The 144179-nt window shown below is 42.3% G+C and overlaps 2 protein-coding genes across 2 annotated transcripts in view; both read right to left on the reverse strand.

The window, feature by feature from the left end:
* Positions 1–15783: 15783 nt before the first annotated feature.
* Positions 15784–116427, reverse strand: LOC122565126 (AP-1 complex subunit mu-1). The gene is made up of 12 exons (XM_043720762.2): positions 116273–116427; positions 113658–113814; positions 103857–103924; positions 102686–102816; positions 98360–98507; positions 97216–97342; positions 89386–89528; positions 86909–86980; positions 84553–84711; positions 80966–81091; positions 46738–46813; positions 15784–20873 (listed from the first exon to the last, which is right to left on the reverse strand). The coding sequence occupies exons 1-12, from the start codon at positions 116312–116314 to the stop codon at positions 20851–20853; spliced, it is 1272 nt and encodes a 423-aa protein (XP_043576697.1). The 5' UTR covers positions 116315–116427; the 3' UTR covers positions 15784–20850.
* Positions 116428–138302: 21875 nt separating this feature from the next.
* fam32a (family with sequence similarity 32 member A) overlaps positions 138303–144179 on the reverse strand; it is a 22413-nt gene continuing 16536 nt past the window's right edge. Inside the window, exon 4 of the mRNA XM_087976205.1 lies at positions 138303–139155. Within this exon, the coding sequence (XP_087832331.1) occupies positions 139087–139155 (69 nt within the window). The 3' untranslated portion in view covers positions 138303–139086. The remainder of the gene's footprint in view (positions 139156–144179) is intronic.

A 144179-nucleotide genomic window follows, 5' to 3' on the forward strand; every position in this document is an offset into this window, starting at 1 on the left:
ATATCTATCACACCTCAATTTGAAGCTATATCCCCTCGTGTTAGCCATTGCCATCCGAGGAAAAAGTCACTCACTGCCCACCCTATCTAACCCTCTGATTATCTTATATGTCTCAATTAAGTCAACTCTCAACCTTCTTCTCTCTAATGAAAACAGCTTCAAGTCCCTCAGCCTTTCCTTTAAGATCTTCCCTCCATACCAGGCAACATCCTAGTAAATCGCCTCTGAACCCCTTCCAAAGCTTCCACATCTTTCCGATAATGCAGTGATCAGAACTGTACGCAATACTCCAAGTGCGGCTGGACCTGAGTTTTATACAGCTGCAGCATGACCTTATGCATCCAAAACTCAATCCCTCTACCAATAAAAAGCGAACACACCATATGCCTTCTTAACAAGCCGATCAACCTGGCTGGCAACTTTCAAGGATCTATGTACATGGACACTGAGATCTCTCTGCTCATCTACACTACCAAGAATCTTACCATTAGCCCACTGCTCTGTATTCTTGTTACTCCTGCCAAAGTGAATCACCTCACACTTATCTGCATTAAACTCCATTTGCCACCTCTTAGCCAAGCTCTGCAGCTTATCCATGTCCCTCTGTAACCTGCAACATCCTTCATCACTATTCACAACTCCACCGACCTTAGTGTCACCCGCAAATTTACTAACCCATCCTTCTATGCCCTCACCCAGATCATTTATAAAAATGACAAACAGCAGTAGACCCAAAACAGATCCTTGCGATACACCACTAGTAACTAAACTTCAGGACAAATATTTCCCATCAACCAACATCCTCTGTTTTCTTTCAGCTTGCCAATTTCTGATCCAAACTGCTAAATCACCCTCAATCTCATGCCTCCGTATTTTGTGCAACGCCCTACCTACTGTGGGGAACCTTATCAAACGCCTTACTGACATTGTCTCATTCGCTGGGAACCCCATATTGTCCCATTCACTGGGAACCCCCTATTGTCCCATTCACTGAGCACTATTGTCCCATTCACCAGGGACCCCACATTGTCCCATTCACTGGGAACTCCACATTGTCCCATCCATAGGGAATCCCATATTATCCCATTTACTGCACATCCTCTATTGTCCCATTCACAGGAACCCCATATTGTCCCATTCACTGGGCACCCCATGTTGTCCCATTTACTGGCCACACCTCATTCCCCCATTTGTTAGAGCTCATTCCCAAATCTCTTTTCTAGTCAGCATCCTTCCTTCTGCTCTTGTCAGGTTTTCAGCTTTTTTGAGAATTTATTCCCATTTCCAGTTGTGTTTTATTGACAGATTGTGAAATTTCAGCTCTATATTGTCGAGTTTATTCCAATTCTGATACTCCAGCAGAGCCTCCTTCAGATCAGACAGATGGCAGTCGCAATGTATTGGGGTAAATCAGACCCTAGCTGGAAAAGAACTACTCAAGATAGGATTTGGAGGAACTGCTTGCTGTAACAAACACAGAAAAAAAGGTTTACTACTCTTGTTGATCATTCCAGTAGTCACTAAAATCTCTTTAAGTCTTTGCCCCTTAGAAATGCCATGTCTCTGGAGTCACAAACAGGAACCTTCAATCACAATTTCTGACCTGCTTCCCTCTCCTAGCCTTGGGAAGATGTATACTAGAAATCCAAATGAGTATCTACAGCAATAAACAGCCATTATCCACTGGGGTAGTGTCTGTGTTCTGAGACAGTCAGCTCTCCATTTTTAGCATTCTTGCCTTAAAACTGTCTGTTGGAGGAATAATAATCATCATTCGAGAACTGCAAATAGTTTAAAGACAAGAAATTTAATAAAATAAACATGAATTATACAGTAATAATTTGAGCCTTATAATTAAAGATGATATTTTTCATTCTAGGTGGCCTGATTCTGCCAGTCTCGATCAGTCTCTGAGTTAATCTCGAGCCAGCTCCTGTGTGAGTGCTCTGTCTCCTAAATTTTTGCCGATCAGAGACCTCTGTTATCCCCATTACTGTCTCCTCCACCTCACAGCAACAAGTCCTTGGTTTGCTATGTCCTCATTGCTCAAAATCCTGATCAGGATTACAGCATAGTATAGCACAGGAGGAGGCTTTTCAGCCTCTCATTGCTGTGCTAGCTCTTTGAAAGAACTCTCCAAATAGCCCTCCCCTCTTTCCCCTTCAAGGTTTTCCATTTGAAAGTTGTTATTGAACCTCCAACTACTGCCGTATCAAGCAGTGCATCGCAAACAAAGTCAAAGAAAGACTTGCATTATCTCATAATAATTCTTCTCATTCTTAAGGTTTATTTTTATTGAGGGACTCCCGATTACGTAATTAACCAACTGAGACACCCATGGGACTGTTTGTGAAGGATTGTGCCTGGGGCATGTGTTATTTCATGCTAAATGTGACTGGAGAGGCTGATTTAAGAATGGCAGCTCATGGTTTCAAAAAGGTTAATGTTGGCTACACTTTCACTGCGTTTGAAGGCTATGGGTTCAAATCTAACTCCTAAGGTTTGGATGCAAGTTCTAGTCTGATACTTGAGTGATGTATTGATGGGACTGCCCTCTCGAGTGGATGTTAAAGATCCCATGATGCTACATTTACAAAAACAAGGAGAGACAGCCCCAATGTCCTGGACAACATTGATCCTTCAGCCAACACTGTCAATATCTTGGCGTGGTTGCATCACTGTTTGTGGGATCTTTTTGTGCACAAATAAAGTGCTGGCTTTCAACATTGCAACAGCGACTACACTCCACAAGCACTTCATTGGTGATTAAGTTGTTTATGATTTCCTGAGGATGTAAAAGGTGCCACATAAGTGCACATACTTTTCCACACGGTGTCCAAATAGGTCGCCCTCCCCCACACAACTGGCATTTACTGTTCAGGCCACTTCATTCTATGTTAGTCTTCCAATTTCATTGTCTCTCCAGCGTTGACATCAACATCACCCCACTATTAACATCCTGGGGCAATAAGTAACCAGAATCTTAACTGGACCCACTACACAAACGTGGTGGCGACAGTGATCAGAGGCCAGTAATCCTGCAGCACTCCCTGACTCCCCAAAGCTTGTCCACCACCACCAAGGTACAAGTCAGGGGTGTGATGGAATACTCCCCACTTGCCTGGATGGGTGCAGCTCCAACAATAGTTAGGAAGGTGGGACCATCCAGGACAAAGCAGCCCACTTGATTGATACTACATTCACAAACATCCAATCTCTCCATGAACAATGTTCAGTAATAGCAGTGTGTACTATCTACAAGATGCACTGCAGAAATTCACCAAAGATCCTCAGACAGCACCTTCCATACCCACTTCCATGCAGAAGCACAACGGCAGCAGACACATGGGAATACTACCCCCTGCAAACTCGCCTCCAAGCCACTCACCATCCTGACTTGGAAATATATCGACTTTCCTTCAGCATCACTGAGTCAAAATCTTGGAATTCCCTCCCTTATGGCATTCAGGGTCAACCCACAGCAGGTGGGTTGCACTGGTTCAAGAAGGTAGCTCACCACCATCTTCTCAAGGGCAACTAGAGATGGGCAATAAATGCTGGTCCCAGCCAGCGATGTCTGAATCCCTTGAATAGATCTAAAAGATTGGTTTGCACTCTCTGGGTCCATTAGTTAGAAAGGGAACCCCCAATCTCAGTGGAATTCAATAGGAAGCAAAGTTTCAGCCACTGGCCCATGTGGGGGGAACAGAAATCATGAAACAAGAAGTTTCCATTTATGTAGCACCTTTAAAAATCTTAGGACATCTAACAACACTTTACAGCCTTCACTGAGATATAAGAGCAGAATCAGGCATTTCAACCCATTGAGTCTGCTCCTTCACCAATTTGGTTAATGCCCAGTGTGTATGCCTCAAGAACATGCCAGTAGATTCGCAAAATTTAGAAAGGTTCAGTTGGATGGTCACAGAAACAAAGGCTGACCATTTAGATCCCCCACCCTCGAGCTTGTCGTCCATCGTTCACTCCCCTTTCACAATGGCTGACCACACTGCTAAGGAGAAACTAGGCTGATGACACAGAACACACACAACAGGCTGGAAGGAAACAGTACAAGGTTGATCACAAAGCCTCTTTCTGTCCATCACTGACATGAGGCTGGCTAAAGGTGTTAGGGGGAAGGTTCTATCCATTGACCTAAATGGAATGATGTTGGCCAAGTGGAACTGCTCAAAGTGAAGCCTCATCATGTAGGCCCCTCCTCACTCAGCTCAGTGGTGAATGTGGTCATCGCCTGCTCTTTCAGCAGCTGCACTCTGGATAGCAGGAGGAAGAGGCTGGGCCCTCAGATTGTCCCAGACATGGAGAAATCAGCATATGGCTCCAAACGTGGATGTTATCGGCATGTCATTCACACACACCCCCTGAGCAATCGAACCAGCAGAATCTTTGCTTTTGGGGATGGTGGACTGCTCGGCGATGGTTCAGACTGGTCCATGATTCTCTTTGAAGGTCCTCGGTGGAGGACAGGGGTCATGAGCCACATGTGAGGGAGTGCATTGTCTCCAGGCAGCCACCTTGTAGTGAGGCGTTCGGGCCTGATGATGGTCAGCATTGCTGGGACTGGTGGAGGATTACCCCTGGGAGAACAGATGTAGTTAGACTCCACTTCCCCATTTTATTAGTGATAGCGCCCCCACACTGGTGCCCCCTTCCCATTAGTGGAAAGTGCCTGCACCAACGGGTAACCTACTGGACCCAGATGCCCTTCTAACCTGCAGTTCCCTCCAGTCATCCTGTCATAGGATCCCTACAGAGTGGAGGTAGGGCATTTGGCTCATTGACTCCAAACCGACCCTCTGAAGACCATCCCATTCAGATCTTCTCCCTGTAATTCTCCATTGCCCATGGCCAATCCACCTAACCAGCACATCCTAGGAGGACACCAGAGCACCTGGAAGAAATCCGCATGGTCATATGGAGAATGTGCAAACTCCACGCAGTCTCCCAAGGATGGAATCAAAGCCGGGTTCCTGGTGCAATGAGACAACAGTGCTGACCACTGAGCCACCTTGTACTCTCCTTGTGTATAGTGTCTCAGTACTTCCTGCAAACTTCTATGAAAGCAATCTGCTATATATCACTGACGTTGCGGCTCCTGTGTGGAAGAGCCCTTTGCGGAGGATATTATTGTGAAGCTGATCTACCCAGTCACAGGGAAGCATTCTCCTCACATAGCTGCTGTGAAGTAGTTACACAAACTGCTTTACTAATTGGAGTCTCCTCACATGTTGTTCCTGACTTCTGGTTCAGCAGGAGCAGGGAGGGTCCAGAAGACCCTCTATGCGTCTGACATTGGATGAGGACCCCTCCTTTCCATCTCGTCTGTTAAGAGTTCTGTCCTTTTGGCAGACTGAGAATGACCAGATCAGCAATGGTTTCATTGACAGCATTGCAGAATCAACAGGGTGAATGGCCTACTCCTGGCACTTTATGGGCTCTACGCCCTCCACTAAATGTTCTCATGTCACAGAACAAGTGGCACTGGAACAGCATCCCTGTATTCCCAAAATACAAAACATCCTGATTCACCCAACCATGTACCCCAGTCACTCAGTCTGGAGTACAGTGATTGTTAATAGAGTGCTACGGTGCGTATTGCTTTTAATTAACTAAGTAAATTAATGAAACTAGGTAAAACAATTATTAATAAAAGTAAAATAGTATCTCCAATGAAAAACAATCAAATAAGTAAGGAGATAACATTTGGCAGACATTACTGTAAAGGAAAGTGATGTGCCATAACCGAAACACTTGGGAGTTTATGGACAACACTGCAGTCCCGAAGAACCATATCTGCAATAAGACTCTGCAGCTCAAAGCTTTTGATTTGTAGATCATTGCAGGGCACCAATGAAGGGGAGAATTGCTAATCCATTTCGTTCCAGGAGGAGATTGCAGCCCTTAGCTAAGGTTGGGTTTAAGAGTTTGTCCATGATTGGCGGCAGGAGGATGTGCCTGTACATCAGGAATATGTGAACGTTCAGCATGTAAATGTGAAGGACCCTTGGCACTTGGCATTGACTAACACTTGTCTTCATTGGTAGAGCACTGAGCATAGGTGTTGGGATGTCATATTATGTCTGTACAAGACATTGCTAAGGCCACATTTGGAGTATCACATACAATTCTGGAGCATAGGAGGCTGAGGGGTGACCTTACAGAGGTTATAAAACCATGAGGGGCATGGATAAGATGAACAGCCAAGGTCTTTTCTCTAGAGTAGGCGAGTCCAAAACTAGAGGGCATAGGTTTAAGGTAAATGAGGAACAATTTAAAAGGGACCTGCAGGGCAACATTTTCGTACAGAGAGCGGTGCGTGTATGGAATTAGCTACCAGAGGAAGTGGTAGAGATGGGTACAACTACAACATTTAAAAGACATTTGGACAGGTACATGGATAGGAAAGGTTTATGAGAGAATACAGGCAAATGGGACGAGTTCAGTTGAGGAAACCTGGTCGGCATGGACGGGTTGGGCAAAGGGTCTATTTCTGTGTTGTATGACTCTGTAACTCTATAACAGGCACGAGGTACCGACTCTCACTTCAAGGTGTATGACATCAATCAAGTGGGAGCAGAGAAAAGCAACATGTTGGTGATAAGGATCAGAAGAGTCAAGGTAATAGATTTCATTCTCTACAGCCGCAGATGGGAGTCCCGAAAGCTGGGTTATCCGCTCAGTGCCAGGGTTAAAGATAGCACTCCCCCATGAATGTAGGGCATGGAGGAATCCATTACTGTGCTTGTATTTAAGAGCCAGCAACACAGGAATGATGTTCTGCTGAGAGAGTCTGAGGAATTAAGGTTCAAATTGAAAACCAGAACTTCAAAGGGTATCACCCCTGATTGTCAGCTGAGCCTCACACCAATTAGCACCAAATGAAATGCATGGCTGAAGGAGGTTTGTTTTACTGACATTGGCACCAATACAAGGAACAGAAGGCGATGTACTATTGGAGCAGCCTACACTTAAACTGGATTAGGATCATTGTCCTCAGGGAATCAAGTAACTTGGGCAGTGCCCTTGTTTAACATCTCTTCCAAAAACCAATCCCTCGCTTTCTCAGTTCTACAATGCAGGGTCAGCCTTGTTATCAACTAACTCACAGTAGCCACAATGTGACTAAGCTATTGGCAGTTTTTAATGAAGACTGTCGAATGAATCTGTTTCTTTGTCTTTGGGGAACTCTGAACCCGAATTTATTAGCTTCTTTCCAGCAAATTGTGGCACTTTTGCGACAATTCGTAATAATTTGGGTCAAACATGACTCACCTTCAACAATTAATTTGTTTCATTTTCTGTTGTATTGATTTTATTTGGATAATCATGATACTCACTTTGGCTTCAGAAATCAGGGCAAGCCCAGATTTGATAGGCTCAGGGCCTACTGCTGGCTTTGGGCAATGTTAAAGCCACCTGCTGATGGTCCTGATGAAGGTGATGCAGTGCTAGCCATTTTGCTGGCCATTTGATGCTTAAACAAAAACTACACTGTGTCTAGTTTCTGAACCATATTCTTGCTTGTAACCATTTAACTATCACACAGTAGAACCAAATACTGTTGAGTAGGTGGCTGAGAGGATGATTTGCATATTTTCTGGTTAGTGGAGCGCATGACAAGAGCTTTTGCCATCCTCCATCTTGTTTTAGCTCATTGCCTTAGCTCAACCTTGTGAGATCCCTGTTCTAGGATCTTATAAACTCCAGTGAATGACGTTAAGTCCTTTAAATAATGAGAGGTCACACTTTCAAGGTGAGAGGTGGAAGGTTTAAGGGGGATACACACGGCAAGTACTTCACACAGAGAGTGGTGGGTGTCTGGAACGCGTTGCCAGCAGAGGTGGTAGAGGCAGGCACGGTAGATTCATTTAAGATGCGTCTGGACAGATGCATGTGTAGGTGGGGAGCAGAGGGATACAGATGCTTAGGAATTGACCGACAGGTTTAGACGGTACATTTGGATCGGCTCAGGCTTGGAAGGCCGAAGGGCGTGTTCCTGGACTGTAAATTTTCTTTGTTCTTTGTTCTAAATGCTTCATGTTACATTATTTCACAAAGTATAATGAGCCATGCTTCATGGTTCCTGCCAGGGCTTACTGAGTTCTGGTTCCAGGTCCTGGAGGCCATTCAACAAAGATAATGAAATAGTTTTTATTCACATGGCTGGGATATCACGGTTAATAACGGCTTCAGCTAATGCAGTGTGGAAGGTTGTGATGTTACCAGGAATGTACCTCAGACCAAGAGTCCAGTGTTTGCTAAAGGTCTGACAGCCAGAGTCACAATTTAACACCTCATGTTCCACAAGTGAGCACATCTTGCCCCAGACCATCTTTGAGCTGTTGAGGACTTTCCCAGATTTGCTGTGAAAGGTGAGAACCTGGGACTTCACCCATCCAGGTCATTGCCAGGATACAGTTGTGATTGCTGCAGCCAATTAGAAGATGCACCTTTTGTGAGGCTGTCACCAGTTTTTGTAGGAACGTGATTGTGTTCCAGCTGGGGCTATAGCATATCAGAGTAGTTTTACGAAGATCTGTCTTAACAGTAATTCTTCATCAGCCAATGATGTTTTCCCTGCTGACATCAGGAGGTTCATTGTGTGCGAGCACATAGCAGCTGCTCAAGTGTGTTGTCCTCAACATTGCAGAGATAATCCTCACAGTGTCCCTGGAGACAGATACATATCACATTTCTCAGGTTGAGAAACAGAGCAGACAAGTTGACAGGGTGAGTGGATTAGAGCATCAGGTGGTGTCTCTGCTGCCCCTAATGGCAGCGACAAACTTGCCCTAAAATTCACTCTGTGTCCTGCATTCCAGGAGTATTGAAACTAGATCAATAAACAGTCAAAAGTGATGCCGAAGTATTTTGGCACTGGGTGGTTGTTTGAACACATGACTGGATCTGAGGTTTCTCACTGGCCTCAGATGGTATGCTGAAATGGCTGATTCAGGCAGCATTTGGCCAGAATCTCAATTTCACAAAAGCAGTTTCCAGAGATGATGTTTTCTCAATATCTTTCACTTGGAAAACCAGGGCTGAGTGTATGTGAAGAGCTGTAATGTCTATGTGCATGCATACGTGTGTGTGTTTACGTGTGAGTTTTATTTGGTCTCCAAAATGCCTTTGGTGATGTGGATCTTACACAGCTGGTGATTTTGAAGAGGTTCTATAGCATGTCTGTGCGCCCACATTCTCACATTGGCACACATTAAAACTCAACAAAACCGGGTTTTTACAGCAGCCATAATTGTTCTGAAGCTTTTTCCAAAAATACCTGAATCGGGTACCTAAACTCAGTGCTCCAATCAAATAGAATCATTTGGAGTCGAATGCTTTGCTCATTTTAGCTCTACCTCTCTATAATCGCTGGGAGAACCCAAACCCATGCCGCCTACATCACTTTCACAATTGGGTTCTCTAACCTTCATGTTAACATTACTTCCTCCAGCCTTCTCTGTACCAATTATTTAGAAAGACATCCAGTTAAACTCAAAGTCCATGTGTCACATTACAGTTCCCAACAGGAAAATGGATGACGTGAAATCTGGAGGCAATGGGAACACAATCAACAACAAGACAGTTCCTTATGTGCTTGAGTATCTATGCTTCTTTGAATCATTATATATCATTTTTGTAACTGACATTTAATGACCATTTCTCATTCCCCTTGAGAGGCTGGTGTTGAACTGCTTTCTTGAACCAGTGTTGTTAGGGCCACAATTTTGACCTTGCGACACTGTAAGAATGCAGATATCTTTCCAAATTTGGATGGTGTGAGATTTGGAATTCATAGCTTTCTCAAACATTGCTGCTTCTGTCCTCAATGCTGGAGACTGGGGCAAGGAAAGTGACATATAACCACCTTAACGATTAGGTGCAGAACCCTGTGTTGGTGTGGGAAGGGGCTGAGGTGTAGTTTCATGGTACCTGGTAACATTCAAACAAACTGCCTTATCATGGAGGACCCAATCCTCTTTGGTGGTGGTGTGGGAATGTAGAACGTAGAATTTCAGCTACATGCAGAGCTGATTTGAAGGGTTGTATGGCCTCCTTATCGTGGTTGTTCCTTGTTCTTGACTGTAGGGGTTTCAGTGATGTCATTATTCTATTAATTCTGCACTACAAAAAAATTAAAATCTCATTGCATGTTCATAAATTGTAGGCATTTCTGTTTTGTGTGTTCTTACCTTTCTTTTGACACTGAGTTGTTGACAGGCTTTTTTGTATTTGGCTATGGGTTTTTGTATTTTGTGTAGTCTTATTTGGGTATTGTGGAAGTGTATACCACTTTCATTTAGTCACATCACCAATGAATATCCAGAAATGCATTGGTCCACTGGGCAGAACTCTGCGGTGCTTCATAGCACTGGTGATTTCTGAAAAGCTGTTTCTTTTAGGAATGAGATTGTGCAGCTTTTACCAGGAGTTGTGAGAGGCTTAGCTCACAGTGCCATCTAGCTGTTCCTCAGAATGCCCATGTGTGAGCGCAATGACTGGTACCACCTCACAGTACAATGACAAACTGTATCTGAGTCTCTCCTACTTTCAATTAAAGACTGAAATTTCACTGTCAGATCTCCGAAAAATAAATAGCTCTCTCTTAAATAAAAAATCAGTTTTGAAGCGTTATAATTAACTTTTACATTGTGCAGCTCTTTGCAACATTGTGGCTTCAAGATGCTGATTAGGGAAACTGAAGTCGTATTTATGTCTGACAGTGGAACGATTGAATTGAAATGTGGAAGTGAAATAAATAAGATTGCATTTTTATAGCCCCTTTCACAATCTCAAAACATTTTACAGCCAATGAAGCAGTTCTGAAAGTGTAGATGCTGTTGTTGGAAATTTGGCAGAATCTGCACATAATAAACTGACACAAACAGCCATCAGTGATAATGATCAGTCCATCTGACTTAGATGTTGGTAGAAGGATTGATCTTGGTCAAAGTGTATTATATCTCCTTTGAATGGTGAACTTGAGAGGGCAATGTGGGTTTTGGTTTAACATTGCACCTGACCTTCCCTCCATACCGCACCAAGATGCCAGTCTCGTTTATTTGCTTGAGTCTCCAGATTGGGATCGACCATGTGGTACAGCAGGTAGCACTCTCACCTCTGAATCACAAAGTCTACAGTTCAAATCTCACAACAGGGCATAAGAACCTGAAATGATACTCCAGTATAGTACTGAAGGAGAACTGCATTGTCAGAGGTGCCATCTTTAAGAGGGATGTTAAACCACTCCCCTCACCAATGTCTGATCAGGTTAATATAAAAGATTCTCCCAGGTGTCCTGGCTAATACCTGAATGGATATTACAAAGATTGTCTTGTCATTTATTTTGGTTGGGTGATGATGGGATTAAGAAGCATTGATCAAAGCACAAACTATGTCTCAGCAAAAAGAGTGCAGTCATTCACTAATATTAATTACTGTGACGTCTCCTGTCTTCATTTCAGTGCCTCTTCCCCAGTTAAATGGCATCATGACTGAATTAGAGTGGCATTGTCATAATGAAGTGAAGTTGTTATTGATTTGAGCTGCAACACTTACCTTGGTTGATAATCAGACTCGTAGCAAAGCATTTGTGGGTGATTGCACACTGCTAAACTCCATACAGCAGTTACTGCTGTCATCCTTGGTTTCCAATGAGTTAAGCAGCTGCACCTCAAGCTGGTGGCTAGAAGGTTACACCACCAGATTCAGCAAGATCTCACATAGCTCTCAAACTACCTAATGACCCCTGTTGTGAAGTGTCTACACACACAGTGAGGCAAAGAGAATCAGCTCAGCTCTGACAACCAAAGAGTTAACCCATTTGTCACTTCCTGCGGTGGCTGATCGATTAGATATTGAGGAGGTAGTTGCACATTTGTGGGATCAGCAGTGAGAAACATCTGGAATGAAATTTGAGAGGACAGCAAATAAGGGAAACCAACTGGCAAGTGCTTGTCTCTGTGAAACTTCCATCTGTGTGAGTCTCTGAATTGTTCATGGCAGGTTTAGCACTGGTCCTAATCCAGTTACTGTTTGTAGCTGACCACTGGAATTCACTCGACTTCAACAAGGAAAATCTACTTTGAGACCTCAGTGAAGATTTGAATTCATTCACTTCTTTGCACTGATTTCCAAAAGAATTCTTCCATTCCTTCAAATTCTGGGGTGGTTTGGTGGCTCAGTGGTTAGCACTGGGGCCTTGCAGCCAGGGACCCAGGTTTGATTCCAGTCTTGGAGGACTGTTTGGAGTTTGTGTCTGTGTCTATGTAGGTTTCCTCCCACAGTCCAAAGATGTGCAGGTGAGGTGGATTGGCCGTGGAAAATGCAAGGTTATAGTGACAGGGTAGGGAGGGTGGATTTGGGTGGGATACTCTTTGGAAGGTCGGTGGGGCCGAATGACCTGTTTCCACACTGTAGGGATTCTATCCATGTAATTTTTTTTTGGACAGCAGCTGATGCTTTTCATGCTGTTTAGCACTTACAGATCTACAAAGGGGCTTTTGTGGCACTGTATTAGTGTCCCTACATCTAGAACAGCCCCAGAGGTGTATAACTTCTCTGAACAGATGGATTAGAAAATATCCACTCAAACAGGCTGCTCTGTCCGGCTGGTATCAATCTTCTTGGGCATTGTTGGAGCTGCACTCATCCAGGCAAGTGGGGAGTATTCCATTACATCCCTGACTTGTGTGATTGTAGATGCTCATAAATTTCTCACCTTCTGACCCTCTCTTGTAACCACAGTATTTATAGTACTGATCCAGTTCAGTTCCTGGTAAATGGTAACTCCCAGGATATTGATAGGAGGAACCTTGCTGATAGTCATGCTATTTAAAATCAAGGTGCATTAGATTCTTTTGAAAATTGGGACTGCCTCATACAAATGTTACTTGCAGCCACCAGAAAATATTCCTACTGTGAAGCTTATGATGATGCAAAGCTCTGTGGTAAAGCAAGTAATGATTGGGCCTAGGACACTACCTGAGGAAATCATGTGGGGATGTCCTGGATCCAAGATGATTGACCTCGAACAGGCACAAGCATGTGCCTAGTCAGTTGAGAGTTGCCCCCCACTTTTCCTGCTGACTTCAAATTTATATGGACTCATTAATGTCAACTTGGTCAAAGGCAGTCACACTCACCTCATCCCCAAACTTCCCACAAATCCAACAAAAGGTTTGAAACTAACACTGGCTTTCTCTCACTGGAGACTGCCAGTGTTCTCATTGTTCCTTGTTTTTTAAAATTTTATTTTCCAACATCCACAGAAGTTTGCTCATATTTTAAATATGCAATATTACAAGCCACATCTGCAGGCATCATTTGCAAGCCATGTGTATTGGGAAGGAGGATGGCAAGGCATTAAAGAGATCCGCAATCTGTACACACTATACCATAATGGTTAGCAATGGCCCTGTTCTTGAGAAGGCCTCAACGGTCTTTGTGAAGCATCTTTTTAATTAATCCTATTAAAATATTTTAACATTACTTTCATATTGCATTGTTAAAGGGATTAATCAGGCTCTTACTTGCATTGAGAGGTGGGATATTGAATCTGGAGTGTGCAAAATTTGCCCTATTAGTCTTCCCAAAACCATCACTTAGATGCAGGATAGTTCAGCTCTTACCCATTTCTAAGCAGCAGCATCACCATCAGCACCTTGCTGGTCAAATAAGCAGCCTGACCTCAGCCTCCCTTTTCTCACAATCAGTATTTACACACTTAACATTAGACGTAAATGGTTGACACTATATTCAAGAACTTTTAAAAACTGTTCAGATCCAATAGTGTTAGGTCATGACTGAGATTTTTGATTTATTTATTAAATAACACCCATCAATTCTCAATAAAAAAGACAAAATAACTGCAGATGCTGTAAATTAGAAACAAAAAAACAATGAGTTGCTGAAAAAGCTCAGCAGGTCTGGCAGCATCTGTGAAGAGAAATTAGAGTTAATGTTTCGGGTCTGGTGACCCTTCCTCCCAACACTATTCCCTCTCCTCTCATCATGCTTCTAGATGGTACCAGCCAACTGCTCTGGCTGAACTACAGAATCAATGTGTGAGGGAAAAGAACATTTGAAGAGAGGAATGGTCCCTAGTTAATGGAGAGGGAGCGCAGGCCACAGGATTCAGAAAGGGCAAGGGCCCCAGATATTGGATAAATGTTGGAGATGGTGAGGACAGTAGATGCTGGAAAGTCAGAGTCGATAAAGTGTGGAGCTGGAAAAAGGACAGCAAGTCAAGCAGCATTAGAGAAGCAGGAGCGTTAACATTTCAGATCGAAACCTGATGAAAGAGGAGTCTGAAATGTTGACTTCCCTGCTCCTGTAATGCTGCTTGACCTGCTGTGCTTTTTCCAGTTCCACACTTCATTGACACTCGAGAAATGTTGGCCTGGGGCTAACTCATCAGTCAATGCAACAGTTTTAAGTACAGCTTTAAATAGCAACTAATTCGTACACACAAAGGTGGCACAAACAGCAATACAATAGTGACCAGCTTCCCTTTGTTGGTTGAAGGATAATTATGATCCAGAACATCAGACTAAGACCAACGTGAATGCTCCCACTCTAACATTGTGCCAGAAGATCTTCTATACTTGGCTTTTAACATTGCATTCTGACAAGGCAGTACTCCCTGGAACGTCAGCCTACATTAAATGCTAATTCCACAGGGCTGAACTTGGGGGGAAAAAAAACACGATTTTAGGGCAGCATGGTAGCTCAGTGGTTAGCACTGCTGCCTCACTGTCTGTGTGGAGTTTGCACATTCTCCCAGTGTCTGCATGGGTTTCCTCCGGGTGCTCCGGTTTCCTCCCACAGTCCAAAGACGAGCAGATCAGGTGAATTGGCTACACTAAATTGCCCATAGTGTTAGGTGCATTAGTCAGAGGGAAATGGGTCACTCTGCGGAGGGTCGGTGTGGACTGGTTGGGCCAAAGGGCCTGTTTCCACACTGTAGGTAACCTAATATAATCTAAAAGATTTTGCCTCAGAAGCCTGATAGAATCTACTACTGCCAATGCCAATACTGTAAAACATCTCATTTGCATTCAGCTCCCTTCCTTAAACGTTTTGAGACTAACTGAACAAATGGATAGTATTTATTGTATGATTTCACATGTTGCTGTTGTCAATGATGGGTTTATTCCAACATAATGTCAGAGAACTGCATCCATGTCACTTTTCAAATGGAAAACACTCCCAAGCTCAGGATTAGGCGCATTGTGAGCACCTGCTATTCTGGGAGTTAGGTGAATCAGATAAGGCTGGAAGCACCTTTTCTCAAACATCCAACATCATTAAAAATTGGCTTGCATTTGGCACAAAATAAAACCAAATAGGCTGAGATGGCCTTTCCAGAGTTAGCCAGCTTCATCGCAAATGTCTTATGTTAAAGATAGGAAACATGGAAGTCAATTTGATGGGACTCTTTTGATAGATGATTCCTGAGTCACTGAGAAGAGCGCAAATGAAGGGCAATGGATATGAACAATTCTGCAAATTCTTAAACTACTGAATATTTTTAAATAGAAGAGAAAAATGTATATGTTTTACATGTATCTGTACACAATGTTATTGCTGATCACACCATACACTTTCAGTATTGTTGGTGTTCAATGTAATAATGCATGCTCTTTATCACATTATGAATTTATTACAAGTCTATTATTTCAATATACTCAGGATGTGGCACAGTGTGAAGGGGTGGTGCAGCTTATCTATAATTTGTACATAAAGCACACAAACACATGATTTTGTGACTTTTTTTAATTGACGATGCAAAGAATGAAATAAATTGATATCACAGAAGGAAGGTAAATGAACTCAACATCAGTTGACAAACAGGCAAAGAAAGGAAGTTTAAGAAATCTAATGAGCTACATCCATTGGTGTACGTGGGCATCTGAACTGCTTTATGAACACAATGAGGATTAGATCTCCTCTGGAGCCAGCCAAATTCTTCGCGAACTATGAAGTAAGACCACACCCAGAGCAGAGCCGAACACACTGCTGCTTCTCAGAGAGCACAACCAACTCAATCTCCTAAATGATTCTTTGCAGCATTGGTGTTTCATTTTCCTCACACGACCCAACTTGGGATGTCAAGGATTGAGACTGCTTCAATTAAATGTGTTTATGACCTGAATAGCTTTCTACTTAAGGTTGTGTGTTCAAAAGGTCAGGCATGCTTCACAAGAAATAGCTTCTGGTCTTGCTGTATGAAACCGGCGCACAAGGTAATGTTTTGGAAATATTCACGAGACATTGTCCCTTCAATCATTTTCACATTCTGACACTTCAATCCACAAAATTATCTGGCATAGTTCTTTGAGACAATATTGAACACTACACCACATGGCTACCCCAGAGAAAACAGAATCCAAAGTTGAAGCATCTTAACACTGCAATGTCTAATTTTGGAGATCAGACCTGCAAGATTCACCTGCCCCTCCACCTGCTTCTCACCTTGTTAGAATTCAGAGATGACAACCCGAAACTGAGCTAAACAAATCGAAATTCAACTTATGCAATATGTCAGGTACTGGTCCTGACTTGATGCTATGGACAATAACCTCAATTTCTCCCTGACTTTTATGTCCCCCTTGTCAGAAAAAGGCAACGGAGTGTTGGATTCTCTCTCAGACCACACTGAAAACATTCATTGCTGATTTTTTATTCGACCACATAGGAGGGCTATTGTCACAGTTTACTCAGAGGCACAGCAGATGGCAACTGATACAGATTGCACCAGGAACCTTTGCAGACAGAAAACATGAGCTGTTATGCTGGCTAATCGTTCCCCTGCCTGCACTGTCCTGTGTTTGAGGCCATGGCATGTTTTAAGTTAGCACAGTTTGGGATTTATCTTTCCTTGGAATTCACAGCTCTCTAAAGAATTCTTTAAATAATAAATATTTCAGAGAGCTAAAATTATAGAACTCCAAAATGAGTTTTGTCATTGCATTTCCTTTAAAAAAAATCAAAAACATCAGGATGATCATGTAAAAGCTAGTTTAAAATATTTGAATGCTTCAAGCAGACCGCTCAAAACCAACAATTCACTGTGCGCACCTACTTTTAGATATCTTCACTTTAGGAAGCCTTCTGTAAGGAGAGTGCTACCCTTGCTCATGTAAATCACCCTTTACAGAAAGGTCCTCTGCTGTTCAGTTCACTCAGTAAAGACCTGCTACAGCATAAGCATAATTCTCTATCAGTGAGCAACAGTATGAGATGGTCACTACCAAACATTCAAAAACACAAAAAACAGAAGTGAGGAAAGGCAATCATCCTCAACACAAACCAGCTCTGAAGCAGATCCCGCTGCCTCGGAAACTGCTTTGCTGCTCAAAGCAATATGAAGGTCCAAGAGGGAAGATTGATGAGCTCACATACTGGGAAATTGTAAAGTATATTCCTCTGTCTTCCAGAAAGAGTTATGTTTATAAATAACTGGCATTTTCCGAGGACAATCTGTGCTGTTTTAAATCATTCAGCAATACTAATAAACCCCACTGTACCTTGCCAATGGTTAAGTTCAAATCATCAGAGTAATGTATTTGAAAAAAAAACTAACCCTACTATTTTCTTTGATTGTATGAAGGCACACTTCACACCAGAAGATTTGGCTAAAGGATAATTACAGCTTTCTTTTTTCAACTCATTTCTTTTCATTGGTCCTTTCCACACTATGCATCATCCTTGACATGCTACATACTCCCACTGTTAGTTGCCGGGTGGTAACTTAAACAGCCAAGCTGCCCTTCGGGGTGAGCTCGCCCAGTGATCAGAGAGACTACAAATAGTAACTTGGCAATGGTGGAAGGGAGGCCTGAAACCATACCCCCACTGTGATGAATGTGCTGCTGCTCCACTCCCTAATCATTTCAAATACCGTACTTTACACAACTGCAAAATGTCACGTTCAGTTAAAAGATTAAGTCATGCCTTCTCCAATTCTCCTGAAAACACTGATGCTGTTGCTAAATCAAGACTCTAGTCGGAGGCTGTTCTAGTAAATCATACCAGCAGCCGAATGGTCAGCTCTGAAAGCAGCAACCAACAATACATGACTTCTGGAGAACGTGATAATCTCATAGCACCCACACTTCCAGAAGGACCATTTTTTTGAATGATCAGTCTGTCTGATTTTTCTCTTTCTCAAGACAGATGTACTGTTGTCAATTCTACTAACCATATTCCAGTCTTGGCTGAGATGAGTTAACTCAGTACATAAGGGGGTCTATGCCCAGATCATGTTTCTCAGTAGGGGGTCAGGGACATTGGCCTGGAGCCTCTGAGGTTTTGCTGATGTGGGAAATTGGCAGCAACCCTGGCATAATGGCGTTTATGGGCTATATCCTACAAAAGAACCTCTGCAGTAAATTCACAGGTGAATGTTTTTACAGTGAACTATTGCAGGATGAAGAAAATGTGGTTTGGAGAACATCATGTGAAGCTCATGTAGATAAAACTGATATGGCAGACACTCAATACCTTCTTGACTGTACATGATGAAATGTTGCTTGTTTACTTTCCCATGAGCTGTAAGATCCAGTTCAGAACATGCCCTGTTGTTTGTGGCTGCAGTGAGGGATCTAGCACAAATCAATACCAGTGTATGTGGCTCAGTGACTGACTACTTTCAGGGCCATAATGTACACAGAACAGGACAAGAACCTTAATGAAATGCCTCACTTGCTTTCACTAATCACTGGCTATTGTATGTGATGAGTATCCAGTGGGGCTGTCCACAGGCAGATAGCATCAACTTTATTTTTAAATCAACCGATTCAGATGCGTTCTGAAACACTGAAGCAGATGGGACATGAATATCGGTCTTCTGGCACAGAGGTAGGGACATTACCACTGCACCAACATATGAAAGAAGGTGTACGCACCTCACAAGAATGGTAGCAGAGTGCTTGTATGTGCCTATGAGAGTGTGTGTGAAAGAGATTGAATATTCAATCACAGATGGAATCATAGGTGAGCCCAAACCTAGGCAGACTGCATTTTAACAGCTTTTTTAAGCAGTTGTAGCATCATTATTGCTGTCTTGGTCAAATTCAGATAACTCAGCACAAATCTGGGATCACCCATTTTGTTTCATTTAGTATTACATGATGCCTTAAAATCAATACACCCTAGCAGAGTGGTATTAGACCCTTAATAGCTGACAGTTCCTGTGCCATAGAATCATTTCGCGCAGGCAATCCATGTGGTTGTCCCCTCTTGGTTTAACTCCATCACATACGGTTTCAGAACACTTTTACTATAGATTCTTGCAGCATGGTGCAGCAGGTCCCAGCAACAGAACCATTTCCACTGTCAAAATGGCAATGAATAAATCAGTTTGGCCCAGAAATAAATAATTTTGTGCCAACCGAGAACCATATTAGATCTGCAGTTCGTCAGCACTCATTCTAACACTGTTCTTCAGAAATCTCACACAGCATTACGTACAAACATTCAAAAATAACAACTGCATAAAGTTAACATTTAAGAGCATATTTTCTTGAAGCAACCTGCTCTGAACCAGCCCTACATTCCCTGCAGCTTGAGGGTCAGCTCAGCTTTGAGTTTAGCTTGATGACTGGTTTGTAATAGAAAACAGGTCACAGTCAGAGCTCAGCGCTCTAGTCTGTATCAGCCTTATTACCAGAACTGCAATGCAGCAGCACTTACCAGTATTTTTAAACAGCTGAACATTTTTTCTTTAAAATCCAATATTTCCCTCTTTTAAAAATAAAATCAACATGAACAGTAACAGATACAATGCTCATATAGCAGACTAAAAACTCATGCCAACTGGTGGATTCGATGGGCAGTGTGGATGAGAAATCACCAAGAGGTGAGGCAAGGACAAAGGTCAGAAAGACAGCAAGAAGCACACATCAAGAAAAGGAATGCACTGCCAGTCTGGAAAGACTTAGCCCATTTATAGTTCAAACTGGCAACAAGAGCAAAGCATCAAAACACAAAACTGGATCTGACCTGTGCCATGCAATCTGGCTTGAGCAGAATGCAGGAGGAAAACATATCAGATTGCAGAGGAGGTCCAGCTTGTACCTGCTGGTCTGAATGGGCTGTGACATATGGGGAACTGTGGAATGGGAGAACCTCTGATAAACCATCTGGGCTGGAACAAACAACCTGTTGCATTGGCACCTACCACCCGATTTCATGCTGAATATTTTGTTACATTTGCATCGAAAAGGCAAACAAATAATTGGACAAATCTCGGAATGCATATTGTACTTCTGAGGATAGCAAAGTATTCTTCGTGGTTTTCCATATGCATTTCTTTAATTAAGTGGGGGTGGGAGATGGTGTTGGAAATCTGCATGGAGTGCGTTATGATCATTGGTTAGTTTCACATTAATTTGATACTGTTCGGAGAATGAGACAAGACAAAGTACAACTATTAGCCAAAAGAATTCCCACTCGCATCAAAATACAACTGCCAAGCAGCAACAATGTTCAAACCCGTCGGGAGCACTCCAAGTTCAGTCCAGCAGTTTATCTTGCCTGAGTGTTGAGAGAAACAAGATAACAAAGAAAGAATAACTATCCAAAGGAACAAAAAAGAAAGAGGAAGATTTGGTGATGACAGGGACATATGGGGAAAAAAACAAAAAATACTGCCCTGTTTTTCTTTCAGCTCCATGGATGAGCACAGTTGAAATGTTGAATTTTCCTCATGAAAGATGGTTCTATGACAGAGACCTGAAACATGATGAATACACCTAACACTTGTACACAATCCACTGAATTTAGATCCTTCCCTCCCAATGACTCTTCAAGTGCAATCTTCCTTCACTGTGTTCGAAGTTGGTAGTCTGCAAAACAAAACAATGGAAATGACAAAAATCAGACTGGACAGGATACAAAATGCTTTGTGTAATATACAAACTTCATAGCACAAGGTAGATTGCAGCCTGTGTACTTATGGGAAGTAGCACATCATTTTAGCACTTCACATGGTTGCTACTAGAAGAGAAAGACAAAAAGAGCTTCTTTTGCATTCCTAAAGCTACATGGTTCTTCATTCTTCTGCAACATCACATCATTCGGCATTCTAACCCAGTGAAAAGCGAATACGGTTTACCAAAAGCAGTTTATACAAGAAGCCAACAGCATCACACTCCCTTGCATACAAACTCTGCTGCTTCCACCTACAATTTATACAAAATTTACTTGCAGTTCTCAAAACATCGCCACCTTCGCCTCATGGAGGTATCAGTCATAACTCCATGATGTTTATATTCCCACATGCCCTGCAAGAGAAGCTCAATAGCAGCCAAAAGTCTTTGGTTGATTTTGCCCTCTAAGCCAAGTCCAACACTCTGCTACCTTTGCCAGAGCAGCAACTCAGCACAAAGAAAGGCTAAACCCCTCCTTGGTCTCTAGGCAACAGTCGGTCACTCAACCTGCCATCAAGTTCTCAAACTATTTTATTCCTTTGATGATACAGGCTTGGATGTTGCCATCACTTTTAAACAGTGTCTTTTCATTTGAAAGCTTTGATCCAGTCCAGGCCAACTAGCTAAAGCTCTTCTCTCTGTTCTAGGTTCAATGGTTGCATGTAAAATAAATGATCCAGCTCCCTTCGGCCAGCAATCTGCCTGCACAAACAATCTCTCACACTGCGGACAGATGGAACAGGACAGACAATGGTCACTATACTACACCATCTATGGTTGAGAAATGCTTAGTTCAGAAAAAGGCTGCTTGTCACCTGACCAGAAATACTCTATGCAGTTAATGGGAACCTGAAACAGTTTCCTCCCAGCCAGATTTCTGAGTAACATTTTTATAATCACAACTCAAATTTAAAACAGAAAATAAATTCAAAATTGTGGACTTATGAACATTGTCTCCTATTCTTGATCATTAGAAATTTGCTTGAATGACTCGGCAGCTCCAAAATGATTCTGCAATTCCTCACCTTAGACAGCACTGACCAAACACAGGTGCACCAAAAGCAAATCACAAGTTTGAGAGCTATACCAGAAATCTGATTCACTAGATTCAAATTCACTGACATTCAGAAGCACAGCAACTTGAAATTTCTACTCCACATTAGCATCATCACCTAAAGGTGGCCAAAACAGCAGCATGATTCACTCTGTTGCGAGTTTGCATGCTAAACAGGCAGGTCATAGCATACAAAGTACATCAGAATAGCAGAACAGAGTGCAGAATACACTGTTACAGCCACAGAGAAGTGCAAAGAGAGAGATCAATATTAACACTTGAGAGGTCTGTTCAAAAGTCTAATAATAGCAGGGAAGAAGCTGTTCTTAAATCTGTTTATAAGTGTATTCAAACTTTTATATCCTCTGTCCGACGGAAGAAGGTGGAAGACAGTATAACTAAGGTAGGAGGGGCTTTTAATTACATTGGCTGCTTTCCCGATGCAGTAGGAAATATAAATGGAGTCAACAGGTGAACGGCTGGTTTGCATGATGGACTCAGCTGTATTCACAACTGTCTATAGTTTCTTGTTGCTTTGGAAAGAGCAGTTGCCATACCATGCTGTGATGCATCAGATTAGATGCTTTCTATGGTGTATGTATAAAAATAGGTAAGTGCCTTTGTGGACACGCTGAACTTCCCTAGACTCCTGAGGAAGTAGAAGCGTTATTGTGCTTTCTTAATCGTCACATCAACATGATTGGGCCTGGACAGATTATTGATGATCACCACTCCCAGAAACTTGATGCTCTCGACCATCACTACCTCAGCATCATTGATGTAGATAGGGGCATGCCCTTTACTCCAATTCCTGAAGTCAATGACCAACTCCTTCGCTTTGCTGACGCTGGTAGAGAGTTTGTTGTCTTTACACCATGCCACTAACATCAGTCTCGTTGTTGTTTGATATCCTAACTACAGCAGTAGATTGTAGGGCAGACTATTTTCACTGAAAGAGATGGTTTCCAGATTCCACAAATATATGAACATGTATCAACTATTCAGCTCCTTGAGTCTGCCTGAATTGATCATGACTGTTCTGTGCCTCAACTTCAACGTCCAGCTTTTACTTCAGAACTTTCGGTCTCAGTCGAACCGGAATTAATCATTCTCAGTCTGTTATATAACAATTTCTTCCAAATGTTAATATAAGCTTCAATCAGATTACTTTCTAAATTTTGGATAACATAGGCCAATTACATGCAATCGTTCCTCTAAAAGCCAATCAGCTTAATGAATCTTTGTTGTACTCCTATTGCATGCAAATAGTCTCCAAGGCAGGCACTCACCAAGACTCTTTATGAAAGCAGTAAGGGTTTTTCACCCTAATACTTGTATGACTGTATAATAAAGAGTTAATATACCATTTGCTTCCCTAACTGCCTGCAGTACCTGCATAGTAATTTCCTGTAATTCTTGTGCAAGGGCACACAGTTGTCTCTGAATACTGATATTTTAAAGTCTCTCACCATTTACAATATTATTCCAGTTTCTCATTTTCCTAGCAAAGTGAGCAACTTGCCATATTATATTCCACCTGCCATGGTCACAGCGAGCTTTACATCAGCAGCAAACCTGGATAGCTGAGGACAGCTTACATTTATACAGCACCTTAGCATAATACAGCATTCAAAGGCGCTTCAAAGGAGCACTATGGAGAAAATGAGAGTGAGATCGCCAGCCTAAAATCTTTCAATTTGACAAAATGGAGTAGTTTCTTCAAGGAAGAAAGAGAAGTAGAGAGTTGAACTGGTTTGGGGAAGAAACTTCAGATGCTTAGACCTTTGGCAGCTCAAAGTGCAAGCACTAGCGGTAGAGCAATTAAATTCTGGAATGCTCAAGAGGCCAGAATTATGTGAGTGCAGATATCTTATGGGATTGTGAGGCTGGAGGAGGTTACAGAGATAAGCCCATGGAAAAACGTGAACTGAAACACTGTGCCCTGGACAAACAGCATCTCAATGCAAACCAGTGAACACCATTTCTGAGATGGTGAGGGATCAGCAGAAAGAAACACGACCACTGGCCTCTTGACAGCAAAACACAGAAGAGACATAATCGCTTTTTGCAATCGCTTTATGGGGAAGAGAGGGAGGGAGGGTGCAAGAGGTAAAATTTGACCACACCCAGTTTCAATGGTCCTTTCTTAAATGAGGTGAGTTTGAAATGTTTGAAGGCTTTTATTAAAATTCCCTCCCACAACTTCACATCTGTGTCCAGTTTGCACGCATTCTCAAAAATTGCATCTGAAATCGCTTCTTCTCATGGCTGCATTTCAAAGGGATTTTCCCAACAGATCATTTCAGCTGCTGGCAGTACAGACTCTCCTGAAGCACGTCAATTGTCCCACTGGCTTTGCAATATGTAGTGTGTGTGTTTTAAAATAAAACAAACACTTAAAGGAGGCATAGTGACATGCTAGTTATTAGAGAACAAGACTGCCATATCTGGAATTATCCAATGAGTTCTTAAAAATTCTTCCATTGGATGTGGGTGTCACTGGCAAAACCTGTATTTAGGAAAGTAGGAAAATAAGCTGAGAAGTGAACATAGGAAAGTTTCAAAGGAATGCAGTGAGTTAAGTAAGTGGAAAAAGAGCTAGAAAATTAATGTGGGAAAATGTGAAATTATTCATTTTTGGCAGGAGATTGCACAGGGATCTGGGTGTCCTAGTGTTTGAATTGCAGAAGGTTAGTCTGCAGGTACAGCAGTGCTAACCACTGTGCCACCGTGTCCGCAGGTGGGCGGCACGGTGGCACAGTGGTTAGCACTGCTGCCTCACAGCGCCTGAGACCCGGGTCAATTCCCGCCTCAGGCGACTGACTGTGTGGAGTTTGCACGTTCTCCCAGTGTCTGCGTGGGTTTCCTCCGGGTGCTCCGGTTTCCTCCCACAGTCCAAAAGATGTGCAGGGTCAGGTGAATTGGCCATGCTAAATTGCCCGTAGTGTTAGGTAAGGGGTAAATGTAGGGGTATGGGTGGGTTTCGCTTCGGCGGGTCGGTGTGGACTTGTTGGGCCGAAGGGCCTGTTTCCACACTGTAATGTAATCTAATCTAATCTAATCTAAATCAGGAAAGCTAACAGAATGCCAATTATTGCCAAGAGAACTGAATATACAAGTAGGGAGACTTTGTTTCAGTTACACTGGTAGTGGTGAGACCTGATCCCTGTGAATTCTCAGAGCTCTGAAGTCTGTTCCTGTTTAGCTAATATTCTTCCTACCATTGGTGAGACCACTTCTAGGGTACAGTGTACAGTATTAGCTGTATTTAAAAAAGGGTGTACCGTTCAGAGAAGGGTGAATAGATTAGTATCGGGAATTAGTGAATTGTCTTAAAAGATACAACAGATTGGGCCTATAATCATTGGAATTTAGAAGAATAAGACTTGACTTGATTGAAATGTGCAGGTCCCTCATCTGTGCACATGGAAAGGATGTTCCTCATGGGAGAATCTAGAACAATGGGGCTATATTTGAAGTCAGAAATCACACGACACCAGGTTATAGTCCAACAGGTTTATTTGAAATCACAAGCTTTCAGACCGGAGCCCCTTCGTCAGGTGATGTGAAGTGAAGACTTCCCCTGATGAAGGAGCAGCGCTCCGAAAGCTTGTGATTTCAAATAAACCTGTTGGATTATAACCTGGTGTCATGTTATTTCTGACTTTGTGTACCCCAGGCCAACAGGGGCACCTCCACATCATGGCTATATTTAAAAACAAGGGCATGTCCACTTAAAACAGAGATAAAGAGAATGTTTTCTTCTCATAGAGGGTCACGGGTCTTTGAAATTTCTTCTTCAAAAGGCAATTGAAGCAGAGTCCTTGAACTTCTTTTTGTCATGAGGTCGATAGATTTTTGATTAGCATGGAGAGAGGGGAGCATGTGGAGCAAATGAGATCAGCCATAACCTGGGCAGCACGATGGCTCAATAGTTAGCACTGCTGCCTCACAGCGCCAGGGACCCAGGTTCAATTCCCGCCTCAGGCGACTGCCTGTGTGGAGTTTGCACATTCTTCCCATGGCTGCGTCTGTTTCCTCTGGATGTTCTGGTTTCCTCCCACAGTCCAAAGATGTACAGATTAGGTGAAATGGCCATGTTAAACTGCCCATAGTGTTTGCTGCATTAGTCAAGGGTATATTTAGGGGAATAGGTCTGGGTGGGTTACTCTTCGGAGGGTCAGTGTGGACTTGTTGTCCATATGGCCTGTTTCCACACTGCTGGTAATCTAATAATCCACTGAACAGCACAGCAGGCTTGAGGGGCCAAGTGACCAACTCCTGCTCCTAATTCATATGCCATGTGCCGTTATCCACAACAGTTCAAGAAAGTGGTGGCGAGTCACCATCTTGAACTGGTGCAGTCCATGTGGTGTAAGAGGTTTGCAGGATTATGACCCAGCGACAGTAAGGAAATGTTGATTATAGTTCCAAGTCAGGGTGGAATGTAGCTTGAAGGGAATTTGCAGATGGTGGTTCTCACACACAGCTACTGCCTTTGTTCTTCTAAGTAGTAGAGGTCATGGGTTTGGAAGATGCTGATGAATGACAGTGCTTTCCAATAACACAGGTATACAAATACTGTACTTGACAAATATTTCTCATCATCATCCACTTCCATAACAAGTTCAGAATGTTAATGACATATGGACTAAGAGTGATCGGTGAATCTCAGCCAATGAACCAACTTTTATTTACTACTCCTGAGGCATACTTATCACTGCTGTGACTGTCAATTCCATTAAAGCCAAATTCAGTAGCTCAGATTCCACTTCCCCACATTTTGAAACCCAAATTATAGAGCAAACCTTATTTTAATGCAGGAGTTCTCCTGATATAGTTTACCAATTGTACAGCAGCATATGTAGTTTGGTTGCAACATGACAGACGCCTCTCATTCCATTTAAAGCATTCCAGAAAACTTACTAAGGAATGTTACAAATTCCTAATCAGTGATTTTACTTTATCACAAACATATTGTTTTATATCCCCAAAGATAACAGTGGGTGAAGAGTTCCACATTTTCTGCAACAGTTTTTAGGGAAGAGGGCAGTGAAAGAAAGCAGGAAACTGAGTGACCGACTGACAAGGAGTCAGAAGAGGAGCAGCAGCAAGGAAGCAGAAATGATGGGAGTACAGGAGAAAGACAGATTGAGGGCTACAAAAGAAAGTAGAGAATGGTGGAGAATGCAGAGAAGAGGTGGAAAGAGAGCTGAGGAGGAGGAGGAATGGAGAGAGCAAGAAGAGGTGGTGATGTAGAGAGAGACACGAACTGGAAGAGTGCAGAGAGAGCAGATAAAAGAGAACAGGAGATTAGCAGAGCAGGTTGCAAAAGTAATTTAAGCAAAAAGGGATCATTATGCAAGTCAGGAAGCCTTTTAAAACAGCAAACAGTATCAAATTTCAGGATTACTACCCCATTTGCTGCCTTGGTAATTTTCACTGGTGTGGGATAAGGAAGTCAACATGCAGCAGTTTCACCCTCAAGTTTGCACCATTGTTGGATTGGATATATCAAACACCCAGCAACTTTGATAGAGCGGGCTCTGTTTCGTTACAGACGTGACTCATGGCACCTTACAGGAAGCGTGAAACATGGTTGAACCTTTGTTCCAAGTCAGGGACCAAAGGAAAATAAAGCCATTCGACATCCCCTCTGAAATGCATTCCCCCTCTTACCTTCGAGGGGAGATGAAAGTCTAGTGGTATTATCAAGAGACTATTAATCCAGAGACTCCATCAATGTTCTGGGGGCCTGGGTTCAAATCCTGCTGTAGCAAATGTTGGAATTTGAATTTAATAAAAAGCTGGAATTCAGAGCATTGTTCATTGGTGAATCTGACGGGTTTTTCTGTCAATGTCCTTTAGGGAAGTAGACTGGTCTGGATTACATGTGACTCCAAACTCTCAGCAATGTGGTTGACTCTTAACTACCTTCAGGGCAATTAAAGATGGGCAATTAAAGATGGACAATAAACGCTGGTTAGCCAACAATGCCCATATCTGTCATTTAATCCCAGCCATTCACAGAATTAATGATTAAAAGTTTTTAGTTTAATACCTATTAATCTTTTCTAAACCAACCTACAGGCAACAAAAACACTGCCCAACTATGTAGAAACAGAAATAGGAACTTTCAGGTCCTTCAAGCCTAATCCTCCATTCAAAAATCTTTCACCCCACATAGCATTTGATCCTTTCGTCCCAAGAACTTTATTCTTCGTGTTTTGAAAATACTAAATTTTTTGGCCTCTTTGTGTCAGAGAATTCCATAAATTCACTACTCTCTGGAAGAAGAAATGTCTCTTCACCTTAGTCCTAAATGCCTGCAATTCTACCCAGTATCCTTATATTGTGACCTCTGGTACTGGATTTCCGAGTCATCAGGAACAGGCCTATCCAGTCCTATTTTATAGGTTTCTATGATGTACCTCCCTCATTCTTCTAAACTCCACTGAATTTAGTTTTAATCAATCCAGTCTCTCTCCATATATCAGTCCAGCCATCCCATGAATAAGTCTGGTAAACCTTCACTTCACTCTCCCTAGCCAAAACATTCTTCCTCAAATAAGGAGGCCAAAAATGCGCATAGTACTCCAAGCGTGGTCTCATCAAGACCATATACAACTGTTCCTGTACTCAAATTCTCTTGCTCTGGAGGGCAACTTAGCATTTACCTTCTTCCTTGCCTGCTGTACCAGTTTTTAATCAACAGAACAAGTTTGGAGCTAGTCTCAGTATGGGTGCTTGACTGTGCTCCAAGATTCAATAATGGACTCAGCCCTGTAGGGAACATTAACACAGGATGGAGTTGGAAAAATTACTGACACCCAATACTGATGAAAATCCAATTGTGTGTTTGAAATGCTGATTGTATGAGAAGCATTTGTTGGCATGAATCAATGGGAAGCCCACTTCATGGTTCGACAGCATTCCTCCTCTCCACCTTACCATAAGAACACCCTAACCCCATCTTATAATGAGAGATCATCAATAGTTTATACATTATATTTCACAGTACTAGGGTCTCAGCTAGTTACAATCTATCCTGATTATATGGATGAAAAAAACAATAGTAATAAACCAAACAAAACTATAACAAAATCTCTAGACCTATATATATATATAATACCAAGGTTTTAGAAGGAGATAAAGCAGGTCTAAAGAGACAAAGAAAGGGTAAGTGAGTTTGCAAAACAGCACTTTCTGAAGTGTGAAGTCATTCACTAGTGAATAGAAAATAAAATACATTTTAGAAGGTGTGATATTTGTAAATGATCATGTTCAAGGAGAATTGAGTGCATTATGATCCTAGCCATTGGTAATATTGGACAAATTCAATTCCAGAGTGAAATGTCATGACAGACCTTGACTTATTTTTGCAATATGTGTTCTATGATGGTCAGTCACTGAACAGGTTCACAAGAGACTGCCAATGTACTTTAATAAAAAGAACAAATGTTTATTACATGAAAAAGGAGAAAAAGAAACAACTTTACACTATACATGAACTAGTTGAATTAGTCTTATTACAATTAACAGTTGTAAAGAATTCAACTCTTTCACCGTCAACAACGATCTTATTCAAAAGTATCTTACCCAGATACTCAAATCTTAGTAAAGAGTCAGCTTAGGAAGATCCAATTTAACAGTTGTTGTTCAGTGGTCATGACTGCAATTGGTTTCTTCCCAGCAAACCTCTGCATTCACTCAATGCTTTTTTTTTCCATTAATAACCTTTCCTGAGACGCTGAAAGAAACTGTCAGCACAGCTCAGTTATTTCTTAATTAACATAAACTACTTAAATTCCTCATTCACAGTCTTCTGTTTCTGAAGCCATATTCTTAGACATTAAACCATTTAGCTTTTCTTCTGCCTCTGTTGCTTCGGAGATGGTTAAACAGCACTTCTATTTTTCCTGATCTTTTCTCTCTGAAATGACCCTTTCCTTACTCTAAGAAACTTGCAACACATTGATCTTCATGATGGCACTGTCTTTTTGGAACAAATTTGTTTTTGTCTCTTCTCTACATGTCACAGGACATTTTCTCCTCTCTACCTTTGTTTCTAAAGCATTGTACTATTCAATTAAGAGCTTTAAAGCCTTATACAAATGTCTGTGAACATATTTGTCAACAATCTGTCACCATTCTCAGAATTCAATAAGCAAATCAAAACTACAACTTTCCTTCTGAACCTCAATGCAGAAATTAAATCAAATTTAAAGCTGGACAAACGGCACTTCTACCTTGATTGCCAAGAGATTACACCAGTCTCTACCAAAATAGGAAAGCCTTACTGAAACAGTGCAGGACTTTGGTGAGACCACACTGAAATACTGCATGCAGTTATGGTCTCCACATTGAAAAGAAGATATTCTTGCTTTCAAAGCAGTAAAGCAAAGGGTCAACAAGTCGGTCACTCAAATGAAAACAGTTGATGAAAGGCTTGAGTAAATAGGGTCATTCTCCAGACCTTGTGTGAAATGTGAACGAGCTTACTGAGACAGACCAGATTCTGAAGAAGCTTGACAAATTTAACTCAGAGGTTGTTTCTCCAGACTGGAAAATCTAGGACAGGATGAATATTCCAAGGATGAGGGGATCAATCATTGAGCATAAATTATGCAAAACTTTTTCACTCAAGGGCAAGATTTTTTTTCCTGAGCAGACATTCCAGTTCTGTGCCAGAGATATTTAAAGCATGGTGGAAGTCACATAATCTTTGGCCCATGGCCTTTGCAATTGGTTTTGAGGTAACTGTGCAGCCATGCAACTTGCAAGGAACATTGCTTAAGAGGAGTTTGAATCTTTAGAATTCTTTTCCCAGAGGACTGCAGATCCCAAATAACTCCAATCAAGAGTTACAGGAAGAAAGCAGGAAATGAAGTTGAGACAGAATATCACCCAGAGGGCTGGCACAGTGACTCAGTGGTTAGCACAGCTGCCAAACAATGCCAGGGACCCAGGTTTGATTCCTCGATCAGGTGATTGCCTTTGTACAGTTGGCATGCTCTCCCAGTGTCTGTGTGGGTTTCCTCCCACAGTCCAAAGATGTGCAGATTAGGTGGACTGGCAATGCTAAATTGCCCATAGCGTCCAGGAATGTGTGGGCGCAGTGGGTTAGTCGTGGGAAATGCAGGATTGCAGGCACTACGGTAGGGAGAAGGGGTGCTCTTTGGAGGATCAGTGCGGACTCGATGGGCCGAATGGCCTGCTTCCGCAGTGTAGGGATTCTATAATCTTACAAATGTTATATCAGATTCAATGAGTTCAATAATCTACTATTTCTTAAGTTATATTGATCAACTGGAACAGAGAATTTGAATCACAGGCACAGATCTATCCACATTCAATATCTTGTGAAAAACTTGTGAAACGGAAATCAACTATTACATGATCAGTCACGTTCAAGTGATTTGTACCAAGGTGAGCTCAGGCTGACGTGATAAGCAAGGATGCACTGTTAACGATACTTTTTGCAAAAGATGAGAAGTTGGTGGAGAGAGAACGAGTATAGGATTGCTCACAGAACTTGTGGTTAGAAGAAATGAAGCTTGTATAAGATACTTTCACCGTAAGACCACCTGAACTGGAAAGTGTTACTCCCCTCTGCATTTGATAGGGTTGGGAGTGGTTCAAGTTTTTTGTTTTCTGCAAGAACAAGGTTCCCCATGTGAGACTGTGAGCAAGGTTAGATCTCATGGAATACAGGGAGAACTAGCCATTTGGATATAGAACTGTCGCGAAGATAGAAGCCACAGGGTGATGGTGAAGGGTTGCTTTTCAGACTGGAGACCTGTGATCAGTGGTGTGCCACAAGGATCGGTGCTGGGTCCACTGCTTTTCGTCATTTATATAAATGATTTGGATGTGAACATAGTAGGTATAGTATGTAAGTTTGCAGATGACACCAAAATTGGAGGTGTAGTGGAGAGTGAAGAAGGTTACCTCAGAGTACAACCAGATCTTGATCAGGTGGGCCAACAGGCTGAGGAGTGGCAGATGGAGTTTAATTTAGATAAACGTGAGGTGCTGCATTGTGGAAAAGTAAATCAGACTTATACATTTAGTGATAAGGTCCTAGGGAGTGTTGCTGAACAAAGAGACCTTGGAGTGCAGGTTCATAGTTCCTTGAAAGTAGAGTTGCAGGTAGATAGTTTAGTAAATGTAGCGTTTGGTATGCTTTCCTTTATTGGTCATAGTATAGAGTACAGGAGTTGGGAGGTCATGTTGCAGCCGTACAGGACATTGATTCGGCTACTTTTGGAATATTGTGTGTAATTCTTGTCTCCTTCCTATTGGAAGAATGTTTTGAAAATTGAAAGGGTTCAAACAAGATTTACAAGGATGTTGCCAAGGTTGGAGGACTCGAGCTATTGGGAGAGGCTGAATAGCTGGGCTATTTTCCCTGCAGCGTCAGAGGCTGAGGAGACCTTAGAGAGGTTTATAAAATCATGAGGGGCATGGATAGGATAAATAGACAAGGTCTTTTCTCTGGGGTGGGGGGAGTCCAGAACTAGAGGGCATAGGTTTAGAGTGAGAGGGGTAAGAAATAAAAGGGACCTAAAGGGCAACCTTTTCACGCAGAGGATGGCGTGTGTATGGAATGAGCTGTCAGACAAGTGGAGGAGGCTGGTACAATTACAGCATTTCAAAGGCACCTGGATGGGTATATGACTAGGAAGGGTGTACAGGGATATGGATCAAGTGCTGGCAAATGGGACTAGATTAGATTCAGATATCTGGTCGGCATGGACAAGTTGGACTGAATGGTCTATTTCTGTGCTATACATCTCTATGACTCTATAAGAGTAATTTATGCTGCTGCCTGTATGGTCATTCTTAGAGAAGTCAAAATGACTTATTTCAAAGCACCAATGCCATTTATTTGATTATCCCAAAATAGGTAGCAACATCAAAATAGAATAAAGAGAAACGCTACTCAGGTTTTTAACATTAAATATACTGGTATTTTGGCATCTTCCTGTGCATGAACTGATCAATGTGCAAATTTCAACTGTAAGATAAATATATTTCAAGAGTCCTCTGTTTCTTTTCAAGAGCATTGAGTTCTTGAATATGTGAAAAGCACTATAGATTTGCAAGCTCTCTCTTTTATATTTAACTGAAGGCAGCTGGTTGCACACGAAGGGTCTTCCGGAAGAAAAAGAACCACAGGAGTGAAACTCAATGGCCCATTCTCTGGAAGAAATGGGTACAGCAATAAATAGGGTGTGCTTCTGCACTTGAGTCAGCAAAGATCCCCTGCCAACAATTAGATGAACAGCTTCCAACACAAACCCACAAGTGGCTAAAACCAGATTGGAAACTTTCAAAATAGGAAAGGGAAATAAACATCAAGCAAACAGGCCCAAACTCAGGCCATTTGCAGCTTTTAATTTTAGAACACTTAGATTTTTTAAATACTTCTGGTCAGATGGCTTGCTCGTGCTCAGAATAAAAACGTGAGGAATCTCCAAGCTTTCCTGCAGCATTCACTGAAAGTGGTTGGAATGCAATGAAAGCTTTTTAGCACTTCAGTGATAAAGACCACTGGGGAGATAGGAAGGAAAATGCCCAAAAACAACTGAATTCTTTGTTAACATTTTTACTTGGGGAGGACTGGTGGAAGTTCTCCAATCCCACCACGTTGTTTGGTGCTCTTTATAAAAATGCATATTTCTGTCCAGGTAACCTCTTCCTAACTCAATTATGTCTGCAGTTCTCATTTCCTGTACAGACTACACTAATCAAATATTGGAGTCTCCAGTGAAAACAAAACAATGACAAACTTGAAATAACAAAATGTTGAAAACACATTTTTATCCACAAAGAGAGATACTGCAAGAGACTACTTTTAGCCAAATTAGCACACAACAGGATTTGAACCGGACTTGAACAGAGTTACAGAATTTCCCCACCAACCACCACCAACGCCAACCAATGTCACTAACTGAACATAACTTGCATTTCACATTAAACAGTTTTTCTGTAAAAACTTCAGCGTGGGCAGTGTTTACCAAGATCAGGTTAATGTGGACAAAGTGGAGAACTTTGTTATGCACCAGACCAAACTCAGTCAAAAGTGACCTGATAGAAATTTATAAAATGAAAAGGGGTATAGATAAACTTTAATGGTAATTGTCATTTCCGTAGGATGGGGATTTCATGACTTGTAGGGGGCCCATTTTGAAGTGAGAGAGAGAGATTTTAAAAAGACATGGGGGCAATTTTTTTTTAAAACAGTGTGGTTTGCGAATGGACTGAACTTCCAGAGGAAGTGGTAGATGTGGGTACAATTATAATATTTAAAAGACATTTGGATAATTGCATGAATGGGAAAGGTTTGAAGGGATATGGGCCAGGAATAAGCAGTTGGGACTAATTTGATTTGGGATTATGTTCGACATGGACTAATTGGACCAAAGGGTCTGTTTCCATGCTGTGTGACTCTCTGGTGGGTGGGACAATTAGCATCTTACACTTTTCTATTCCAATCAAAAATACTGCCCAATTGCAAAGTCAGAACGGAGATTCAAGGTCCTGCTCAGATCTGAGGTACACAGATTAGGGTAGACAGATATATTGCTTAGCTGGGGCTTCATTGTGGACACAAAAAGCCTCTAGATCATAACTTACACAAATGCTAATTGGGGAGTTAGTTGGCTGCATATCTCGCTGAAAGGAAAATAGTTGCGGCTGTTGGACATCATTAACCGCAGTTCCAGGACAGCACTGTAGGAGTTCTTTGTGTCAGTGTTATAAGCCCAACCATTTTCAGTTGCTTCATCAATGACCTTCCCTCCATCATAAGGTCAGAAGTGGAGACGTTTACGGATGTTTCTACAAAGATCATCACTATTTGAGAAGACTCAGGTATTACGTCTAAAAGTACCAAGGTTTGGGTAACATTCAGGCTTGTGCTGACAAATGGTAAGTAACAATGATGACACACAAGTGCCAGGTAAATGACCATCTCCAAAAAACACCACCTCCTAGACATTCAATTGTGTTCCCATTACTGAATTTCCCACTATGAGTTACCATTGTACAGAAACTGAACTAGACGAGATATACAAATACCGTGACTACATGAACAGGTCAGAGGTTAAGAATACTGCCACAAGTTACTCACTTCCTGACTCTGTAAAGCCTGACCACCACCCATAATTAACAAATCAGGAGTGCAATGGTATACCTGGATGAGTGCAGCTCCTACAACATTCAAGAAACTTGACACTATCCAGGACATAGCTGCTGCTTACTTAGCATGATCACAAACATCCACTCCTTTCACACCCAACATAAAGTAGCAGCATGGTGCATTATCTACAAGATGCACTACAACAACTCCAACCAAAGCTAGATGGACAGCACCTTCTAAAGTCTCAAAAACTACCACCTAGATAGAAGCTGAAAGGCAGTAGACAACAAGAAAATCATTAGATTAGATTACTTACAGTGTGGAAACAGGCCCTTCGGCCCAACAAGTCCACACCGACCCGCCGAAGCGTATACCACCCAGACCCCTACATTTACCCCTTCACCTAACACTAATGACAATTTAGCATGGTCAATTCACCTAACCTGCACATTTTTTTTTGGATTGTGGGAGGAAACCGGAGCACCCGGAGGAAACCCACGCAGACACGGGGAGAATGTGCAAACTCCACACAGAGAGTCGCCTGAGGCGGGAATTGAACCCGGGTCTCTAGTGCTGTGAGGCAGCAGTGCTAACCACTGTGCCACCGTGCCGCCCACGGTGACCTACAAGTCCTCTCCAGAACCCTCTTCATCATCACTTGGTTATAAAAGTTTTATAAAAAGTGTTGCTTGATCAAAATTCTGGAACTTCCTTCCCTAGAGCATTGAGAGCCCACCTGCACTAGAATTCTAATATATTCATGATTTAGATGAGGGAACTAAACAGCTCCAAGTTTACAGACAACACAAAGTTGGTGGGAGGGGGGCAGCGGTGGTGGCTTGGTAAACAATGAAAAGGATGCGGCATGTTTCAGAGTGATTTGGACAAGTCGAGTGAGTGGACAAATGAATTGGAGATGAAGTTCAATGTGGATAAATGTGAGGTTATGAAGAAGGCCTTATGCCCGAAACATCGATTCTCCTGCTCCTCGGATGCTGCCTGGCCTGGTGTGTTTTTTCAGCACCACATTTTTCAACTCTGGTACTCCAGCATCTGCAGTCCTCACTTTCTCCTGCCAAACAACGCAGCCAATTATCTCAATGGTGATCAATTGGGAAAAGAGAAAGTGCAATGAGATCTGGGTGTCCTTGTACAACAGTCACTGAAAGTAAACATGCAGATATAGCAGGTATAATATATTGGATTTCATAGCGAGAGGATTCAAGTTCAGGAGGAAAGATATTTTGCTGCAATTGTACAGGACCTTGGTGAGACCACATCTGCAGTATTGTGTGCTGCTTTGTTTTCCTTATCTGAGAATGTTCTGGCTTTGGAGCAGTGCAAGAAAGCTTCACCATACGGATTCCTGGGATGGCAGGACTGACCTATGAAGAGACACTGGGTCAGTTAGGATGATATCCATTGGAGGTCAGAAGACCCTCAGAAACGGAAGTAGATATGGTAAAAACAGGAGGGAAAATTTTTACCTACAGAGTGGTCAGCCTGTAGAATTCCCTGCCACAAAGTGGTTGAGGCCAAAATATTGAATGTTTTGATGATGATAGATATAGCCTATAGGTTTAAATGGATCAAAGGGTATGGGAGAAACCAGGAACAGAGTACTGAGTTGGGTGATTAGTCATAATGAATAGTGCAGCAGGCTTGAAGGGTCAAATGGCCTGTTCCAATTCCTGTTTTCCATGTTTCTAAATAGACTGCAGCAGGTCACCAAGATAGCTCACCATTATTTTCTCAAGGGCAGCTAGGGTGGGCAATAAAGGCTGGCTAGACACTGATGTCCACATCACATGAATGAAATAAAACAAAATTATGAGTGTCTAAAGTTAAATATAGACTGCAAACAGGTCTGACAGCCAACTTTATGGAAAGGTCAAAGTACTGAATCAGGGCTTTGACCAAATGTAGGGTTAGAAGTTAGGCTGAATGAATTCTGGAATTTCCACATATGATCACTCACCTCTACCCTTCCACTGACATTCACTCAATATGTCTAATTTTACTCTGTGCTGACTTCCCAAAACATTTGGTTGATTCTTAACAGTGTTAATACAGTTGTTGTTATCCATCTTCAATGTTAGAAAGTATTAAAGGAAAATTAAAATGGTAAATATTTTTGTCCTTGGTTGGTTGTAGCATTGGGCCAGAGTTTAACAGTTAATTCCTGGTGACACCAGGGCAACCCCTGGACCAGGCAACATGATATAAGGTCACAAGGCAAACCCTGAGGAATTGAAAGAGATGGTAAGATGCTGTTAGCAAAACTGCACAAGCCTAAAAAACAGCCTTCTCTTCACCCTCCAAAGAAAAAGGAGAAACTGCATGATTGACAGCAGCATGTGACGGGGCAGGTCATTGGTGGCTGCCACATAGAGGATCCATTGAACCACAAGAACCCCTCGTACACTTAACAGAAAGTACTAGATAATTGCCTTGGGGACAAAAAAAATCCGTAATTCTATCTTGGACTTCAAAGAATCAGCACTTGTCTGGCGGTTTACCTAGGCTACATTTCAAAACCATTAAAAAAAGTCATATTTTATATAACATCTCTTTCAACAGAGTCCAGCACCATCGAAATAGCCACACACAGCAACCCTAAACGTTCAACATATAGCTTACAGTGCCACAAGTATACAGAGAAACATCATTGGCTGCCTTTACTACGTTGCTTCTCTGCCCTTTGATTAAGCACATTTTTAGTGGCTTTGATAAGTTAAAGACTGATGCACAGATGTACTTTTTAAAAAAAAGGTTTCTCAGCAGCTTTTTTGAAATGATAGAATGCAAAAGCAATACCTTAAAAATTCTGGTGGTGATTTACAGTTTAAAAGCCTTCGTGAAAAGCTGGATACTGCCATGTGTTGGTCAGTTGGCACAGATGGAGGGCAGCAACTCTGGGACACACACACACACACACACACACTTAAATGAGCTCATGGAAGAGCCTAGTGTGGTCAGACTGAAAATGTCGGAGAGAAACCTTCACTGTATCTTTTGAGGCTTTAAAATAACAGAAAACTTTAAACAAAGTGGCAAGGCTCCACGTCTTGGTTGATTTTCTACTCCTGAATTAAAAGTTTATATTTGTTCACACACCTACATTTGAATAAATAGTGGCCAATACATTCAATGCAACTGCATGGTGGTTCCTTTGTGCATCTGCCTGGGAAATTGGAAGAGTTTTAGGATGACTGGGTGTAGGGTTCTTTAGGAAATGATGACACCAGGTTGAACGGTTCAAGCAGTAGCAAAGCAGAGGTTCAAATATCACAGCCAAAGTTTTACAGAGACCTAGCCTTTTCAAAATATACAAGAACTTATAATCCCTAGTGTGTAAACAGGCCCTTTGGCCCAATAAGTTCACACCGACCCTCCGAAGAGTAACCCACCCAGACTAATTTCCCGACTCTATATTTACCCCTGGCTAATGCACCTAACTGCCACATCCATGAACACTATGGGCAATTTAACTTGGCCAATTTACCTAACCTGCTCATCTTTGGATTGCAGGAGGAAACCGGAGGAAACCCACGCAGACAACTTTACACAGAGTTGCCAGAGGTAGGGATTGAATCTGGGTCCCTGGTGCTGTGAGGCAGCAGTGTAAAACCCCAAAGCCACCGTTCCGTCCTCAAACAAGGTTCAAACAAATATTGAGGGGAAACAAATGTTAACCTGCCAATTGAATCTGCTTGTTTCAGAATTCATACAACCGCTTAAAATGACCCTATTACAGAAAGGTTTCCCCACTAAGATTAAATAAGAAGAGCCACAGCACTGAATGTATGATGATGTTCAGTTGGCAACAATGAAATGGATAGAAAATTGAAAGGGAAGAGATCATTATTGTGCAACGCAACTAGTGAACTAGAATAGATCTAACTATATAAAAGAAGATACAGACAAAACACATATGCAGGAGTTCAGAGGCATCATTCACTGGTTTTCTTGCATTGGATATACCCAGGTCGTTTTTTTACTCACCACCCAGAAACACAACAGGAAACATGAAAAATGTTTTACAAAGTTTTACTTTTAACATGAGACTATTATGCCATAAATATGTTGCCATAAATTATGTACCCCTGCAGAGACAGCATTTAGCTGTTTTCATCACAATGTAGAGAACTGGGATAGTGGGTGAAACAATAGAGATGAGGGACAAACTCACCGAAGGAGAGAGCTTGCTTGCAGTCTCCAGAAACAACAAAGTCTTGGTGTGGTCAATCATGGGTGTACACTTGTCAGTTTAGATCACATGAATATTGCATTCAGTAATGTACCGTTATATAATGCCGACAACACAGCAAAGTAGCACAAGTTGCTTCTATTATCAATGATAAAATATCAAAATAGGTGGTCAAAAGCTTGGCCCAACTCTCTCCAAAAGGAGAAAGATGTACAGCTAAAGGCATGGCTTCCAATACAAGAGCAATAAAAAACAAAGTAGACAAAAGATAAAATTGGAGGAATGCAGAGATTTCAGAACATTCATAGAGAGGAAGGGGTAAAGATGTGGAGGAATATGAAAACAGCATCGAGAATTTTAAATCTGTGCTATTGCTGGACTGGTCCACAAATCTAAAACCCTTTTGCAGTGCTAGCAGAGTTTCAGAGGATGATGAATGCCGAGCATCACTGCAGATTCCTGGTCAAGCATACAAACGATAGCAAGTTAGCAAACCTCGAGATTATTGCTGATATAGCAGAGGACTTCTCCAATATATCCACCAACTGCTAATGGCTTTTACTCAGCACTCGGTATTGTTATGTCCCATTAACAGCAGCTGTTGGGTGTGCACCGAATGTCCACCTGCTCTGTGTTAGCATGTAGGCTCTGCCATAATAGAGAAATGCTACATCAGATCAGATGTGTTTCTAAAGAAAACAGCCATTGGAGTAAAGCTTCTGCTACCATAACATCATCTCTATTTGGTTTCACCCAAATCACATGAAGGACGTTTGAAAAATGGACAATGGAGTGTGAAATAATTCCTAATTCCAGGCTGCAGCATACCCAAACCATACAGCTCGATTACACCTGTGGTCAATAGCCTCAAGTAAATTATTCTGTAGCTGTTTCACATCCATTATTTGGCAGAATTCTTTTCCTTCCTCTCTAAATTTTTCTCTTCCATCTTCACAGCTTAACTCGATCTGTGGTACTGCCCCACAGGTGCTAGCAATCTTCTTATATCTCAGCCAACTGGCCATACAATATAGCTCTCAGGAATGAGAGCCCTGGCTGAAAATACATGCTCCTGCTTCCAAGGGTGTTGACGTGAATTGCAGTGTGCCCCCTGACACTTGGCAGGAATTAGCTAACTCAATACAAGCCAGAGACTGAATCTCAGACCTTTCTGGATCTATACCACCTGGGCCAGCACATCTACTCAACAAGTCAGATAACAGCTGTATTCTGCGAACTTTTCATCAGGACTTTTAGTTTATTAACCCAACAGAAAAGAAAACGCAATGGAAAAGCAGTAGACTGCATCCAGATTGGAGTGCAGCATCCCAATGGACTACTTAACTCAGAGTACATTTACCATATAGCGCTTTCAATTAAGTGTAAAACAGCCACACGTTACGGATCTAAGGCAGCTGTACTGATAGTAGATAAGGTGCCGGATGAATCTATCCGGATGTTGCAAAATGACCAAAAGGTCCTGAGAGGTTGCAGCAATAAGCAACCAGAATAATTTCAGGCATCAGAAATTTAAGCGGAGGAGACTCAAAAGAATGTTAAGCTGGCTTTTGTTCAAAAACAGGCTTGAATTGTAAACTAGGTAACACGTATATGGTTTACAAAGAGAGATTGGCAAAGTAAGACCAAGTAGTTATTCACAATGATTTAACATTCAAATGTCAGACATTTAGTTAAAATAAGTGAAAAAAAGGAAGCCTTGTGGAATCAGTTAGCAGGAAGGGTGCCGAAGACATTTCTGATTTAGGATATGGAAGAAATAAAAACAGACTTATCTTACAAAATGGAACAGGCAAGGCTGAGTCAATAACCTTGCCCTATTCTTAAAAATACTTAAATTATTCTTCTTTAATGCCCAGAACTCAAAACCCAGGAAACCCAAAGCAAAGTCCCATTTAGAGATAGCAGCCAATTTCAGAAATCCAGTCAGTTCCTTGTCTGTACAAAAAGCAGAATTGCACTCTAGCAGGAAGTACCTGAAATCAAAAGGTGGTGCTATTTGGGTGGGAGGGGTGGGGTCAAGTTTAAATTCTAGTTTCAGGACTAAATCAAAACTCACTTGTTCTTGTATAACTTTATTTGAATTTTCTAATTGTGAGGGTTCAGGGAATAGGGAAGACAAACCCTGGGGAAAGAATCCCCACCATACCGATGGATGTTTCCTGCTGGATGATTGCCCATAGCGGTAGGTGCATTAGTCAGAGGGGAAATGGGTCTGAGTGGGTGCCTCTTCGGAGGGTCGGTGTGGACTTGGGCCAAAGGACCTGTTTCCATACTGTAGGAATCTAATCTAATCTAATCTAACTTTGGACCCATATCTCAGGAAAGATGTGCCTGCCCTGGAGCAGGTCCAGAGAAGGTTCACAAAAATAATCCCAGGGATGGAAGGCTGAACGTATGAGAAATGTTTGAGGACTCTGGGACTATACTCGATGGAGTTTAGAAAGACGAGAGGGGGATCTGATTGAAACTTACAGAATGCTGAACTGCTTAGACAGAGTGGATGTTGGGAAGATATTTCCATTGGCACGAGAGACGAGGATCCAATGGTACAGCCCAAGAGTAAAGGGAAGACCCTTTAGAACAGAGATGAGGGGAAATCATTTTAGCCAGAGAGTGTGAATCTATGGGATTCGTTGCCACCGAAGGCTGTGGAGGGTAGGTCATTGAGAATATTTAAAACAGAAGTAAATAGGTTCTTGATTGGCAAGGGGATCAAGTATTTTGGGGAGGAAGTGGGAAAATGGGATTGAAAAACCTATCAGCCATGATCGAATGGTGAAGCAGACTCAATGGAGCAGAAATTCGGCCATTCAATCCAATGTCTTATGGTCTTACAGGATTGAATGTTTAGTGTCTCCAAAGGATACAATTAAAAGACCTATGGTGGTTTTGCCTTACTCTGTGAACACACACACATTCCAGACAGAGCATTGGGAACACTCTAGTCCCTCTTCCGAGTAGTATTGGCCAATTATAATACATTTATTATCGGCCTAACTGCAATAGCAGACCAAGTTTAAAACAAAAGTGGGGAAATAAGGAGATTTTTCTTTCTTAAAACTTAGTGTTTTGTTACAATTTGATATTTATTTGTGCAAGGATGGCAGAAGGAAGGGGAGGAGGAATCATTAGCAGTTCTGTTAAAGAACTAGCACAGATGCCCCCTGTTTTACCATGACAGAAATGTTAGTGGTATTTTACAGGTAATATAAAATTAATACAGATTATTAAAAGGGAGATTTTTTAAAAACAGGTTTCATTCCTTTCCGATCTCATCAAATGAGATTTGACATCCAATGCACACTGGGGGTAGCCGTATGCAAAGAGTAATATTAATCTTCAACAGTCCAAACGAGGTGATGCACTTTGGAAGAAGTAACATGACAAGGGAGTACTCGAAGAACAGCAGAACACTAGGATGCTCAGAGAAATCGTGGGCTGTTTGTCCACAAATCTCTGAAGGTGGCAGGCCAGGTTGATAGTGTAGTTTAGGTGACATATGGGATACTTACTTTTATCAGTTGAGGCACAGATTATTAGAACAGCAAGATTATGTTGAATCTGTACAGACCAGAGCTGCAGTACTGTCTGCAGTTCTGGTCTCCTCACTATATAAGTACGTGATTGCACTGGAGAGGGTGCAGAGGAGATTCACCAGGATATTGCCTAGGATGGAGCACTTCAGCTATAGAGACGTCAAATAAGCTCGGGCTGTTTTCTTTGGAGCAGCGCAGCTTAAGGGGTGACCGGATTAAGATTATAAAGAGCATGGAGAGGGTGAATAGAAAGCACTTGTCCCACTGTCGAAGGGTCAATAACAAGGTGTCATAATTCTAAAACAAAAGGCAGGAGATTTAGAGGGGTGTGAGGAAAAACATTTTCTCCCAGCGGATGATGGAAGTCTGAAATACTGCCCTTGAGGGTAGCTTTGGCAGGAAACTTCACAACCTTCAACAATGAGCATTTGTTATGTCATAACATTCAAGACTATTGGCTTAGTCCAAGAAAGTTGGACTCGTATGGATTTAGTGTAGCTTTGGCAGTACAAACATAATGAACTGAAGGGCCTCTTTTATAACTATACAATTCTACAAGTCCACTTGACCGAATACAGATCCTTAAGATTATGAAAAGATTTGACAGTCTGGAAATAAAGACTATGCTTCCCCTCACAAGAGTTCCAAACTAAAAGGTCTTAAGTACAATAGTCACTATTAAACTTAATGGGGAATTTAGGAAAACTTCTAAATCCTGAGTGTTAATAATATGGAATTCCACCACCGCAAGTAGTAATAAGGCAAATAAAATGGATGGATTCAAGTGGAACGTATTTAAAAATACAAAAGGGGGTGGAGAAGGTACAAAGCACTATGCTGATATGATTAAATCAAGAAAGTTGGAATATGGGGAGCGTAAACTTACATATGTGTAAGATAGGCTGACTGGTCTGCTTGACGGTAATACAATTCATGTACCTTCATGAAATTCTATTTAACAATGTCCATAGAACGAGCAAACCATCAGTCACCATGAAATACCACACTCGTACAATGGGTTCAAAAACTCAATGATTAGTGCCTCCCTCCCTCACTTCTTAGTTTCTTGCTAAGGATTAACTCCTACCCCAAAACAATACTGAAGTGGAAATGAACAGGTGTCATAAAACCTCAGCAGTCTAGGGGGAAAAAAAATTTAAACCATAGTACATTATGCAGAACAAGATACCCAGGAATTCTCTGCACCTTCTCAACAGGTCTGTGGGAGAGACAGGATTGGTGACTTTTAAATTACACTTTGTCATTCTATGTTTTATGTTGTTAAACTGAAATCACTGTGCTCAGTAATAAATATAGTATTTAAGCCTGCCACCAACAGAGACAGAAATCTCATGCAACAACCACTTGTTTACCCCAATGACCTAAACAGTCCTCAAATTTTCACTGTCAAGATCTGTTGTTAGAACTATTTGATGCCTCTTCTGTTTAGGGTCAGAGAAACCTCACTCTGGTGCTGTGAATATAGAACTTTAATGGAAACCAAGTTGAATTTTGAAGATTTAGATACTGAAAGCAAGAGAAACAGCAAGCAAGACTGAGAAAAAGGTAGAGAGAAATCATGAGAAAGAGGAAAGAGAGAATAGGTTAAGGGTCGAATGACCTATTTCTGCTCCTAATTCTCATGTAACTTAAGGGAGAGCAGGACAGAACTCAAGCACGGGAAAAGGAACGCAGAGAAAACAAAGAGAGGGAATGACAGAACGGGCAGAAAAAGGAAAATGCTTCAGAAAGGAAGGCTATGGGTAGTGTTGGGATGACATATCCATATTTGTGAACTATGTGAAAAAGAAACAGATATTGAATGGTTTGGACACTTGAAACCAAAGAACGAGATCAACAGTTTGACATGAGCTGTGATTCCCCCTGCTGGTTTCCCCCTGCCAAGTGTCAGAATGACGACTTTGGAAAAAGCAGCCAAGCAAACACTTTTAGGGAGATTAAGTACAGGGTTAATTGACGAACTGCTCAAAAAACCCGGTTCTGGAAGAAACTATGGGCATCTTGTTGATGGTTACTGACCCAGCCTTTGTTTCTGTTTTAAAAAGCTTTTATGGATCCAGATCGTCCAAGACCGTCAAAACTTGCAATAAAAGCAAGTTTCTCTCTTCCTCTCTTAGTTGAATTAATTGGGAACCTCAAAGTTTCCATATTTCAGTCTTCTGACCACCTTACATAAAGTTTGAGAAGCTGAACTGTAGCGACTTTCCCAAGACTGAGAACCCAGTGGCTTCCTATTCAGGCTGAAGTTTGTTTGCAGCTATCAGCATTTTTATTTTGTCACAAAGATTGAGAGAGTCCATGAAATTCTTGCTTTTGATTTTCAGAGAGCTTCCTGTTTGCCCTATTAAAACATATCACTGCATAATTATTGTGCAGTGTTGTCAAAGTGTGTCTGTTTGGGATGAAAAGCTGATGACGTTCTAATTATAGCTTAGATGCTCAATGGTTTTGCCAGTCATTTTTTTAAGAAATTAGTTTTGTTTTATAATAAAATGATTATGTTTGAGTTATTTAAGGAAATCTGGTGAATTGTTTTTCATTCTGGATTGCAGTACCAAAAGGGAAATGGTTGGCCAATTTAGTGATCAAATCAAAACATTTATACTAATGGTTCACAACTCCTGAAGCGGTAGAGCTGGACTAGTGTATTCCCCGTCATAGTTGTAACAGTAGCTATACAAGACAGGAGCACAAGATTATGCAGGATGATCAGCAGCACAGATTGCTTGGGCCAAATGACCAGAAACTACGGTGCAATTTCTATTTAAGTAAATACATGTGTTATGCTATAAATTAATAGAGTTCCATGAAACTGGGAAGATTAAATTCGCATTGTAACGGTATCAATTCTTATAAAAGCTGATCAAGGTATGCATTTAAGCCTATTGTTCTGTGACACAAGTTAGATTAAATTTGTATAAAGTAACTACAGATTTTTGCGATAAAGTTAAATTAAACACATATTCTGGATTGGCTGTTTTGAGGCTCATTTATTGGATATAATGGATATACCTGTATCAGCTGTTGAGATAGTAGTTACAATCCAGCAGCAGTACACCACTCTGCAATGCACATACAGAAATAGTTCTGTATTCATTGAGCAAGGATGAATTGCAGCTGTCCGACATAATCCTCTGCTTTGATCATCCTGATTTAGAAATGTACTAATTATCACAATTTCAGCAGTGAGCAGTATGAGACTCGGTGAAATGTATGGTTGAAATCTGGACAGGTTTTTGCAGTGAACTAACCATGGTGACTGCAATACACCATATGTTGAAACTAAAGATAAAAACAATTTGCCTCTCAATATGGGAATGAAGCTAAATTACCTCTCAATATAAAACTGGTGCATTTTTAAAACGTTTTAATTTGAGTGATTAAAATAAAATCTGAAACAGAGTATGTTTTCCATGTTGCACTCAGTCAACAAATCTTTCCACCACTTGCAAGCGAACAGTCCAGCAAAATTATAATACATCAGGGATACAGAGGAGATATTCAGGAATGTTTCATTACGAAATTGCAGGTTCTGCTCATAAATATTTTATATCATAGAAAAACTCTGATAGAAATGAAAACAGAAACTGTTGGAAACACATAGCTGGTCAGGTAGAGTCTTTGGGCAGATACTGACAGAAGGGTTGTGTTGCTAGAAATTTGTCTTTTAAATTTGTATTTTATTTTAATACTTCAATGGAGTCCACTCCGTACTGGATTAAACTAACATTTGAAAATACATTGTAAATCTCAGAGTCAGCATCAGAAGTACAAATATGCATGTTCCTTACCTCCATTCTGAGTAATATAACGAACCCATGGCAAAGCCTGGTAGCCACTTTTCTCAATAATCTTCAAGTAACGAACCTAACCAAATGAAAATAGATTCATGGTAAAATGGTCAAACACACTCCCCTTTTACCTACCATTAGATTTCCTTCACAAGCTTTAGAGTGAAGGTCATGTGTAGATATTTTGATAAAATAGAATGACTTTTTCCAGCTGCCATGACCTATACTGGGCAAGGGCCATCTCAAGAACATGAATGGAGCACATTACAGCGACGATAGCAAAGGGGAAAAGTAAAAAATCAGATGTGGTGTGCAAGAAGCCACAACCTCTCCTCTACACCCATCCCCTCTTTCCACAATGATGTTCTAACATGGGTCAATTAGGAGCTGCTGTTCCAGAAGGATCACTTACTAAATCTTTGAAGAAAAGTTGGAATTTTAGCTTGGTCCAGAGCTTTGTGGCCACCTTTGTTGAACAGACTACCCTGTAAATCCGTCAGATATAACTTTGCTGCATACCTACTATGAATAAATTGATCATGATTTGTCACTAATGTTCAATATTGATTTTGGCTTGATCCATTGGCTTTTTGTTGGAGTCATTTATTAAATTTGGTTGTTTCCAATATTGGTCTCCACAGGGATTATAAATTTTAGGAGATTGCCCCATTCTCTGTTCTCTTCTCTATGTCATTTACATACTTTGATCTAGATGATTTTGCATTTGACACACCTCTGTCCAGTTCAGTCAGTTGCACAAGTGCCTATGCAAGCACTGCTCCTTCAATAAACAGATATGTATCAGGTAGAGGCAAGGTATGCACTGTGAAAACTGAAAATGAAAATGTGCTAAAAGAATTGATTGCAAAAGATAGACTAAGAATAGATTTCTCTGGGGTTTATTTTGAGTAGGTTGGGGTGTGCAGCTGGGGCTGATGATAATTTGATCTGCAATATAAATCTCAGCTCCAGATCGAGTTGATGAACCAGAAAGGTGGTTTCTTGAAAGCTCTAAGGAGGTGGTTCTGGTAACTCATTCAACCAACTGAACCACATGATTTCAGGGCAGAGGTCACTTCAGTCTCCACAGGCTTTTTTTTTAAAAGACTAACCACATTTATTTTTGTAAACACAGCAAGAGCAAATATATATGTTTAATTTTAGCAAAGATCAGAGAGGCCTTTGATACCCACTCCAACTGAACTGAAGCCTCAGCATTTTAAATTTCTGGTCTGAAAAGAGAGCTTTGTTTTAGTTGACTAAAGATGTTACAAAATGAGACTTTTTAAAAAGTAAATTACACTGTAATTGGCTATGAAAGAATGTATGTTTCCAGATAAAAGACTTCACATATTCAGAGTTCAGACTTGAACTAAGTCCAACCAGTGAGCGATTACTCTATTCTCAATTATAAGTAACTCTATACGTGTTTTCAGTTTGCTGTTTAACAGACTTTACATTTAGCACTCTATGCCTCAAGAGTGAAAATAAATGAAGGTTCTGAAACATCAAATTAAATTAGTTTGATAAGTTTAGAAGCCTGTCCTTAAATGATAAGCTATGAAAGTCCCAACTCTGATTGATTTAGACATGTGGTCTGGTATTTGTGAAAGCAGGAAATGGAAAACAAACACCTGGCTGAAAGTGATGCAGTTTAAAATTATACAAAACTTGTACCTTATTTTACTTTCTTCAGGGACCACCCCCTCCCTCAAACAACCACTTGGTTCTATTAAGTTTTAGCTAATTGACTACTTTCTCTAGGTTATTCAAACCCAGATTCCTGAGGTTTCAACACATAATCCAGAGTGATTTAGTACTGAAGGTTGTGCCTTTTGGAGATGATATTCAACCAAGTCCCCTCTATCCATCCACATGGACAAAGATATCATGACAATAATGCTTTTTTGTTATTCATTCATAGGATGTTGGGGAATGCTAGCTAAGTCAATAATTATTGCTCATCCCTCATGGCCTTGAGATGGTGGTGATAAGCTGCCTTCTTGAACTGCTGTAATTTAAGGACAGAAACACTCTCAGTGCTGTTAGGGAGTTCCCAGGATTTTGACCATGAAGGAACGGTGTGTGGCTTGGAGGATTACTTGCGGGTGGTTGCGTATCTGCTGTCCGTATCTTTCTAGGTGTAGATGTAATAGATTTGGAAGGGGCTTCTAAAGAGTCTTGCTGACTTGTTACAGTGCATCATGTAGATGGTAAACGCTGCTGTCACTGTGCATTGGTGGTGGAGAGAGTGAATGTTGAAAGTGATGGATGTGGTGGCAATCAAGCAGGTTGCTATTTCCTGGATGTTGTGCTTTAGTGTGCTCATCTTAGCAAGTTAGGAGCATTCCATCACACTGCTGAGTTGTGCCTTATAGATTGGCTTTGAGCAGAAAGGTGGGGAATTAGTTATAACAGAAATTCCAGCCTCCCATTCCAGATTTTGTAGCAACAGCTGTTCGAATTCAGCAGGGTGATACAGGCATTCAGAAATGGTAATGCCACTAAACTGAAGCTTCAGCATTTTAAACTTCTAGTCTGAACAGAGATTTGATTTACAGTTTACTATAGGCACAGCAAAATGAACGTTTTAAAGAAGTAAATTATTGTGTAATTGGCTTTGAAAGAACATACTGCCAAATGAAAGACTTGACCCGTGCAGGGTTCAGACTTGGGCTCAGTACAACTGGTGAGCAATTGCTCTATACACAGTTATAAATAACTCTTTTCGGTGTTTGCAGTTTGCTGTTTTACAGGCTTAACAGATAATGATGAACAACATCAAGGGGCAATGGCTGGATTCTTTCTTGAAGATGATCAATGGCTGGTAGTTATGTGACATGCATGTTACTTGCCACCTATTAGCACAAGCTTAAATGTTTCCAGGTCTTGTTGCATCTCCAGGTGTGCCCTGATAATGGTGAGGTCATTGATGACACGAAGATGGATAGTTGTGACTAATATACAATCCAGAGGAATTCCTGCAGAGATGTCGGAGAGCTTCAACGATTGACCTCCAATAACCACAACGATATCTTGTGCCCAGTATGACTCCGAATAAGTGAAGAACTTTATACAATTCCCACGGACTCCAGTTTAGCTGGGACTGCATGATGCCACACACTGGAGGCTTGAGACCAGTGGAGTGCCACAAGGATCGATGCTGGATCCTCTACTTTTTGTCATTTATATAAATGATTTGGATGCGAGCAGAAGAGGTACAGTTAGTAAGTTTGCAGATGACACCAAAATTGGAGGTGTAGTGGACAGTGAAGGGGATTATCTCAGATTACAACAGGATCTGGACCAGATGGGCCAATGGGCTGAGAAGTGGCAGATGGAGTTTAATTCAGATAAATGCGAGCTGCTGCATTTTGGGAAAGCAAATCTTAGCAGGACTTATACACTTACTGGTAAAGTCCTGGGGGGGGTTGCTGAACAAAGAGACCTTGGAGTGCAGGTTCATAGCTCCTTGAAAGTGGAGTCGCAGGTAGATAGGACAGTGAAGACGACGTTTGGTATGCTTTCCTTTATTGGTCAGAGTATTGAGTACAGGAGTTGGGAGGTCATGTTGCGGCTGTACAGGACATTGGTTAGGCCACTGTTGGAATATTGCGTGCAATTCCAGTCTCCTTCCTATCGGAAAAATGTTGTGAACCTTGAAAGGGATCAGAAAAGATTTACAAGGATGTTGCCAGGGTTGGAGGATTTGAGCTATAGGGAGAGGCTGAACAGGCTGGAGCTGTTTTCCCTGGAGCGTCGGAGGCTGAGGGGGCTTATAGAGGTTTACAAATTACGAGGGGCATGGATAGGGTAAATAGCCAAAGTCTTTTCCCTGGGGTCAGGGAGTCCAGAACTAGAAGGCATAGGTTTAGGATGAAAGGGGAAAGATATAAAAGAGACCTAAGGCGCAACGTTTTCACACAGAGGGTGGTACGTGTATGGAATGAGCTGCCAGAGGATGTGGTGGAGGCTGGTACTACTGCAACATTTAAGAGGTATCTGGATGGGTATATGAATAGGAAGGGTTTGGAGAGATATGGGCGAGGTGCTGGCAGGTGGGACTAGATTGGGTTGGGATAACTGGTCGGCCTGGACAGGTTGGACCAAAAGGTCTGTTTCCATGCTGTACATCTCTATGACTTGGTCAGATGCTGCCTTTCTGTCAAGGGCAGCTGCCCTTACTACACCTCTAGAATTCAACTTCATTTGAACATGTTTGGAGAAAGATTGTAATGAGATCAGGACCTAGCTCATTAAGTGAGCGCTGCTTGATAGAATTGTTAATTACACTTTCCAGCACTGCAGTGATGACGAGAATAAACTGATAGGCCATTATTTGGTTTGGTTGGATTCATAAGAACGTAACAAATAAGAGCAGGAATAGGCCATCTGGCCTGTCAAGGCTGCTCAGCCATTCAATAAGATCATGGCTGATCTTTTCATGGACTTAGCTCCATGTACCCTCCCCCCACTCACCATAACTCAACTCCCTTACTATTCAAAAATGTACTTTTGCCTTAAAAACACTCAACAAGGTAGCCTCCACCGCTTCACTGAGCAGGGAATTCCACAGATTCACAACTCTTTGAAAGAAGGTCCTCCTCAACTCAGTCCAAAATCTGCTCCCCCTTAGTTTGAGGCTATGCCTCCTAGTTCTCGTTTCACTTTCCAGTGGAAACATCTTCCCTGCTTCTACCTTGTCTATTCCCAACATAGTTTTGTATGCTTCATTAAGATCCCCACTTATTCTTCAAAATCCCAATCTACTCAGTCTCTCCTCATAAGCCAACCCTCTCAACCTAGTGAACCTCCTCTTCGGCCTTCTTTAAATAAGGAGAGCAAACCTGTACACAGTACTCGAGGTGTAGCCTCACCAGCACCCTATACAGCTGCAGTATAACCTCCCTACTTTGAACTCCATCCTTCTAGCAATGAAGGACAATATTCCATTTGCCTTCATAACTACCTACTACATCTGCAAACCAACTTTTGCATTTCATTCACAAGGACATCCAGGTGCCTCTACATAGCTGCATGTCGCAATTTTTCATCATTTAAATAATAGTTCACTTTGCTGTTAGTCCTACCAAAATGGATGACCTCACATTTACCAACATTGGGCGAGGATCTGGCAGATGGAGTACAATCACTTATCCTTCCTATAGCTCTTTGCAGACTTTCAGTATCCTCTGCACACATTACTCTGATTTTAGTGTCATCTGCAAATTCTGACAAACTATACTTCTTCCCCAATTCTAAATCATGTAAATTATAAACAATTGCAGTCCCAACACTGATCCCTAAGCACAACCAGGAAAACCCCCTTTGCTTTTTTTCAGTTAACCAATCTTTTATCCATACTAATACATTACATGCACTTTTATTTTACGCAGCAGCCTTTTGTGCAGCACCTTGTCAAATAGCATCAAGCGATTTGCTCTGGTTTTCATGTCCAGGATATACCGGGCAATTTTCCGTATTGTTGCAGTTGCACTGGAAGAGCTTAGCTCAGGCTGCAGTCAGTTCTGCAGCAAAATTCTCTAGTAGATTAGATTACTTACAGTGTGGAAACAGGCCCTTCGACCCAACAAGTCCACACCGACCCGCTGAAGTGCAACCCACCCATTCCCCTATATTTACCCCTTTTACCTAACACTACGGGCAATTTAGCATGGCCATTTCACCTGACCTGCACATCTTTGGACTGGGAGAGGAAACCGGAGCACCCGGAGGAAACCCACGCAGACACGGGGAGAATGTGCAAACTCCACACAGTCAGTCGCCTGAGGCGGGAATTGAACCCGGGTCTCTGGCGCTGGAATGTGGTCAGGGCCCATTGCCTTTGCAGTATCAACTGCCTTCAGTAATTTCTTATTATTATACGGATTAAATAGGCTGAAGACTGACATCGGAGATGTTGAGGGCCTCAGGAGAAAGCAGAGAAAGAGATCAGCTAAGACCAATAAGCATAACATCTGTGGTAGGTAAGATACTTGAGAAAATTCTGAAATAAGATATACGCGCATTTGGAAAGACCGGGTTTGATTAGGAATAGTCAGCATGGCTTTGAGTGTCGGAGATCATGTCTCACAAATTTGTTACGAGTTCTTTGATTAAGTGACCAGGAAGGTTGACGAGGGCAGGGCAGTACATGTAGTCTTTTATGGATTTCAGTAAGGCCTTTGATAAGGTTCCACATGGCAGGGTGCTCTGGAAGGGTGGAATGGAATCCAGGGGGAGCTGGCAAATTGGATGATGGTAGGAAGTAGAGGCTATTAATGGAAGGATGTTGGTTGGATGGAGGCCTGTGACCAGTGGGTCAGTGTTGGGCTTATTGCTGTTTGTTTTCTATATGCTTTGGATGAAAATGTACAAGGCATGATTAATAAGTTTGCAGATGACACTAAAACAGGGGGACATACCTGATGAAGGGCTTATGCCCGAAACATTGACTCTCCTGCTCCCCAATGCTGACTGACCTGCTGTGCTTTTCCAGTGCCACACTTTTTGACTAGGAGGTATCGGAGACACGAAAGAAGGTTATCAGAAATTGTAATAGGACTTTTATCAGCTAGGGAAGGTGGCCAAGAAATGGCAAATGGAGTTTAATATACAGAAATGCGAGGTCTTGCATTTTGGAAAGTAAAATCAAGGTAGGACTTTCATGGTAAATGGTCGGGCCTTAAGGAGTGTAGTGGAACAGAGGGACACAGAGGGTGGTATGCATATGGAATGAGCTGCCAGTGGATGGGGTTGAAGCGAGTATACCTAACAATTTAGAAAGCATTTCAACAAATACATGGATGAGAAAGGTTTAGAAGGATATGGGCCAAGTGCAGGGAAATGGAGTTAGCATTAATGGACATTTTGGTTGGCATGGACCAGTTTGGACCAAAGGGCATGTCTCCATGCTGTTGCAGTCTATGACTCTTATCTACCCCGCACGTTTGAGTGATGATGGCAGTGATGCACTGGACTTCCTCATCATTTGTGGAGCCTCTTCCTCCAGTGACCAGTGAAGAGCAACAAAAAGGTTCTCCCGTTATTCTAATTCCACCTCATCTAAGAGTTGCAGACAAAGTTAGAATCATAATAGCAAAGAAGGAGGCCATTCAGCAGGTTTCTGTATGACAAGCCAAAGCAACAACATTGTAAGCTCTGCTGACCAGATTCACTGGTCATCCTTTGGAAATTCTGAAAGTTTAAATGATTACCATGAACATGAGTTTCCTTGATTTCAGTTACTGACATAACAATGTGAGAAGATGGTAATGGCTGAATTATCTTCCAGCCATCAGTTGCATGACAACAATATGGCAGTTGAAATTTTATTGCTGGAACAGCACAGCAGGTCAGGCAGCATCCAGGGAACAGGAGATTCGACGTTTCGGGCACAGGCCCTTCTTCAGGAATGAGGGCACATGACTTGGGGCCCTGAGTTCATTTTTTTTTCCTGCATATATCTGATGTGGTTTGAAGATCTTTTATCCCACCACTGTATAATCTAACTAAATGCCGCTTACTGATTAGCACTGCTGGTATAGTATTTGTGGTCTGTAATATAAATACACAGAACCTCCAAGTGCTGCCAACCCGGTCAACCGTTGTCAATACTGAGACAGCAGTCAGTGCAGGCAAACCTCATATCGCAGCTTGCAATTAACTTCTCTCTTTGGCACATTAGCAACAAATCCCACACATTTAGGAAAAATTAACAAGCGCTCAGCTGTGAAAATCATGTTTAACTTTGGCTCAAACTACAAAGCTCTAACATTTGAAGGATGTCTTGTAAGATAATACCAGAGAAAAGGATGTGACTGGGAAGCAGGCAAAAAATACCTACATTTGCTTCAGTTTGTAACTGAAAATTTTAATTGATTAGCAAACCCAATGTTTAAACTGGTATTCCAAAGATTTTGTGGTAGTGCTCTTTTCTCTATGCCAGATGTCCTAGTTTATGCTCTACCTGCCCCAGTGGTGGGTCACAACATGTCCAAACAGGTTGATTAAAAATGTTAAAATGACAATCCTGGAGTTTAAAACATTTTGGAAAGATCATATTATAAGTTTTCACCTCCACTTTTCACTTTATACTTCTCTTGATGCCATGGATTTGTCAAAACACAGGTGGAGATCCTAGTTTAGCAACGTAGCCATTGTTCATGGCTAAGCCTATGCACTAGTTTCTGAGGGCTACCCATAATGGGGGCAAGCTCAAGGAAATACCTTAACTGCTGCAGATGCTGGAACTCTGACAATTGAAAATGTTGGAGAAACATAGCAAGCCTAGCTGCGTCTCTGGTTAATGTCGAGTCCAGTGACTTTCTTCAGAATAGAAAGGGATTACAGTTTTTTTAATATATACTTTTATTAGAAGTAGTGGCCAAATGCAAAAGGAAAAAGGATTGGTGATAATGGCAAAAAGGAGCAAAGACAACGTGAAATTGATGGAAATAAGTGTAACAAGGAGAGAAAGGGTCCTCTCTACTAAGTAGAAAGTAAACAGGCACAGAAAAGGCTGTTTGTGGGGAGTTGCAAAGCAAGAAAAATGAACAATATACATAATGTGGTCAGCTTAAGTTATTAAATTCAAAATTGAGACCTTGAGGCTGTAAAGTGCTTAAGTAGAAAGTGAACTTGGACTGGGCTTTGTTGGAGCATTGCAAAAAGCCTTGTCAGTAATGTTAACATGACAGCAAGGTAGTTTATTGAAAGATCACTTACTACCCACCAGTCTCCGCATCCAAAACATCATCCTTAAACCTTTCCACCAACTCCAACTCGACCCCACCACCAAGAACATCTGCCCCTCCCCACCTTCCATTCCCTTCGACAGTCCTTGATTGGCGCCACTCTCCCCCTGATCCCCCAGGTCCTTCCCCTGCAACCAGAAAAGATGCAAAACTTGCCGGTACACCATCACCCTCACCTCCACCCATGATCCCAAACAGTCCTTCCAGGTGAGACAGAGGTTCCCCTGCCTCTCTTCCAACCCAGCTTACTGCATCAGGTGTTCCCGGTGTGGTCTTCTCTACATCAGGGAGACCGAATGTATACTTAGGGAACAGTTCAAGAGCATCGCAGTCGGATCAGGAGGGGCCAACCGGACCTCCCTGTCGCTGCCCATTTCAATTCCCCCAACCACTCCCTTCCTGACATGACCATCCTTGGCCTCCTCCATTGCCAAAACGAACCACAGCGCAAATTGGAGGAACACCACCTCATCTTCTGCCTGGGCAGCCGGATAGCCCGGAGGACTCATTATTGAGTTCTCCAATTTCAAATAACCTCCCTCCCCATCCCTTCCACTGCTCCCTACCACCAACCAGATTCAGTTCTCCTACATACCCTCTACCTGGCTTCACCTTCACCATCCTGCCCCTGTCACCCACTTTATCTGCTGCTCCCCCCACTCCCACTCTCAGTCCTGAAGAAGGGTTACACCCAAAACATCAACTTCTCCACCTCCTGATGCTGCCTGGCTTGCTTTGTTCTTCCAGCCTCCTGCTTATCTTATTCAAAGTAGTAGAAAGTGAGGACTGCAGATGTTGGAGATCATAGTCAAGAGTACGGTGCTGGAAAAGCACAGCAGGTCAGGTAGCATCCGAGGAACAGGAGAATCAACGCTTCAGGCAAAAGCGCTTCATCAGGAATGAGTAGCTAAAAGATCCTGTGGACAGAGAGGTAGTGCTCCACAAATTGGACACCTCATTTGATTTAGATCTTGTCAATGTAAAAGAGGCCGCATAATTAGCATTGAATGGAGTAGACTAGATTGAACATAACTGGGAGCAGGAGTTGGCAATTCAGCTACTTGAGACTACTCTACTATTTGATTTCATCTCAGCCTCAACTCCACTTTCCTGCCTGCTCTCCATAACCCTTCAACCACTACTAATCAAAAAAATAAAATCCATCTTCTCAGTTAGACAATAGACAATAGGTGCGGGAGTAGGCCATTCAGCCCTTCGAGCCTGCACCACCATTCAATATAATCATGGCTGATCATTCCTAATCAGTATCGTGTTCCTGCCTTATCTCCATAACCCTTGATTCCACTATCTTTGAGAGCTCTATCCAACTCTTTCTTAAATGAATCCAGAGAGTGGGCCTCCACTGCCCTCTGGGGCAGAGCATTCCACACAGCCACCACTCTCTGGGTGAAGAAGTTTCTCCTAAGCCCTGTCCTAAATGGTCTACCCCGTATTTTTAAGCTGTGTCCTCTGGTTCGGCACTCACCCATCAGTGGAAATATGTTTCCAGTTAAAGGGACGAAGTCAGAAATCACACAACACCAAGTTACAGTCCAACAGGTATATTTGAAATCATAAGCTTTCAGAGCACTGTTCTTTTGTCAGGTGTAGTCACCCTCTGAAGGAACAGTGCTCTGAAAGCACGCGATTTCAAAGACTGTACACCTGTTGGTCTATAACCCGGTATTGTGTGACTTCTGACTTTATCCACGCCAGTGCAACACTGGCACTTCCACATCAAGGGGATAAAAGACAACACAGGTACCCTTACTAAACTTCAGCGCTAGAATCTCCGCATTAAAACACAGAACATAGAAAAATACAGCGCAGTACAGGCCCTTTGGCCCTCGATGTTGCGCCGATCCAAGCCCACCTAACCTACACTAGCCCACTATCCTCCATATGCCTATCCAATGCCCGCTTAAATGCCCATAAAGAGGGAGAGTCCACCACTGCTACTGGCAGGGCATTCCATGAACTCCCGACTCGCTGAGTAAAGAATCTACCCCTAACATCTGTCCTATACCTACCACCCCTTAATTTAAAGCTATGCCCCCTCGTAATAGCTGACTCCATACGTGGAAAAAGGTTCTCATGGTCAACCCTATCTAAACCCCTAATCATCTTGTACACCTCTATCAAGTCACCCCTAAACCTTCTTTTCTCCAATGAAAACAGCCCCAAGTGCCTCAGCCTTTCCTCATACGATCTTCCTACCATACCAGGCAACATCCTGGTAAACCTCCTCTGCACCTGTTCCAGTGCCTCCACATCCTTCCTATAGTATGGCGACCAAAACTGCACACAATACTCCAGATGTGGCCGCACCAGAGTCTTATACAACTGCAACATGACCTCAGGACTCCGGAACTCAATTCCTCTACCAATAAAAACCAGTACGCCATATACCTTCTTCACCGCACTATTTACCTGGGTGGCAACTATCACGAGATGTGTGTACATGGACACCAAGATCCCTCCGCTCATCCACACTACCAAGTATCCGACCATTAGCCCAGTATCCTATCTTTTTGTTACTCTTACCAAAGTGAATCACCTCACACCTACCTACATTGAACTCCATTTGCCACCTTTCTGCCCAGCTCTGCAGCTTATCTATATCCCGCTGTAACCTGACACATCCTTCCTCACTGTCAACAACTCCACCGACTTTCACATGTCTTTATATAAAAAAAAAGAATCTGTTATGTAGAGATGGGGGGGGAAGGCAGGTAAACACTAAATTCACTTCCTCGCAGCAATGACATCTAAACAAAACCCAGGGATCATATGAATCATTAATGAACTTCAGTGTCAGATTAAGCAACGAACCTAACAAACAAACCATTAGGGGAGCCCTAAATAGAGCATGCTATCACATAGGCAGTAGGGAAGCAGCCAAAGCAACACTACCGCCACAGCAACATTAAATTAATCTTGGGAAGCATGGAATGGCTATTCGAAAATACCAAATTGTACATTTTTAATATCAATGCATAAGGGATATAATTGTAGCTCCTCAAATATTTAGGGCAACAGGTCATGTGTGGATTATATGGTGAAATGCCATTATTAGTTCACCAAGACCGTGTTGAATGTCCTATTGTAGTAGGACAGCCTGAGTTACATAAACTGTTTTTTTTTTTAACATTTATCTCTGTTGTGTGGTGGGCATGCTGAATGCAGCACGTTGATGGCAGAATTAATAACACTGGAGCGTGAAAAGAAAGGTTTGTGCTAAGAGCATTCTAGCTTGAGAGAGAGAGAGAGAGAGAGAGAGAGAGAGAGAGAGAGAGAGAGAGAGAGAGAAGAAAGAAATAAAGAGAGAGAGGGAGAGAGAGAGAGAAGATATACTTGGTTCATTTCAAACAGGAACTAAAGGATCTCCCCAAATGTAATCTCAATTTTTGCACGTTTGATTAAATCAACATGCAAATTTTATGGTTTTTTTGCACCAGTGCCTACAAATGAAAGTGTTTTTCTCCCCGCTACTTCCTCTTGCAGACACTGACACTGGCATTAGAAACTTGCTCAGTGAACTTTAACCACTTCAATATTATATACTGCACACAGAAAGCAAATTATTTTCATCTAGTAAAACTGATCTTCTATGATATCACAGAGGTAGTCAAGATTAAGCAGTTCTCAGATAAAGTTGAGTTATGGGACAGGGAGGGAATAATTGTGCAATAATATGTGGACATATTTGAAATGTTCTTTTAACTGCCTATAATCAATCCTTACTTACATTCTGTATAAAATCTCAGAACAGGCAAAAAAACTTGACTCATTGAGCTTTCACTGGCAGGTGGAAAGAGGTATTGAATTAGTCCCATTTCACTCGTTTGTTGCCTCAATGCCTTTTTTTTGATCCAGATTTGCAATATTACGAACATTAAAAAGATGGAATTTTTCATTATAAACTCTCATGTCGATATTTATGGTGGAATTTGCCAGTGAAAACTGATCATGCCACAATTACAGTTGCAGTTGCAATGCAGCACCTTCACAGGCAGAAGACAATTACAGAGTGACATGTTTACACATGAAGTTTAAAACGGAAAATAATCACAGGAAGTATATGAACCGCAAGACTAACAAAATGGCAAATTTATGGTAATGCAGTTGTATCCACATTGCAAAAAAGTCACTCCTGTTTAAAAACGCTCTTTAGTTTACTTCTGGACAAATCCTCCATTAAAAATGCGTTTGCAGAATGTGCATTGCTAGCCAAGCCAGCTTGTATTGTACATCCTTAACTGCACTCAAGAAGCTGTCTTTTTAAACCACAGCAGTGCTGTTCGGAATGGAGTTACAAAATTTTGATGCTGAGGCAGTGAAGGAACAGCAAGAGGGTCCAAAAGAAGGAACAGCAAGAGGTGAGTGGTTTGGAGAGGAATTTGCAGATGCTGTTCCCACACACCTGCTGGTTTTGACCTTTATTTGGTAGAGGACACATGTTTGAAAGTTGCTGTCATAGCAGCCTTAGTGAATTGCTGCAATGCATCTGGTATGCAATACACATTGGCGTCACTGTGCATTGGTAGTGGAGAGACTGGAAGCTGGGGCAGTGGATGGGGACGCCAATCCAGGCAGCAGTTTCGTCACAGTATTCAGCAAGGCACAAGGTATTCTTCCCCAAACTCCTGAGACTCTTCTTGCAAACTACTTTTTGATCTTCACGGGTTTCTTTTTCATTCTTACTAACTCAGTTATTCAGTGATGCAGTCACAGAGCAAAAAAAATTTGGAATTTGTGTTGAATATGCAGTAATTGGACTTTCAAATAAGCACAATTAGATGAATTCATCAATATCCAGTACAAAACTTCCATTAAAGTTAAAGCCAGAACACAAAGCAAAGCATTCATAACAGTATCTAAATTGCCACAAGACAATCCACCAGATTTGCCCAAAGCTTAAAGATTTCAACCAGGCAAAGTTTTAAAAAATTCATTCGCAGGATGAGGGCATCACTGGCTTGTTCAGCATTTATTGCTCTTCCCTAATTGCCCAGAGGCTGGTTAATCGCATTGCTGAGGGTCCGGAGTCACACGTAGGCCAGATGAGGTGAAGGCAGTAGTTTTCTTCCCTAGAGGACATTAATGAACCAGATGGATTTTTCCAACAATCGATAATGGTTTAATGGTTATCATTAGACTCAATGGGTCCAAATGCCTTGAATTGCACGGTGGGATTCAAACCTGGGTGTCCAAAACATTACCTGGCCATCACTTTCCCTTAATTACTACCCTTTTTGCTGCATCCCAGATTTCAACTTAAGTTTTTTTTACAATAGGAGCATCCACTGCACACATCTGTTTCTATAGTAATTTCTACACATAGTTTATTACAGACAGGTGTGAAATCTCTATCAACTCAGCGATTTAAGGATTTCCTGGCTCCTAGTTCAGTATTCCTTTGTTGACAGGTTTAAAACTGCTCTCCCACCTCCTTCACAATCCTTTGCATCCACACCCTCTTCCACCCTGTTTCCTATTTCCCCTCTCTACACCCTCCAATCCCCACCCAAATGCCTTGCAGTCCCCTCGTATGCTCCATGCAGCATCCTTGGAGTCTGCCTCCAAACTTCCCTCAGTCTTTCCTCTTGCCTCGGACCTTCATGCTGTCTGCCAGGGAAGAGGAGGAGGAGACTGCCAGGTTGAAGAAGAAAGGCTGCAAAGCGAGAAGAGGGGCAGGGAGATGCTGCAAGGTAGCACCAGGCTAGAAAGGGGAAGATGGTAAAAGAACTGGGAGGGGAAGACAGAACTGGCAAACAACTCTCCAGCCTTGGTACACTGGCAAAACGCTTCCCAGCTTCAGTACACCCCAGCCTCGAATACCTTGCACTCAAGGACCCCAGATTACAGTACCAGTTTGCTTCACTTCTATGTTTACTGCTGATATGTTGGTTTGGAACTGGAGGGCAAATGTGAGAACACCAGCCTATGATCGGAGTAGCGGATTCTGTCCACAAAGGTAACTTTTTCCCCCAATTTAACACTCACTGTGGGCCTGACTATGGCTATTCTTGCTTCTCTTGCGTTGTTAAACCTGTCTCAAGTGGAATGTATTCCATCACACACCAGACTTGTGCTTTGGAGATAGCGAACAGGCTTTGGGGAAGCAGGAGCCAAGCAACATTCCCAGCCTCTGACCTGCTCTTCTTGGAACATAGTAATTATTATGGCTGGTCCAGTTCATTTCTAGTCATTGGTAATTTCCAGGATATTGTGAGTGGGGGAGTCAGGGAGAATAATGCAATTGAATAGCAAGAAATTATTAGATTCTCCCTTGGGACATGGCCATTCCCTGACATTTGTGTGGTGTGAATGTTACTCACTGCTGATCAACCAAAGCCTGGTTACTGGCCAGGTCTTACGACAACTAGACATGGACAGCTCCAGTATTTCAGAAATTAAAAAATGGTGGTGAACATTGTAATCATCAGCAAATTATCCCACTTCTGACTTTGTGATGTAGGAAGGTCACTGATGAAGTAACTGAAGCTTGGGCTTGAAACACTACCCCGAGGAACTCCTGAAGCAGCACCTCAGGACTGAGATGATTAGATACTGCAGTAACCCAAGAACAGTCTCCTTCAAACCACTGCCCAGTAAAGGTGGCAGCCCTCCACTGTGATATCTTTATTCAGTTTCAAACTGCATGATTTAGATGTTTTTTTTAAAAAGGGTTGTATTACACACATTTTGAAGCAAAACACAAACAATGTGGTGTGCAAGATGGAGATACCACTATCATTGTCTGCCCATCCACCAGCGTGTGGTGGACTCAACACAATACTTAAACCAAATTAACAAAGCTAAAAAGATTAAATTTAATTCCTGGGATATTGTCACTAGATTATTATTCCAGAGACCCTAGTCATATTCCAGGTTCAAATTCTGACATGGCAGATGGTAGAATTTGAATTTTAAAAAATCTGGAATCAAAAATCTAATGATGACCATGAAAGCATTGTCAGAAAAACCCAATTGGTTCAGTCGTGTCCTTTAGGGAAGGAAATGGTTTGTACCTTGTCTGGCCTACATGACCCCAGATTCCTAGCAATGTAGTTCATTTTTGACAACCTTCTGTATAATCAGGGATGGGTAATAAATGCTGGCCAAGCCAGTGACATCCATATCCCATGAATGAATCAAAAAAGAACTACAGGTTTCAGTCAAATAGAAACTTTTTAAAAATCTATGGAAATGCCATTTTCCAACCTCAAGATCATTCTGCATCCGCTCGCTAGTCTAATCTAGGAGATATGTTAATGAGAATATAGTTATTAGGATCAGAAGCAAGCCAATCAAGCCTGCTCAGCGCTCAAATATCATGGTTAATTTTCTGCCTCATCTCAGTTTTCTCCATCTACTTGCGTACCTTAATTAGCTCCCTAACAGACAGCAGAATTTACTTCAAATATTCACAAATCCAACACCATCAACAAAAATGCAGAAACTTAGACTTACTGACGTAGCAATCTCTCTGTGGTAACGTTAACATGCAGGTTCAGTTGGCAGTTAACAACAGTACCATTCATTTCAAGGTGGCTAGGATACAAGAGCAGACTGCATTTGCATACTGTAGAGATTCAATGAGTTGAGGACTCTGAATTGGTACTCAATGGAGTTTAGAAGGATGAAGAGGGATTATGATTGAAACTTACAGAATACTGAGAGGCCCGGATAGAGTGAATGCAGAAATGATGTTTCCACTAGTAGTAGAGACTCGGACCCAAGGGCACAGCCTCAAAGTGAAAGGATGACCCTTTTGAACTAAGATGAGGAGGAATTTCTTCAGTCAGAGGGTGGTTAATCTGTGGAACTCGTTGCGTTAGAGGGCTGTGGAGCCAAGTCATTGAGTTTATTTAAGACAGATAAATAACGGCGGCACGATGGCACAGTGGTTAGCACTGCTGCCTCACACCTCCAGAGACCTGGGTTCAATTCCCACCTCAGGCGACTCTGTGTGGAGTTTGCACATTCTCCCTGTGTCTGCGTGGGTTTCCTCCGGGTGCTTCAGTTTCCTCCCACAATCCAAAAATGTGCAGGTTAGGTGAATTGGCCAAGCTAAATTGCCCATAGTGTTAGACGAAGGGGTAAATGTAGGGGAATGGGTCTGGGTGGGTTGGCATGGACTTGATGGGCCAAAGGGCCTGTTTCCACACTAAGTTAACTAATCTAATAAAGTAAGTAATCTAATAAATTCTTGATTAGTAAGGTTACAGGGAGAATGGGTGGAGAACATATTAGCCATGATTCAGCAGGAGAGTAGACTCGATGGGCTGAATGGCCTAATTCTGTTCCTACAGCTTATGGTTTTAATGGTAAAGGCAAAAGAAAATGGCTTGGTTAAACCTGATCCTAACTTTGTTACTAAAATCCATTCTAGGTTGGGAACCCTCTGCTGGGTGGTCCCTGCCTAACCCGGTGAAGTGCGAGAACTGAGAGTGCTTCTTTGCCTGGATCCTTTGAGGCAATGCCTTGCATTGTATTTACTCACTAATGTACAGGATGGTACGGTCATCTGCAATGGATTTCTGTTAGTTGTCCGTACTGACTGTTGCTGTAACAGTGATTAGAGGCAATCACTAACAGTGTGGATAGGTTCCTTGCATTGGCTCATAAATTCAGATCTTCACACATGGAAGACACAGAAGAATCACTCAATTTACTGGGTGCTATACTTGTCAGAGTTTCCAAACAATATTGAACATTTAGCCTATTTTTAGGATCAGATGGAGGCAACCATAAGAGGGTTAACTCAGACGACGTCACAGTAAGCTTAAAAAAAAAGTGAACTTGTACTTACATCACCGCTGACTTACAAACCAGATCATCTCAAAGTAAATCACAACTTGTTGATTACCTTTAAATGTGATGATTTTATACAGGGAAACCCCAGAGTCATAGGATTTTACAGTATGGAAAGAGGTCCTTTAATGATCACACCATCCATCTATTGTAGGCCCATTTTCCAGCAATTTGATCAATGTATTGTATGCTATAGCATTTCAAGTGCTCATATAAATAGTTCTTAAATGTTGAGGGTTCCTATCTCTACCACCTTTTCAGGCACTAAGTTCCTGATGCCCACAAACCTCCATGTGAAAATAATTTTACTCAGATCCTCTCTAATTCTCCAATGCCTTATCTTAAAACTGTGCCCCTGGTTAGTGAGCCCTCTAATAAAGAAGAATCAGAAATAATTCTTCCATAGCACCTGTCAACAAGCTAAAGATACGCCATTGCCCATGATTCATTTTGAAGTGTGTGTGGACAGACATGCCAGTCAATCTGCATGCACCATGCAACAAGTTTAGATGAGATGAATAACTAGCTTTGGATGCTGTTAGACTAAGTGCTGGAAGTGTCCCCCTGTGTTTCTTTGAATAATGTTTAACATCTTTCACATCCACCTAAACAAATCAATGAAGCCTCTGCATAAATGCCACTAAAACAAAAAGGCATCTCCAGCAACAATTCGTCAGTACTATACACAAATATACTCAAGTTTATGGGTTTTATGTATATCAAATTAACAAAGCCCAAGACCTCAACAAATTACATCTACATAACATCGTTGACGTAGAAAATAACCAACACCACTTCCAGTGGTGCAAAGAAGTACAAATATATGCCATTTAAAGTATAAACTTTGTGGGCGGCATGGTGGCACAGTGGGTTAGCACTGCTGCCTCACAGCACCAGAGACCTGGGTTCAATTCCCGCCTCAGGTGACTGACTGTGTGGAGTTTGCATGTTCTCCCCGTGTCTGCGTGGATTTCCTCCGGGTGCTCCGGTTTCCTCCCACAGTCCAAAGATGTGCAGGTCAGGTGAATTGGCCATGCTAAATTGTCCGTAGTGTTAGGTAAGGTATAAGTGTAGGGGTATGGGTGGGTTGCGCTTCGGCGGGGCGGTGTGGACTTGTTGGGCTGAAGGGCCTGTTTCCACACTAAGTAATCTAATCTTAAAAAAAAACTGGCTGATTGTGAGGAAAAGGGTATTTTAGAGTGAAAATACCATCCTGAACAATGCCCTTATGTCAAGGTACAAGATACATTGAAACTAAAATTCCAGCATTTGGATCATCGATGCAAATCTTCATAGCAAGAGGTCATCCAAACACAGAACAAAGGGCAAAAATGGAATTTGGAAGAAGGTTTCAATATCACAACTGCTTACAATAATCTGTAAATGTACTGGCCTCTTAAGAGGTAAAATCAGGAATTTCCGAGATAATGTATCGATTTTAACTTAAGAGCAAATTTGGCACTTTGCTAAATTTAGTGAGGATAAGCCTCCTTTGTGGACCATTTTACTAACGAACAAGAGGGAAATGCCAGAAGTACACAGTACAGCAGTAATTCTAAGAAGAGCAAGAAGTGATGAGACAAGCTGACTGTTCATTAGAGAGACCACTACTGCTCCCTCTCTTTCCATTAGACACAGTAAGCATTCCCTCTCTCTCCCATTAGATACACCATTGAGTGGCAGCTAGTGACTAGAGGGTTTCACAGGAATCAGCGCTTGGACCCCACCTATTCACAATCTACAATAATGATTTAGACCCATGAAAGCAACCAGCCCAATACACACAAACGAAGTTGCATCAGGACACTATCCAAAAGGGCCACAACACACTGCAGCACACCAGAGCTGCAAAAAGAGGAAGAGGAACACCTGTACAAGGTATTCGCCAAAAACGGATATCCTCACAATTTCATCAACAGATGCCTAAGGGAAAGACAACGGAACGAGGACATGCCGCAACCCAAAGGACTAGCCACACTACCATACATCAAGAACATCTCTGAAATGACAGGAAGACTACTGCGACCCCTAGGACTCATAACGGCACACAAACCAACAGCCACACTCAGACAACTCACCAGAACGAAGGACCCGATACCCAGCATGAGCAAAACTAATGTAGTGTACAAAATCCCATGCAAGGACTGCACAAAACACTATATAGGACAAACAGGAAGACAGCTAACGATCCGCATCCACGAACATCAACTAGCCATGAAACGACACGACCAGCTATCCCTAGTAGCCACACACGCAGACGACAAGCAACATGAATTTGACTGGGACAACACTACCATTATAGGGCAAGCCAAACAAAGAACAGCCAGGGAATTCCTAGAAGCATGGCACTCATCCACAAACTCCATCAACACACACATCGACCTGGACCCAATATACCGGCCACTACCGCGGACAGCTGAAACTGACAACCGGAAGCGGCAGGGACAGGCCACTATAAATGCCGGAGGAAACACCACAGAAGCGCTTCACAGGAGGCTCCCAAACACTGAGGATGTCACCTAGACAGGGGACGAAACGTTTGCAACAAAAATTTCCAGCTCGGCAAACAGAACCACAGCAACGAGCACCCGAGCTACAAATCTTCTCACAAACTTTGATTTAGACCAGGAAACTAAACATAATATCTTTAGGTTCGCAGATATATTGCTGGGTAGGAAGTTGAACGATCAGAATGATGCAGAAATGCTTCAGCACAATTCAGACAAATTGAGTGAGTGGGCACTTCATGGTAGATGAAGTACAATCTGGATATATAGGAGGTTATCCACTTTGTTAGAAAAACCAAGAAGGATTATCTGAATGGCAGCAGGCTAGGAAATTGGGAGACGCAACGAGACCTGGGCGGCCTTGTAAGCAAGTCGCTGAGAGTAAGCATACAGGTGCAGCAGGTGGTGAATGCTGCAAATGGATTGTTTACCTTCATGGCAAGAAAATTGAAAGTAGCAATGTCTTACTGCAATTGTGCAGGACATAGGTGAGAACACACCTGGAGTGCTGTGTGCATTTTGGGTCTCCTTAACGGAGGAATGAGGTTCTGGCTATGGAGGAACAGCAGCAGAAGTTTACCAGACTGATTCGTTGGATAGCAGGACTGATGTGTGAAGAGAGACTAGATCGATGAGGATTATATTCCCTGGAGTTTAGAAAAATGAGGGGGATCTCAAATAACCTATAAAATTCTAACAGGATTAGACAAGGTAAACACAGGAAGGAATCATCCAATTACCAGGGAGTCCAAAACCAGGGGTCAGAGTCTAAGAATATGAGGTAGGCCATTTAGCAGTGAGATGAGAAAACGTTTCATCACGGAGTGATGCGCAAATGTTTTCAAGGAGTTAGATATCTCTCTTAGGTATGGATTTGGATGACCAGTTGTAATCATATTCAAAGGCAGAGCAGGCTCTAAGCCCACTCCTGCTTCCCTCCTCAGTGAACATTCTCATCATTTCCTGTCCCGCTTCCCCATTGAGCATACCCATTGCTCTCTCTCCACCAGACAGACTTATCCCCCTAGTTTTAAGTTCTACACCACCCTTTAGTACAAGGCAAACACAAAACTAAACATTATAATGGAATTAAAATAGGCTGGAAGTACTTAGCAGGCTTGTTGTGGATGTATTCAAGTTTCAGTGGACAAGAGTTGTACAGTCAGTCTCTGGAATGTTTTCAGTCGATATACTCATCAAGAATTTGGCAGTAATTAACATACACAGCCCGCAGCAAATGTACTACTGAGCCTCACAAGCATTAGCAGTTTAAAATGCACTGCCAACTTTCACAAAGAACAAGAGCAGACAAAACAGATTATATTTCTGAACAACATTCCTTCCTTAAATGATGGGTCATCTGTTCATATTGCTTAGTTTGGCATAGGATTTGGATACAATTATACCTACCTGGTTAGTTTTGGATAAAAACTGCATTAGCACAGCCTGGAATGGTATTTCAGTTAGAGTAGAAAATATTTACACCACAGAATCAGGACATATCTGCCAATAGTTCCATGGCATCATTTATGCTCCACTGGAGTCTCCTCCCAACCCTGCAGCTAACTTTATCAAGATATTCTTTTTGCCCCTCTCCTTCTTGCCCTTGTCTAGATTTTCCTTAAACATATTTCTAGTATTTATTTCAACTGGTCCTCACAGGAGGATATTCTACATACTAACCATGCTGTTGGCACAGAAGCCTTTTATAGGATTTATTAATGATCCAGGTGCACTCTAGAACACTGTAGGAAGCTAAGAAAGTGATTGCTCGAGCCCTTGCTGAGATACTTGGGTCATCAATAATTACAGATGAAGTGCTGGAAGACTGGAGGTTGGCTAACGTGGTGCCACTATTTAAGAAACTTGGTAAGGAAAAGCCAGGAACTATGGACCAGTGAGCCTGACATCGCTGGTGGGTAAGCCGTTAGAGGGAATCTGAGAAACAGGATTCCTATGTATTTGGAAAGGCAAGGACTAATTAAAGATAGTCAACATGGCTTTGTGTGTGAGAAATCACATCTTGATTGGGTATTTTGAAATAGTAATGAAGAGGATTGAAGAAGGAAGAGCAGTGGACGTGATCGATATAGACTTCAGTAAGGAGTTTGAGGAGGTTCCTCATGGTAGACTGGTTAGCAAGGTTAGATCTCATGGAATACAGGGAGAACTAGCCATTTGGATACAGAACTGGCTCGAAAGTAGAAGACAGAGGGTGATGGTGGAGGGTTGTTTTTCAGACTGGAGGCCTGCGATTAGATTAGATTAGATTAGATTAGATTACTTACAGTGTGGAAACAGGCCCTTCGGCCCAACAAGTCCACACCGCCCCACCGAAGCGCAACCCACCCATACCCCTACATTTACCCCTTACCTAACACTACAGGCAATTTAGCATGGCCAATTCACCTAACCTTTGGACTGTGGGAGGAAACCGGAGCACCCGGAGGAAACCCATGCAGACACGGGGAGAATGTGCAAACTCCACACAGTCAGTCGCCTGAGGCGGGAATTGAACCCGGGTCTCTGGCACTGTGAGGCAGCAGTGCTAACCACTGTGCCACCGTGCCGCCCACAAGAATCGGTGCTGGGTCCACTGCTTTTTGTCATTTTTATAAATGATTTGGATGTGAACATAGGAGGCATAGGTAGTAAGTTTGCAGGTGACACCAAAATTGGAGGTGTAGTGGACAGCGAATAAGGTTATCTCAGTACAACCAGATCCTGATCAGATGGGTCAAATGGCAGATGGAGTTTAATTTAGATAAATGTGAGCTGATGCATTTTGGAAAGGCAAATCAGGACAGGACTTGTGCATTTATTGGGAAGGCCCTGGGGAGTATTGCTGAACAGAGACCTTGGAGTGCAGGTTCATAGTTGCTTGAAAGTGGATTCGTAGGTAGATAGGATAGTGAAGGCGGGATTTGGCATGCTTTCCTTTATTGATCAGAGCATTGCGTATAGGAGTTGGGAGGTCATGTTGCAGCTGTATAGGATATTGGTTAGGCCACTTCTGGAACATTGTGCACAATTCTGGTCTCCCTGCTCTAGGAAGGATGTTGTGAAACTTGAAAGGATTCAGAAAATATTTACAAGCATGTTGCCAGGGTTGGAAGGTTTGAGCTATAAGGAGGGGCTGAAGAGCCCAAAGCTTTTCAACCCTTCCTAACAAGATATAATCTCTCAATTCCGATAAAACATTTAGTAAGTTATGTTTCTAATATGGATGCCAATACTGTTCAATGCTCTCCTGTGGTTGAATCAAGATTTTTAAAAACAAATTGAATATAGCTTCCTGATTTTCGCACTTGCCCAGAAATTAACCCAGTGCTGTAATAAAAACAAACAGAGAATGCTACTGAAACTCAGGAAGTTTGGTAGTATTTGTGAGAGAAAGAATTAATGCTTTGAGTCTAATGACTCCTCTAAAGCATCCACTGCTGGGTTTACTTTTTCATGATCTTTTCAACCTCCAACACTACATTTAGAAATCGTTCCTTCTGCTTTGCTACCTCATTCTGAGAATTGTTTTCTCATGTGTAAGTGGACTCCTTATTCTTCACCCCTAACAGTATATGGTCACACTGAAATTCCTTCATTCATTAAATAGCTGCAAGTATATTACTGTCCTCCTGCAGTTTCTCAGTCTTTCGTAATAACTACACTTCCCAATTTAGTACCACAATTCCTAAGGACATATGGTTGATATAAATGGTGAACTCTGGCAATCCCAGAAACCAATCCTTCTATCATGTCAGTTTGGACTATCATCTGGAATCCTTGCACTGTTGTAGCCATTTTGCTGCTTGACGTCCAATACCACGAATTCTGACCTTAGTCAAGAATGTGCTATGCAGAAACATTTCAAAAGCTTTTTTGTAAGCTTTACAAAAGCTTTCCAAATACATTATGTTTACTCCCTTACCCATATTTTTCCTCTTAGTTAATTCTTCAAAGAATGTCATAAGTAGAGTCAATAGTGATCTCCAATTTCAAAATTGGAGCTCTTCTTTAATTTGTTTCCAGTTTTCAGAGGTTTGTCTTTAACACTCTTGAATAAGAATACACTGTTAAGTTAATTGATCGATAGCTCTTTGGACTTGTTCTAAGGCTCTTGGGGCAGTGGTAGTATCCCTACCTCTGAGCCAGGAGGCCTGGACTAAAATCCCACCTGGGCTAGAGGTATGCAATAACATCTTAGAACAGATTGGTAACATGGCATTGTTCTATCGGAATCACATTGACTGTTATTTACCAATTCTCTGGCACTGTTTCCTTCCTAAAATAAGAATAGTTAATCTATAACTACAAAACTTGTAGTGCCTCTCCCTTCATTGTTTTAAATATGCACAGATACCACCTAGCCTGACCATGCATTTTACCCACTCATGTTTGAAAAATTTATCAAATAGGTTACTTCTTTCTATCATTAATATCTTTATATTTTGTTCTCATTACCTGGAAATTTATAATATATAGCCCTTGACTGTTTTAACGTATTAATACATCAGTAATATACCTTGATACTTCTCTCAACAACTTTCTGTCCCCCCTATTTCTTGGGCTCTTTCCTAACTTTGCAGGATTGCCATTTATCACCCTTTTCTCTGTTGGCTAGGTGTTTAGCAAATGTGTCATTACTGACAAGATTTTCTTTCCTTTGATTTTCTATTCGATGTATTTCTCCTGGAACTACAGGTCATTGTTTGAAATCAATACCAGAAACAGAACTGGAAATGAAAACACCCAAACAGACCAAGACACATAAATAGCAAGTGGGACAGAACACCAACGCTTCACCGGAGGCTCACTGATATTACCTGGCATGGTGAGGAAACATCTAAAAATAAACCCATCAGCTCAGCGAGCAAACTGACAACCTGATCCACAATCTGAGCTACAAATCATCTCCAAGATCTCAAACACTTGCAGGTGCCATACGCGCAAATTAACCGACGCCATCCAATTTCCAGCAACTGTACTTCTGACATGAATGCCTCAGGAAATAGGTATTCTACAATGTGTCAAATACAAACCACCTCTCAATACCTCACAAGCCAGGAGAACAGCAGTATAGAATGGCCGCAGTATGTTACAAGAAATGACAAATGACACCCACAACCAACTCCACACATAAAAATGAGAAATTTCACGCCAACAAACTCTGCACACTAACCTGACTGACCATGAATGGACAACTCTGCTCGAACTAGTCATCAGCATTAAACAGCAGCAGACCAGGACAAAGAAAGATCTGGTCATACAAGAAAAACTAACCAAGTTCTCACACAGCAGATCAGAAACCTGGATAAACATATCCGACCGACCACACACACACACACACACACATTGGAAGAGCCGTCCTAGTACGAGGGGTGACCTACAAGAGACGTTGACAAAAAGGGCTTCCTAGCAGCACACAAATGAACCCCAAAAGATAATGGACTTACAGGAGAAACCCAGCAGGCCAGCAGATAGACAGGAGCATCAACATAAAGTAGAAAGAAAGAAGGGAATACCCTCAACACACTTGAAAGGAAAGCCCTGGAAGGACTCTGAAAAGACAGTAATCGTGTAATCCTGACTATAGACAAAGGGTATATGACAGTTATCCTGAACAGGACACACTACATTAAAAAAGCAAACACACTGACACCTACACCTACCAACAGGTGGTGACGGACCCGACTCCACAGCTAGAAAACTGTATTACACGAACCCTGAGGGAACTACACAAGACACGTGAAATTACCAAGACAGACCTCCAAAGAATTAAACCAGAAGGGTCTAACACACCCCATTTCTATGGATTACCAAAGGTACACAAACAAGGGGCCCCCCTCAGACCCACAGTCCCAGCACACTCACAAACAGGCTAGCAAAGGAACTGCAACAAAAACTACAACACCTTAATAGAAGACTCAATCCACTCCACTCAGGAATACCCTAACATCAAAGACACCAAGATAGAGGACAACAAAATGGCCCTATTCACATTAATAAACAAAACCGTAGCCAAAGAAATATTGACCTCACTGCTGGATAGACCAGGGGGTACAGCAACAACTCCATCAGCAAGGAAAGCATCCTCAAACTGCTGGATCAGTGCTTCACAACCCACTTTACCTTCAACAACAAGATTTACAAACAAATCAACAGGACATCTGTGGGATCATCGATATCAGGACTTACAGCCGAAGCAGTTACGCAGAGGTTAGAATGAACAGCCCTTTCCACAATCTGGCCTAAGCTTTGGGTCCGCTATGTGGATGACACCTTTATCATAATGACCTGCTGTGCTTTTCCAGCACCACTCTGATCTAAACCTTTATCATTATGAAACATGACAAATTAGAAGAAACCTACAAACACAGACAACATAAAATTCACCAAAGAAGAAGAGAACAATAACCGACTCCCCTTCTTGGACGTCATCGTAGAATGAAAAGCCAACGGAGAACTGCAGACCAGCATTTACTGGAAAGCCATACACACCGACCAGATACTCAGCTAAAAAAGCAACCATCCCACAGAGTTGTACCAGGACACAATTCAAATGAGCCACAGCATACTGCAGCACCCTGGAAATACGATAAGCGGAGGAGAAACACCTGTACAATATATTCATGAACAACAGCCACCCGATAAGCGAGGTCCATTGATTCCTGCATAGCGGACCTAAACAGGAAGATGCAACACGCCCACAGTCTCTAATCACCCTACCATACAAAGACATTTCAGAGGTGACCAGACTATTCAGGCCCCGAGGCATCATGGTAGCCCACAAACTTACCACCACACTGAAACAACTACTGATGAATTTAAAAGACCCCATACCCACAAGCAGCAGAACAAACGTAATATATAAAATACCCTGCAAGGACTGCAACAAACGTTACATTGAGTAAACCTGCAGGAAACTAATCACCAGGTTACATGAGCACCAACTATCACTGGTATCCATACACAAAGACAAACAGGGACACCGCATTCATGCTGAGACAGGCAAAACAAAGACATTTGCTGGAAATCCTAGAGACTTGAAATTCAAACTGGAACTCCATTAATAAACATATAGATTTGGACCTCATTTACCAACTTCTGAGAAACAGAACCGGAAATGATATTACCCACTATAACAACCCAAGACACACAAATAGCAAGTGGGATAGAACACCAACGCTTCACCTAGCATGGTGAGGAAACATCTGAGAACAAACCCACCAGCTCAGCAAGCAAACCAACAACATGATCCACAAATCTTCTCCAAGATCTCAAACCAGTTCTGCTCTATTCCCATTTTGCAGTGCATTTCTGGTATACTTTGCATCCTTCCATTCTTATCCACAAAGTTAGTTTCTTTCCTTAATTTACTAGTTTGGTCTTATTTCTAATCATGATCTACTCAACAACTATAAACCACATCATGTTATGACTCCTGTTGCCCAGGTGTTTCCCTCTGCATACTCATCTCATTTGTTGTGTCAACTTCCAATTATAGAATGTAGAACATTACAGTGCAGTACAGGCCCTTCAGCCCTCTATGTTCCACCAACCTGTCAAACCAATCTAAAGCCCTTCTAATCTACACTATTCCATTATCATCCATATATTTATCCAATGACCATTTATATGCCCTTAATGTTGACGAGTCCACTACAGCTACAGGCAGGGCATTCCATGTCCTTACTGCTCTGAGTAAAGGACCTACCTCTAATATCTGTCCGAAATCTATCACCCCTCAACTTAAAGCTATGTCCCCTCATGCTAGCTATCATCATCCAAGGAAAAAGGCCCTCACTGTCCACGCTATCTAATCCTCTGATTATCTTCTATGCCTTTATTAAGTCATCTCTCAACCACCTTCTCTCTAACAAAAACAGTCTCAAGTCCCTTAGCCTTCCCTCCATACCAGGCAATATCCTGGTAAATCACCTCTGCATCCTTTTCAATGCTTCTACATCATTCCTATCTATGCAGCAACCAGAACTGTATGCAATACGCCAAGTGTGGCCGCACCAGAGTTTTATACAGCTGCAATAGGACCTCATGGTTCCGAAACTCAATCTCTCTACCAATGAAATGCCTACTTAATAATCATACCAATCTGGGTGGCAACGTTCAGGGATCTATGCACATGGACACAGATCTCTCTGCTCATCCACCACTACCAAGAATCTTACCATTACCCCAGTACTATGTATTCTTGTTACTCTTTCCGGAGTGAATCACCTCACACTTTTCTGCATTAAACTCCATTTGCCACACCGCAGTCCAGCTCTGCAACTCATCTATGTCCCTCTGTAACCTGCAACATCTTTGGCACTGTCTACTACTCCACCGACCCTAATGTCATCCATAAATTCACTAACTCATACTTCTACGCCCTCATCTAGGTCATTTATAAAAATGACCAAGTGCAGTGGTCCCAAAACAGATCCTTGCGGTACATACTAGAAACTGAACCCCAGAATGAGCTGTCTTCTTACAGCTAGCCAATTCCTGATCCAAACCACCCAATCACATGCCTCCATATTTTGTGCAATAGCTTATCATGGGGAACTTTATCAAATATTTTACTGAAATCCATATATACCACATCAACCACTTTACCCTCATTCACCTGTTTGGTCACCATCTTAAAGAACTCATAAGGTTTGTGAGGCACGATCTACCCTTCTTAAATCGTGTTGACTATGCCTAATCAACATATTCCTTTGTAGATGATTATAAACAGTCTCTTATAATCCTTTCCAAAAATTTGCCCACAACTGGTCTATAATTGCCAGGGCTGCCTCTACTTCCCTTCTTGAACAAGGGGACATCACTTACTATCCACCGGTCTTCCGGCACTATTCCTGCAGACAATGACGACATAAAGATCAAAGCCAAAGGCTCTGCAATCTCCTCCCTGCCTTTGTGGTTAATCCCATCGGGATGCTCTCTGTGGCACTTTTAACATACTGTGTAAGAATGGAGTACTGCACCCAATGTAAAAACAAAGTCCATCTCTGGGTCCCTTTTCATGCCACTTATATGCAAAGTGTTGAATCTAGAGCACTACAGAGATAGGGCTAGGAAATGGGACTAGCTGGGGAGCTCTTTCAGAAACCAGCACGACATGATGGGCTGAACAACCTCCTTTTTTACTGTAAAAGTCTACAATTCTTAGCTGTTTCTTTTGGTATAATTAAAATCTCTCAACTATTACTCTATGCTGTTTACTTATTTCATGTTTGTTTACATATTTCTTCCTCCGCTTCCACTGCACCTACGGTGAAGTTGCAATTGATTTATTTTATGGCAACTGATCCCTACCAACATTTTACTTAGATACAGATACATCAAGTTTCTAATCTTTTGTTAGCTGTCTGTCTATTCTCTGATGAAATTATTTAACCTTTAATTAAATAACCACTCACCACCTCCTGCTTTGCCAATCAGTTCTGATTGTGATACAACATGTAATTTGTAGATGTCAGTTTTCTTTACACAGGTATGATTTAGTTATTGATGCTACTTATGATTTCTTGCCAAACTGCTGCTTCAGTTCCTTTGTTTTATTTTGAATGTCAAGTAGCTTAAGTTATCTATATTAGTGGTTCCTTTTCCTTAGAACTAGAGGGCGTAGGGTGAGAGGGGGGAAGATATAAAAGAGACCAAAGGGGCAACTTTTTCACGCAGAGGGTGGTACGTGTATGGAATGAGCTGCCAGAGGATGTGGTGGAGGCTGGTACAATTGCAACATTTAAGAGGCATTTGGATGGGTATATGAATTGGAAAGGTTTGGAGGGATATGGGCCAGGTGCTGGCAGGTGGGACGAGATTGGGTTGGTATATCAGGTTGGCATGGATGGGTTGGACCGAAGGGTCTGTTTCCATGCTGCACATCTCTATGACTCTATGACTCTAACAGCATTTGTTCCTCTTATTCTTTATCGGAGTATGACCTTTACTGTCATCTCTTATTTAATCTTCAATTCATGTTATTTATACAATATCTTTCCCCCTCTATTTAACTTGTTCAATGTGGGATTAAGAAACAATTAAAGGTACAATTACACTCATGGGATGTATTCTCACAGACTACTCTTTGGAAAGATAGAGGAGCAAATTTGGAGAGAAATTATATAGATCCATGAACAGCAGAGGAGTGACAATTGGGAATTTCTGAAGCACGTTCAGGAAAACTTCCCCAGCCTAATGCAGAAGGTGATTTGCCAGATTTGTTCCAAAAATCAGATGGAACAAATGCATCAAGTGTCACAAAGGGAACATTTAGAGAAGTGATCACTGTACCATAAGGTTTAGATCACGATAGGGAAAGACAAGGTGCAAACCAGGGTAAAACATAGTTAACTGCAGGAGTGTAATTTCAGTGGGTTAAGAATAGACCTGTGCAACATAAGCTGGAAATAAAGACTGAGACACAAAACTGACTTTTTCTGGATGGAGTAGTGCAAATTCAGACTACTTCAAGAACTCTGCACTTGTGGAGGTGAGATCTCCCATTGGACCACTGGGTTTTCAAGTCATTTAAGAAACATCAACTTCCTCATGAAATGTAGAAGTATTTCATAGAAAGGGTGGTGGGGATGGGAGGTTGCTTTCTCCTATGCTGCCTTAAAGGGGAGACGGCTCAGGTATTGAAGTACACTTTCAAGATGGGAAAGGAAAAGCATCTAAAGCCAGAAATCCCTCAATGACCAAAAAACAAAAGAGATGAAGCCGACAAACAGTGTTTATGATATATCGGGCTAATAACAAGTGGAAGTTTGACTGATGATTATAATATAAAATAAGGACATAATTTTAACACAAGTGCAAGGTTCAGTGGTTAGCATTGCTGCCTCACAGCGCCAGAGACCAGAGTTCAATACTACCCTCAGGCAAACGCTTGTATGGAGCTTGCATGCTCTCCCTGTGTCTGTGCAGATTTCCTCCAGGTGCTCCAATTTCCTCCCACAGTCCAAAGATGTATAGGTTAGGTGAATTGGCCATGCTAAATTGCCATTTGTGGAGAAAAGGTGAATTTGCCATGGGAAATACAGGGTTAGAGAGTTAGGTAGGGAGGGAGGGTGGGTCTGGTTTGGATGCTCTTTGGAGGGTCGGTGGTGGACTCAATGGGCCAAATGGCCTGCTTCCACACTGTAGGGGATTCTATGAATCTAATAGAGACTTGGAGATATGTATTTAGAAATGGTTGAAAGACTGTGCAATTTGGGAAACTAATTAAAAAGGAATATAGTATCCTGGACTTTACAAAATGAGACATGAACACAAAAGCAAGGAAGATACATTGAGCCTTCATAAAATGCTAACTTGACCTCAAGTCGACAAGGATGACCAGGCTTTACAGTGGGTGCTGTAAACGTTTGACAATGGCTTCAAAGATGCAGGAATTCAATTACATGGATGGTCTGAAGTTAGGCGTATTCTCCTTAGAGAAGGCAAAGCAGACGAGATTAGATAGAGGTATTCAAAATTATGACAGGTCAAGACAAAGTTGAAAAACTGAACTAAAAGCAATATAAGAAAACTATTCCTCAATGCAGAATTGTTAGGATCTGGAATCAACAACCTGAATGGGTGCTGAAGGCAAATTCGATTGCACCTTTTAAGAGGGTAATCATTTGAAGATGAAAACATTGCAGGTAAGCCAATTGTTCAAGAGCTCTCTCAGTGCTAGGCCAGAAGGTAGCAGTTCAAGCCCCACAAGCTCCAGAATTGTCATTGTGATCTAGATGGATTGCATTTTCTGTGCAGTAACTGTTCTGAGATTCTACATTTACCACAGCTGTGATGGGTCTTATGAAATAGTAGAAGGAGCCCATTACGCTCATGGAACCTGCTCTGCTATTCAATAAGATCATTGCTGATCTGATACCAAGACCAAAAAGTTATCTGGAACCAAGGTTTATTTGTTTTAAAGGAAATGGAAGGAAAAAAACAAACAATAAACAAAGTAGGGTTTTGGTAATTTTCATTATTACAACATTTCTCATCCAGTCAACTGGAGCCAAATATGACCAAATTTAGGGCTTTGCAATGATACCTCTGCAAGGAAATGTGCTCAAAACTTGCTCGCACTGGAATGATCATTGCAGTCAAATCTTACAGGTTCAGTGTGTACTGCAAGGCAGCAAGGCCATTTGTTTAATGCTCAGAGACAACTTAACACCCAAAATAATACTCCCAGCATCTGCAATGCTGTCCATTTTCTGTTCAAAGAGTCTCTGTATAGACTCCTGCTTTCTATCGACTGCTACGATGTGTGACCTGAAGTATTTATTTAGAATCTCTAGTGGACATAAATATTAATCATGAAGTTGTTGAAAAGAACACAGTAGAGCAAAAATGGTACATTTGTGAATAACGCAAATGACTTGACTGTAGTCACCAAGTGTGCAATGCTTTCAAAAAGACGTCACTTAATCAAGGCCATGGGTCTAAAATGAACAAAGCCTTAATCCCTTCACTCTGTGAAATACCTCGCATCTAATTTTCTGAGTTGAAAACCCAATCGATGACCTTGTTTTTGCTTTTAAAAGTACTCGGAATCTGCATCACTACCTCCAGAAAAAGATAAAAAAATTCAAGCCATGACTAACCCAGGAGGAAATTCAGCGTCAATAGCTTTGATGAAAAGTGACTTTAGCTGTAGACAATTAATGAATTGAATTAATGAATATTTTCCAAATATTACTGTCACTTGACCAAAGTATTTTTAAGTTGGAACTGCACAGTTTTCGATATTCATGTGTTTGGAGAAAGCTGTGCATGTCTGTTATTTTTCAAGAGAATAGCTGCTTCATGCTTTAACTTTTGTTAATAAACTTTGCACCTTTACTCAAGTAAACTTTTTTGCAATAAATGAGTTCTTTGTTAATTCAAGGAACTTGGAAGACTTGTTAGCGAGTTTTGAGATGACTTGTTTCTGACACTAAGTTATAGAGTCCATAATTTTAATTGGGAATATAATCTTCCTATTTAAATTCAAACTTTGTTACTGCCATAAAACCCTGGCTGCAGTCTGCATGGAGGTAGATTAATGTACAAAAGACCCAAGCTTTTGATCTGAAGTGAACAGCCTTAACTATTCTGGGCAAACGACAATCACTGTGGAATGCGTTCAATTTCTTCTTTGAGCAGGTGTATAAATATATTGTATGTTACACACAATTAAATGTTTCTTCAAGTTTCTTTACGTAAAGAAAAACAGATTTGTATAGTGTTTTTCATGATCACCAGGTATCTCAAAGCACTTTTCATTTTCTTTGAAATGCAATCACTGTTCTCGTGTAAGAAACACAACTGCCAATCAGTACACAGTCAAAATTTTCTGCTCCAACCCTTGGAACCAGAAGCGAGGGATTCAAAGACGAATGAGCTATCAACAGTTACAGGTGTCAGGGCTGAGGATGGAAACCTGGAATGCTCGCCATCAAAAAGCTGTTGAGAGTAAGGATCAACTGAAAGGTAGATTGGAGGATTTTTGTTAGGCAAAGGATATTAAATCAAGTTAAACCAAGATGGGTTCTAACTAATTGAAAAGGGGAGGGGCTGAATGATCTCCATCTTACTCTCGCACACTACTGAAAGCAGTCTCAGAGCAATTGGTACATAACACAGGTAGCAACTGTCTTTGTTAATCAGCCGTGTGAAACATTAATGACAACTACAGATTCACCTTGGTATAATCACAGTTATCACGCACTGGGACAAAGTTCTGTGCTTGTTCCAAACAGCTGTCAAAGCTTATTGCCAATTTTTATTTAATCCTCCAATGTTAAACCACAGCCATTGGATTAGAGGACAGAGTAGGGACTTAACTGGGATGGATCCTCATTTACTTCATTATTAACAACTGTTGTGGTTGCAGTGGGTGATGTGGAGGTTTGGGAAAGCAATCACAGATCTAAAACAGTCAACAACTTATGTAAATTGCTTGTCGCGTGAATCAAAAATTCAGCCAGAGCTGTTTGGAGGGACATCAGAGAGAGGAATGTAATTAGAATTATGGAAATCATAAACAAAATGTGCTTACAACATCCCTCCAAAGATTGTCTCAACAGACCGTTTCCAAATTTTAAGTTAAAAAAGCAATACCGCCATCTATTGTTCATGAGTGCACCATGCACCTACCTGTATTCCTGAAGTGGTAAAATAGGGAATTTCAAACTTCACACTGATGGGTGGCTTTCCCTCCTTGTCTTCGGCTTCCACACTAGGGAGTCCAAAATGTGCTCTCATCAGATATTCCTTCCCACCCTGCAGACAGAGATGAAAAATCAAGTCAGACAGGCAAGAGGACACTGAACGTGATCACATTTACTGCACATCTCCAAGCAGCCCATTACTATTCCTGCATCTGAGCAGGACTCTCCCACTAGTAGCCAAACTCAAACTTCAATGTTGTTATAATTTGGGCATAAAGCTTGCATCTGTGAAAACTTGTCTAAGTTACAGAGACTGCCAACTAAGGAGAAACAGTAAAACTAGGTAGCTAAGAACTACAAATAAACAAGTTGGACAAAACACGCAAGTCTGCAAAGCTGCAGTGAATGCAACTTAATACAGACAAGTGAGGAGTACTCACATAGGAAGGGAAAATGAGCACAATGTAGTACCCAAACAACAAGAAAATTGAAACAGACCAAGGGATATTAGCATATTCAATCCTCAACAAGTGCAACCAATGCAGAGCAGCACCCAATAAAACTAGTAGAATTAGGAACTATAGAGAAAAGCAGATCCAAGTTAGGAAATGTGATGTACATGTATTGGGCACTGGTCGGTGAGCATCTTAAGTTCAGGTCATTGGACATACCAGCACGAAAGGCATTGAAGAAGAGAGTCACAGGGTGGGGGTCTGCTTGTCAGTGTCAAGGGTCTGAGTCATGCAGAAAAACATTCCTGGAATAGAATGTTTTAGGGGAGGATAATACAGGGAGATACTAGATAACAGGCAAACCCAAAAAATTACTCCAAAATAGGCTCTGAGAATAAAACAAGGGGACACCGGTTAAAATTAGTAAAAGCACATTTAGGACTGAGGTCAGCAAGTTCTCTGCAAAGAAAGATCAACACATGGAATCGACCCAGACAGAACAGTGAAGCCAAAAACCTGGGATCATTTAAGAAACAAATGGGTGCCATTAATCATGTAATGTTTCTAGAAAGAAGATGAATCTAATCTTTACAATTACAGTGAACAACACAAAATACTTAAATGTACCTATTAGGCAGTAGAATTGAGACTACCGAAGAAAGGAAATTCAGTTAAGGGAGTAACAAATTAGATTCAAAAGCCTGGTGAAAAGTGAATAACTAATGCATAGGACATCAGAGTAGTTTTGCAGTGGTTAGAAGTGGGCAGTGGTGTGACATACAGCAAAGATGGCAAAATAAATATTTTTAGGAACTAAAGAAATAGAGCTATGAAACAAGAAACCAAAGGAGCATGTCAACACTGATGAATAGGTAGAATAATGGCAAGGAATGGGGATAAAAGGGATATGGGAAGAGGAATAGCACATGTGATAAGGATACACAGAACATGATGTTCACAATTGTGGAGCACGCATTCCTGAACAAAACTCGGGGTGGAGGTGAGATCAGCTCATTATCTGATGATTCACTGCTAAATACGGTGAGTCTAAGGAATCCTGGTTGAAATGGCATACCTCACACACTAAGCATTATTGATCTGTGTTGCAATTTGAATTAGAATGCGGGGTGAAGAGTGGATAAGTGATCAAATTACGAAAGAAATTTCACAGAAATAGGCCATCAGCCCAACCAGTTCAAGCAGAAATTTACTCTCCACTCGGGCATCTTCCCAACCTCTCACTTATATCTGTTCTGAGGAAGTGTCATATTGGACTTGAAGCGCTGACTTTGTTTTTCTCTCTACAGATGCTGCCAGCATCTGCAGTACTTTGTTTTTATTTAGTTATTAACACAGCTATTAGTATAATCCTCTAATTCTCCCTCATCTTTTCATCTAACTTCCCTGAAATACATCATTATAATTTGCCTCAACCACTCTGTGGAGGTAGTTCCACATTCTCATTGAATTCCTTTTGTGAATACTTGAATATTTTATATTGTTGATGTCCAACTTTGGTCTGGCCTTCAGTCTCACACAATCCACCTGTCTATCTGCCCATTCATCCATCCCTCAGTCTTACAAAGTCCCCATCAATTTATCCATCCACTAGTCTTTCACAGACTCTCTGCCCAGCCTGTCTGCTGTAGTAACAACTAATTTAAAATAATCAATCAAACCTCATACACGGCTAATTAAACCTGCTAGAAATATCAGATTTTGATAATATGCAAGTATAAGGAATTTGTTCATGCCTTGTGGCCTTTTTGAATTAGCCAGGAAACTTTGGAGCCTATAGTATCCTGTCTCTTGGCAATACTTTGGCCAAGCCACGTCAGCAAATCAATATCCTGCTCACCATGGTATAAACTGTAATTGTTTGCAATTTGGCATTCTTTCATTTTCCTGATCAGTGCAAGATAGAAAAAACTTCAGCAATAGATCTCTCTCTCCAGCAATTTATTAATTTTACAACATGGATTATTTATGCTAACTGTTCACTACTTACAAGAACAGTCTAATTAAAGTTCAGTACAAGCTCAGAATAACCTCTGCACATTTCAAATTCTGTCCTCTACAAACTAAGCTGGGTTTTTTTTATAGCCTTGTTCACTTGTGTTGCTACTTTTAGTGATTTACATATTCCTTTTCTCAAATCTCTTTGATAATCAATCCAGATTCTTACTTTGCAAGTAATATAATTTGCCAACTTATTGCTATTCCACAACTTGATTAATGTAGTCTTAAATTTGCTCGATGAGGTTTTAGTGGTGTAATTGTAGTGTTCCTACCTCTAGACTAGAAGGCCTGGGTTCAAGTCCCACCTGCCATGGGAGGTATGTCATAACACATCCAGACAGGTTGATTAAAGTAACTAGTATGTGTCCTCATCTCTCATTATTGACAGTGCCCTCCTCTAATTTGATGTCATTGCAATTTAGAAGTTGTGCTTTGAATTCCAAGTCAAAAGTGTTATCAAAATGTCAAAAACAGTGGTCCCAATATTGTTCCCTCTAAGACACCAAAGTTTCCATCTCTGTCATGCTGAATAAAGCTTTATCCTCATTCTGCTTCCTGTCTAGCAGCAGTCAGTGAAAACAACCAGTGCATTGACTAGGCTTGTTTTCTCTTGACTGGAGATGAAGAGTGACCGAACTGGATTGTTTACGATGATGAAAAGAACGTTTAATAGAGGGAAATTAGTTCTACTATCGGAAAAGGGAATCGAAAATCTTAGAATTCGACCAGTCAGGGAAATATCCAGAAGCACTTCCCCACATAAAAGTCTTTGACATCGGGGCAATTAAAATTATCGAAGTATGCTGATCAGATTTTTCTTAAGCAAGGGTATTAAGACTTTTGAAACCAAAGAAATTAAAACAAACAAGTTAAAACACTAATTGGCCGTGATATATTTGAATGGTGAAATAAGCATTTAGCCTTCCAAGCCTGTTTCTAGATTTCAATACATATTTCACAGGCTTGCATTTTAAAATAGTCTTTACTATACACAGAAGATAAACTCCAAGAGCCCTAATACCCTCGCTGAACAAAAATCTGATCAATCCACTTGAAAAATTTTAAAATCATCACTCCAATAACCACCAAAAAGGATCCTTACCGGGAATGATTTGATTGACCATACTATTTCGCTGCTTTCTGGCACCCATTTCACATTACCCACTGTGGTCTTAAACTTGGGCGAGTCTGCATCGTTTGGGACTGGAATGTGGATCTCGACATTGTTCGCTGTCGACCTACGTTTGAACTGACTTTTTGCCTGGAGGAGACAACAAATTTTTGAAGTTTTTGATGTCTTTTCATTGATAACGCAAAAACACAGCACATGACATATTCAATTAAAGTTACACCTTCTGTTACGCACTCAAATTGGAGGTACAATTCAACATTGACACCAGAATTATACAAACACGATTAGTGTAATTTGCACCAAAACCCAGTGCCAACTGGTTAATATAGGGAAGCGCAATTTCTGGAATGAGAGGCTCCTAAGAGGAGAGGATGGGTTGATATTCTCTAAGATTTAGAAGAATGCGAGATGATCTCATTTAAAACTAATAAATTTTTAAGAGAATTTTGCAGAATAGATGCAGACAGGCTGTTACTCCTGACTGAACTGAGGTGGTGGAGGCTGATGTAGACACTGTCCACATCAGCTTATACTTTGACAAAGACTCACTATGGCCGGTACCTCCGATTCTGAGTTCCAATCAGATTGGCAGCTAGATTCCATTACTCTCACCAGGTGAACTGCTGCTTCAAGTAACCAACACAGACATCAGCATTCCTCTGTGCTTATACTGCCTTACAATTTTATGGTGTCCTTGCAGCGTGTTTCTCACAACACCGTGTGGGTGAATGTTTTCTCACTGCACGTTACATAGAAACATGGCCCAGAATCACCAAGAAGCAATTATCACCGGATTGCAGCTTCACACAAAAACACCTAACCCAACGCTGACCGGTACTATAAACCAAAACAAAAATACTGGAAAAATCAGGCAGCTGCCCAACCCGCTGTGATTTCCAGCAATTTTTTGTTTTCAGTACAGATTCTAGCATCTTCAGTAATTTGATCTTACTGGCCAGTACTATCTCTGGGATGTCAAAACATGGCCTTCAAAGTTAGAAAACTGTGAAGTACATTGGGTATGGAGGAGCTCTGAATCAGAATAGAGTCAGGGAAAGACAGGGCTTTAAGTTTAAATATTTAGTGTGAGAGTATTACCAAAGATGGGGAAATGGAGGCAGAGAGTTTGTGGGGAGCTGTAAGTGTCGGTAGATAGGTAGGTGAGTAATTAGATTACTGATTAGATTAGATTAGATTACTTACAGTGTGGAAACAGGCCCTTCGGCCCAACAAGTCCACACCGACCCGCCAAAGCGCACCCACCCAGACCCATTCCCCTACATGTACCCCTGCAACTAACACTACGGGCAATTTAGTATGGCCAATTCACCTAACCTGCACATCTTTGGACTGTGGGAGGAAACCGGAGCACCCGGAAGAAACCCAAGCAGACACGGGGAGAATGTGCAAACTCCACACAGTCAGTCGCCTGAGGCTGGAATTGAACCCAGGTCTCTGGTGCTGTGAGGCAGCAGTGCTAACCACTGTGCCACCGTAATTGGGCAGTTTGGTTGGGAAAGGCAGTCAGGGGTCTGGTCAGCAGGACCAGAGGCAGGGAAAGGGGTGTAGTTATGCCAGGCCTGTGCGATGCAGGGGATAGGTAGTGTGTTCAAGGAAGGGGAAGTTCAGGGTGGTCAATGGGTATCAGTCAGGTTGGTCTGGGCCAGGGACAGAAACCTACAGAGTCCCAATATCAGTCTTGTGCCTGGTGTCCATGTTTAAAACTACACATCAGGGTAGGCACGGTACAGAGTTATATACTATGTGGCTGGTCTTGGCAGTCACAAAGTGAATACAGATTGCAAATGAGTTTTTGATAGGGTGGAGTATGCTTCTCAAAGGTATCACAATCATGTGGGATAGGGTGAATGGAGCTGCAGATTTTCTAGCTGTCACTATTTTTATGCTCTTTTAGACCAGTATTATTAATGCCAGAGATTAGGTAAGAAATTGACAGTTTGGCTTTAAATATGAACTAACGTGATGCCTGGACAGCAAAGGGAATTCTGAAGTAGGCAGCACAGAGTCAGTTACATGGCACGGAAACAGACCTTTCGGTCCAACCAGTCCATGCCAACCATAATCCCAAACTAAACAAGGTCCCACCTGTCTGTTCCCAGCCCATCTCTCTCCAAAGCTTTCCAGCATGATGGTTAATTGTATTTTCTACTCTTCTTCAACAAAGATGATACTGATTAAGTTTATTACAGCTGATTTGTCAGAGAGTTAGATCTGAGTTTCTGAAAGCCCTATGAATATTTCAGAAAATGGTCACTCACTCCAATATCCATTTGCAAATTTGCATGTGAGAAAAAAAGTAGCTGACCTTAATCATGTACTCTATTCGACTGTGGGAGTGCTTCTCAATCACTGACTCGATCCAGATCAGAGGCTTGACCTGGTGATCAAAAAGATGCAGAAGTGTTACCAACAGCTGTGGTTTTGAATGGACAAGCTGCATATCAAAAGTCAACATTCCCTAGGGCAGGCTCAGTACTCATCTGTACTAAATGAAAAAGTCCACATTAATGCAAGGATGTGGCTACGTACTACTATACACACACACAAGGAAACCTCGACAGTATATGCTTCACAATTACAGATGCAGTTCTTTAAAGAAGATCAGTTAGTTCAATGTATACATTTAATCAAGAGCACATACATTAGGCATTAACTAACTCATTAAAACAGTGGTGTTAGTGGTACGCCCAAAGGATTTCAATCATGAGCCAAGACCTGTACACTGCAGGCTGTTAGCACTGCATTATTGGAAATCATGTATTCTACATCTTTCTGCTTTTGTTTACTTGATTACAGATTTGGAGACAGAAATAGCTTACCAAAAATTCGGCATGCACAGAATACCAGAAAAAGTTATAAAATTCAGGAGAAAATAACTAACAAACTATTTTCTTTGGAGAAGCATTATCAGATTTGAGAGAAAAACTGTAAACTCTCTGGGCTGTGAATATGAATTTCAAAATTGGTGACTTACTTGTAAGATAGCCTAATTATCACACACAGCCCTTTAATCAGGATTAATTGTTAATTTTCATGCTAGGACAACTCTAGGTTGCCTAGTCACACATTGAGGTTTGATGACTTCCACAAGTACTTGCTCTATAATTATAGCTTGGCATGTCAATACAACAAAACAAGGCCAACTAAGCATTTTCCCAAAGTTGAAAGTTATGTTTTATACAAACCTCTGGAACTTTTACAGCTGAACATAGGACTAAAGAAGCATGGCAGCACAACTCAAGCCACAGACCCTGGCCCTCTCTTTCATTGCAACTGTAACCTGCCCAAACTGACCAACTGAAGCTCCAACAACATCTTAACCCACCCAACGTCACATATGACCACGATCCCACTCACTCAGTCATTCTCATAACCCAGGCAACAGCCCCATTCCCATCTACAACCCCAATTTACTCACAGCAGTTTCCATTCATTCTGAGGATCCAAATTCACCTAATTGAGATAACAGATTCCCCTTATTCTGCCACCATCCAATCCAGATTCTCTAAATTACCACTTCAAAAAAAGGTCAGCACTTGCCTTGATTTGGATTTAGGATGTTTCGCTGAAGGAGTCAGATTCTGCTGAGCAGAAACATCCAGTACAGTTCTACTGGTGTGGTTATATTTATTGGCTTTCAAGTACTGATGTTTCAGATTTCAGCGGTTTCAACAAGTATAACATCCACTTAACTAATCCAAGCAGCTATCACTTCCCCATCAGCCCTTTGAGTTTGCTCCACCATTTACTAAGATCATGGCTATCTGTCACTCCACATTCCTGCCAAAGATCCCCTAATAACTTCCTATTTCCTTGCTTATCAAGGATTGATCTCTGCCTTAAAAATATTCCAAGAGCTTGGTACCACTACCTTTTAAAGAAGAGAGTTGCAAAGACCCACAAAAAAAATCTTAAAATAAGTGCCTTTTTTTTAAAAACCAAAACCATTCATTCTGGATTCTCACAAGAGGAAATGACCCTTCCACATCCATCCCGTCAAGACCTATAGGAATTTTATATATTTTAATCAAGTCACCTCTTACTCTTCTAAACTCCAGCGCATAAAGGTCAGACCTGCCCAACCCTTCCTCATAAGACAACTTGCCCATTCCAGATATTAGTCTAGTAAACCTTCAAATTTCTTCCAATGCATTTATATCCTTCTTTAATTAAGGTGACCAATGTGATACACAGTATTCCAAATGTAGTCTCAACAGTGTCCTGTACAACTGAATTTCCAATCTAATGGAAACTTTTTTAATCCTCAGTAATTTTGCAACATTAAAAGCTTTGCAGAACAAAAGAGTTCCATGTATTTAATCCCCTGCAAGTGAGTAATTTATTGAAGTAACTGGCAATGCACTGGATCACAATATTGATAAATTCACTGGGAATCTTAATGATTTCCCCAAGTTAATATTAGATTAGATTAGATTCTCTACAGTGTGGAAACAGGCCCTTCGGCCCAACAAGTCCACACCCACCCAGACCCATGCCCCTACAATCACCCCTGCGCCTAAGACTACGGGCAATTTAGCATGGCCAATTCACCTGACCTGCACATCTTTGGACTGTGGGAGGAAACCAGAGCACCAGGAGGAAACTCATGCAGACACGGGGAGAATGTGCAAACTCCACAAAGACAGTTGCCTGAGGTAGGGATTGAACCCGCGTCCCTGGTGCTGTGAGAAAGCAGTGCTAACCACAATACACACATATAATGTTGACTGCACAGTTGTTACCGACTCATCCATGGTTCATTGTGCCCAGCTCAGTACCTACATGTGTGTTCAAACGGTAGGACATCAACTCAAACTCTCCATCAGGAGGAATGAAGGAAATGGTTCTGTCATTCTCAAATCTAGAGAGGCGCACACATTGGTGAAATTTCACATCTTCCAATTCCACAGATTTGCTTTTCCCTCCTGCCTCAGGAAAGAAAGGAAAACATTTTAACATAGTCTGGGTGCTGACACGTAGAACACTTCTCTTCAAACTAAACAAAAATCAAAGATTTTGTTGATTGTTCCTTCACTGTTCTTTGGCAACAACACGAACACAATGTGTTAAGTGGGAAAGGATTCACATTTTTGGATCACTGGAAGCTCTTTTGGAGCAGAAGTGACCTGTACAAGAAGGACAAATTGCACCTAAATTGGAAAGGGACTAATAACTGGTAGGGAGATTTGTTAGAGCTGCTCGGGAGGATTTAAACTAGTAAGATGGGCGGAGGTGGGGGAAACCCAAGGAGATAGTGAAGAAAGAGATCAATTTGAGACTGGTACATTTGAGAACACATGCGAGTCAAACGGTCAGGGCAGGCAGGGACAAAGCAGAGAACAAGGTAGGACTGATAAATTAAACTGCATTTATTTCAATGCAAGAGGCCTAACAGGCAAGGCAGATGAATTCGAGGCATGGTTAGGAACATGGGACTGGGATATCACAGCAATTACAGAAACATGGCTTATGGATGGACAGGACTGGCAGCTTAATGTTCCAGGATACAAATACCACAGAAAAGATAGAAAGGGGGGCAAGAGAGGGAGTGGCATTTTTAATAAGAGATAACATTACAGCTGTACTGAGGGAGGATATTCCCGGAGATATATCCAGGGAGGTTTTTTGGGTGGAACTGAGAAATAAGAAAGGGATAACCGCCTTATTGGGATTATATTATGCACCCCCTAACAGTCAGAGGGAAATTGACAAAAAAATTTGTAAGGAGATTTCAGTTATCTGTAAGAATGATAGGGTGTTTATGGTAGGGGATTTTAACTTTTCAAACATAGACTGGGACTGCCATAGTGTTAAGGCTTTAGATGGAGAGGAATTTATTGTGTGTACAAGACAATTTTCTGATTCAGTATGTGGATGTACCTACTAGAGAAGGTGCAAAACTTGACCTACTCTTGGGAAACAAGGCAGGGCAGGTGACTGAGGTGTCAGTAGGGGAGCACTTTGGGGCAGTGACCATAATTCTATTAGATTTAAAATAGTGAAGGAATAAATGGACCGGATGTAAAAGTTAAAGTTCTAAATGGGAGAAAGGCTAATTTTGACGGTATGAGGCAAGAACTTTCAAAAGCTGCTTGGGGGCAGATGTTCGCAGGTAAAGGGGCGGCTGGAAAATGGGAAGCCGTCAGAAATGAGATAACAAGAGTCCAGAGACAGTATATTCCTGATAGGGTGAAAGGAAAGGCTGGTATGTGTAGGGAATGCTGGATGACTAAAGAAATTGAGGGTTTGGTTAAGAAGAAGGAGGAAGCATATGTCAAGTATAGACAGGAGAGATCGAGTGAATCCTGAAGAGTATAAAGGCAATAGGAGTATACTTAAGAGGGAAATCAGGAGGGCAAGAAGGGGACATGAGATAGCTTTGAGAAATGGGGTAAAGGAGAATCCAAAGGGTTTTTACAAATATATTAAGGACAAAAGGGTAACTAGGGAGAAAATAGTGCCCCTCAAAATTCAGCAAGGCAGCTTTTGCGTGGAACTGCAGGAGATGGGGGAAGATACTAAATGAATATTTTGCATCAGTATTTACTGTGGAAAAAGACATGGAAGATATAGAATGTAGGGAAATAGATAGTGCCATCTTGAAAAATGTACATATTACAGAGGCGGCGGCACTGGATGTCTTGAAATGCATAAAGGTGGATAAATCCTCAAGACCTAATCAGGTGTACCCTAGAATTCTGTGGGAAGCTTGGGAATTGATTGCTGGGCCCCTTGCTGAGATATTTGTATCATTGATAGTCACAGGCGAGGTGACAGAAGACTGGAGGTTGGCTAACGTGGTGCCACGTTTAAGAAAGGTGGTAAGGAAAAACCAATGAGCGTGACGTCGGTGGTGGGCAAGTATGGAGGGATTCCTGAGGGACAGAATGTACATGCATTTGGAAAGGCAAGGACTGATTCGGGATAGTCAACATGGCTTTGTGCGTGGGAAATCATGTCTCACAAACTTGATTGAATTTTTTGAAGAAGTAACAAAGAAGATTGATGAGGACAGAGTGGTAGGTATGATCTATATGGACTTCAGTAAGGCTTTTGACAAGGTTCCGCATGGGAGACTGGTCAGCAAGACTTTGATCTCACGGAATACAGGGAGAACTAGCCATTTGGATACAGAACTGGCTCGAAGGTAGAAGACAGAGGGTGGTGGTGGAGGGTTGTTTTTCAGACTGGAGGCCTGTGACCAGTGGAGTGCCACAATGATCAGTGCGGGGTCCACTATTTTTCATCATTTATATAAATGATTTGGATGTGAGCATAAGAGGTATAGTTAGCAAGTTTGCAGATGACACCAAAGTTGGAGGTATAGTGGGCAGCGAAGGAGGTTACCTCAGATTACAACGGGATCTTGATCAGATGGGCCAATGGGCTGAGAAGTGGCAGATGGAGTTTAAATAAGATAAATGCGAGGTGCTGCATTTTGGGAAAGGACTTATGCACTTAATGGTAAGGTCCGAGGGAGTGTTGCTGAACAAAGAGACCTTGGAGTGCAGGTTCATAGCTCCTTGAAAGTGGAATCGCAGGTAGATTGGATAGTGAAGGTGGTGTTTGGTATGCTTTCCTTTATTGGTCAGAGTATTGAGTACAGGAGTTGGGAGGTCATGTTGCTGCTGTACAGGACATTGGGTAAGCCACTGTTGGAATACTGTGTGCAATTCTGGTCTCCTTCCTATCGGAAAGATGTTGTGAAACTTGAAAGGGTTCAGAAAAGATTTACAAGGATGCTGCCAGGGTTGGAGGATTTGAGCTACAGCGAGAGGCTGAATAGGCTAGGGCTGTAGTCCCTGGAGTATCACAGGATGAGGGGTGACCTTATATAGAAGTTTATAAAATCATGAGGGACACAGAAAAGTTAAATACACAAAGTCTTTTCCGGGGGCGGGGGGGGGAGCGGGGCGGAATATAGAAGAGACCTAACTTTTACACGCAGAGGGTGATATGTGTATGGAACGAGCTGCCAGAGGAAGTGGTGGAGGCTAGTACAATTACAACATTAAAAAGGCATCTGGACGGGTATATGAATACAAAGGGTTTGAAGGGATATGGGCCGAGTTCTGGCAGGTGGGACTAGATTTGGTTGGGATATCTGGTTGGCATGGACAAGTTGGACCGAAGGGTCTCTTTTCATGCTATAAATCTATGACTCTGTGACTCTACGAAAGAACACAACTTTATCATCAGAAATTTCTCAATGTGAAGAGAGATCACAGCAGAAAATTTAATGCTTCATTCTGGACCAGAGGTAAATGCAATTCCAACATCCTCTTCAATACAGATTTACAATGCACCAACAAGTAGAGATCATGTCCATGTGAACTCGTACCTTCATAGTCTCATGTATAAAGATTAGTCCTCTTCCAATTTTCATTCCCCTACATATCATTTCAAATGCTATCCCAACAGATAAATGTAATTGTATTTTCTTAAAGGAATGCTATCCTGCCTTTATCTAGTCATCAGGAAACTCTGATAAACTGATCAAACTATCAATTATAGTTTCATTAATTTCAGTCCTCATCTGAGTTTTGACTTTCACATGAAAATATTTTAACAGACTTACTTAAAAGTGTGCAATTCATTCATTACCAGATATCCAGTAATATACCCAAATCCTCCCCTGTCATTCCAGGAAAACAAATGTCTTCACTCAGTAAGCTTTTCCCTTTCTTCCTTAGCAGATGTGCATCAATATTTAGGTCACCCTTATTTGCTGCTCCCAGATTCCTGTTTGTTATCTTGGGGCAGGTGCAAAGTAAGTGGGATACTTGCTGCCAGGTGTGAAGCATCCTTCGGTTGAGCAGCTTACATTAGGTTGTAGCACTTGGCGAACAGTGCTTCCTCAAACAGAAGGAGTGGAACCACTCTTTATACTATTCAGGCAAGACAGAAATATTCCACACCAACTCCTTTTAAATGGTTTATGCCTTTCTATTTCTGGCAAGTGTCAAAGCAGTCTTTAAATGATGTTAGTGTATTGGACATTGTTTGGTCATCTTGGGGATGTGTATGGGTGACCCACAAGTGGAATGTATTTCTTTCTTGACCTGAGGAACAGGAAAATAATACGGACAAGGCAAAATTAGTTCCACTTGCTGCTGTAAAAATCACTCTTCCCTCCCCCTCCTTCTCTCCCCTTCCCACCCAGAAGTGGAGGCACTTTGTGAAATGTGTCTGCGAAGGCTCACAACCATTCTAGTAACTGTGAGCCAGGTCACATCAGTCGCTCAATTTATCTGTGCAGGTTCTCTTCATCATAAACAGAATGTAACATATCATAGCAACAGATCCACCACTTCTCTCTCTGATATAAATAAGCATTTTGCGGAAAACACAATTATTGACTGACTGCAGTGTTTTCATTAGAGCTCTGCTTTGGTTAAACAAACAGCTGCTTTAATCCAGTGAAATTACAAGGCACAAAACGGGGCAGCAACCTTCCAAATGGTTTGGCACAAGTCAAGTTGGCTCCTAATTGCAGGAAGCACGAGGACTGCTGGCACAAACAAGGCAACTGGTGGTTTGTGGGCAAGAGATCACTCCTGGCCAACACATCATCTGGAAATTAATTGGTTTTGTAAAAAATAACATTTGGCCTTTTAGAGAAGTGAGCAATCTGGTTTATTTGTGAAGGTTATTTATGTTCTTCTTACAGCAGCAGCAATGAAGAGCATGACAACTGCAAAGTTGGCAGATCAGTACATAGGAGAAAGTAAGGACCGCAGATGCTGGAGATCAGAGTCGAGTGTGTGGTTTTGGTCAGGCAGCATCCAAGGAGCAGGAGAATCTGTACATAGCGTTGACTCTGTATTTATCTGGCTATAATACACTAAAAGAGTTGGGGAGTTCTCATCAGAATCTTGCCCAGTGTTGGTCTCTCAACAAACACAAGCTGGATTCAACATTGGTATAAAATTGGCCAAGGAACAGATGGAAGAGTAAATGGGTGTTTGTCTGACAGGGGAGAAAAGGTCTATACTGGAACCAATCAGTTCTCATTTTACATAGGTGACCAGGAATTAGGAGTAGATAGTAGGGAGTAGCTAATTCCAGAAGTCTGCAGATAACACTACTTACAACATGCTCATACTTTGCAAGTCTTAACAGAAGCATATTTTTTAAGGGGTTTGACAAGTTAGACACTAAGTGGGCTGGGCAATCTCGATTACAGAGTCTAGATTAGAGTGGTGCTGGAAAAGCACAGCAACTCAGGCAGCATCAAAGGAGCAGGAAAATTGACGTTTCGGGCAAAAGCTCTTCATCAGGAATAGAGGCAGGGTGCCTCTATTCCTGATGAAGGGCTTTTGCCCGAAATGTCGATTTTCCTGCTCCTCGGATGCGGCCTGGCCTGCTGTGCTTTTCCAGCACCACTCTAATCTAGACTCTGGTTTCCAGCATCTGCAGTCCTTGTTTTTATTTAATCTTGAATACAGGGGGATGGCCTCTGGAAAAGGGGTCAATTATGTAAGACTGAGATGAGGACTTGAGAGTCTTTGGAATTCTCTACCTCAGAGATGTGGATGTGCCATTACTGAAAATATTTAAGGCTGAGACGGACTGATGCTTGGTCTTAGGAAGCTAAGGGATATGGGAAGAGACTGGGAAATTAAAATAGAAGACTTGAAGACAGACTGGTAAAATAGGCAGATCCAAGATGAAATGACTCTGTGCAATTGTAAAGTGATGCAATTTGAAGAAATAATGTGGCAAGCAATGTTATCTAAATGTTACAAGAACAGAGGGACGTGGGCTGGGTATTCAAACATTTGAAGACAAAATGGCAACTTGAGAAGTCAGTCAAGAAAGCTTGTGGAATATTTGGTTTTACAAATAAGAAGAGAGAATACAGAAACAAGAAACAGTATTAAACCTTTACAAATCTCAATTTAGCCTTAGCTAGTGCACAAATCTGGGCACCATACTTTAGGAAGAACATCAAGGTCCTGAAATGGGTACAAAGGAGCCTCAGCATCACTTAAGCCTCAGTCCACATAGTACCATATACGCCTCTAAAAGAGAAACAGCCTGAAGAGCACCATTCTGCATCAAGCTAGAAAGATGCAGGCTTCCATGAACTACTACAGCCAGTACAGACATTGATAGTTCAATCACCCATATCATCTACACCCAAGTCATCCAGCAAACTGACATGGAGCAATTAGAGAAGCTGGAATTGCTCTCTTACGGCAGAGAATGTTAAGGGGAAACCTCAGAGGCTTTCATACAGCAAGTAGGAAAAAGCTATATCCTCTGACAAAGGTAAGACAACCATAGATCTCAAATTGAAAGTAACTGATAAATGAACTTGGGATGATATAATACAGAGGATTGTTAAGATCTGAATACATTGCCTGAAGAGATGGTGGAATAAGATTGACCATGTACTGAAGAAAACTAGTTTGCCAGTGATCACAAAAAAAAGACATGTGGAACTAAATTTGCCAGCTTTCTGAAAGCTAGGCTAGATAGCCAGCTTCTGTGTCTTAAGAGTCTGTCATATTACGGGAATTACACTCCTCATGGGATCTTGTTGTGTGTGAATTAGCTGATGCATTTTCTACATTACACCGTGGGATCACATTTCAAAAGTAATTCTTACCTGCAAAGTGATTGGATGCAATCTAATTGTAAAAGGACATTCTACAAATTAAGGTGATTTCCTTTCATTAGCAGGTTTCACAGCCAGCTCCCCCAATTCAATGCTAATCACACAATTCATCACATGCTTCTCACATAGCACTGCACAACTCTTCCACAAATGGGCGTGCAACACCACCAGATACAGTGCGGTCACTGCCCTATTTACAGCTTTTATTGCATATCCTTTTATTTTTGCCCAGTTTGGTGCATTCAATACTTTTTCTAGCTTTTTTCTATCCTTTCGCAGTTACTCGTATCTTGTCTTTTGACCCTGGAATAACTTTGCACTCTCGATTTCCTACACTGCAACACACATTACATGACTACGCCCTAATTAGTTTTCCGAGATTACAGTTCGTCGCCATTGATGACTTGTTGAAGACTGCGAAAAATACCAATCATGTTATGCCAGCCATTTGGTTGGTCTCCACCACCTTATTATTAATTTTTTGTAATTATCTCTCTGCCTTAATTAATCATATAGGTCATCCCTTCACTTGCTTATTCAGCTATTGACATTTTACTCACTCCATCAGCCTGTAGACACTCTACTCACACCATTTGTATGATCTCTCTGTCCATTATTTCTGTGCCTGTGTGCTTCCCTTTACTTCACCTGACCAAGGAGCAGCATTCTGAAAGCTTGTGATTTCAAATAACCCTGTTGGGACTATAACTTGGTGTGATGTGATATGATTTCTGATCTTTCCAAGAGGACACATCTGGAACATTTAACTCCACTTCCTCCAAATTTCATCAAACTGGTAGCTTCAATTTTACAAACTATATCCTTTGGATATTAAAAGGAGTTAAAAATCTCAAGAAACTGCCCAAGATTCCCTATGCTAAATCCCACAAGTATAGTACAGAGTTTTAGCCATATTTTCTTTATGCACAAGAAACAGAAGGGTTAACAATTAACAATTTGCTTGTCACAGTAACTAAAAGAATACTTACGGCCTGTGTTTTCAAACAATACTTTGTCATTAAGTCCAAGTCTTAACTCTGGCATGCCCGATAGGAATACTCTCATTTTGATAGAGCCAACTATTTCACTACGTAACACATTTCCATTAGCACTAACCTAGAGTGACAGAAAAGATGACAACTGTAGAACTGATTCACATTGATTTTCCTTTCAAACAAAGTATATAAAAGTTTTTACTGATGCAAACTAGAAAATCAAACGATGAAACATTCAGGCACTGAACATGGGACAACACTTCAAAAAACATTCAAGAAATGAAGTTTAACTTTTTTAATGCTCAGCGAGGTGAGCAACATCAGAATGGGGAATGGCAACTTTTTAATTCTTTTGCTGTGACTTTAAGGACAGTCATTCCTATACCGAGCTTTGGACAGCTGCCTCAACAAAACCCAAACTTTCATAGAAGTCCACTGCCTCAGGATGACATCCATTGCCTGCGTCTGTCCCCTTTCAGATGGCATTACCAATTTATAAACATCAGTTCCACTGACTATCAGCATTATGGTCACTGTCAGGCTGAAGCAGGATTATTGCAGCTTGTATATTTATCCAAATAGCAAGCGGCAGAATCAAAACCAGGATTCAGAGGTGAATGCACTTATCCACTGCAGAAAGCTGCCGTGATACTACTCAAAATATATTTTTGTATCCCACACATCTTTCAAGTATCAATGCTTCCTTTAAAACGTTGTGAGCAGCCCATATCATTAGCCCAGCTGCATATGCCTCATACTTGTCACAAGGTAGTACTCACAACTTACTGGGAAACATTTGCATCTATACGTCATACACAGGTCAAGTAGATAGACCAAAGTAGAGGAAAAGCCACCAGATCACCTGAAATGCATACAAGTGGACTTTTTAAGTTGTGCAGTGAAATAGGTTGGATGCAGGTCTCAGCACTCATTTAAGGGATGATCCATAGGTCATAAAACGGCTTCATTAACTGGAAAGCCACTCGTATGAAGGATCTGAGCATTTACCAATGCCTGGTGCTTCATTCAAGAGTGTTGTTTGTTTTGACAGATTTGACTTTTCTCTCCTCCCTCTCCCAAATGAATTGGAAGTCTTGAACTTTGCTAAGCACAAATAGTCTACGGAGCATGAACTTACCAGTAGGTTGACAGATTCAATAACATCGAGAAAAACTTCATTTTTCCGATACTTGATGCCCTCTGATCTCCAAGATACAGCATTAGTGACTGTTGCTGGTGGGCGGGGAGCCCCAGTGTCCAGCTTATGACCTTCCTGCGTGATGTACCTAAGATTGGAATGAACACAAGGTGGAGATTCATCCAATACAAGGCCAACTTAACAAGTGACACCCAGATGTTGAATTTGTACAGCAGTCATGTTTCTTCAATCTATCTACAGCTTTGATTCCAGTCCTAACACTTTGGTGCTGGATGGGTAAATATTGCTTGGATTTCCCAAGTCAGTAGCAATACAGAGACATACCCCACTGACTGCATTTAAAACTATGCTCTTCAATCTGCTGCTGCAGGCAACAGAAGTTCTCTACTGGCTGCTGTGGGGATTCAGTGGCAGGGTGAACAGAGGGGTCCTGTGGCATAGAATAATCCTGGAATGCCATTTCCCATTTGATATGAAGAAATGACGACAAGCTCCTCGAGATTCACCTTCAACCTAATGATAAAATAATTACCAACAATTACCGAAGTGTTTTCTTCAGTGAATTTCTAATTTGAGCTATCACTACCCCAGCACCTTCCCACTGTCCAACCAGTAGCCTCTACATCTAGCTTTGCTTGCCCATTTTACTGTCCCCCACTATGTGGATATCCTCAGCTCAACTCCCATCGTTCACCAACCCTACCATCACAGTTTTGCTCTCCCCAGTTCACCGCTATTGGGACCTCAAACTCCAGACCTATATTTTGCTCAAAACAGAAAATACTGGAAATCACAGCAGGTCAGGCAGCATCCGTGGACAGAACAAACTGCCGTTAAGTCTAGATGACTCATCAGAGCTTTATCAATACTAGCAATTCCATTGCGACACCAAGCTGCCTGTGCCAATCAAAGAGGGAAGTTCACCAACATATTCCCAAGGGAAACCTTTCCAGCAGTACTTACAACTCAAGAACTGTTTTACCATTTTCAAATAGAGAACACCTGTCTCAGAGATTAGGCGCTTCCGAACTTATTATAAACACTACATTCTGGTTAAGAGGGGTTTTGAATAACCTTCATTTTAACTTCAAAGCAGCAGAGGGGGTTTGCGAGAGTGGCACAAGATAAGAAGTGCCATTCACTAAAGGGTCACAGATGTCCAGGAAAAGCTCCCAGATTGGGTGGGTGGTCTGATTAAAAGTACACTGAAATGGCCAGACAGTAACTGCAGCCAACCATCCTGTGGGAAAACAAACTGTTACTGAGTAATAGCATTATGCAAAGCAGAAGGAGTACCTGCATTTCATTAGCAATTATTTTCATTGGCAACTTCATTTTAAAAACCATTCACTCAGCAAATAATATGCCACTATTGTATCCTATGACCAGATAGTTATAGAGCAAAGCAAAATGAAGAAAAGGGTAGAGTGAAATAAACATAAAACCACAATATTTATATTCTTTATGACCAAGCAAAATTCAACTAAAGATACAAATGAAAACTTTGGTGTTTGGCTTCATTGAACAGGAGGGCAGGTTTTTGCCTTCTCTGTATAAGTGCAAATGTACACTTCAACACTATAGAAAAGCAATTCCAGGTTTACATTAATACATGTAGAATGTGTACAAATCACAAGATATCAAAAGATTTTCAGTCTTCCGATAATGGTTCGAGGAAAACTAGAATGTTTTGATCCACCCAGTTGCACCAGATCTCAGAGAATGACCTCCCATCATCCCATTATCAAATTTCTTGGTCTTCGCCCAATACTTTTATAATGTTTCAACAGATATTCCTCTTCTTTCCTGAAAAGTTACAGGATTGATTCCAGTTTTCACATCCAAAAGAAATTGCTTAAGGACCAAGAATCTTAATCAGCCTCTGTCTGCCCTGTGATTCATTTAAATCAGTTGTCCTCTAGTTACAAATACCAGGAAGAACGGAAATTGTCTTGTTTTAAATTTATATTATCAAAGCTCTGCAATTTTGGACACATCAGACCTCATGTTAATTTTGTCTGTTCTACTCTCAGGAGTGCACAAAAAAAATCTGGTACTACCCTTTGTTACATTGCTAACTCTGGTTGGACGCATTTCGCTGGGTGTCGTCACAGGAGACCCAGTCTCCAAATGCCCCATCCCTGGAGTCAATTCCTAAAGTTTTTGGGCCACACTCAAAGGGTTGACAGACTCCACTGTGCCAGTATTCTTCAGATCAAAAGGCAGCAAGGACAAGAGGGTTAAAGGAAGTATTATTAATGGATCACCCCTCAGACCAGCAAAAGCAATAAAGCTTTCAGAATCCGAGCCAGCCAGGTACTGCTTACTATGTCCAGAGTCCATCTGAGTGGTTGCAGCCTCATGCCAAAAGGTTGTGCCTGACTGATTCAGTTGCTGCTGAAGGACAGTCTCAGGTAGGAAAGGCAGAGAGTATGATCAATTTCCCAGAGTTGCTGTGATGGCATTTAAGCTCATACACTGGGGTCATCATTCTACACCTCTAAACTAGTGGTCTAGTAACATTGCCTCTATGATGTTACACCCTTAACATGCATTCATTGTAGATCAGTGATCAGAGGGGTGGATGCCTTCTTGAAAACAGGCAGCAGAGTTCTAGATAAACTCAAGGTTATGCATGGTAGATTGGCTCTGGATGGAATGACAGTGAGACACGGGGACAAGCTAGCAGAGAGACCAACAGATTGCCAGGGTGGACATGCCCAGAAAAAGATAAGCTTTCTTTCTCACATTACCAAATTAGAAAGGTCTGCGTTGAGATAACCAAACAGCCAGGGCAATGCTGAGGCACTACAACTGACCTTAATGCCAGTGATTGGAAAAAAGATAGAATGAGCTTTTATTAGCCAACAAAAGTAGTTTCTCAGAGGTAATGGCAAAAAACACTCAGCATTTATGGTCTTGGAACTACCAAGAGTTTCAAGAAATTGGTGCATATATTACAAAAAAACAAGCTAAAACTGATCAGCACATTTCCCTGCTCTCATTTACTTATCTGCTTTAATTCACTGCATACCTTCTTGTCTCAAAGCATTTACATTCATAACAGCACCATCTCCAAAGCAAACAAAACTGTTTGACATGCCAATACAGCAAATGCCTAGGAACGTACACCCTATCAAAGACCTGATCATGTTTTAATCTTAAAGCTACACTGATCTGATGCACTGATCAGTGAAGAAAGTAATCCATACCCTTGTACCACCATTTGTTAGAAACCTTATCCATTTTCACTTCAGCTTTAAAAACCTTTCCATCCTCAAAAATTGCGTTATGGCATCAAGTACTTGTGAGATAAATGCCACATCATTAATTTCAGTATTAAATCTGATAGTCTAACTTAATAATGTAACTTGTCCAACTATTAACTTTGATGTATCTTTCAAGTAAAGAGCATGTTGGGAACCAAATGTGCAAATTCATTCATTGATGCTGAATTTTTAAACAGTTAGGTAATGAGGTACTTTATTACTTGTCAGGAAAAGTCAACATAAGGATATCTACACAGGTGGGAGGAGGCTCCTCCAGAACATAAACATTACCAAAGATCATTTGGGCTGCATTCCCGGTTTCTGTGCTATTTATGATGCATAAATAATCATAAGCAGGAAAAAAACTAACCGCAGTAAGGAATTAAACTTTTTTTAAAAAAAACAAAAGGTAGCATACAGATACAGGGTATAAGTTAACCCTGTAAATCAGAGATGAGTTTTTAAAAAAATAATTCATACTGGGATGAGGGCATGGGCTAAGCCTTCATTCACTGCCATTTATTGAGCAGTTATTCAATAGATCCATTTTTGCTCATGCTGAATTTCAGCAAAGTGGTAGTTACCAATGGGAGTTGAAACTTTATTGCTGGAACAGCACAGCAGGTCAGGCAGCATCCAGGGAACAGGAGATTCGACGTTTCGGGCACAGGCCCTTCTTCAGGAATTCCTGAAGAAGGGCCTGTGCCCGAAACGTCGAATCTCCTGTTCCCTGGATGCTGCCTGACCTGCTGTGCTGTTCCAGCAATAAAGTTTCAACTTTGATCTCCAGCATCTGCAGACCTCACTTTCTCCTCGAAGAGTTACCAATGGGAAACTGAAACCTCTGGGATGGTTCAGAAAAACAGTAAGAGGATCCAGTGGAATAATACAAATGTAGCAATTACACAATCACTAACAAAAAGATCACAGATTCTTCCTTTTTAAAAAAAGGCTAAGATTTTTGGAGGTGTATTTACCTCCTGGCTGATTACCATTTATCTTAGAGCAATACACCAATAAACATTAAGTCACTTACTCCTGCAGAATCTTGCTGTCTGTAGTCTGTGGATAACCAAAGTCCATTAACTCATCAAGTAGCTCATAGATTATAACAAAGTTATCACGAATACTTTCTTCTTCCAGCTCTTTAAAATACTCAGAAAATACCTGGAAAGAAAAGGGGATAGAAATGTCAATGTCGATATACCATGACCCCTACAGTTCAAACTTTCATGCAACGATGAAGCTACAGAAACAACACCTTTCACTGCAGATAGGAGAATGCAAACTCAAGCTTGTAACACCCACATAACAGTTTCCAACCTCCACCAAGCAGAAACAGGCTTCTATTGTTAGGAAAGGAACAAAAGAAGACAAGGTCAACAAAAGTCCCAAAAGCCTTGATTACACAGAGGTAGCTGAGTATGTCATTCTATTCAGGGCTAGGTAATCTCAGTCACTGTCAGCAAGTCTAATAGTCAGCCATCTCAACCAGTACCTTGAAGGCAAATCTGATAGATAACAGGAACGTCGTTGGCTTTAGCTATGCTAGTTAATCTCAGAAACAGCCTGCAGAAGAGTCTAGAATCAGGGGAGAGTTAATAAATTAGAGGATTCACATTTGAGACTGAGACAAGAATTTTTTCTCTCCTCTCAGAGTCATTAGTCTGTGTAATTCTCTTTCCCAGACAACACTGGAAGCTAGGTCATTGAAAATGCTTGACCATGAGTTGGATAGTTTTGAATAGCAAAGTCATGAGTCATAAACAAACGTATGTAAAGCTGTAAAAGGACATGCAAGAAGAGGATGTGCGTCTGATTTCATTCTTCACCATCTGGCCTGGAATTCATTTACCGACCTGTTACAAACTTAGAAGAGTCTTGTGATGTTTGACAGCACGATTAAGCATTTAACACATTCAACAGAGCTCCAAAGTTCTCAAAAATAATTGGAGAATCACCATCTCTGTAACTAAGCAACAAACTGTTGGTTGAAATTACACATTTCACAAGTGAACATTTGCATTCTGTATATGGGTGAATAACAGAATACGTAGGGAGTCTTTCAACTTGTTTAATTCCACCCTCAATGTAAGCCAATTTTAAAACCCTCAAAACATTTAAAAAGGAAATGGGAAAGCTACTGATTCACCAGACCAGCAAAAGATTTTGGGGACAGGAGGAAGAAATAAAACTAATATCCTCACCTGAACCACCTTATATAGAAAAGCAAATACCAGAGACACACACGCATTCTTCTTCGAGGTTGCAACAACTGCAGAGATTAGAGTCAAGGCATTTAACCTAATGGCCATAATTGCGTACGCCACCCCACATCCTCTCCAAGCAACTGGAACTATGTAATCTCCTGGGAGAAAATTAAGAACCATCTACAGAATTTTCAAATATTGAGTGCAGTAAAACAAGAACAAAAGATATCACTTAATAATAGAGCACAAAAGAACACATTGCAATCTGCATAGCATCTACACACTTTAATATGTGAGCAAAAACAACCAGAAAGTTCTGTGATTTCAGGCAAAGTCGAGAGTGTCTTTTTGATAAACAGTGCAGCTGGTAAGAGATAAGGAAATGCTTAATCATTAGGCTGTAGCAATAATAGCATGGGGTAAGGTTGGTGGACCAGCTGGCATGAGAAAAGGCAGCATAACAGCTGGAAAGAATAGAGTTGTGTGGATTGGACAGACAGCCTTTTATCTAGCTTATTAAACATTCAATGGTAACACAATTAATTGACAAATTAGTCAATGACAGATAAATGAGTCAGAGTTTAGTCTCATAACTGGCACTCTGCATTATCTAGTCTGATGATAACATACGGTACATGAACAACAAACTTGAATGATTCTGCCAAGTTGTGAGGCTGACCAGTATGAAGGAGCTCCTCTCAGATCCTGAAAGTGACTGACGTTAGGGGATGAGATGACATCCAGTTCAGACAGCTTTCCAGTCTTTTAGAAATATAAGTAAACGAATAATTGAAAAGTGGGTAGAGATTATACAATGCATTATACAAATCTGGTACTAACTTGGTGAAGCTGTTGAGATTGCACATATTGTTGTTGTTGTTGATGGACTTTCATATAAATTCTCCAAAGTTTCATCGAAGAGACTACCAACAAAATAAGAGCATTTTGAATTGAAGGTAACCTGTCTGCTTGGATAGGGAATTAGTTACAAGGCAGAAGTCAGAAAGTTCATTGATCTGTATGCACCAAACGGAGTATATTCCAGGGATCCATACAAGGAACACTACTTACAAATACAAATAAAGCAATATGTAAGGAATAGAGCTGCATATCTAAATATGCTCACAACTCTCATTGAAAAAGTGCAGCAACTAATGTGGATAGCAGCAAAAAGCTACATGGAATATGGATAGATAAGGTGAGTCAGCAAAACTGAAATGAAAAAAAAATCCAATGTGGGAGACCATGACATCATTCACTGTGGTTCAAAGAAAGTTAGATCAGAACATTATCCAAAGGGTCACAAGTCAGGAACTGTGCTGGAGCAGGTTTAGGAATTCAACCAAAGCAAAGTTAGTGGACAAGTACAAAAGTAAATTTTAAAAACGCGATTGGATATTGTCTTTCATCACAACAGGGCTGAATTCAAAGGGATGGAATGATAAGGCAAAAAGAGAAAGAATCATAGCAAATGTGGTTCCATTGTTCAAGAAGGGGAGTAGGGATAAGCGCTGAAAATGTGTTGCTGGAAAAGCACAGCAGGTCAGGCAGCATCCAAGGGACAGGAGAATCGACATTTCGGGCATAAGCCCTTCTTCAGGATTCCTCGGGGAGTAGGGATAACCCTAGTAACTATAGGCCGGTGAGTCTCACTTGTGTTGTGGGCAAAGTCTTAGAGAGAATTGTAAGGGATAGGATTTATGAACATCTGGATAGGAATAATGTGATCAAGGATAGTCAGCATGGGTTTGTGAAGGGCAGGTCGTGCCTCACAAACCTTATTGAATTCTTTGAGAAGGTGACTAAGGAGGTAGATGAGGGTAAAGCGGTAGATGTGGTGTATGTGGATTTTAGTAAGGCGTTTGATAAGGTTCCCCATGGTAGGCTACTGCAGAAAATACGGAGGTATGGCATTGAGGGCGAGTTGGAGGTTTGGATTAGGAATTGGCTGGCTGGAAGAAGACAGAGGGTAGTAGTTGATGGTAAAGGTTCATCTTGGAGTGCAGTTACTAGCGGTGTTCCGCAAGGATCTGTTTTGGGACCATTGCTGTTTGTCATTTTTATAAATGACCTGGAGGAGGGGCTAGAAGGTTGGGTGAGCAAGTTTGAGGATGATACGAAAGTCGGTGGAGTTGTTAACAGTGAGGAAGGATGTGGCAGGTTACAGCGGGATATAGATAAGCTGCAAAGCTGGGCAGAAAGGTGGCAAATGGAGTTCAATGTAGGTAAGTGTGAAGTGATTCACTTTGGTAAGAGTAACAAGAAGATGGGGTACTGGGCTAATGATTGGATACTTGGTAGTGTGGATGAGCGGAGGGATCTTGGTGTCCATGTACACAGATCTCTGAAAGTTGCCACCAGGTAAATAGTGCTGTGAAGAAGGCATATGGCGTACTGGCTTTTATTGGTAGAGGAATTGAGTTCCGGAGTCCTGAGGTCATGTTGCAGTTGTATAAGACTCTGGTGCGGCCGCATCTGGAGTATTGTGTGCAGTTTTGGTCGCCATACTATAGGAAGGATGTGGAGGCACTGGAACGGGTGCAGAGGAGGTTGATCAGGATGTTGCCTGGTATGGTAGGAAGATCGTATGAGGAAAGGCTGAGGCACTTGGGCCTGTTTTCATTGGAGAAAAGAAGGTTTAGGGGTGACTTTATAGAGGTGTACAAGATGATTAGGGGTTTAGATAGGGTTGACCATGAGAACCTTTTTCCACGTATGGAGTCAGCTATTACGAGGAGGCATAGCTTTAAATTAAGGGGTGGTAGGTATAGGACAGATGTTAGGGGTAGATTCTTTACTCAGCGAGTCATTAGTTCATGGAATGCCCTGCCAGTAGCAATGGTGGACTCTCCCTCTTTATGGGCATTTAAACGGGCATTGGATAGGCATATGGAGGATAGTGGGCTAGTGTAGGTTAGGTGGGCTTGGATCGGCGCAACATTGAGAGCCAAAGGGCCTGTACTGCACTGTATTTTTCTATGTTCTAATCTTGTCTGTTGGGACAATCTATAACAAGGGAGCATCACTTTAAAATTAGACCCAAGTTGTTCACGGATGCTATCAGGAACACTATTTCCCATTTTTACTGGTATTCATCCATCCACAATTAGATTGTTTGCTATGGGGTGCCTTTACAAGGTATACCTTTGCAGAAGATCAATCCTTAAGATGTAATAGTACTACACATGAAGCCAATTATCTCTGTGGATTTGTCAGTAAATTGGCATAAGCTACTTAAGCCACTGATCATGAAAGTGGTGGACGCCAGCCCACAGGTGGTTTGCCATTTGCTTTCACAGTTCCCAAGTACAATAGTCTAGATTAGAGTGGTGCTGGAAAAGCACAGCAGGTCAAGCAGCATCCCAGGAGCAGGAAAATGGACATTTCAGGCAAAAGCCCTTCATCAGGAATAAGGCAGGAGCCTTTGGAGTGGAGAGATAAATGGATGGGGCTGGGGAGAAGGTAACCAAGATTATGGATGGAGATGGGGATGAAGGTGACAGGTCAGAGAGGAGGGTGGAGCGGATATGTGGGAAGGAAGATTGGCAGGTAGGACAGGTCATAAGGATAGTTGGAACTCGGGTAAGGTGGGGGTGGGGTGGGGAGGAAATGAGGAAACCGGTGAAGTCCACATTGATGCCCTAGGGTTGAAGTGTTCCGAGGCGGAAGATGAGGCATTCTTCCTCCAGGTGTTAGGTGGTGAGGAAGTGGCAGTAGAGGAGGCCCAGACCTGCACGTCTTTGGCAGAGTGGGAAGGGGAGTTGAAATGTTCGGCCACGGGGTGGTGAGGTTGATTGGCGTCCAGTCTCCCCAATGTAAAGGAGACCGCATCAGGAACAATGGATACAATAAATGATATTGGCGGATGTGCAGGTGAAACTTTGATGGATGTGAAAGGCTCCAAAGGCGGAGGAGGTGTTGTGGGCACAGGTTTTGCAATACGGTGGCAGGGAAGGTGCCAGGAAGAGGGGGTGAGTTGTTGGGGCGCATGGACCTGACCAAGTAGTCACAGAGGGAATGGTGTTTGCAGAAAGCGGAGAGAGGTGGGGAGGGAAATATATCCCTGGTGGTGGGGTCCATTTGGAGGTGGCGGAAATGTCGGCGGATGATGCGGTTTATGTAAAGGTCGGTAGTGTGGAAGGTGAGGACCGGAGGGGTGGGGTTTGAGGGTGGAGGAGCAGGACATGGATGAGATGCGTTGGAGGGCATCTTCATACAAGTTGGAAGGGAAATTACGGTCTTTAAAGAAGGAGGCCATCTGGTGTGTTCTGTGGTGGAACTGGTCCTTTGGGAGCAGATACGATGGGGGCAGAGGAATTGGGAATACAGGATAGCACTTTTGCAGGAGGTAAGGTGGGAAGAGGCATAATCCAGGTAGCTGTGGGAGTTGGTGGGTTTGTAAAAAAAAAAGTTAGTGTTAAGTCAGTCGTCATTGTGTTAGATGGAGAGCTTAGAGTCAGAGAGATGTACAGCACAGGAAACAGATCCTTCAGTCCAACTCGTCCATGCCAACCAGATATTCCAACCTAACATAGTCCCATTTGCTAGCACTTGGCACATATCCCTCTAAATCTTTCTATTCATATACCCATACAGATGGGTTTCAAAAGTTGCCATTGTACCAGCCTCCACCACTCCTCTGGCAACTCATTCCATACATGCATCACCTTCTGTGTGAAAACGTTGCCCCTTAGGTCTCTTTTATATCTTTCCCCTCTCAACCTGAACATATGCCTTCTAGTTCTAGAATCCCCCAGCCCAGTAAAAAGACTTTGTGTATTTACCTGATCCATGCCCCTCATGATTTTATAAACTTCTATAAAGGTCACCCCTCAGCCTCTGATGCTCCAGGGAAAACAGCCCCAGCCTATTCAACTTCTCCCTATAGTTCAAATCCTCCAACCCTGGCAACATACTTGTAAAGCTTTGCTGAACCCTTTCAAGTTTCACAATATCCTCCCAATAGGAAGACCAGAATTGCATACAATATTCCAACAGTTGCCTAACCAACATCCTGTACAGCTGCAACATGACCTCCCAACTCCTGTACTCAATACTCTGACCACTAAGGGAAAACATACCAAATGCCTTCTTCACTATCCTGTCTAACTGTGACGCTACTTTCAAGGAGCTGAGAGTCTGCATGCCAAGGTCTCTTTGTTCAGCAACACTCCCTAGAACCTTACGATTAAATGTACAAGTTTTGCTAGGATTCGCTGTCCCAAAATGAAACACCTCACGTTTATCTAAATTAAACTCCATCTGCCACTCCTCAGCCCCTTCGTCCATCTGATCAAGATTCCATTTTAATCTGAGGTAACCTTCTTCACTGTCCACTACACCTCCAATTTTGGTGTTATCTACAAACTTAATAACTACACCTCCTATGTTCACATCCAAATCATTTATATAATTGGCAAGTATTGGACCTCGCACCGATCCTTGTAGCACTCCACTGGTCACAGTCCTCCAGTCTGAAAAACAACCCTCCACCACCACCCTCTGTGTTCTACCTTCGAGCCAGTTCTACATCCAAATGTTTATCCAAATATACAGTTCTCCCTGCATTCCATGAGATCTAACCTTGCTCACCAGTCTCCCATGGGGAACCTTGCCGAACGCATTTCTGAAGTCCATATGGATCATGTCCACTGCCCTGCCCTCACCAATCTGCTTTGTTACTTCTTCAAATAAGTCAATCAAGTTTGTGAAACATGATTTCCCACAAACAAAGCCATGTTGACTATCCCTAATCAGTCCTTGCGCCTTTCCAAATGTGTAAATCTTGTCCCTCAGGATTCTCAACAATGTACCCATCACTGATGTCAGGCTCATCATTATATAGTTCCCTGGCTTGTCCTTACCACCTTTCTTAAACAGTGGGACCACATTAGCCAACCTCCAGTCTTCCAGCACCTCACCTGTGACTACCGGCTATGCAAATATCTCAGCAAGAGGCCCAGCAATCACTTCCCTGGCTTCCCACAGAGTTCCAGACATCCAGTACTTCCTCCTCTCTAATATGGTCATTTTTCAAGATGTCACTATCTATTTCCCCACATTCTATATCCACCATGTCCTTCTCCACAGTAAACACTGATGCAAAATACTCGTTTAGTATCTTCCCCATCTCCTGCGGCTTCACACAAAGGCCTCCTTGCTGATCTTTGAGGGGCCCCATTCTCTCCCTCGTCACCCTTTTGTCCTCAATGTATTTGTAAAGACACTTTAGCTTCTCCTTAACCCTATTTGCCAAAGCTATCTCATGGCCGCTTTTTGCCCTCCTGATTTCCTTCTTTAGGTATACTCCTACTGCCTTTATACTTACTTCTATGCAAGAGGCCTAACAGATAAGGAAGTTGAGATTGACTTTAAACTCTAAGGATTTACACGATCGCTCCTGTCTGTACCTGACATATGCTTCCTTCTTTTTCTTAACAAAAACCTCAATTTCTCTAGTCATCCAGCATTCCCTACAGCTATCCACCTTTCCTTTCACCCTAACAGGAACATACTGTCTTTGGACTCTCGTTATCTCATTTCTGAAGGCTTCCCATTTTCCAGCCGTTCCCTTTACTTGCAAACATCCGGCCCCAATCTGCTTTCGAAAGTTCTTGCCTAATACCATCAAAATGAGCCTTTCTCCAATTTAGAACTTCAACTTTTACATCCAGTCTATCCTTTTCCATCACTATTTTAAAACTAATAGAATTACGGTCACTAGCCCCAAAGTGCTCCCCCACGGACACCTCAGTTACCTGCCCTGCATTATTTCCCAAGAGTAGGTCAAGTATTGCACCTTCTCCTGTAGGTACATCCACATACTGAATCAGAAAATTTTCTTGTACACACTGAATAAAATTCCTCTGCATCTAAACCCTTAAGACTATGGCAGTTCTAGTCTATATTTCTAAATTTAAAATCCCCTACCATAACCACTCAAAGATAACTCAGGTCTCCTTACAAATTTGTTTCTCAATTTCCCGCTGACTATTGGGGGGGTCTATACCACAATCACAATAAGGTGATCATCCCTTTCTTATTTCTTAATTCCACCCAAATAACTTCCCACAATGTATTCCCAAGAATATCCTCCCTAAGTACAGCTCTAACATCATCCCTCTTATCAAAAACACCACTCCCCCTCCTCTCTCGCCTCCTTTTCTGTCCTTCCTGAAGTATTTACATCCTGGAACATTAAGCTGCCAGTCCAGTCCATCCCTGAGCCACATTTCTGTAACTGCTATGATATCCCAGTCCCATGTTCCTAACCATGTCCCGAGTTCATCTGCCTTCCATAGTAAGCCTCTTGCATCAAAATAAATGAAGTTTAATTTATCAATCCTACCTTATTCTCTGCTTTGTGCCTGTCCTGACTGTTTGACTGGTTTCTTTTCTCAACTCTATTGGTCTCAGATTGATCTCTTTCCTCACCTAACCCTGGGTCCCACCCCTTCACCTTTTATTAGTTTAAATACACCTGAAAGCAGCTCTACCAAATCTCCCTGTCAGTATATTAATCTCCTTCCAATTCAGGTGCAATCCATCCTTCTTGTACAGGTCACTTCTACCCCAAAAGAAATTCCAGCAATCCTTCCTATGTCGTTGGTTCCAATGTGTACAACGCCCCCCTGTTGGTCCCTCTCCCCCTTGAAAACATTCTGTACCCTCTCTGAGACATCCTTGATCTCAGCACCAGGGAGGCAATGCACCATTGTGAATTTGTGCTGCAGGCTGCAGAAACATCTGTCTGTGCATCTGACTCAAGATTAGAGTGGTGCTGGAAAATTCCAGCAGGTCATCTGACTAGAGAGCCCCCTGACACAATCGATTGCTTAGAACCCAACACACCCCTCATTACATTACAGCCTGTCTGGATACCAGACATTTGGCTGTTCGTGCTACATTCCCCTGAATAACCATCACCCCCTCCATTTTCCAAAACAGCATAGTTGGTTGAAATGAAGATAGCTACAAGAGACTCCTGCACTACCTGCCTACCTCTCTTACCTTTCCTAGAGTTAACCCATCTACGGGACTGTATATGCAGCTTTTCTCCCTTCCTATAACTGCCATCCATCACAACCCCTAGCTCTTGTAAATTCCTCACTGCCTCTAACTATTGCTTCAACCAATCCATTCTGATAGGATTTACAACTAATGGCATTTATTGTAGATATAATCATGAGTAACACAAACTTTCACATCAGACAAGAAGTGCACATCACTCTACTCAAGGCCATCTTTGCTTCTTCCAATCTACAGACTCAGAAAACAGCACCGTCTTATTCCTCTACATAACACTGCTCCAGGCTAACTTTATATTTCTGACTTAAGAGACATACCTTCATGAAACATATAATCAAGAAAGAACCCATTCTTCTCACTATTGTTAATTTACAGAAAGGCTACTCTTAAAAATATCCACTTATCTGTTCCTGTGCTGTGAACTCTCCCAAACAGGTTCCTCCAAGATCAGTTGTGAATTTCGCTGTTTGTTAAGTGTTCCTGGATGACGTCCAGTAATACATGAATTCAGACAGCAAGGACACTAACTGCGCAGGTTCACTGCTGTGTCAGTTAGCAGTGTGGGTTTCTTTCTCTCTCTTTCCTGCACAGACCATGTGCTGCCTATTGTCTGTCCTTCTTTTTGAAAGTGCCACTGTTTTGACTTTTTTTTTCTCCAAAGTTCCAACTTAATATTTTAAATTCAAAAGTAGGTAAAAATTTGGAACACACTCCATTAAAAATTCTGGTTTTGGAGACAACTGAACTTTTCCAAAAGGAAAATTGTAGATTTTTGTAAAATGATATTAAGAGTTACAGGAGACAGTGAAGAGCCACAGTAAAGATATAGATCAGCTATGATCTAACTGAATGGCAAATTATATTCATGGGTGGATGACCTACTATATTCCTGGACATTATAAAATGATCAAGTGCATCCCAGACACACTTACTGAAAATGAGATCTGAGAATTTTCAATTTGGCATAGCATTGTTATAATGCAGCACATGAAGTCTTTGCTGTGAAGAGCTTGGTGACTGCACAAACCTCCTAAAAATCCTGAGATCTCAATTAACTTTAATCTTAAAACGAGTCATTTCAAACCTCATAACCTAAGTATGGAAAGTTGGCTGCTGACAAAGTTCAATAATTTTATTATCCATGTGCAGTATCAAAAACTTCTCATTTGACAACAAGCCTTCAGTAAATAAGAAACTTCAATACAGTTCATTTTAGCTAGTTACCACTTGATAGACAGACTAACTGAGAATTGAAACATTATTTACCAGAAGCAAAAGTTAGGCAAGTGTAACTAAAACTACATTCTCCATTACTCAGACTGACTCATAAATCCATCAAGAAAAAGGCACAAAGGAGATTAAATATTGCAGATAAGGTAAACCAAATAGCTCAAATTGATTAGCAAATAACCTATGTTACTTTGAGAGGTTTGGCATTTCGAGGCAAGTGTACAAAGGTTGAGATGCATATCATTGATGCTAATTGTTGTTGAATACAGTCAAATTGCAAAACAAACATACTAAATTACAAATGCACACCTCAGGGGTACAAGAGACCCATTTTGCCCCAAGCTTTCTGATCTATTAGGTGGGCATTGTCAATTCTGGATGGATCTGTTTGTAAGAATTAACAACACCCTTGGGAAGGGTCCACTGCTATTTGCTAAATGTGAAAGCTCGCTTCCCATAGTGTGACTGCTTGCTAATACAGGACCCCAACACCTGTGATCTTTAAGAGCAACTGCCCAGAACCAGCTTTTTGAAGGATACGATATAAATTGTTATGTTTGATCCACATGAATCGAACCACTCCATGCGATAGGATTGGCGTGAGGGAGCACTCTTCCTCTTTCTCCATCAGAATAGACATGAAGTGTTCAATTTCCGACATCTCCACATCTCCCCGATAATTCCGACAAATCAGGACCTGATAAACAGAAGAAATGGGTATTTTGTATAGGTACAATTCTTTAAGGAAACTGAGTCACTGAATTATGAGAATAATTACGTGCAACACAGCAGTTTCACAACTGAACAGTCAGTGCCAGAGAGATGGAATTTGTACATTTCCAAAACATAAAGCTAACAATTTCATGCCAAATGAGTATAGCCAGATGTAGATCTAAGTTCCTTCATCCAAGTCCAACTTCAGATAAAAATCATACAAAGAGCACACTGCCCATTCGGTGACTTCTAAATGAGCGCGCCAAAGCATGGGCAACCTTAAGTAGAATTTACAACATAAGCAGGCTATTCAGTCCAATTGGCCTGGAGAACTGCATAGGATTCTCCTCCTATTCCAATTACCATTTCCAACCCTTCTCTTATGTTTCTTTTCTATCCTCCAGATTTATATGCCAAACCTCCCCTTAAGTGCATCATTGCTATCTGCTTCAACAACTTTGTGGAACCAAGTTTCATGTTCTAACCCACTCAGTGTGAAAAAAGTCCTCCGTTAATTGCCATGTTTATTCCAGAGTCTTCATAAACCACTGTGCGGAGTCACCAAAGAAGCAGAATTCTTATTTCTCCAACCAAAATAAACCATCCAGCCATCTGCAAGTCTGTCTACAGTTTGTTATATTTCGGCACAGAATCCCCACATTATTAAACACATCTCCACTCTCACCACTCATAATTTCAGTGTTAAAGTAAATGGAGAACAGAGGACTGATTTAAGTTTACTTGAATAAAACATTGCTCTTTGATAACGACAAGATTGGGACTGAACAGGCTGGACACGCTAATAACTTGCAGCCTTGAGATAGTTAAAGACAGGGTATAGATCTGCCACTCTACTATGGACCAGAAATGCTTCATTTTGATCTCTCTGCTGAACTAGTCGCTCTAATTGTAGTCAGATTAGGAAAGTAAAAGGCCAAGACTAAGGAGGGGGGACAGGGGGGCCAGAGAGAGGGGGGGGGGGGGGGGGGGGGGGGAAGGGCCAGAAGGGGGGGGGGGGAAGAGAGGGAGAGAGGGGGTCGTATGCCCATCCAGACCTGGGGGGGTCATATGCCCACCCAGATCCGTGGGGTGTGGGGTCATATGCCCACCCAGACCCAGAGAGAGGGGGGGGGGGGGTCATATGCCCACCCAGACCCAGACACGGGGGGAGGTGGGGGTCATATGCTCACCCTGACCCGGGGGGGGGGGGGGGGGGGCGTTCATATGCCCATCCCGACCCAGAGAGGGGTGGGGGGTGGCGGTCATATGCCCACCCAGACCCAGAGAAGGGGGGGGTTCATATGACCACCCCGACCCAGAGAGGGAGGGGGGGTGGCAGTCATATGCCCACCCAGACCCAGAGAAGGGGGGGGGGGTTCATATGCCCATCCCGACCCAGAGAGGGGGGGGTGGGGGTCATATGCCCACCCTGACCCGGGGGGGGGGGGTCATATGCCCACCCTGACCCAGAGAGGGGGGGGTCATATGCCCACCCTGACCCAGAGAGGGGGGGGTCATATGCCCACCCTGACCCAGAGAGGGGGGGGGTGGGGGGGGTTGGGGGTCATATGCCCACCCTGACCCAGAGAGGGGGGGGGGGGGGTCATATGCCCACCCTGACCCGGGGGGGGGGGGGGTCATGTGCCCACCCTGACCCAGAGAGGGGGTGGGGGGGGGGGTCATATGCCCACCCTGACCCAGAGAGGGGGTGGGGGGGGGGGGGGCATATGCCCACCCTGACCCAGACAAGGGGTGGGGGGGGGGGTCATATGCCCACCCTGACCCAGACAAGGGGTGGGGGGGGGTCATATGCCCACCCTGACCCAGAGAGTGGGTGGGGGGGGGGGGTCATATGCCCACCCCGACCCAGAGAGTTGGGGGAATGGGGGTCATATGCCCACCCTGACCCAGAGAGGGGGGTGGGGGTCATATGCCCACCCTGACCCAGAGAGGGGGGTGGGGGTCATATGCCCACCCTGACCCAGAGAGGGGGGTGGGGGTCATATGCCCACCCTGACCCAGAGAGGGGGGTGGGGGTCATATGCCCACCCTGACCCAGAGAGGGGGGTGGGGGTCATATGCCCACCCTGACCCAGAGAGGGGGGTGGGGGTCATATGCCCACCCTGACCCAGAGAGGGGGGTGGGGGTCATATGCCCACCCTGACCCAGAGAGGGGGGTGGGGGTCATATGCCCACCCTGACCCAGAGAGGGGGGTGGGGGTCATATGCCCACCCTGACCCAGAGAGGGGGGTGGGGGTCATATGCTCACCCTGACCCAGAGGAGAGACATGTGCCGGGAGAGGGGCATACGCCCAACCCAACCCAACCCAGAGGAGGGAGGGCCATCTGTCAACCCAGACCCGGAGGGGGGGGGGGGGGCATGTGCCCACCCTGAAGAGTGGAATGTTGGGTAATGCCCCGCCCGCGCATGCTCCTCACCTTCCCCTTCAGGTCCAGCACATAAACGGCCGAGGCCGACATTTTCCCGCTGCCACCTCCACCTCCTCCTCACTCCCTTCGGCCTGTCGCGGCTATCCCAGGCTGGCTGGCTCTCCCTCTCCCTGCCAGCAAAACCGAACTAAAAGGGAACTCACACCCCGCTTCCAACCCGCTATCTCAGCCGCAGCGTCACCATAACAGTAGCGTCACTTCCGTGCACCCGCCAACATCGCACGCTCTAATTGGCCTGCTGTGCCGGTGAAGCCGCTCGGGAGCCCGCCCGCCTGCGCGCGCGCGAGCGCGAGCCCCGGTCACGTGCCTCGGCCGCTTAACCGTCTTCAAGGGGTCGTCCCTCAGCGTGACGCCATGTGAGCCTGAGCAAGGGAGCTCCTCAGGAACGGACACGGATGCTCTGGAGGGAAGTGAACGGCCAGGTCAGGGTTGGGCAGGAGAACAGGTGCTAGTGTTCTGAGAGAGGTGGCATCAATGATGGCTCTCTGGGACCTGGTGGTTAGTATTGCTGCCTGGGACCTGGGTTCGATTCCAACTCAGGCAACTGTCTGTGTGTGCCGGTTTGCACTTACTCCCTATGTCTGCGTGGATTTCCTTCGGTTTACTCCCACAGTCCGAAGATGTACCACTTGGGTGGATTGGCGATGTTAAAATTGCCCATAGTGTCCAGGGATGTATTGGCTAAGTGGTTCAGCCATGCGTGGGATGTCCTGCAGAGGACCTGTTGGGCCAAATAGCCTGTTTCCAAACTGTAGGGATTCTATGAATGCAGAGGTTGATGAAACAGGACAAGACCCAAGGCAGAGGGCAAAAGTGTGGCTAATGGATTGAACACATCAGAAGGCTCTGCCCACCGCACTGAGGTGGAAGGCCCTGGTTTAGGATAAAGGGAGACATATCAGAAATATGATTACGTACAGAGTTTGCAGGAAGTGGGATGTAAGGAAGTGTTGTTGAGGTTAACTGTGGAAGTTAGTGGACTTGGAGTGTATAGTCAGTGGTCGGCCCACTCTGGAAATGAAGAAGGGAATAGAAGAAGCAGGAAGGAATGAGGTGATGGTGAGAGAAGTGAGCAAGTTGGAAAGTCAATTAAACCTACACGTTCATAATGGGAACATCAATAGAGTGCCCAAAATTATACTGTTCTACCTGGGGTGGATTCAGTACCTGCCATTTTGTAGAGTCATACAGCATAGAAACAGATCCTTCAGTGGAGTCACCCCATTGGAACATTGGACACATAGCAGACAGTTTACTCAATTTGCATTACCATAACAACAATATGGTACTGATCAGATAATTCTAGTTAAATCGCACTTTCCCACTGACTCATAGATCCTTTAATATTCTCATATGAGTCTAATGTCGCTCCCTTCACTCTTTTCAACCTACCTACTTTAATTCCACCCCCCCCGACTCACCATTCTCACTTGCATAGCCTTTGAACTTTTAAAAGTTGATTGGGGGCAGATGTTCACAGGTAAAGGTACAGCTGGAAAATGGGAAGCCTTCCAAAATTAGATAATGACAGTCCAGAGACAGTATATTCCTGTTAGCTTGAAAGGCAAGGCTGGTAGGTGTAGGAAATGCTGGATGACTAGAGAAATTGAGATTTTTGGTAAAGAAAAAGAAGGAAGCATATGTCAGGTATAGACAGGAGACATCAAATGTATCCTTAGAAGAGGATAAAGGCAGTAGGAGTTTACTTAAGAGGGAAATCAGTAGGACAAAAAGAGTATATGAGAAAGCTTTGGCAAATACGGTTAAGGAGAATCCAAAGGGATTTTATAAATATATTAAGGACAAAAGGGTAACTAGGGAGAGAATGAGGCCCCTCAAAGATCAGCAAGCCAGCCAATGTGTGGAACCACAGGAGATGATGGAGATACTAAATGAGTATTTGGCATCAGTGTTCACTGTGAAGAAGGACGTGGACAATATAGAATGTGGGAAAATAGATGGTAACATCTTGAAAATGTCCATATTACAGAGGAGGAGGTGATAGATGTCTTAATATGCATAAAGGTGGATAATTCTACAAGACTTGATTAGGTGTATCCTACAACTCTGTAGGAAGCGAGGGAAGTGATTTCTGTGCCCCTTGCTGAGATAATTGTATCGTCAATAGTCACAGATGAGGTGCCGGAAGACTGGAGTTGGCTAACATGGTGCCACTGTTTAAGAAAGTGGTAACGAAAAGCTAGGGAGCTATAGAACGGTAAGCCTGACATCAGTGGTGGGCAAGTTGTTGGAGGGAATCCTGAGGAACAAAATTTACATGCATTCGGAAAGGCAAGGACTGACTAGGGATAGTCAACATGGCTTTGTGCCTGGGAAATCATGTCTAATGAACTTGATTGAGGTTTTTGAAGAAGTGATGAAGAGGATTGATGAGGGCAGAGTGGTGGACATCATCTATATGGACATTTGGTAAGGTGTTCAACAAAGTTCCCCGTGGTAGACTGGGTAGCATGGCTAGATCTCATGGAATACAGGGAGAACTAGCCATTTGGATACAGAACTGGCTCAAAGGTAGAAGACAGGATGGTGGTGGAGGGTTGTTTTTCAGACTGGATGCTTGTGACCAGTGAAGTGCCACAAGGATCTGTGCTGGGTCCACTACTTTTCATCATTTTATATAAATGATTTGGATATGAACATTGGAGGTATAGTTAGTAAGTTTGCAGATGACACCAAAATTGAAGGTGTATTCGACAGCGAAGAAGATTACCTCAGATTACAACAGGATCTTGATCAGATGGACCAATGGGCTGAGGAGTGGCAGATGGAGTTTAATTTAGATAAATGTGAGGTGCTGCATTTTGAAAGCAAATCCCGAGCAGCTCTAGCTAATCTCCCTGCCAGTATATTAGTCCCCTTCCAATTCGGGTGCAATCCATCCTCTTGTACAGATCACTTCTATCCCAGACAAGATTCCAATGATCTGAAAATGTGAATCCTTCTCCCATACACCAGCTCTTCAGCCACCTGCTCTATCCTCCTATTCCTACCCTCACTAGCTTGTAATCCGGGAGTAATCCCTCAAGGACCTCCTTTTTAAACTCCTGCCTAACATTCTATATTCTCCCTTCAGAATCTCATCTTGTCCCTTCCTATGTCATTGGTAACAATGTGTATAATGACCTCCTGCTAGCCTCTCTCACCTTTGAGAACATCCTGTACCCTCTCTGAGACATCTTTGATAATGACACCAGGGAGGCAACACACCATTCTGATTTTTCACTGCTGGCCGCAGAAACGTCTGTCACACACAACTTCCCACTACTATCCTTGACTGGCCCTAATGTTTCTCTAGTCATTCTTTTATTCCTGATATACCTTTAGAAGGAAAGTTTGCTTTCCTTTATTGTTCAGAGCATTGAGTATAGGAGTTGGGAGGTCATGTTGCGGCTGTACAGGACATTCGTTCGGCCACTTTTAGAATATTGTGTGCAATTCTGGTCTCCCTCCTGTTGGAAGGATGTTAGTAAACTTGAAAGGGTTCAGAAAAAATTTACATAGATATTGCTGGGTTGAAGGTTTTGAGCTATAGGGAAAGGCTGAATAGGCTGGGAGTGTTTTCCTGGGAGTGTCAGAGGCTGAGGGGTGACCTTATAGAGGTTTATAATATCATAAGGGGCATGGATAGGGTAAATATACAAGATCTTTTCCCTGGGGTGGAAGATACCAGAACTGTAGATTTTGGGTGAGAGTGAAAAAATTTAAATGGGATCTCAGGGGTAACGTTTTCATGCAGAAGTTGGTGCGTGTATGGAATGAGCTGTCAGAGGAGGTGGTGGAGGCTGGTACAACTATAGCATTTAAAAGGCATCTGGATGGGTATACAAATAAGAAGAGTTTAGAGGGATATGGGTTAAATGGGACTAGATTAGGTTAGGATGTTTGGTCTGGTTCAACCAAAGGTCTGTTTCTGTGCTGTACATCTCTATGACTCTATATTTATATTTAAATAGTGTCTACTGTTACGGCAAGGTGAGAAGAGGGTGAACCAGCTCCCTTTCAAACTCCTCAGTTGGCCATAATACAGATTTAATAATCCTTTTTAGACTCAAGGATAACCCTCTCTGAAACAAAAATGTAGTTATCACTGTCTGCTGTATCAGTAAGAAGACAATTATGAGGTTTCCTTATGTAAAAGGAAGAGCAATTTTATTATCTGCCTACCTTGAGAAAAGTAATAACGATGCAGTGTCAAGCACACATACACACAAGTCCAAACTTAAAAAAGGAATGCTTCTACCACAAAATGAAGATTAAATGCTGGCTTTTGTATTTCAATGTCTCACTTCATTATTTCCAAACTGGATCATTTCAGATGAAGTTTTTCTTTGCCAATACATGAAATTTATCATCCAAATATAATCAAAATAGGAGTCAAGGGTTTCTTCATGGCTGGCTTGGTGGGCTAGTTTTCATGTCAGAGAGCTGTACAGCACAGACACAGACCCTTTGATCCAATCTGTCCATGCCGACCATGTAGTTACTTAATGTCTGCTGTATTAGTAAGAAGGAGAAAGTGAGGACTACAGATGCTGCAAATCAGAGTCAAGAATGTGGTGCTGGAAAAGCACAGCAGGTCAGGCAGCACCCGAGGAGCATTCTGCCCGAAACGTAGATTCCCCTGCTCCTCGGATGCTGCCTGACCTGCTGTGCTTTTCCTGCACCACCCTCTCAACTCTGTATCAGTAAGAAGACAGTTAAGAGGTTTACATGTGTAAAAGAAAGAGCAATTTTATTGTCTGCCTGCCTTGAGAAAACTTAAAAAAGACACAATCCTAAATTAATCTACACCATTTGCCAGCACCTGGCAAATCTTAAAAGAACTCAATAAGATTTATGAGGCACGGCTTGCTCTTCAAAACCATGTTGACTATCCCTAATCAACTTATCCCTCTCTAGATGATTATAAATCTTATCTCTTATAACCTTTGCCAACACTTCACCCACAAGTGTAGTTAGACTCATTGGTCTATAATTAACAGGCTTGTCTCTACTCCCCTTCTTGAACAAGAGGGCAACGTTTGCTATCCTCCAATCTTCTGGCATTATTCCTGTAGACAATGATGACATAAAGATCAAAGCCAAATGCTCTGCAATCTCCTCCCAGGCTTCCCAGAGAATCAAAGGATAAATCCCATCAGGCCCAGGGGACTTATCTATTTTCACACTCCTTGCTAACACCTCCTTGTGAACCTCAATCCCGTCTCGTCTCATAGCCTGTATCTCAGTATTCTCAACAACATTGTCTCTTTCCAGTATGAATACAGAAAAGTATTCATTTAGCACTTCCCCTATCTAGACTCGTTGAGATGTACAGCACGGAAACAGACCCTTTGGTCCAACTTGTCCATGCCGACCAGAATATCCCAACCTAATCTAGTCCCATTTGCCAGGACTTGGCCCATGTCCCTCTAAACTCTTCCTATTTATATACTCATCCAGATGCCTTTTAAGTATTGTAAATGTTCCAGCCTCCACCACTTCCTCTGGCAACTCATTCCAAACACACATCACCCTTGCGTGAAAAGGTTGCCCCTTAGGTCCCTTTTAAATCTTTCCTCGCTCACCCTAAATCTTTGCCCTCTAGTTCTGGACTCCACCACCACAGGAAAAAGACCTTGTCTATTTATCCCATCCACGCCTCTCATGATTTTATAAACCTCTATGAAGTCACCCCTCAGCCTTCGACGCTCCAGGGAAAACAGCCCTAGCCTATTCAGCCTCTCACAATAGCACAAATCTTCCAACCCCAGTAAAATCCTTGTTATCCTTTTTCCCAACCCTTTCAAGTTTCACAACATCTTTCCGATAGGATGGAGAGCAGAACTGCATACAATATTCCAAAAGTAGCCTAACCAACATCCTGTACAGCTGAAACATGACCTCTCAACTCCTATACTCAATGCTCTGACCAATAAGGAAAAGCATACCAAACGCCTTCTTCACTATCGCATCTGCGGCTCCACATTCAAGGAACTATGACCCTGCACTCCAAGGTCTCTTTGTTCAGCAACACCACAGGACCTTAACATTAAGTGTATAACTCCTGTCCTGATTTATATTTCCAAAATGCAGAATGTCACATTTTTCTACATTAAATTCCATCTGCCAATTCTCAGCCCATTGGCCCATTTGATCAAGATCCTGTTGTACTCTGAGGTAACGTTCTTTGCTGTCCATTATACCTCCAATTTTGGTGTCATCTTCAAACTTCCTAACTGTACCTCCTATGTTCACATTCAAATCATTTATATAAATGACAAAAGGCAGTGGACCCTGCACCGATCCTTGTGGCACACCACTGGTCACAGGCCTCCAGTCTGAAAAGCAACCCTCCACCACCACCCTTTGTCTTCTACCTTCAAGCCAGTTCTGTATTCAAATGGTGAGTTCTCCTTCTCCGTGTGATCTACCTTGCTCACCAGTCTACCATAAGGAACCTTGTCGAATGTCTTACTGAAGTCCATATAGATCACTTCCACTGTTCTGCCCTCATCAATCCTTTTCGTTATTTCTTCAAAAATCTCAGTCAAGTTCATGAGATGTGATTTCCCACCCTTGGGGTCATGTTAATTCTCCCTAGTCAGTCCTTGCCTTTCCAAATATCATTTGATGAAATATAAATTCTAGATCAGATGATCTTGTTTATTCCCCATTTCATGAAGATTAGATAATCTCAGTGGTCAGCTGATTATTGCAGCCATTTACATCAGTGTTTTGTTGTCTTATTAAAACCAGTTCCTTTCATGGAACTTCCAGGTGTTAAAATATTAAAAGAAATTCCATAAACTCATCATCTTCTGAGGGAATAAATACCTTCTCAGCTCTGATTTAAATATGTGACTACTTATTCTGAGATAGTGCACTCTTGTCCTAGATTCTCCCAGAAGTAACCTCTCTGCATCTACCCTGTAAAGGTTCCTAAGAATCTTGTATGTTTCAAGAAGGTTACCTCTCATTCTTCTAAATTCCAGTGAGTACAGGCAGAACCCATTCAACCTCTCCTCATTAAACAGTCTCTGATATTAGTCGTGTGAACCTTCTCTGGACTGTCTTCAATGTCAGTGTATCTTTTCTTAGATAAGGGGCCGAAAACTATTCACAGTATTCCAGCAAAACCTCCCTACTTTTATTCAGAAAAAACAAAGATCTGTGGATGCTGAAAATCAGAAACAAAAACAGAAATTGCTGGGAAAGCTCAGGTCTGGCAGCTTGTGTGAAGGGAAAGTAGAGTTAACACTTCAGGTCTGGTGACACCTCTTCAAAACTGATTGAAGCGAGGAAAGGGTGGATATATATGCTGAAGATAGGGAGAGAGGAGGAGTTGAAAAATAGATGGAGATCGAACCCAGAGAGAGAGAGAACAACAGTTGGACAGACAAAGGAGGGGGTAAAGATCAGCCTGGGAGGATCAATTGGTGCTAATGGGGTCCTTTAATAGTTGACAATGGGTTGGTTGTGATAGCAGCCCATATGATGACAAGGCCTGGTGCGTGGGGCTTGGGGTATGGTCACAGGAGAAGGTGCTCGCCTCAAAACTATTGAACTGAATATTGAGGCCCAAAGTCTGCAGAGTCCCAAGTGGAAAATGAGATGCTGTTCTACCTATTCCATTCTCTTTGAATTAAAGGTCAACTGTCAATTTGCTTTCCTTATTACTCACTGAATTTGGATGCTAGCTTTTTGTGATTCCAATGACCTCTTCTCCATTCTCATCCCTGTCCTACCAGTGGGAAGTAATCAAATGCAGACAAACACCTGATATTGGGACACTTTGACCAGGCTTGCTGTGACCTAACAATGTATCAAGATAACCACATCAAAAGTTTCCAGATTAGTGTCTTGTAGCAGTAGTGATGGAGACAGGTGTAAATTTAGTGACTGACAGGGCCCTGGATTTTCTTTGCTTGTTTTCAGATATGTTGACCAATGTTGTCAAACTTTAATCATAATGAACTGGAAGTTACTAAGCTGTTTTATTGTTTTGGTTCTGGGGTTGTATTAGTTTCCAAGTGTTAACATGCTCATAGAATCCCTAAATGTGGAAACAGGCCATTTGGCCCAACAAGTCCACACCAACTCTCTGAGTATCCCATCCAGACCCATTCCCATGACTTTACATTTCCCCTGACTAATACACCTAACCTACACATCCCTGAACCTATTATGGGAAATTTAGCATGGCCAATTCAACTAACCTGCAAATCTTTGGACTGTGGGAGGAAACCCACACAAACACAGAGAGAATGTGCAAACTCCACACGGACAGTCACCCAAGACTGGAATTGAACCCAGACATCTGGCACTGTGAGGCAGCAATGCTAACCACTGTGCTGCCTAATTGTGTTGTTTTGGAAAGTAGTTTAAAATCACTGGTTTAACACATCCTCTGACTTGAAAATGTGTTGCTGGAAAAGCGCAGCAGGTCAGGCAGCATCCAAGGAACAGGAGAATCGACGTTTCGGGCATAAGCACATCTTCAGGAATGAAGGGCTTATGCCCGAAACGTCGATTCTCCTGTTCCGTGGATGCTGCCTGACCTGCTGCGCTTTTCCAGCAACACATTTTCAGCTCTGATCTCCAGCATCTGCAGTCCTCACTTTCTCCACATCCTCTGACTCCCAATCATCAATGCCACAGGAGGTCAACTTATTCACAATGATAAATAATCATGAGCTAGGCATTCCTTTTAGGTTTGAGTGGCAAGACGGCAGTGCTCAGACCCGACATAGTGCACCAGTTCGAGGATGCTCAGGTGTGCGGTGGAATTCCCCTCTGCACTTACCTCTGCCTGGACAGAATTTCACATTAGCCCCAAGGTCCCGTACTTCCTGCAGGAGCCTGTGCTCCACAACCTGAGCCTTTGGAAGTTTAGTTTTGTCCCCCTCAGGGACATATCACGGCGGAGTCTGTATTAGACTGCTGCTGCTAACCACCCTCCTGATCTTTGGCACCCAGTGTGGAGGGGGGAGGGTAGGTCAGAGGATCTCCTCATGGATCTGCTCCTGGGCCTGGTCAAACTGGTCATAAACAGGTCCAGGCAGCGGGCCATGATGGCCGATTGCCTGCCCCTCTTCCTCGGTTATGTCAGAGCCTGGGTGTCCCTGGAGAAGGAACACGCGGTGTCTACCAATTCCCTCGAGCTGTTCAGGAAGAGATGGGCACTGCAGGGAGTGGAGTGCTTTATTTCTCCCTCCAACTTTATTTTGATTTAATTCCCTGCCTTTCCCTTCACTGTTTTTGATCACACAGCATTGTTCTTTGATGAGAAGGGCATTGCTTGTCACTGGCCACCCTTGTGTTTGTTTTCTTCCTGCTGGTGGAAATTGAGTAAAGATTTGTCCACCTGTTGTGTTTCACTGTGTCTCACACACACAACATGGGTGCTGGGGAAAATATAAGCACTGCCGCAGTTAGGTGGCAGTGTGGGAGTAAAAAGTAATAAAAATTAACCAGGAGATTTAGAATCCCCTCAGATTAGGGGACTGACTCTATGTTGGTTGGACCACAGTTAGTGTGTTCCAGCAGCTGTTGGTTTCTGCTTTTTTTTGGAGAAAAAATAAATTTAAAAATATAACATAATACCATAAGACATAGGAGCAGAAATTAGGCCATTCAGCCCACCAGGTGTGCTCCACCATTCAGTCATGTCTGATAAGTTTCTCAACCCCATTCTCCTGCTTTCTCCCCATAGCCCTTGATCTCCTTGACAATCAAAAACCTATCTATCTCTATCTTGAATATACTCAATGGCCTGGCTCCCACAGCCTTCTGTGGCAGTAAATTCTATAGATACACCACTCTCTGGCTGAAGAAGTTTCACCTTATCTCTGTTCTAAAGAATCTTCCCTTTAAGGCTGTGTTCTTGAGTCCTAGTCTCTCCTGCCAATGGAAATGTCTTCCCAATGTCCACACTGTCCAGGCTGTACAGTACTCTGTAAGTCTCAATTAGATCCCCCTCATCCTTCTAAATTCCATCAAGTACAGACCCATAATCCTCAAATGTTCCTCATGGATTAAGCCTTTCATTCCTGAGTTCATTCTCATGAACCTCCTCTGAACCCACTCCAAGGCCAGTACATTCTTCCTGAGGTGTGGGGCCCAAAATTGCTCACAATACTCTATATCTGGTCTGACCAGAGCATTATAAAGCCTCAGAAGTACATCCCTACTTTTATATTATAGTCCTCTCGAAGTAAATACCTACACTTATTTACCTTTCTAACTACTGACTCAACCTGCAAGTTTAGCTTAAGAGAATCCTGGACCAGAACACCCAAGTCTCTTTGTACTTCAGATTTCTGAATTTTCTCCCCATTTAGAAAACAGTCATGCCTCTATTCTACTTACCAAAGTGTATGACCCCACTTTTCCCATGTTGTACTCCATATGCCACTTTGCCCACTCTCCTAACCTGTCTAAATTCTGCAGACTCCCTGCCTCGATACTACCTGTCCCTCCACCTATCTTTGTATTATCTACAAATGTAGCTAGGATGCCCTCAGTTCCTTCATCTAAATCATTAAACGTATGAAGTGAAAAGTTGTCATCCCAACAGTGACGCTTGTGGAACACCACTAGTCACCGGCTGCATCCTGAGAAGGACCCTTTTATCCCCACTCTCTGCCAGACAGCCAATCTTCTATCCATGCTAGTACCTTGCCTCTAACACCACGAGCCCGTATCTTCCTCAATAGAGACAGACAGGAGGCTGGAAGAACACAGCAAGCCAGGCAGCATCAGGAGGTGGAGACGTTGATGTTTCCGGGTGTAACCCTTCTTATCTTCTCAGCAGCCTTCTGTGCGGCACCTTGTCAAAGGCCTTCTGGAAGTCCAGATCGATAACATCCATTGGCTCTTCTTAGTAACCTGTTCATTACCTCCTCAAAGAATTCTAACAGATTTGTCAGGCATGACTTCCCTTGACGAAACCATGCTGACTCAGCCCTATTTTACAATGCATTTCCAAGTATTCAGAAATCTCATCCTTCACAATGGACTCCAAAATCTTACCCATGACTGAGGTCAAGCTAACCGGTCTGTGATTTCCCATCCCAGCCTTTCTCCCTTTTTAAAATATTGTGGACCTGTTATTTTGACAGAAATATTCTGATAAATATTTGACGTCCAATTAGTTGCTAGAGAGCTGTGCAGCATTTTGGGGTGGATCATGAAATACTACATATAAATGAAATTTCTCTTTTTCCTAATGGAATCCGTATAGTGTTAGCTGCACCCCAAAATCAATCTGAAAACTGCAATCATACATGGCAAATAAAACCAGAGGCCATACCAAGATCATAATTAGTAAATCCAGTAGGGAATTCAAAAGAAATGTGTTATCCATTGGTGAACATGTGGAACTCCCTATAATGTGTGTAATTGAGTTGAATAGAGCAGAGGTCTTTAACAGAACAGGTAAGTACATTAACAGAGAAAGGAATAGAAAGCAGTAACAGAAATTGCTGGAGAAAGTTCTTAAGAAGGGTCGCTGGATTGAAAATATTGACTCTGCTTTCTCTCCATAGAAAGTTCTGGCGAACATTAATTCTGTTTTTTCCTCCACAGATGGTGCCAGACCTGCACAGTTCTCCAACAATATCTGTTTTTGTTTCAGACCTTCAGTACCCACAGTTCTTTGTTTTCTTAAAAGAATGGAAAAGTCTGCTAACCAGCTGAGATTAAAGTGAGGCGGGAGGAGGTTCATGTACAGCAAAAATATCAGCAGTGCCCTTTTGGGCCAAATTTGTGAGCTGTACTTTAGGTGTAAGAATGTAATTGACTCCATTACCATTAGTTCTTGCCACACAAGTGTGATCGTACAGTCCAGGAAAGTATGTCACACTGTAGACCTTGGCAGTCATTAACCTAAGGAGCAACCTGTCAGTACTTGTACCTACCCCAGACTGCGCAGGAGCTGTCAATTTACAGCAACTCCTGGACAAAGTATACACAGCTAGCACATTGTAGACTGCGGTCACTTTGACCTTAGAGCAACTTTTTAACAGTAAACCATTACATTGCACTCAATCCAAATCTGCCCATCAATTTCCACGGGTGATTCGTGAATGCTTGTAGGGAAAATTGGAATTAATTACAAGCCAGCTTTCTGACCTTTGAAACTGAGCATGTATTATGTTAATTGCCATTTAACATTTCAAGCAGATCAGCCTGCATTTAAAGGCAGAATTATCCTTCAGCTTGATATGTAAATTTGCTGAGCCACATCATGGGAAAAGTTTGAAATTCCTTTGAGCTGAGCATGAACTGGACAGCAGCTGACAGAGGAACAGGAGTAGGTCATTCAGTCCCTCAAGCTTGTTCCGCCATTCCATAAGATCATGTCTGATCTGTCGTCTAACTTTGCATACCTACCTTTGGCCCATATCCCTTAATACCCTCTCTTAACAAAAATTTACCTACCTTAGATTTAAAATTAACCACTGACCTTCCATCCACTGCACTTTGTGGAAGGAGTTCCAAACATCTACCAGTGATTGTGTGAAGAAGTGCTTCTTAACATCTCTCCTGAATGATCTAGCCCTAATTCTCAGGTACGCTCCCAAGTTCTAACTCACAACCTATTTATGATTTATCTTTATCAACCTTGTCTTTTCCTGTTAATATGCTTCTAAATTCAAGAGAAAACAAACCTAATTCGTATAATCTCTCCTCATAACTTAGTCCCTGAAGGCCAAGTATCATTCATGTAAACCCATGCTACACTCCCTCAATGGTCAATAAATCATTCCTAAGACGTGGTGCCCAGATCTGCTCTCAATGCTGAGTAGGGTCTGACCAGGGTTTTGTATAACTGCAGCATAACTTCTCCATCCTTGGACTCCATTCTCTAGATAAAAAAGCCAGTATTCCATTTGCCTTTTTGATTATTTTCTATAGCATCAGCCTCCCTGCAATAGTCCTGTGTTAGTAAGGATATATGCCAGTGTGTCTCCTAAAGGATGCTGTTGAAGAGACCTCAGCAGATTTGTCTACATTCAAGAAACTTTTGGGAAGGTGAGCACCAGCAAGGCAAAGCATTTACATAAAATTTCACAGACTTGGGATGTTCCAAATCAATTTACAGCAATAAATTACTTGTGACATAATGTCACTATTGTAAATGAAAGTCAACAAGGCAGCCCATTTGTACAGGCTCCCAAATTGCAAATGAATGATTGACCAAACAACCCAATTTTGATTACTGGTTCAAGATTGTATATGGGCCACGATATTCAATCGTGGTGTTTAAAAGGGAATTGCAGCTCTTGTGGCACAGTGGTAGTGACCCTCCCTCTGAGCCAGGAGACCTGGATTCAAGTCCCACCTGCTAGATGTGTAATAAAATCCCTGAACAGGTTGATTGGAGAATAACTAAAAAGGGCCTTGGATCATTATCTGAGTAGGAAAAACCTGCAAGGTGATGTGGAAAAAATTGGGGTCTCGTACTGGGGGAGTTGTTCTTGCAGAGGAAAATCTTAGCTAAGACAGGTTGAACGGCCTCCTTCAGTGGCTGTAATCATTCACTGGCACTGGGACAACTTCCCTGCTACTCTTTGAAACTATAGTAGACAAGCAGGAGGCTGGAAGAACACAGCTAGCCAGGCAACATCAGGAATTGGAGAAGTCAATGTTTCGGATATAACCCTTCTGGAATGGAGGTGGGGGTCAGGGGAGCTGCAGATAAAAGAGGGAGGATTTTGGGTGGGGAGAGGGGTGGAGTGGTGAGGTAGGAAGAGGCAAACACAGGTGATGGGTGTGACCTGGTTGGTCAATGGGAGGAATGAATCCAGTTGGTAGCTGGAAGCAAGGGTCAGATGGAGGGATGGAAGGAAGGAGGCGGGACTGGAAACAGAGTCCAGGGATGAGTGGGAAGGTTATTTGAAATTGGAGAACTCTATGTTGAGCCCTCTGGGCTGTAGGCTGCCCAAGCGGAAGATGAGGTGTTGTTCTTCCAATTTGTGGTCTGATTCACTGTGGCAATGGAGGAGGCTGAGGATAGACATGTGAGTAAAGGAATAGGAAGGTTAATTGAAATGGGTTGTGATCAGAAGTTCAGGCTGGCCTTTACAGGCCTGGTTGAGATGATTGGTGAAATATTCCCTTAGTTCATGTTTGGTGTCAGCAATGTAGAGAAAACCACATCGGGTGCAGCAGATACAGTAAAGTAAGTTGAAGGAGAGGCAGGTGAACCTCTGTTTCACCTGACTGTTTGGAGTCATGGATGTAGGTGACGTTAGTGATATGCTGGCAGGTTTTGCATCTTTTACAGTTGCAGGGGAAGGTACTGGGGAGATTGGTGGGGAGTGTGGCATGTACTAAGGAGTGGCAAAGGGAATGGCCCTTCCAGTCCTTGCCTCCCCCCTTGCTTCCAGCTACCAACCAGATTTATTCCTCCCATCGACCAATCAGATCATACCTATCACAATCTCACCATTCTGCCCCCTTTCCACCCAAACCCTCCCCCTCTTTATCTGCAGCTCTCCCTACACCCATCTCCATTCCTAAAGAAGGGTTGATTTCTTCACCTCCTGATGCTGCCTGGCTTGCTGTGTTGTTCCAGCCTCCTGCTCCTCTACTTAGGATTCCAGCAGCTACAGTTTTTTTTATCTCTAATTCTTTGAAACTCTGGCCGTTGGAGCCTGCATGCCTACCTCAGCCAACCTAAAGAGAGATTACCTGTTTCTCTTGACTCAGGAATGAAGGCCCAATTACTCCTGGGCCAAGATGTGAGCCCAGTGAATCGTTTTACCCTGGTTACGGACAACACAGATATAGTACAGTACAGGAACCAACCCTTTTCCCACGATGTTGTCCCAAATATGATGCCAAATTAAACTAATCGCTTCTTCCTGCCCATGGTCCATACCCCTCCATTCCTTACATATTCATGTGCTTATCTAAAAGCCCCTTAAAAATGGCCCTATCATACCTGCCTCCACCACCAGCCCTGGCAGCACATTCCAGGCATCTACCACATAGAAAACTTGCCCCTCACATCTCCTTTGAACTTTTCCACCTCTTACTTTGAATGCATGTCCTTTAGTATTAGATGTTTCAACCCTGGGAAAAGGATTCTATGCATCCATTTATTATACAAACTTCTATCCAGGAAAGAACATACAGCAATAAACAGGTATACAGATTGTGTGGATGATCTGGCACAAGATGATTGGCTGGATGGTGGGAGGCAAAGACACTTCAGGTTCCAGAACATTGCTGCCAGAAATTTAAGTTGATTTTAGCGACTTTCATTTTTTTTTTTTTTCTTTTTTTTGGAGGGGGAATCTCCTATTTATTTATTTAAAAAAATATATTTTTAAAAAATTTTTTTAATATAAAAATTTAACCCCCACACTACCACCTAAGTGCGGTAGTGCTTATTTTTTCCCCCAGCACCCATGGTGTGTGTGTGTGCAGGTGTGAGACACAGTGAAAGACACAAAGTGCACCAATCTTTATTCAATTTCCACCACCAGGAAGATAGAAAAACACCCGGGTGGCCAGTGACAAACACTGCCCTTCGCATCAAAGGGCAGTGCTGTGTGATCAAAACAGTGAAGGGGAGGGTAGGGACTAAATCAAAATAGAGTTGGAGGGAGAAATGATGCACTCCACTCCCTGCGGCGCCCACCTCTCCCTGAACAACTCCAGGGTGTTGGTGGACACCGCGTGCTCCTTCTCCAAGGACACCCGGGCTCTAACATAACCGCGGAAGAGGGGCAGGCAGTCGGCCCTAACAACCCCCTCCACGGCCCGCTGCCTGGACCTGTTGATGGCCAGCTTGGCCAGGCCCAGGAGCAGACCCACGAGGAGGTCTTCAGACCTGCCCTCCTTCCTCCGTACCGGGTGCCCAAAGATCAGGAGCGTGGGACTGAAGTGCAGCCAAAAACAGAGGAGAAGGTTTTTAAGGAAATCAAAAAGGGAGTGCAAACGCCCACACCCAATATATACATGGTCCACGGACTCCACAGCGCCACAGAACAAGCAGTTGGGCTGGGAGTCCGTGAACCACCGCAATCTGCGGTTGCAGGGGACTGCTGCGTGCAGCACCCTCCACCCCAGATCCCCGAGAGAAAGGGGGAGGACTCCCGCGTAGAGAGCCCTCCACTGGGGATCCCCACCGCCCGGTGGCAAATGGGCACGCCAAGGCGTGTTTAGCGACTTTCATAATGCCAGACCCCTTATTTGAGAAATTAATTCAATTATTAAAAGCCAAACCTTTTCAGCCTCACTCAAATTTCAATGAGCAAAGTATTTCCAAACCTGACCGAGCATCTCCCATTAAATTCAGATCCCTTGCTAAAGCCCAATTGCAAATTAACTTACATTTTACTTGCAAATATTCCTATTTTCATTTGAATCACTTCCCTATAAAGGGCTTGTGCACAGGTCAAACAGATTAATGGGATGGCAGAGTTGCTGACTAGACTGCAGTATTTTAAAATGGTATCATGTGATGCAATGAACCAGTTCTGTTTTGAGTTTAGTAAAACAAGGATCCATTATTTACTGAAATAAAAGAGTGAAGTCACTTCAGATCAAGAATACAATCATACAATCCCTACAGTTCAGAAAGAGGCCATTTGGCCTACGAGTCTGCACTGACCTTCTGAAGGTCATCCTACACAGACTCATATTCCATCACACAACTCCCCATTTGCCATGGCTAATTCACCTTGCATGCAGATGCTTGGACACTCTGGGCAATTTAACATGGCCAATCCACCTAATCTGCACATCTTTGGAACACCCAGAAGAAATCCACGTCGACACAGGGAGAACGTGCAAACTCCACACAGACAGTCACCTGAGGCTGGAATCAAGCTCAGGTGATGTGAGGCAGCAGTAGTAACCACTGAGTTACCGTGCTGCCCAAATTGTGGCTCTCCAATCTGTGAGGTGGCTCCTATTGATGTCATAATGCAAGAAACAGCTGCAGGAGTCAGCCATTTGGCAAACAGCCTTTCAACAATAAACAATCACAAAATCAAAGAATTGTTACAGGGCAGGCGGAGGCCATGCCTGCAGTGGATCTAATGTCAGTCTCCTGCCTTTCCCCTACATCTCTGTACACAAGTATTATCCAAAGAAACTTTTAATATGGTTCTGATTACTGTGGAACATGCTGACTATCTACCTCACTTTTCCCTCTGCATCGCTTTCCTTTGTGTCCAATAATCCAATCGATCTGTATCATGAATATGCTCAATGACTGAGTGTCCACAAAACTACAGAATTCCAAAGATTCACAATTCTGCAAAGCCATTTCTCCAATACCAAATAGGCCGCTCAATTTCTTAATCGTGCTCCATCATTCAATAAGAACTGATCTGATCATGGCTTTAACTCCACTTAGACTTATTTGAATCTTATCCCAGAACATGCCATAGGATGATAAGACAGTCAATTTGTGCACTGGAAACTCCCACAGACAGTAATGAGATAAATGACAAACATTGTCTGACTTTTTTTGATTATGTTTATTCAGAGAGTTTTGGCTAGAACATCAGGAATGAAACCCTGCTTTGAATAGAACTGTGGGATCTTCAATGCCCATCAAGAAGGTTGGCCAGCCTTTGTTTGACATGTCATCTGTCAGACATTACATGTCAGTGCAGAATAGCTATTTATAGACTCCCCAACACCATGGTCATCATATCTCACTGATAGTATTTCCAGTTGAGATTCAGAAGACTATTGATTCCAGTGCCATTCCAAGGTCTTGAGTTCATAATGCAGACTAACATTCCAGTATATTACTTGCTCCAGTATACTCCAGTGCTGTCTTGTCAGTAGTACCATCTTAAGCATGAGTCATAAGGTATAGAAGCCTCTTGACCTCACAAATGGATGTTCAATATCTCACAGTGCTCTTCCAAAAGCAAGGAGATTCACCTATTGTTCTAACCAACATTTATCCCAAACTCAACATCACTAAAAAACAGACCATCATTGCTCTTTCACAATAAGAGAAGTAAGTCATCTGGCTCATCAAGCATGTGCTATCTTTCAACTTGATCTTGGCTGACCTTGGGATTCAACTCCACTTTCCTGCCAATTCCTCAATTTGCTGAGAGATTGAAATCTACATAACCCAGCCAGGTGGAGCATCCACAACTCTCTCACATTCCATAGATTCACAGGCCTTTGAGTGAAGACATTTCTCCTTAGCTCAATCCTATCCTAAAGCTGTGCCGATGTGTTTCAGAAACAATTCCTCAGCACCATTCTATCAAACTTCTTCAGAATTCTGTTTGTCTCAATGATTTGTATGTCATATTTCGATCTTCTAAATCCTGATTACTGTTCATGGGAATACAGTTTGCACAACCTGACAGCTGTGTTATCTGACATTATATCAGGAAATACACTTCAAAAGATGTTACTGGCTGTAAGGCATATCGAGATCAATTCTGCTCCAATATCTTCAATCACAGGATAAGATTGATTAACATTGTAAAGGAAATCCATGAAAGGATTTATTTTCTTAGAGCTATATGGTTTTACAGAACAGAAAGACACCCTTTGGCTCGTCGTGTCCACACCTGTCATCAAGCACCTAACTACTCCAACCCCATTTTCCAGCACTTGGCCCACAGCATTGTATGCTATGGCATGTAAAGTGTTCATCTAAATACTTCCTCCATATCTTGAGGATTCCTACCTCTACCACTCTTTCATGCAGTAGGTTCCAGATCTCACCCCCTTAGGATTTTCTTAAATTGCCTCTCAACCTTCCACCCCTCACTTTAAATCTGTGCCATAACTCCTCCCCCTTCCATTTAAAGGCCAGTTTTCCCCTATCTACTTTGCCTATGCCCCTCAGAACTTTGTACACCTCATCAGGTACCCCCTCAGTCTTCTCTTTGCTACAAAAACAGCCCTAACCTATCGAGTCTCTCTTCATAGCTGAATTGCTCAAGCCCAAGTAATGTCCTGGTGAATCTCTTCTGCGCTCTCTCTCTGACACAATCATAACTTTCCCATAATGTGGCAGCCAGAACTATACACAGTACTCCAGCTGTGACCTAACTAATGTTGTATACAGCTCCATCATAAACTCCTTGTTCTTGAATTTGATGCTTTGCATCTGTAAGTGAGACTAATTTACGTTCTTCAGAACTTTTTCAAAAGCTCCCTACACCAGATGCTGGACTTACTAGGCTGTGGTTTTCTGATTATCCCAACTACTATTCTTGAACAATGGAACATGAGCAGTCCTCAAATCTTCTGGAACCCCTCTTGCAAAAATTAAATGTCAGGGTCCTGCAATCTCCTTGTCCTCCCGCAGCAGCCTGGGATATATCTCACCTTGGCTTGGGGATTTATCCAATTTTAAGCCCATTAAAACTCATATTGCCTCCACCCTCTCGATTGTAATTTGTTCAAATATACAACAGTCCTCCTCCCTGATTTCAATGCATTCACCATGCTTCCCTGTAAATGCAAAGTATTCATTTAAAACCTCAGCTACATCTTCCAGCTCCACACACAGTTTGCTACTTTGATCCCTAATGACACTCATTCCTTCCCTGGTCACTATCTTGCCCAATATATAATTATAAAATATCTTTAGATCTTCCTTTATTTAACTCACCAATGCTTTTTCATGCCTCTTCTTCACTTCCTTAATTTGTTTTTTTTTAAGAAACGCCGTGGGCTTTCTATTTGCCTCTAGGGCTTCCAGTGTATCTATCCTCAGTATCTACCAAAAGCTTCCCTATCTTCCAAGTCTATACATTCCCCGACATCCGTGGTTCTCTGGTTTTGTTGGTCCCACCTTTCACCTTTATGAAAACAACCTACCGACCTGTACACTGCAGAAGCTGAGTCCCAGCTCTCCGTTATCTCCTCCTATGTCCCCCGGATAATAAGCCCATTATCAAACATTGGGCTATCTGTCCACAAAAGTCACGAACCTTATTTCATTTGGTGATGACCTCCATAATGCCTCCAAGTTCATCTTCCCCTAACCCCACATAGCTTGTTTCTCCCTCCTTCCCGAAATAGGACTGTCCAGGCAGACCTCTTGTTTCTGCCTGCTCCTGCCCCACAAAAGCCATCTCTTCCTACCTCAATTTGATTTTTTTCTCCCCCTTGTCCAGTCCCTTCCCACTTACATCCACAATTCTTCTGATGCTTCATGTCTGTTTCAGAATTGTCAATCCACAGGCTCCAGCCTCCTCCTCTTCATCGTGGATGAGCAATCCCTTTACACTGAGATAGTGCAGATACCGGAGAGTCAGAGAGCATAAATATGTCCATCCCCCATGTGATGGTCTCAGGACTCTCCACTTCTTCCTGGAAAAAAAGGCCTGAATCATCCCCATCCACCATAAACAACCCATTGTCAGCCACTAACAATCCCCAATAGCAGCTATCGATTCTCTCAAGCTAATCTTTATCCATCCTTTCTCAACTGTTTTTCTCTCTCTCTCTGGACTCCATCTTCACCTATCATTTACTCTTCCCTTTGCCCCACCTTCAGCATAAATACAAGCTTTTCCTAGCTAAAAATCAGTTCTGAAGAAGGGTTACTGGACCCAAAACATTAACTCTGCTTTCTCTCTATGGATGCTGGTCTTCAGTGTTATTGCCTGAACATCGTCAGGTCAGAGTTTCTAGTGCCTTCAGCTGCTTCTCAATATCACACAAATTGAATTGAATTGTTTGACTATTGTGATGCTGAAGAGCTCAGGAGGAGGCCAAGACAGCCATTTACCCAGTACATCTGGCTGAAAATGGATGCAAACTCCTCAGCCTTTCTTTTGCATTGATGTCCTGGGCTCTCCCTTTATTGATGGGTGATATTTTTAGAGCCTTCTCCTCCTTTTAATCATTTACCCATCACCATTCACGATTTGATGTGGCAGGACTGCAGAGCTTAGATTAGATCAGTTGGTTGTGGGATCACTTAGCCCATCTATTGCCATACAAGTCGTCAAATGTTGTTTGTTGACCAGGTTGACACCTCATTTTTAGGTATGTCTGACATGTCTTTCTACATGCCTCCTGGAACCAGGGTGATAGTAGACTAGGGGAGCTTACAGATGGTGGTTAGAAAAAAACTTTGCTGCTACTAATAGCTTACAAAGCGATGAGTGGCTAGATCTGTTCAAAATTTGTGCTGTTTAGCACATTGGCCACACATCATGGAGGGTATCCTCAATGTGAAGATGGAACCTTGCCCCCAGGACTGTGTAGTGGTCACTTTTACCAATACTAGACAAACACATCTGCCTCTGAAAGACTGGTGACGACAGGATCAAGTACTTCTCTCTTGCTGATTCCACCACCACCTGTCACAGATCCAGTCTAGCAGTTATATCCCTATAAGGCCAGGTTTGTCAGTTGTTTTCTGTTCTCTGTCTGATATTGGATGGTCCATCCAGACTTCATTGTGGGAAGAAGATGATATCATATATTTCATGGTTTTTTTTGTGGGATCTGATTTCACAACAGCAGCTGATTTGGGAACACCTCAGACTACATAAAAGCAGGTTCTTTCTTTCACATGATAACTTATAGGCAGAATTTTCCAAGGGTTCCAAAGTCAATGGTTTGAGGTGGTGTGTTACTTTGTGTGCACACATCATTGGTTTAAGATAAGGTCTCTTGACAGTGAGCAGGAATAACTGCTTGAGGAGCTGGCAGCACTCTACATTCACATGATGATCAAACATTGCATATCCCCTCATGTTCCATTCTCATTCTGATATGCAGGCACTCATTCCTGATGAAGAGCTTATGCTCGAAACGTCGACTCTCCTGCTCCTTGGCTGGTGCCTGACCTGCTGTGCTTTCCCAGCGCCACATTTTTCAGCTCCTGTTTTGATCATGTCAAACCACTCCTCATCCTCACTGCCCAACCTTAAAAAAGTATCATAAAGAGCTAGATATCAGAGTGTGCTAAAGGACAGATGTGTTTGCAAAATCTTTTCCTGGAAATTATCAGTGCTTTACATAAAGTACAAATATTTTTCTAAGGCAGGAGTGAATGTTAAGAGTTTTATTTGGCCAGATTTTGAACATCAGGAGGAAGGCACCCTAATGAACAGCAACCAATGAATCTGGCTCAGCCACAGGGCAAGAGCTCAACTGATTGAATTACATTCCTTCACATATCTATAAGGTACAGCTGACAGTCCAATGATGTTATAGAATGGCATCAACTTTGGTCAGACTCCCAACAATAGAAGGTACATCAATCAGCTCCTTTATAAAATTTCTGTGGCATCCCAGAAATTCAACTATCACCACTTCCCTCCCTCTGCCCATGAGTTTCCTTTCAGTCATACTCAAAAACAAATTCAAAACTAATTCAATGTTGGCTATGTTTGGAAGGGATTATGTGTTTAAAACAAAAAAATCTATACCCAGCATTTATGCAAGGATCAGCAAGCTGGTTAGCTTTAGATCTGAATGTTGTGATACATTACTGCAGGAAGACATACAAAAATTAGAGAGAAATAAAGCAATTCTGCCACAGAATAGTTGACTCCCCACTCAAAGTCACATGATCAGCTATTGTTTTTTTCACAGCATTGCAAACTGTTCTAAAGTTAGAGAATATGTAACCACAAGAATCAGGTCAACAGAAACATTATATTTACTAACTGTTAAACTGTCTAATGAGAGATTAATCTGCAACGGCTCAGGTCTCTTCCTCACAGACCAACTGATACAGACAGCAAATCCATTTTAATTTACTGCAGATAAATGAGTTCAGAAAACAAACAGAAATCCCAATAAAAAGATGCCCAAAAGCTTTCTTCATCTCATTTCGTCCAGCTGACTTTGGGAATATCATAATGTTCTGTGAGCGTATCCAGATGTCGGTTAAACTCCTGCAAGAAAAGCAAAGTGACAAGTGAGTGTTTTGGATAACAAAACAAACTAACTGGTGCCCAGAGGAGCCACTCAGAGTCTGGCTGTGCTGGGGTATGACGTGGAGATTCAGGGACAGTGGATGGCAGTGCTGGTGGAGGGGATGCTAAAGGGAGTAAATCTGGAATATACAAGAGTCTTCAAAAGGGCACCCCTGCTTCTGGACAGAGCCAGACTCTCAATCAACCCATGACTCGGAACTGTGCTGGTTTTGACCAGCTTTTTGGACTCATGCAGGCAGTAGATGCCAAGCAGACTCACCCTCACATCCCATCCAGACCCAAAACCCAAGAGTCATAGAGTTGTAGAGATCATCATAGAATCCCTATAGTGTGAAAACAGGCCCTTCGGCCCAACAAGTCCACACCGACCCTCTGAAGAGTAACATACCCAGACCGATTCCCCTATATTTTACCCCTGACTAATGCACCCAACCTACAAAATCCCTGAACACTGTGGACAATTTAGCATGGCACATCTTTGGACAGCGTGGAAACAGACCCTTCAATCCAATTCATCCATGCGGACTGATGTCCTAAATTAATCGAGTTCCATTTTCCAGCATTTGCCCCATATCCCTCTGAACCCTTCCTATTCATATACCCATCCAGATGCCTTTTAAATATTGTAATTGTACTAGCCTCCACCACTTCCTCTGGCAGCTCATTGAAGATCAAACTGCAACACACACTCCTCTTCATCCAAAACACTATGTTCTCTCCTCATCCTTAACAATACAACAGAAATGCAGTGCATGTGCACAGATACCATCAAGACAACTCTGCACTGAGCTAATTGCCATCCGCAAACTACTTACTCAAAGATTAAAATGGAAAGCAAAAGCTCAAAACAATCAGTTGTCGTAAAGGACAATTGTTCAAAGTGATGCTCAGCTGAAATTTCCTTTTAGGCAAAAGGGAAGGTACAATTTGGGATGGAGCTGAAGAAAAATTTTACTTGGTTTTTTCAAAAATAAAATACCAGCAGCCATTCTCTTGGCTAATGTTTTGGCATTTACGGTGCAGATACAATGTGCAAAAATGCCTCCTTCTGCGTTGTTAACACTCCTGGGAGTCTGTGATTCTACTTAAACTAGTTTCAACAACTGCCTCAAAATTTGTCACCAAGTCAACTGACTATCCTTGAGATGCATTGGCCTTTCTTTCACTGTTATTGGGTCAAAACCCTGGAGAACCATCCCTAACAGCATTATGCGATTAGCTTCACCCCACACACTGACAGTTCCAGATAGAAGCCAATCAAGCACTTTGCAGGGACAATTAAGAATGGGTGACCTCATCACCAACTCCCATATCTCAAGAATGAAATCTTCAAACACTAGTTAATTCAAAATTCTGCATTTGCCTTCAAATAAACTACTTTTATTTACAGGAGCAGGAGAGACGACATTTCGGGCAAAGGCCCTTCATCAGGAATTCAAACCATCAATTCTCCTGCTCCTCGGATGCTGCCTGACCCGCTGTGCATTTACACCCCACACTCTCTACTCTGATCTCCAGCATCTGCAGTCCTCACCTTCGCCTACTTTTAATTACAGTCATTTTAAAATGACAGGAACAGTTGCGTTAACCAGCATGTTCAGCAAGTGGCTGGTTATGGTTAACTAGTTAAGATTGTTAGTTAGTGTGAAGCTGCTCTTCTATTTCCAAGTTGTTGAGGGGTGGGGAGGGACTGTAGGGGATTACTATAAAACCAGAAGTAAACAAACCATTGTAACTGAACACCAACCTAAATGGAAACTTTAACTTGTTTAGAGTGAAAATCAGCTCTACTCTGAATAGATTTAACTGTACAGCGATTGAATATATTTTCATCAATAAATTATAAAATGCATGTTATATCAGGACAGCATGCCCAGGGATGAGAAACTTCCACTGAAAATGGATACTGCACACTAGAGATTTGAGTCTTTATTATGTACCTCCAGATCAACTTTAGAAAATAACAAAATCCAAATGTCAATTTCACTGACAAGTGTTCCAAGCAGTAACCTGGGGGCAACTGAGTTTCCAGATGGCTTTTTACTAAAAGGGGAGAATAAAATTGAAGTTGGAAGGAATTGGGAGACGTTGGAAATTTCTGTTAAGCATTCATTCTGGTCAGTACGATGTAGGATAACACAGAGTTTACTGTAGATTCTCAGATATTAGTTAGACTAAAATACAATAACCTCATATCAAACGCCTGATGTTGGGAGACATACTCAAGCATTCATAGACCAACCTCGAGACCTCCCCATTCACAGGTACTCAAAATCACAGGAGATGGTTTCAGGTGATGAATACTTTAATAAAGTCAGAAGTCACACGACACCAGGTAATAGTCCAACAGGTTTATTTGAAATCACAAGCTCCTTCGTCACCTGACCATGCACAAAATGTTAAATCCTCTTGAACTTCTCTGACAAACATGTATGTCTCATCAGTTTAAGAACAGGTTCTAAATAATCCAGATTGTTATTTATTTCCCCGCTCCAGAGACTGCACAACAGAGGGAGAAGTCACAGCAGATGGTCATACATTACATGAAGCAGCAGGTCATTTCCTTTTAGTTTCTTAGGGACTGTCTGTTAAATACAGCTGAGTGTTTGGTTTAGCCACATGTGCAAGGGAAATGTCAGATGATGTAGAACAGCTCAGAAGTGTACTGTCACAGCCACACCACAGCATGGGGCTCTAACTACCAACTGTACCAGCCTTATTCCAACTCTTTCCAGCGATACAGCGCCATGCAGGGGTAGAAAACAGACACTACAACAATTGCAGAGAACCCCATAACATCATGGTCATAGAGATGTACAGCACAGAAACAGATCCTTCAGTCCAACCCGTCCACGCCGACCAGATATCCCAACCCAATCTAGTCCCACCTGCCAGCACCCGGCCCATATCCCTCCAAGCCCTTCCCATTCATATACCCATCCAGATGCCTTTTAAAAGTTGCAATTGTACCAGCCTCCACCACATCCTCTGGCAGCTCATTCCATACACCTACCACCCTCTGCGTGAAAAAGTTGCCCCTTAGGTCTCTTTTATATCTTTCTCCTCTCGCCCTAAACCTATGCCCCCTAGTTCTGGGCTCCCCGACCCCAGGGAAAAGACTTGTCTATTTATCCTATCCATGCCCCTCATGATTTTGTAAACCTCTATAAGGTCACCCCTCAGCCTCCGACGCTTCAGGGAAAACAGCCCCAGCCTGTTCAGCCTCTCCCTGTAGCTCAAATCCTCCAACCCTGGCAACATCCTTGTAAATCTTTTCTGAACCCTTTCAAGTTTCACAACATCTTTCTGATAGGAAGGAGACCAGAATTGCACGCAATATTCCAACAGTAGCCTAACCAATGTCCTGTACAGCCGCAACATGACCGCCCAACTCCTGTACTCAATACTCTGACCAATAAAGGATCTGATAGGAGATTACACAGTGTCTACAAGACAGATCTAAGTAGACAAACAGGAGGCTGGAGAAGGCAGCATCAGGAGGTGAAGTCAACAGTTTGCATTTAACCCTTCTTCAGGACTGAATATGGGGGCAGAGGGAGCGACAGATAAGGGAGGGCGGTGGGGGAGCAGAATGGTGAGGTAGTGATAGGTGACCACAAATGGTGGGTATGAGGAAGGACACGAAGGGAAAGTATAAAATTAAAGAACTCAAAGAATGTTAGAAATAAAGCAAAAGGAAAAAGTATTAAGAAAGACAACTTCGCTGGGAAAAGCAAGAAGTCCAGCTCTGTACAAGAACAAATTTAGGCAGCTATGAAACTTAACAATTAGTCATTAAGGAGGAGCAAAAGCCTTTGACAGATCACTTCAAGTACATACAAGGAATGACAATAGGGGTTTGACCAATCATGTGTGTTGTGGTGGAAAACAATGAGGAATGCGTTTAAGACATAAAAAAAGTCAGTGATCAGATTTAAGCAAGGACATGAGGTAATGAGTATGTGACCAAACCTTAGAGGGTATTAACACATAATGTCATCACCCAAGTCAGTACAAGGGCAGTTTCGTCATCGCTATTCTAGTAATGTAATCAAAAGACTAACAGGTTCATCACAGCAGGAATGTGGGGAGGACATTGTGTTCGTCAGCATGAGTTTGATTGACATGTTTAGTGGACAAAAATCATATAAATACAAAAGATTGAGTGCGCCATTTTTGGAATAGTCTCAGAGAGCACGAGGTTGGTAAGTGCTGGTACCGCTACTCTGCTGAGGTTTTAGAACCTCTACTTCGACTAGGGCTTAGTGTATTGATAATCTGTAACCGTGACACTGTAGTAAATGTTTAAATAAATGTGCTAAACCTTCAATGGACTGATTGTAAGAATTTTATTTCTGGCAATTGAACGATCTCAGGGAAAGAACCAGAGAAGGTTGAGTAGACTCCAGTAGGATGTCCTCCCTTACCCATTGAAGTTCTCGGGGAGGCTTCGACAGGCATGACCTGGTTGGTTGATGGGAGGGATGAATCTGGTTGGTAGCTGGAAGGGAAGGGTCGGTCAGAAGATGGAAGGGAGGTGGCGGGGGTGGAAAGAGAGCCAGGGGATGGGTGGGAAGGTTATTTGAAATTGGAGAATTCAATATTGAGACCTCCAGGCTGTAGGCTGCCCAGGCAGAAAACAAGGTGTTGTTCCTCCAATTTGTGGTCTGATTCACAGTGGCAATGGAGGAAGCCAAGGATGGATATGTCAGATAGGAGTGGGAAGGGGAATTGAAATGGGCGATGACCGGGAGATCAGGTGGCCCTTTCAGGCCAGATGAAGATGCTTGGCAAAACAGACACCTAAAGAAGGGCTTATGCCCGAAACGTCGATTCTCCTGTTCCCTGGATGCTGCCTGACCTGTTGCGCTTTTCCAGCAACACATTTTCAGCAAAACAGACACCTAGTCTACATTGGGTCTCACCGATGTGGAGAAGACAACATTAGGAACACCGGAAGCAGTAGACTAGGTTGGAGGAGA

This window comes from Chiloscyllium plagiosum, unplaced genomic scaffold (assembly GCF_037043375.1).
Source record: "Chiloscyllium plagiosum isolate Xiang-an unplaced genomic scaffold, Cpla_swu_hap1 HiC_scaffold_28, whole genome shotgun sequence".
Classification (NCBI taxonomy): Eukaryota; Metazoa; Chordata; class Chondrichthyes; order Orectolobiformes; family Hemiscylliidae; genus Chiloscyllium; species Chiloscyllium plagiosum.

What these genes read in the sequence shown, in the direction of transcription:
- LOC122565126 (XM_043720762.2), bottom strand. Translation starts at nt 116,314, where the DNA reads ATGTCGGCCTCGGCCGTTTATGTGCTGGACCTGAAGGGGAAG. An exon ending in TGCTGGACCTGAAGGGGAAG is followed by an intron (nt 113,815 to 116,272) that starts GTGAGGAGCATG and finishes TCTGTTTATCAG; the next exon opens with GTCCTGATTTGTCGGAATTA. An exon ending in GGTCAATCAAATCATTCCCG is followed by an intron (nt 81,092 to 84,552) that starts GTAAGGATCCTT and finishes CTCTGTCTGCAG; the next exon opens with GGTGGGAAGGAATATCTGAT.